This window comes from Balaenoptera musculus, chromosome 13 (genome assembly GCF_009873245.2).
Source record: "Balaenoptera musculus isolate JJ_BM4_2016_0621 chromosome 13, mBalMus1.pri.v3, whole genome shotgun sequence".
Classification (NCBI taxonomy): domain Eukaryota; kingdom Metazoa; phylum Chordata; class Mammalia; order Artiodactyla; family Balaenopteridae; genus Balaenoptera; species Balaenoptera musculus.
The window spans coordinates 41,455,981-41,600,159 of record NC_045797.1 but is presented as its reverse complement, the minus strand read 5'-3'; the positions used below and the strand labels follow the sequence as shown (position 1 = coordinate 41,600,159).

At 36.8% G+C, this 144,179-nt stretch overlaps 1 pseudogene; it reads left to right on the top strand.

The window, feature by feature from the left end:
• Positions 1 to 83,667: 83,667 nt before the first annotated feature.
• On the top strand, positions 83,668 to 118,917 carry LOC118905756 (annotated as a pseudogene).
• The last annotated feature ends 25,262 nt before the right edge of the window (positions 118,918 to 144,179 follow it).

Here is a 144,179-nt window from a genome sequence, read left to right as displayed (position 1 = left end):
TAAATCAACTATACTGTAATTTTTAAAGTCAATATGGCTGGAGGCGAGAGCAACTGGAAGACAAACATAGGAAGAGGAGACTGGAAAGGTAGATTAGGTCAAGATTCTGCAGGACCTTGATCGCTAATAATTTAACCTTTATTTTGCAGGCACGCTTTATCGTATTTATGATCAAATATTAAGTTATGTGCTCAATTATGTTTCCCTTAGTATCTAGCATTGGTTAATTGGATTGTACATGTGGTAGACAAACAGTAAATGATTTTATTAATCTATTAATAAATGTTACTTTATTAATTAAACTTTAATTTATTATTTTACCGGTAGAGGACTTGATCTAATCAAAACCAACAGAAACATGGATTTCTATGAAAATATAACCTATGTCTAGAAAATAATAACCTTCATGTTCTATAAAATCAGACAGTAAAACTGACAGATTTTAAGATTATAACCCATGAAACTTATAACTAGAGCACATCAATTTAAAAAATCCTAATTTTTAAAATGCGTGCACAGTTTAAAAGACATTAAATACCTAATAAATAAGGAAATACTATGACAAATATGGGACTTTACTTTTAAATAATTATGGGTAAAGGTAACTTGATGGAAGGGAGCATAAGGAAAGCTTCAGGCTGCTGAATGATGTGAAAAGGAACAAAATGTACACAGGAAAATTGTTCATTAGCTCATCCAAGACAGAGCACATGGGCAAGTGAGCCAGACAAAGAACTTGCAGCCAGTGGACATCATGGACAGTACTCTTCTCCTCCACGCCTTACATGCTCAGCTGTGTTAGTGTACTTCGAGTCTAAATGTTGTTACTTGCTGGTGCAAAATACGAATTGCACATGAACCCACATAATTTCCATTCTAAGCAGATCTCATTCCCATATTTACAAATTGTGTAAGAGCTAATTAATGTTACAGAAGCACACATATAGCAGGATAGACTAAAACTGGAAGTACTGAATATTCAAATACTAAGCAGAGATTTTTTTTCCCTTTTTTAAATTAAACATACACTGAAGAATAGTTATATAACATGTGAATACATATGAATGAAAAAGAGCTATACAACAGGCAGCCACACGTGGGTCACCACCCAGCTTCAAAATAACATTACTGGTGTTTTTGATGCCACCTCCCTGATCACATCTCCATCAGTGGCCCACACTCAGAGGTAACCACCATCCTGAGTTTAGTCCGTATCGTTCCCTTACCTAATTTGTAGTTTATTCTAATTACTATCTTGTTTGATTTTGCATATTATGTTTTGTTTTGTAAGTGGAATCATATTGGATGTAATTTTTGCCTTCATTTGTCCATTAGATATTATGCTTTTTAGATTTAATTGTGATAATGCACGTAGTTGTAGCATATTCATTTGCATTGCTGTATCATATTGCATTTCATAAAAATATCAAAATTCATTTATCCCTTCCACTATCAATGGACATCTGGGATATTTTCTACTTTCTTGCTATTATATACAAGGTATCTATGCATTATTTTACCTGTCTCCAGGTGCACAGGTACAGCATTTCTTTGGGGTACATACTGCTCCACTGTAGGGAATTTGCATGTTCCACTTCATTACATAATACAGATTGATTTCTAAGGTGGTTTTAACTATTTTCATTCCCAAATACATTGTATGAGAGTTCCCACTGTTCCACATTGCTACCAAAACAAGATATTGTAGATTTTTTTTTAACTGTTACCAATCTGGTAACTGTAAATGCTATCTCATTGCCATTTCAATTTGTATTTTCATGACTGCTAATAAAGTCAAACGTCTGCTGTTTACTTGCAAGTCACGGATCCTTTAATGTGAAGTGCCCATCCAAATCATTTGTCCATCTTTTCTTTGGCATTATTTGGCTTTTAAATACAAATTTGTAGAATACCTTTGTATATTACAGATTCTAATCCCTTGCCACTGCATGTATATCTTGTTAGTACATTCTTCCTGGTTTTGGTCTATTTTCACTTTTGTAACATCTATTGATAAATATTTGTAATTTTTGTGAAATAAAATTTGCCTTTGTAGTTTGCTAATTTTTTTTTCATTAAGAAATCTTTCCTAAGCCAAGGGCATAAATATACTCTCCATTATCTTCCAAAAGATCAGAAATTGCCTTTCACATTTAATATTTTCAATGCACGGACCTGATCTTTGTATATGGTATGAGAGGTAAGGAAAAGATTTCTTCTTTCCCATACTGACAAAGAGTTGGCTCAGCACAATTCACACAACCAGTACTTTCCCCCACTGATCTGCAATGCCAGTGCTGTCTTAAACAAAGTGTGGGTCTGTTTCTGGACTCTCCTGGTTCCCTGGCCTATTTGGCTAAACCCATTAAAACAACAAATATCTTAATTAACCTAACTTTATAATAAGAATTAATGTCTGGTAGGGCATGTCCCTCAACCTCGTCCTTCCTCTGCAGAAATATCTTGGCTTTTCTTGCCCTTGCTTTTCATACACATTTTAAAATCACATTATCCAGTTCCATACACCCACCCCCCAAATTATGATAAAGCTTTCAATATTTCACCATTAAATATGGTGCTCTTTTTTTTTTTTTTTTGTCAGCAACTCTTTAGCTGGTTAAGAAAGTTTCTTTTTCACCTTCTCTGCTAAGAAATTTTATCATTATTTATTATTGAACTGTATCAAGTAAGTTTTTGGAACTATATGATGATCCCATTGTTTTCTGATGCTGTGCCAATGTTACATTCCTATTAAGATAAATTTTGCTTACCATATAATACTGTTACACTGGTTGATTCATTCTGCTAATACTTCAAGTTTTTAAATCTAAGTTCTTGGTGAAATCAGACTGTAATGGTCCTTTTTTTAAAAAAAATACTGTCTTTGTCTCAAAAATGTAAGTTGAGTAGTAGACTCCTTTTTTCTCTCAACTGAATGAATTTTATAAGATTGGAATTTTCCATTCCTTAAAGCTTTAGTAAAATATTTCAATAAAGTGATGGGGTAATGGTGATTTTTGAGGACATTAACTACTGATAACAATTTTTTAATGGATATAGAGCATTTGTATGTTCTATTTTTTTTTTCCTGTTTTGGTAATTTATGCTAGAAATTTGCCATTTTCATGTTTGTCTCAAGTTTGGCAGCAAAGAGGTGTAACTAATGTCCTATTATTATCTTTCTAAAAAAGGACAAATTTTTCATTCTCTAATCATCTGTCTTCCAAATGAGTTTAATCCATTTTGGCTTTTAACTGAAAGGTTTAGTTCATCCGTATTATGATTACATATACATTTCCTTAGTTGGTGCTTCCTTTTTATCCCTTTTTTTCTGTTCTTTTTTTTACCTATTTGACTTCTTTTTTTTTAATAGATCTTTATTGGAGTATATTTACTTCACAATACTGTGTTAGTTTCTGTTGTACAACGAGGTAAATCAGCCATATGCATACATATGTCCCCATATCCCCTCCCTCTTGAGCCTCCCTCCCACCCTCCCTATCCCACCCCTCTAGGTCATTGCAAAGCACTGAGCTGATCTCCCTGCGCTATGCTGCTGCTTCCCACTAGCTAACTATTTTACATTCGGTAGTGTATATATGTCGATACGACTCTCACTTCGCCCCAACTCTCCCCTCCCCGCCCCCGCCCCGTGGTGTCCTCAAGCCCATTCTCTATGTCTACAGCTTTATTCCTACCCTGCCGCTAGGTTCATCAGTACCATTTTTTTTTTTTTTTTTTAGATTCCATATATATGTGTATGCTAATACGGTATTTGTTGTTCTCTTTCTGACTTACTTCACTCTGTATGACAGACTCTGGTCCATGCACCTCACTGCAAATAACTCAATTTTGTTTCTTCTTATGGCTGAGTAATATTTCATTGTATATATGTGCTGCATCTTCTTTATCCATTCGTCTGTCGATGGACATTTAGGTTGGTTCCACGTCCTGGTTATTGTAAATAGTGCTGCAATGAACATTGTGGTACATGTATCTTTTTGAATTATAGTTTTCTCAGGGTATATTCCCAGTAGTGGGATTCCTGGGTCATATGGTAGTTCTATTTTTAGTTTTTTAAGGAACCTCCATACTGTTCTCCATAGTGGCTGTATCAATTTACATTCCCACCAACAGTGCAGGAGGGTTCCTTTTTCACCACACTGTTTCCAGCATTTATTGTTTCTAGATTTTTTGATAATGGCCATTCTGACTAGTGTGAGGTGATACCTCATTGTAGTTTTGATGTGCATTTTTCTAATAATTAGTGATGTTGAGCAGCTTTTCATATGCCTCTTGGCCACCTGTATGTCTTCTTTGGTGAAATGTCTATTTAGGTCTTCTGTCCATTTTTTAATTGAATTGTATTTTTGATATTGAGCTCCATGAGCTGTTTTTATATTTTGGAGATTAATCCTTTGTCCGTTGTTTCATTTGCAAATATTTTCTCCCAAAAGGGTTGTCTTTTCGTCTTGTTTATGGTTTCCTTTGCTGTGCAAAAGCTTTTAAGTTTAATTAGGTCCCACTTGTTTATTTTTGTTTTTATTTCCATTACTCTAGGAGGTGGGTCAAAAAAGATCTTGCCGTGGTTTATGTCAAGGAGTGTTTTTCCTGTGTTATCCCCTAAGAGTTTTATAGTCTTACATTTAGGTCTTTAATCCATTTGGAGTTTATTTTGTGTATGGTGGTAGGTAGTGTTCTAATTTCATTCTTTTACATGTAGCTGCCCAGTTTTCCCAGCACCACTTATTGAAGAGGCTCTCTTTTCTCCATTGTACGTTCTTGCCTCCTTTGTTATAAATTAGGTGACTATATGTGCATGGGTTTATCTCTGGGTTTTCTATCCTGTACCATTGATCTATATTTCTTTTTTTGCGCCAGTACAATTGGTATTGTTATTTCCCACATCGTAATTTTCCATATAATAATTTGATAGCTATACCTTTTATCTTTTTGTGGCTGCCTTATTAACTTTAAGAAGCACACTTAATTTAAAACCTGAAGATAACCAACCTTTTTAAATTCCCCCCAAACTTTATAAGAAACTTGGAACACTTTAACTTCAATCACCTTCTCCAGACAAATACTATTTTGATGATAATATTTTGTTTAATTATTCCTTCAAATTGGACTTGTTTAGATTTTTTCCACATAGAATTTCCCTCTCCCTCCCCTCCTCTCTCTCTCTCTCTTTTTTAATCTTACACTACAAATGGGATTGATCTCCCTCCTAAAGGACCTATTAGAATTCCCTTTGGGAAGGGACTATTGGTGATAAACTCTCTCGGCTCATATTTTTCTGAAACTTTCTTCATGTTGCCGCTTTTTTGGAAAAGTTCTCTAGATGTATAATTCTAGATAGTTATTTTCTGTATGCACTTTAAAGATACAATTCCATACTTTCTTTCACCTTCCATTATTAATTGCAATGTCAACTCAGTCTAATCACCTTTTCTTTGTGTGTGAACTGCTTTCACTTGCTGAGTGGTTTTTTTATACATTTTCTGTGTCAGTATTCTGCAGGTTTGGATTTAAGTTTATTTATCCTTTGAGACTTTCAAATCTGAAAATTAAGTGTTTTCCATCAATTCTGGAAACTCCTGACCATCATTTCTCTAAGCCATACTGCTTTCCATTCAATTTTTCCCTCTGGGAATCCAGTTAGATACATGTGGTGCTTTTTCCCTTATTACACATCATCTTCCGTATTTTTTATCCTTTTGTCTTTCTGTGCTGTATTCTGGGTAATTTCCTCAGATATTTCATTTCCCTAATATGTTTTTTAACCTCTGTATAGTTTGCTATTTAACTCATCTTTTGAAATTTTTTAAAAATTGTGAATATTATATTGTTAATGTCAGATGTTTCAAATCTGATCATTGTGTAGTATTTATTCATATTTTCCTACCCATCTTTTAATTTTAAACATATTTGTATTTTATACTTGTATAATATTTTATTTTTATTTTATATTTGTATAAATTATCTGAAGTCTTTTCAGATTTAATATTGCTATGCCTTGTTTCTGTTGGCTCTCTTTCATGGTGATTTATTTCCTTGTGTGTATGTATGAGTTTTAATTTTTGATTATGCATTTTCTCCCTTGTAACTTTATCTTTGGGAATTCTTTGAGGCTTGATTTGAGACTAATTTCCTTTAAAGTGGATTTCTGTTTACCTCCATGAAGTCCCAGACCATTAAATGAGGTCCTATTTTAAAATAAATTCTTTGCATGAGGTTTTCCTATTTGTTTGTTTTGTTTTTTGTTTTTCCACGGAGGATACATTAATTCAGGTCCAAACAAGGCCAGCTTGTGCTACAAAGTCTCAAAGATGCCCTGCCACCTATCACCAAAGTTTGTATAGAAAATTCCTCCTGTTTATGAAAGTTTATTCCTAATTCACTCTTAAACTGAAAGTGTAGCACTTTAGGTTACCAGAGTCATGTAATAGGCTCCCAAAAGCCCTCCTGCCTTACGTCGGCAGTAGATTTGTTTCAAGTCCCATGCACCTTGCAGAGACATCCAAACCAAAGGTCAAGATCACCAGTGGTGCAAAGGCCTCCTAGGCAAAGATCAGCGTTAGTACTAGTGTGTCTTTCTGGATTCCCACCATCACATTATTTTTGGATTCTGAGGAGATCGAATTGTCTTGCTAGCTTGAAATATAATTTTAAAGTTTTATTTTACCTCTAAATTTAAATCTTTTCACCTGAAGTGTGGTTCAGGGTATCTCGTCAGCATATTAGCAGAAGGGCAGTCAAGATTCTCTTCTGCTTCCATTGGCTCATATAATGAATCCCCCAAATATTTGCTGGATGAATATTGGTTGAATAGGTGAAGGAGTGGATGGCCCAATAATAGCTCCTCTATACCATCCTTCAGTACCAGGGGAGGGTATTTTAGGCTTTACCGTCCATATGGTCTCTATCTCAACTACCAAACTCTGCCTTTGTAGTTCAAAAGCAGCCACAGACAATAAATGAATGAGGATCGCTGTGTTCCAATAAAAAAAAGAAAGAAAGAAAGAAATCGGTGCATTATCTAAGTAAGTAGTGGTGAACTCCCACTGGCACAGGAAAAACTCCATTTATCTAAGCACAGGAGTAATGTCTTGAGAAATGAAAGATGTATTATGAACATTTCTCTGAAGTAGACAGGCATGGTGAATCTCCACCCTACACACCAACTTCCTAGGAAACCAAAGGAACTAAGATGGCACATCCATCTTTCCAGCTGCCCTCTGAGAACTCACATTCCAAAAATCTATCCAGTAATCCCTCATCAGTGGTAAAGTTTGCACTGGGAGCTGTATGTCATCAGCTATATTGTGTAAAATTTTTTCGAAGAAAAGAACAGACACTCTAGTATTATTAGAAAAAGAGTGTGAATTATTTTACTTGGGATTGAATATAATGTACGCCCTTGAACTGGGCAACACTTAAGTGATTCTCAGATAGCAAAATTGAGATTAGAAAGGTTTCTCACTTGAAAATGACCCTTCTGGTGTTTCACAAAAGAGAAACATAAATTTAGCACTAAGTATCTTTGTAAGAGGCCAGGCATCCCGTGGAGTCACGCTTTAACAGTTTGATCATTAACCTGGTCTGGGACTTTCACAAATTTTAGTTATAAATTATAAAACGTAAGAAAAGCTTCAAGGTTTATAAAATAGTGTTTTCCTTTAACATCAATGACCATAAATAACAGCAACAATTCATTTTCATGGACAGCCAAAAAAATCCAAACATGACAAAAATATCCAGGATTATATTACCTTTGCAGCTGATATTCTAGGAGAATAAATGTTCAAAGTAATGGTTAGGAACATCTGTTCTTTTTAGACATGCTGGTCAACTTTTGTCTGGGTTCCATATGATATTTTCTAGTTTAAGGAAAGAAAAATATGAACCACTATTCTAACGCAATACTACTCAAGTAGAGTTTAACATTTTATATCAACTACATACCTGTGTCTGAGTCCCCAGACTGGGCAGAAATGTGGTCAAGCTTATTGGTGAAATCTGGGCTAGCAGGTAAACACTGCCCTAAGTGGTGTTTCCCCACTTCTCCCCAAACAGACTATGGCAGAAGATGAAACACAAAAACCCGAAGCCGTGTGCTTCTCTCTCTAGATCTAGACAACTCACAGTTACCATATGCTTCATTAACGTCACTTCTTCAAGGGTCCTACATTTCATGACATTTAAGACCTTAAATTCTCACCCAGAAAAAAAGAGAAAAATTTTTTTTAAAACCGCAACGATAGACAGATGTAGTGGTAAAGGTGATATATTCTTATGCAATATTGTTAGTATATTATATGATATGATTTATGATAGGCTTTTCAAAAATTTTTCTAGCATTTCCACATTTTCTACATGGAACATGATTTACTGTTATAATCAAGGGAAAACACACACACATACACACACCATGAATGAGGTCAGTGTTTAAGGTCCAAATTTGCCTTCAGTTTACCCCATGCAGCTTTGGGGTGGCTCTCAGCTTTGTGGGTCTCGCCCATCTGTTGGGGAATCCACTCCCCCACCCCAGCCTGGCTCCTGGCATCCTTCTACTCACCCCTTGTCTTTCAACATAAATCCCTGACCTGACTCGCCAGGTTCTCCTCAATGTGTTGCATTACCAACCCCACGACAACAGTTCCAGAAAAGCTCAGTGCTGACTTTATACTCTTTTCCTTCTCAAAAAGGAAACTGACAAAAGGAGTTCTTAGAGAGGCACAGTCCTGTTTCTTGCTAACTCCCACCAGGGGAAGGGGATCAGTAGGAAAAACGAGGAAAAAAGTGCAGAGTTCCATATGATGGATAGTGGCTCAGTATGTTTACTTATGAATGACGGTTATCCATTTCTTAATACTGGATGCTGGGGATTTACAACCACTTAAGCCTCAAGAGGCGGTTATATGCATCTTATGTAAACTGTATCTCAGTAAAGTTGAAAGGAAAAAAGAAAAAGACCTTATTACTAGAGGAGGGGGATGAGAACCAGCGGCACGATATCTGTCCCACCTGTTTCCCCTGGAACCAGCTCCCATAACCCAATCTACTAGTTATCACGATCTTTTAAAGTCCAGACAGTGGGCTTCACTTGATCCTCAGAAAGTGTTTAACCATCTTACTGTGCTGTAATTTAACTATGTCATGGGTTTTACCTATTACTTTATTTATGGAGAACTAGAGGTGTCAATACAAGATTCCTCAAACTTTGCTACTCAAACAGGAGACTTAACCAGCACGCCGATTTCACCTGGGGACTTGATAAAAATGCAGAAACTCAGGTCCCAGACAAAATCTACTGAATCAAAATTTGCACTTTGAAAAGGATCCAGGTGATTAAAATGCACTGTTTCAGTGCTAGAGCACTGATACACTCTTTTAAACGCAAACACACAGGAGATTAATTAATATCAGTAAAATAGAGTTGAGAGAGTTGTGTAGTTTAGAAAAAGCCAATTCAGGCATCCTGGTATGCCTCCTCACCAGCCTATTACTATAACTTTGCATTGTAAGTTCCCTAATAACAGGAGTCACCTTTTGTGATACTGTGATTTGTAATAAATGTATATTTGGTCTTCATCCCTTTTCTGAGCTCCTAAAACTCTTAGTATGTTTTAAGTGAGGAGGGTGATAAAGGTATCTTGTTATGTTAATGGGGTGACTTTTGGAATGTTGACAGATCACCTAAAGATGGGGGCTGATTACCAGAGGAACCAACCATGTGATTAAAAGCTTGGAACTTTCAGTCTCGTCCCCTTGACCTCCCAAGGGAAGAAGGGCTGGAGGTTGAATCCATCACCAAAGGCCAATGATTTAAACAATCATGGCTATATAATGAAGCCTCCAAAAAATCCCAAAAGGTGGGGTTGAAAGAGCTTCTGAGTTGAGATCTGGGGAGAATGGCAAGCCTGGAGAGGGCATGGAAGCTCCGTTCCCTTTCCCCATCCCTTGCCCTATGCTTCCTTTCCATCTAACTGTTCTTGGGTTATATCCTTTTATAAATAAAACAGTGATCTAGTAAGTAAAATGTTTCTCTGAGTTCTGTGAGCCACTCTAGCAAATTAATTGAACCCAAGGAGGAGTTTTGTGGGAACCTCTGATTTATAGCCAGTGGGTAGGAAGTATAGGTAACAACCTGGACTTGTGATTGGCATCCTGATTGGAGAGGATCACTGGAATGTCCAATTTATAGGCAATGGGTCAGAAGCACAGGCAACAACAGCATGGGCTTGCCGCTGGCATCTGAAGTTGGGGAGAGGGGGCGGGGTGCAGGGCAAAGTCTTGTAGGACTGAGCCCTCAACCTCTGGAATCTAACTCTATATCTGGGTAGACGGTCAGAATTAATTTGAATTCTCAGGCACCATACTGGGGTTCGAGAATTGCTAGGTGTTGTGTGGGAACTACCCCCCCCCCACTGCCAACACACACACACACACATTGGAATTGGGTCCAGAAACCCATATAAGACCTTTCAATTCATAGCAGTTATCATATGCCTTCATATAAGACCTTTCAATTCATAGCAGATATCATATGCCTTCATATAAGACCTTTCAATTCATAGCAGTTATCATATGCCTTCATATAAGACCTTTCAATTCATAGCAGTTATCATATGCCTTCATATAAGACCTTTCAATTCATAGCAGTTATCACATGCCTTCATGTAAGACCTCTCAACTCATAGCAGTTATCATATGCCTTCATGTAAGACCTTTCAATTCATAGCAGTTATCATATGCCTTCATACTTATCTAGTAACTGTTGCACAGCTCCCCTTTCTTCCTTCAACTCCTGAGATTTTCTCATCTCATCAATGTAGATCTGATCCTCTGAAATTAAAGCAGTATCTTCTAGATTAATTTGACCTTCTAAATATAAATGTTCAGGAACAAAATTTCCTCCCAAAACAGAAACTCAGAGGAGTTGCTAACAGAGTATATTGATACTTACTCAAACCAGAATAATTTAATCTCTGTATACAAAAACATTAACATTAAAAATAATTATGTCTAACTTCCATAAAATTGTAACACAATTCAGTCCTTCTGATGAGCCCAACTTTTAGTACTAAGAAGGAAGTCACTGTCACTGGAAAGTCACAATCACAATATAATCCTTTCACAGAATTCGTTTTAATTAAAAACCAGGTGGTCCTGAGTTTTTCTCTAAGGGGCTATACTAAAAAGTTCCATTGATCATGCTTTCCATAATGACAAATTCAACTGTAAACCTGGAGGAAAATGGAATAGACGAATCAAAATATTCTCTCATTTTTATTAATATAATCCTGGTATCTGGTAGGAGTGTTCATAATCATGACACTGAAAGTGGAAACCATACGAGAAAAAACTGGCTAATTAAAAAATTTAAAAATTTATCCATATTAAAAATCCTATATAATCCCAAGGTATATTTATCCTAAATACAAATATAACTTTTAAAAATCAATATTGAGAAGATGAATATGTCAATAGAAAATGAGATTAGGAAATTCAAAAAAGAGTGGCCATAAAACACAGAAAAAAAGGTTTATCACTTTAGTAATCAAAAAGTGCAAAGTAAAAGAATAATATTGCCAATCTTTTTAACTGACATAAAATGTTAACTATATTAGCCAGTGCTTGCAGTAATTCAACAATAATTACTTCTGATGCACTGCTGGTGGAAAGGTAAAAGCTGAAGTCTTTCTGAGGAACAGTTTGGCAACACGCAACAGAAGCCTGAAATATTTGCACACAGCAAATCTAATCTTTCAAAATTTGTCCTTAGAAAATAATCTGAGCTGTGCAATAACGCTCAGCATGTCACTGTTGGAAAGCAGTTAACAACCTAAATGCCCAGTAAGAAGGCTTGGTTAAATAAGCCATGGTACAGTCACACACTGTAATATTATGCAAAGTTTTAATATGTTGTAGAAGAAGAATATATAATAACATGGGAAGAAATTTAAAATATATTAAATGGAAAAAACTAAAAGCAATATGTGCACTATGATCCCTTCTAGAAAATAATATAATCACAATATGTCACATTTAAGTATGAGTGAATGGATGGCTAAATGGATAGAGTTATATATAAAGGTAAGTATATGGATGAATAAGTGAATAGATCAGTCAGTGAACAGATGGAGGTATGATAGATCACAAAAATTGCAAAAATATTCACCAAATACTCACCAAAATACCAAAAACGTTGGCTAATTCTAAGTGGTGTGTTTATGGGTATGTATCTTTGATTTCAAATTAAGCTGAACTTTTTTTAATATGCTAAAAAAAAAATCTTCTTTTGTGACTCACCTAAAACCTGTACTTGGTCCATTCTTTTTTAGTATTTTATATATTAACGTCTATGAGTTCTTTGACCATAAGATACAAAATTTTTGAAATAATTGCTGCTGGTAGTTTTTTCAGATTTTTGTTGTTGTCATTCAGAAATTATTAAATTTTTAGGTAGTCAAATCTATGGATTTTCCCTTTGTGATTTTTTTCCATTATTTTATATGCTTAAACTATTCATCATTACTAAATCAGACAGCCAACTCTATTTTTTACAGTGTCCAGAGATCTCATTTTTATTTAACATTTCTTTTCACCTCATCTGGAATTTATATTGGTATACAATGAGGTAAAACTAGATCTGACTTTTTTTCCAAACATGTTAAATAACTGTCCCTGGGCCACATCTTAAATAGTCCATCCTTCCATTGATTTATGATACCAACTCAATAAAGTCTTATGTATTTGAATCTGTTTTGGTTTTCCTTCTTTTCCATTGTTTTTTTGTCAAAATGACACTGTCTTGAGTATTGTAGCTTTATAACTTATAAGACAATTGTTCTTTTTGCCCCTGTTCATTCTGAGAAATGAACACTAGATTTACAGTGGCAAATTTTAAAAAAAGAAAAACTGTAATTTTTGGTTAAATGATATTAATTCTATGAATTAATACAGGAAGAATAAATATCTTTTAATATATTTTCATCTTCGTTTGATAAAATTGTCTCTTAGGTCTCAGCAAACTTTTATCATTTTCATTATATAGTTCCCAAAGGTTTTCTTCTTGCTAATGTAACATCAAGACCTTTTGCATTTTCATTGTATCTTACACGGGACTTTTTCTTATATATTTTTCTAACTTCTTAGAAAGCATGAAAGCAGTTAACTCAAATTATTCTAAAAACTTATTTTAAAATCAATTCTGACACACATAATTTGGAAGCAATAAATAAGCTATAAACTTTTCACAAGGACAATGATGAAGTAATCCAGAGTAGAACATGGCAAATAAATAAGCAAAATATCTGCTTATCTGCATTCAGTAAAAGAAGTAAATTAAGATTCCCTCATCGACTTCCTCTCCTTAAAATAAAAGATAATCTCAAAATAAGTTTCAAAAATCATCAGACAGCACATCTATTAAAATTCCCACAGAAAGACTTATATTTAAAATTGGATGATAACCATAATGTTCTAGTTTACAAGAATCACATTTAAAAAGCACAGTGTATTAAAATAGTTAATCACTTTTCTGGATCACACACTATTAATAATAGCTCTCCAGGCCAGGCAATGGGGTTGGGGTTAGGGAGAAGGCAAGAATGCCCTCCCTCTGTGTAGCATGAATGAGAGCAACAGCCCTAAGGGGAGCGCTTAATTCCCTTGAATTCAACTCTACTATACAACAGATGTGGGGTTCCTGTGATGCAAATTGCCAGGGAGGATTTAGGCTGGACTAAGAAGATATCTACTATAGAAGAGTAAGATACAAGAATTCTTCGGGGATTTGAGAGCACTCAAATACTCAGAATTACCCCTGGTTGCTGAGATTGTGACACCAGAAAAAGCTACAGCGCATGGTCCTTAGAAAACAGTCTTACTTTCTGGAAAACTAAAAATAAATCCAGTGTAAAGATATGCACATTTGGTCATTTGTTAGAAACACTAAGAACAGGTACTAGGAATAATTTCAATCAACCCCAAACCAGAACACAAAGGAGCTAAAGGAATAAGTAAATCTCAGCTTTCAGGAAATGTTTAAGTCAATATTTAAGCCAACTAGTTCCCCCACAAAACCCAGATGTTTGCAGAATATAGATCACTGACTAAGAAACGATCACTGAATTTTCATACTAACACTTAAAAAAAATCTTTGTAAAGTGTGTTCCTTTATCTTCGATCTTAATAATTGTAGAATACCAAGCATAATTCTACTGTTACTACAGTGAACTTTGTAAAAGTAATTTTGAATTGTTTCTGATATTAACTTGTTTTATCATTCAACTTCTTTCTTCTAAATATCAAAAAAGATTCTAGCCTCTGTACTTTAACAGTATTTCTAAGGTAAAATTTAACAGTCTGCATCAATATTATTAACTGAACATAGAAACAGGGGAAAATGAGACTGATTTTCAAAACTGTTGGTAAAAGATAACCAAAAATATACACAATTCTCTAGCTTCATTATTCAATCTATTATCTGCAAATAACCTCAAAGTTTTTATTCACTAAAATAATACCAGATTTAAAATCAAAGGTACCAAATATATGTTTTTATGAGAAGACATGACATGAAAAAATAACTCCAATTCAAAAGAAAATCCTTCAATGAACTAAAAGTGAATTTCCCAAGAAGTTGGATTAATTCATGATTTCAATATCAACTACATTTCACTCTGTAGTATCATATTGTTTATATTTATGATCTAATGAAACTGAGAAGTCTGTATAGAAATCTGATTTGTCTTCAAGCACAGAACTCAACAAAATCATTCATGAGACAACGAATACACATTAACCAAAGTTTAAAGCGCATCTTATAAACATTTTCTGAAATAAGGGTTGACTCATAAGGTATGGTTCTTTGTTAAAAGAGAACTTAAAGCTATGCAACTCATTAGCATTCAGTTTTGATTATATATAACTCTTTGGTGAAAAAATCTTACTTAGCCAAGTAATTATTCTGAAGTAGTAACTGAGCCTTAGTGAGAAAAATCAGCGTCCCAGCATATATTGAAATGAAACACTCTCAGATGGAAAAGAATAGGGCAAAAGAGATGATGATGATTCTCATTTACACTGGATTTTTAAAAAAGGATTTTAACAAAGTGACGACATGTCTTTTTAACAACCAGGGAACAAAGCCAGAGATCTGAGAACAGTTAGTGTTACAAAAAAAAAAAGAAAAGGAAAAAAAAGGTTGAAAAAATCACCAATTCTGACAAATGTAAGTAGGTACTAGGTTAAATAAAAGTGGCTTCTAAAATGGACAATGGTACACTGTTCTCTAAGCTATCTAATGAGGCAAAGAATAAAAACAGAGCCATTTTAGGAAATGACAGGGCTGATTTTTATTGTGATCCTTCAGTTGTTGAAGGTATGTGAAAATTTACTTAATAATCTAGTTGCTAAAAAATCAGGTTGCCGTTATTTTTGAACTATGCAATCCTATTTGTAATTTCTATGATAGTAAATGGATACCAATAAAACTAAGTCAGATGTAACCTTCTTCAAATATTATATTTCTAGTTCTCAGAAAATAAAGGCAAAATCAACTATCAACATGCTCACTCAATTTTGAATTGTTTGGTCAAAATATATGGTCTACATATATGTTCGTATTTGAATTTTAGTTTCCTTACTTTATCAAGCACTAAAAGAAAGCAAGAAATGAAAACATGTTTATTGCATTCAAAAGAACAAGGTTATAAAGATCATAACATGTGAAAACATAAAAGGATAATACAATTCAGTAGATGTAGTAATAAAGTTGGTAAAACAGAAGTGAATTATTGCAATAGAAAAAATGTTGAAAAGAAATATATACTCACTCATTCACCACAACGGCTAAAACTAAAATGGCTAACAACACCAAGTGTTGGTGAGGACGATACATAGCTGGAACTCTCATATATTGCTGGTGGGAATGCAAAATACCAAAGCAACTCTGCAAAATAGTCTAATAGTTTTTTATAAAACTGAACATATGTGTACCATGTGACCATGCAATCCCACTACTAGATATTTATCCAAGAGAAATTAAAACTTAGGTTCACACAAAAAGCCTGTATGCAAATGTTTCCAGCAACTTTATTCATAATCACAAAACTGGAAAGAACAAAAAAAATCATCAAGAGTTAAATGGATTATATTATATTATGGTATATCTACACAGTGGAATACTACTCAGCAGTAACATGGAAAAACCTACTGATTCACACAATAACATGAATGCAACTTAAAAGCACTGTGCTAACTGAAAGAAGATAGAAACAAAAGAGCACACACTGTATGATTTCACTGATACAAAATTCTAAAAAAAAGGCAAAATTCTAGTGAAAGAAAGATCAGTGGTTGCTGGGGGCCAGGACCACAGGATGAATGCAAGAAACTGACTTCAAAAGAGTAGGAGAGACATTTTGGGGGTGATGGATATGTCCAATATCATGACTGTGGTGGTGGTTACACAGCTACATATATTCATCAAAACTCACTGAATTATGTATTCAAAATTGGTAAATTTCACTGTATGTAAATAAAACCTCAATAAAGCTGATTTCACAAAGTATTACAAAAGGAAAATTAAAATTTTATGTATAAAATTTTTAACTGTATTTGCCTTAAAAAGGGGATAATTAATGAAACAGAAAGAAAAGAAAAATCAACAATGTGAGGTCATAATAAATCTCATAACTATTAATAAGTCAAACCAATAAACCTATATGGTATTGTAGATAAATGGCTAAACAACACTGACCTGGCTCTAAATGTAGATATTATTAAGAGTTGCAAAAAATGGGATCATGTTGCTGTGTAACGGAAAAAGCTGTTTCAACTTGGATCCCACTCAGGAAGTTATTCATTATTTCTCTACCACAGGAAGCGAATTATAAACTTCATCATGGTAGGGTGGAAGAGAACACTGACAAAGGCAGAAAAAAATGATACAGGATGGAACACTAAAGTTAGAGAAAGATACAGAGTCAACAAAGAAATATCATTATTTGGTTTAACAGCCTATATTTTGTGGAGCTTATTGACAGAAGCATATTTGAATGGAAATCGATTAAAAAGAAAAGTTATCTGAAATTAATTTTAATTAAATAAAATGAAAAGAGCAAAAATAAAAAATTATGTGAAAATCACAAAAAGATTCTAAAAATAAGAAGCAAACTAGTAAGGAACACAAACTAGTAAGGAACAAGAGTGACATGGAACATGGAGCCAGACTGATTAAACTTTTCCAGAAGTTCTTTACTGCGTAAGATAGATCCATTTTCAACATTTATCCCTCTTCTTTGAATATTCTTCCACAAATATACAATAAAATGCATGTAGTTCTCATTAAAGCATATGTGTCCACTTATGCTCAAGCAATTCTTTTGCCACCAAATGCAGGTTACTGGACTGTATAGACTATATAAAGGTGAAAAGTAGGGAAATTCTATTTAAAAATTCTCTCTAAGCTTAAAAAAGCAGTAATATGAATCAAATGAGTATTACAGAAGTTGAGGAATGAGAAAAAAATCTGAACTGATCAGACAGATTTTATAATAAAAATAATCAAGTATATATACATGCACGGCATGTGCGCCCCTGCACACGTGTGTGTGTGTGTATTGTCCTTGCTCCTTAATTTTTGTGAAGTTTTTAACAACCTTCTGAAAACATTACATCTGAAAACAGTCAAATATCCTGAGCCACTAATTTTATATTGTACTTTCCATGTCGCTCAGTTTTGAATGTCTTATAACTTATAAAATTACTTGTTATAATAGATTAATTATTAGAACATTAGACTGGTAATATGCAAGAACTTAGCTCTCAATGAATGATGTCAATAGGGCCCATATGAAGTTTGAAATAAAATTTGGTAAAATAATAACACTGTAAAATAAAGGATAAGCTAATAGAACGGAAAAGACAATTGGATTCAAAGGAATACAATTAAAGAAGCTAATAATAAAAAGTTGGAGTAGAAAATGCATATATACAATACAACAGAAAATACTTGGCAAATTTCTATTCCTACGAAATTAGGAATGTTGAACTAAAGAAGGGAAATCCTTAAAAACAATTACTTGTAAGAAAACAAAGTCCAAGATCATCTGTTCTATGAAGAAATGGGAAATGTTTTCATTATTCAAAAAGTGTGCAAGACACATCTTACTCTTAATTAAACAGGTAAAGCACACATTTAAATTATTTATTAGACTAAAACTCAGTTCTGTATAAATTAAAGGCAATAACTCGATTTTAATTATATGTATTTAATATATAGCTTTTTCTGTGAACTGAAGGAATTGTAGTTTTTGCCAAAATGAATGAAATACTGAACAAAACACCTCAATCCTGGGTAGATATACAATCCAAATATGGCTGAAAAACAGATGCATAGCTTATAGAATTTGTGTTCTACACAATGAAAAAAAATTGGTGGTACAGATCTAAGTAAATAGGTTAGGTCCCAACAAACAGCCAATATCAAGAAACCATTACTTAATTTTCAAGCGAATGATCATTAGCAGAAGCAACATTCTACTTCCAAAGGAAAAAAACTGATGGCAAGCTCATCAAAGTGGCTTTCTAACCTGCACCAACTCTCAGAGGAGAACCATAGACAATGGTAGAGCATGTCTTACTTCATCAACTCTGCATGCAAGTACATGATGTTACTCCAGGCTGGGAATTACGTGAAAAATTATTTGTTTCTCATCCAGTCCATTTTGGGTTTGACAGCGCATGGCTCCTTCCAAATTTTTCTCCACATTTTTCACTTCCACACCTAGGGTTCTCCCAAACAAGGTGTTACCCAAACCACAATCTACAGCTATAAGATAACCATCTGTTTTCTTTCCTTTCCCATCACCAGCAATACTCATCCCCTTCTCTCACATTGTCAAAGTAGACGCTCTCTATATAAAGCGCCATTCGCCTCTACAGTAGTGTCCAAAGGGTCAATAATGACATCCACCTTTCTCTCTAGTTCTTACAGAAACTGGAGGAAAAAATCATAGTTAGAAATCAGAAAATGCTTTGCTCCTGGAAAGCTGCAAATGTAATTCCTATACCTATGCATCCCCAACTACCTCTGCATCCCCAACTATGCATCCCCTATGCATCTCCAACTACCTCGCATACATTTGTTCTACCTCTACACTCATCAATCTTGCAAATGCAACAGCAGGCATACATGGCCTTCTTCTAAAAGCAACAAGGAGACTGCCCTTTTTCAAAATTATTCTGTACTGTTCTGTGGCCACAGTAGCACTTTTCACAGTTGGGATTATTCTCCACATTGTTGCATCCAGTCAAAGCCACTCAAGAATTCCTATGGTCCCAGCAGCACTAAAAATACATAACAGCCTCTTTACAATAATGGCTGTGAATCACAGCATTCCTCGGCTGACATAAGTAGTTAAAATAGTTGGAAAAAAAAAAAAAGTTAAATAAAACTTTTTAAAAAGTTCAAGTGAAAAAAAAAAATGAAAAGGGGGTTGAAAAGGACTCCCCTACCGTCTAACAATATTAAAGTCTGTCTCAAATTTACAAACGTCCTCAGCAACATCAAATGCCGCAGCTTCAAACACACGCGCCAGCTTCAAGCCCGACAGCTTCAAATGCCGCAGCTTCAAACACGCGCGGCTGCTTCAAACGCGCCAGCTTCAAACAGCCTTGGGGCAGCCATCTTGCACACGCTCCAAGGAGCACAACCTCTGGGCCCTTAGGCGGCCACCCCATCCCAGAGGCCACACAGAGGCTTTGTTGGGGGAAAAATGGGAAGAAGAGGGGGGAAAAAAAAAGAAGAAGAAGACAAAATATAATTTGCAGACGTTAAATTAGCCCGTAGAGGGAGCTCACAGAGCCCCGTAATTTCACAGTAATTGGAATCTCCTGTAATTTAAAATGTAGCCCCATCGTTCGTTAGAGAGAGCCTCCAGAGGTCAAAGAGAGCGTGTCTTACTTCATACCGATCTCTGCAGGCCTATAAAATGCAATTCCATTTAGACCCCCCCTTGACCGTGTGTTTTGTTATCGTTAACAAAAAGATGATGATTCTTGGCTACATGTTCTCCAAAACCAGCCCAGAAATTAAAGTGACTCGTCTGTGTGTGCTGTTAGGGTGAATCCAACTGAATAAAGACCATAATAAGAATAAAGTTCCAACAATTAGAATTGTCATGGCAATAACCTAAATGTCCTCCATTCACGGCGTTCAGTTTAGAAAGCTACGTGCACTCTTTCAACCTTGACTAGAGATACTCTTATGGCTATCCATTTCTCTCTCTGTCTAGTGTCCTTAAACCAGGCATGCTGCAATGTGCCTTCAGACAAAAGGATAAAACCGGAAAACGAAATGATATAATGGCAGCGAGCCTTTTCAATAAAACATGAGAGGAACAAAATTCCAAAATTCTGTGGAAAGAAATACTGAGAAGGTATACTCAAAAATAAAACAGCTAACTGTGTAGTTGAAAGTGGAAATCTATTATCTGCTCCAATGAAACAAATTTTGAAAGGAAACAATGGTCTACATTTATGTAATTCCTAAATATTTAGAAACTTTAAATTTATATAAAACTGAAATGGCTTCTGAAAACATTTAACCTTTGAAGTAAAGTTGTTTCTATCTTAGAGTAAATACAGAGCAAGAATGTGAAGGAAGCTAAAATGTAGGGCTTAATCAAGAATCTAACATATGTGGATTTTATTGTATTTGGGATAATCAATTAGGTGTTAAGGAAAACATATCTACTTCGTTTAAATTATTAACTGGCATGACGTATGTTTTGTTACTGTTTCTCTGTAATATACCTGCTTGTTTGGGAGGTTATCATTACATAACCTGCACTGTTTCCTGCAATCTGTAGTTTAAAAATATATCATAAAATCTGAGGATTTAAGTGATGTTTTAATATCACAGATACTATATCACAACTGTAAAAGGCAAACTATATATACATACACACACACACACACACACACACACACACACACACGTGGAATCATTTACCCGAAGGTGTGGGGCAGAGCTCAATTTCAAACCTATGATAATCACATCTAGCCAAGATTCCACATGAGGAATAAAAAGTATCTGAATTTGCCTCCCTACTCAATAATCTCTTCACTTTTTATGTATTTTATGTATTTCCTGTCTTAGAAATGCCTCACTTTTCTGATATGGCTGACAGCCAGGTCCCTGATTTCCATCTCTCATTTCAGACTCAACCAAAACAAAGTCAAAAACCTTGTAAATGTGATTCATCAATAACAACACCATACAAACTGAGATTTTCCTGGGCATTTAGAGCAAGATAGACTTGGGGATACTCACTAGGTTTGGCAAGCCTTTGGGCTACCAGGAAACTCACACTGAACATGATGGGTAAGGGGAGACTCAAAAGGAGAATGCTTAAGTGTTAAGATCTCAAAACCATGTGTAGTATTACAAACTGTGAAATCATTCACTAGTAATGGCATATACTTGCCATGCAACTATACAGACTTGCCGACTAGGCATCTGTTAAGTTCATGAAAGCTAGGGAATAACTTCATCAAATATAAGCATCCATATTCACATATTTAAGGCTATGCATTATAGAAGGCATTAAGTGATGAATTATCCTAAAGTTACTAATGATAATGAGTAGGAACAAAGAAAGTAATCCTTGTTTGTTGCTACAGGAAATAGATACCTGGGTGGTTTGTTACTTGGCAATGAGAAAGTTAGCAATCAAGGGTCTTCTTCCAATGAAAAAACAAAAGAAAAAGTGAGTGTAGCCTCTTCATTTCTAACTTCTTGATTTAAAAAAAATTTCAAGAGTCCTAATATAATACAATTACTTTACTGTAAGCCTGAATATCACCTGACACATATTCTAAAACTAAAAAATGTCATACAGGAAGCAGAATAAATAAGCATATTAAAAGATGGTAGTCCACCTTCTCATCCACCCTAACACTGATAAAGGATACAATCAAATTGTAGAAATTTAAAAAGGTAACCCATAGGTTTTTCACTTTGAATTCTGACCAAGCTTGGTATCAGATGGTAGAAGATACACATAGTAAAGATGGCTATTGACTTTTACTCCAAAAGAATAAATAAGGCATTATTTCCAATATTTTTATAATAATAATAGAAAATAAAAAGTAAAACTACAATTATTTGGAATGATTTCAGACTTGGATGATTTGTTTACATTTTTAAAAGTTAACTTAAGATTAATCAATAACTCTTTTTGATGGCTTAGTTTCCTTGCTTAAAATATTTTTAAAAATATGACTGTCCCTATTACCTACACAGTTTCTGAACATGTTAACTGAGGCTCTTTTAGCACCCTAAGATCATAAATATGATTGTGATTATACAAAAGTACGCCACATGTAGATGAACAGAAGACTGGGCTGAATGTGTCTGGCTCCACAAAACTTACTTTCTCATGAACCTTTGTGCTTCTTTTTATTTTTTTAATCTCAAGTTCAAAAGCACTCATATTTGAGAGTTCTCGGTTATTCATGTGTATTCAAGACATACACTCTGAGAAAGACTGTAAGAACTTTGTGATATACCTCCTACGTGCCATCTGGTTTGATGTCTAATCAGCTTTCTAATCATCCAATTTCCAGAATAGAGAAACTAAAGGTCAAAATTTTTAATATAAAACAGAAAATGAAGCCCAAAATAGACTTAGTTATCTGCAAATCTGACCTAAGAAGAGCATACCTTTCTCTAAAGTAAGAATTCAATAACTGATGATACATGGAAATTAATACAAAGATCATTGGCTGGTTACTGTAAAACTTCTGACAGCATTCCACAGGAATAACATCCTCAAATACATTTAGTTGGCGTATCAAAAATATTTTCTGTAAGTTGTTTATATTTGTAGACATTTATAGGCAAATAAATGTAAATTTTTGCAGGATAAACCATTAAAATGCATTAACATAAAGGGCTTTCCTTACTCTGCCATAGGAAAATACTGAGACAAGTTGTGTAGGATTCATTGATTAAATTATAAAAGACAGTAATTTTTTTCTATAATTGCCAAGCTAAAATACTCTGAACATACTTCTAACCAAAACAGAAATGATATACTTCAAACCAAAGAGTAGGGGAAAAACGTTTGATAACAAAGGGAATGCTTTTACTTGGTGGGGGGTACAGTACATGAATATGTAATATTAGACCAATTTTTCTTCCTTCCAAATTTTATGAATCTTAGCCTTTTAAATCTAGTGTGGCCATATAATTTATCATCCAAAGCTGTACCTTTTGAGAGCATAAGAGAACACTAGTAGTAACTATCCCTGGCCTGGGCAAACCAGGCTGCATGGTTGCCCCAGTCATACCAGGACAATTTGAAATAGCTGTTATTTAAGAGGAGATAGATATGGCTAACACTGGATATATCTTAGAAAATCAGTTATTTGGGGACTTCTCTGAAAAATAAAACCTGGAGCCAATTTAATAAGCATAAGTTATAACAGATTCTGAAGTTGAGGACTTGAACTTCTTCAGAGCTACAGGAGCTGCTAGGCTTCATATGTATCTAAACATCTTTCATCTTCTGTCAGCTCCACTGTAATAAATTACTAAAGATAAATGAAAAATCAAACATTCAGGCTAAGTATGTGATTTTATAACTTCTCACTCATAAAGCAAGAAAGTACTGCACTGGCCTAAAAAGATGCTTATGTGTATGTGTGTCAGTGTGATGAGACTACATATATATATATACACACACACACACGTGTGTGTGTGTGTATTTTTTTTTTTAAACCAATTGATAGGATGTATTTTGTTACAAGTTACTCATGAGTTGAAACACGCTTTTTTGGTTTAACCATTTCAGAACATCTGTGAAATATAAGTACAAATGGAAATTGCTTAACAAACTATGCAGTAAGATAGCTACAATTTTGTTTTCCCTTTGTGAAGGGAAAATAAAATAAATTTTCCATCAGTCACAATGAGAGCTAGAGGGAATGATTATTCAAAATACAGTAGCACCTACATTTCTCCAAATACTCCCCAAGACACAGCATTTGTGCTGACTCAAGCTGTACACCTGAAAAATATATGTCTCAAGTCTGGTGTTCATAATCTGGAAGACAACCACATGTGTTCACAGCACATATCTTTGAAACAATTATTCTCTTGGGTATGCAAATGTACTAGGCTTGCAACATGTTTATTCAAAAGAGTGGGAAGAATGTTTCTTATGTGAGCATCTGCAGGTTTCCACTGGAAATCTGCATACAACAATACATTTCCCCATGAATTCATTTCTTTTTTAAATGACAGTTATATCTTTTTAAGGTTTTACCTACAGTTAACAAAACTCAATTTAGTAACAATTTTTTTTATCAAGGAAAGCACATGAAAGAAACAAAATTAAAGTATATACGCTAGGACATAGTAGCTGGTTTATTGCTTAGATTTTTGCATGACCTAAAGACACAAAATTCCAAATATCCTGGTGTTCCTAACCTACCATCTTTTTCATTATACCCTAGCCACATGCTATCCCACTGCTGATTCTGTCTTTAGCCTCACAACTATTCATCTGTTTTTTCTTTTCATTATCAACCTGCTCACCTATCCCTGGGCATAGATAAATTCAAAACTATTTTAAAATTTTTTAAGTTTTTTTTAAAAAACACTCAAAAGATTCATCACCACAGTAAAATATGTTAACATACATGTATTGGAAATGTTTACATAAAGTACACTACAAAGAAGAAATATATATACTATTCAAGAGACAATAACATTAAATGCTATAAACATATAAAAACTAAAGTTTATTAATTTAGTGTGATGGATATATAAATAACTAAAATGATATACACAAACAAAAACATTCAATAAATTCCCCAAAGTTCATATAATAAGGGAGTATTTTCTTTTCCCAATACATTAAAAGCAAAAAGATAGGGAACTTCTATTTCCAATAATGATGAATAATTTTATTTAGACCAAATATTCCAAAGATCAAAATTAAAATGCTAGATAAAAATATTTCAAAATCCCTTTAAAGTCATTTAAGGGCTAACATGTAGATCAGAAACTGAAGGCACAAACCTCAGGGAGGGGAAGAAGGAAACACAGAGATATAAATTGTACACATGAGCACCAAACTGCTTTTACCTTGAGGCCATGTGTCAAATTTGCCCACGTATGTTATGGACAGAGCGGGGAAGAAAGTCAAAGCCTAGGACCTGCCCATAGCAGGGAATCTGAGAAGACACTCCCCCACATTGATTTGGGACACAAAGGGTTGAGCACCTAATGTAAAGTGATTCATAAGCTACGCCTTGTAGGTTCTAGAAGAAAAATTATGAGAAAAGGAAGAAAAGGTAAAAAATATTCTATGAATAAATGTTGTCCCTGGCCAGCCTTCCAGTAGACTTGTTCTCTGGAGGTTTCTAAGAACTTCACATTTTATGCTGGGTTAAGAGTGCCTTCCACTGGTCACATCCACATGTAATAGTTAGACACAAATGTAAATCTTCTCGGGTAGAGTGTGCCTTCATCCTGGCCTCAACAAATGTACTTTTTCAAGGACAAATGCAATACACAGGTCAAAGTAATTAACAATGCACACATAGAAATGGGGCACTGTGAGCAAGAACCAACAGGAAGAGCAGACAGTAGAAAAAGGTGCACATCAGATACTGAAATTATCAGACACAGTTTATGAAACAGCTAACTATGTTTAAAGAAATAAAAGACATATTTGAAAATGCCTATAGGGAATAGAAAACTAAAATATGTAAAGCACGAGTTAGAGCTCGTCCACTAATAATGTACGATATTGTTTCAGACCAATCCTCTCACTGAAAACAACTACACAATCTGGACCAATATATTTTTTAAATATTGGTTTGAAGTCATTTGAGAGATACCAAGGTTCTAAGGAAAGCCCATCAAGGTGAGTCCTGTATCTGGGACTGCTTCCATCAAGGTAATGTCAAATTACATGCAGTGTGAGAGATATATTAACAGATGTACAAATCTGAAAAGACAAAATGTAGAGTTCAGGAGGAGCTGCCCTGGTACGAACCTAGGCCTTCAGTATGGATTTCAAAGGTTACATCCTAAAACTAAGTAAAAACTGGAAATAAACCAGTCCTCACAGGTACTGAAGTCCAGATTCAAATCACTTCAATTTACGATTAAAGTTAAGATTCTATATTGCTAATGTCTCTACCCTAACTGCCTGTCAGAAGTAAAGGTAAATGTATCTCGAGGATGAGACTGTCACTTAGAAACTCGAGATATGTTAATACAGTCATATACAGTCTTCACTTAATCAAATAACCAGGCATGGAAAAAAATTAAGAAATAACTGAAAACTTAGTGGAAAAAAAAAGACTGTACAAAGGATCTATAGGAAATCTAGGTAGTGGACCTAACAGACACAGAGTTTAAAATAACTGTAATTAATATTTCCTCTGAATTAAATGATAATATTGAGAATGTGGGCAGAAAACTGGTAACCTATAACTATAAAAAGGAACCAACCAGAAATTCTAGAACTAAAAATACAATAACTTGAAAATAAGAACTCAATAAATAGGCTTAACAAAAGATTAGATAAAGCTGAAAGAGAGGATTGTAAACTGGAAAATAAGTTACAAGAAAATATTAAGATTAAATTCTGAAAACGGAAGGATAAAAAATTCAAAAAGAGCACAAAAGACAAATGGGACATGCTGAAAATGTCAGAGTTTCAGAAGGAGAAAAGAGTGGGTCAGAAGAAATATTTGAAGAGATAATGGGTGAAAATTTTAAAAAACTGATAGATACTACAAGGAACAGAAACAAGTCAAACTATAAATTCCAACACGGATAAATATGAATAAAACAACATCTTAGCACATTAATATAATGCTATATAGTAATATATAATATGAAAGCCAAAACAGAAAGTAAGTCTAAAAGCAGCTGGGAAAAAAGGCATATTATGTTCAAGAGAGAAAGACTGACCATTATCTTTTTTGATAGAAATTATGAAAGCCAGGAAATATTAAAGTAAAATAGTGTCTTGAGAATTCTGACAAAAAAAAAAAAAAACAACTACCAACCTAGGATTCTATATCCAGTGAAAATATAAGCAAAATGATGGTATTTTCAGAAAAATAAAAACAGAGAATTTACTGACAGTAAACTCATACTTAAATTTTGTTTTATTATTTATTTATTTATTTATTTATTTATTGCCTGCATCGCATGGCTTGCAGGATCTTAGTTCCCCGACAACGGATTAAACCCAGGCCTCAACAGTGAAAGTGCCAAGTCCTAACCACTGGACCACCAGGGAACTCCCTAAATTTTGAAACAGGTTCTGGGATCAGAAAAATATATTCATAAAAGATGTCAGATGGGACTCAGAGAAGCAAGAAGGTGTTTACAGCAATCAATAGCGCAAATACTTGGATAAATCTAATTGAGCATTGTCTGGATGAACAACAATAATGCTATTTGAGGAGGTTAAAACTACTTATACAATTAAATACGTTACAATAGTAAATGTCAGAAGAAAAAATGTATGTTGTACTTTAGTGGAATCAATAAAGGACAGGGCTAACAAGTTAATATGGGGAAATTTATTTAAATAATAATAAAAACTTAAATCAAAAAGAAGGCAAAGAGATAGTGAAAAGAAATACAGAAGCAGAAAAATTAAAAAGAAAGTAGAAAACTGGTAAATATAAACTCAAATATATCCAATAGTACATTAAATAAAAAATGATACTGTCATATTAAATATAAAGAGTAAAATCCAAAATATTTTTCGATTAAGAGTAATACTATAAATATAAGGATATAAGATTTGAAAGTAAAAGAATGGGAAAGCTATCCCATGTAAATAAACACTAAAGAAACCTAGTGTAGCTATATTAATAACAGCCAAAACAGACTTTAAGATCAGTGTTTTAGCTAACACTTCCATCACATCTATAATTGTCATTTCTTTTTTGTGGTGAGAACATTTAAAAGCAAGCCTCTTGGGGCTTCCCTGGTGGCGCAGTGGTTGAGAGTCCGCCTGCCGGTGCGGGGGACACGGGTTCGAGCCCTGGTCCCGGAGGATCCCGCATGCCGCGGAGCAGCTGGGCCCGTGAGCCACAGTTGCTGGGCCTGCACGTCTGGAGCCTGTGCTCCAGACAAGAGAGGCCGCGATAGTGAGAGGCCCGCACACTGTGATGAAGGGTGGCCCCCGCTTGCCACAACTGGAGAAAGCCCTCGCACAGAAACGAAGACCCAACACAGCCATAAATAAAAATAAAAATAAATTAAAAAAAAAAAATAAAGCAGGGGTTGGTAACTTTAAAAAAAAAAAAATTAAAAGCAAGCCTCTTAGCAACTTTCAAGTATATAATACAGTGCTGTTATACAGTGTTGTTGATTCAATGCAATCCCTATCAAAATTCCAATGGCATTTTTCACAGAAATAGAGAAAACAATCCTAAAATGTGTATGGAACCACAAAAATCACCCCAAATAGCCAAAGCAATCCTAAGAAATAAGAACAAAACCGGAATCATCACACCTCCTGACTTCAAACTATACTACAAAGCTACAGTAATCAAAACAGTATGGTACTGGCATAAAAATAGACACATAGACAAATGGAACAGAATAGACAGCCTTTGTCAAATATCAGTTGACTACATGTGGGTTTATTTCAGTAACAACAACAAAATCGAATTTAAAAATGGGGAGATAAACTGAATAGACATTTTTCCAAAGAAGACATACAAATGGCCAACAGAAATATGAAAAGGTGCTCAACATCACTAATCATCAGGGAAATACAAATCAAAACCACAATGAGACATCATCTGGGTTACCCATCAGGATGGCTATCATCAAAATGATAAGAGATAAAAAGTACTGCCAAGGATTTAAAGGGAACCCTTGTGCACTGTTGGTGGGAATGAAAACTAGTACAGACACTATGGAAAACACTATGAAGGTTCCTCAAAAAATTAAAAATAGGATTACCATAATATTCAACAATCTTCCTTCTGGGTATATAGCCAAAGAAAATAAAAACAGGATATCAAGAAAATAACTGCACTCTCATGTTTATTGCAGCATTATTCACAATAGCCAAGATATAGAAACATCCTAGTTGTCTGTCAATGGAGGAATGGGTAAATAACTGCATTTTTTAAATTCCAAAAATTGTTTTTCAGTCATTAGGAAGATAAGCCCAGTTAGAAAGCCAGAGATGCAAGTAGGAATGAAAGAAGAAAATGACAAATATAAGAATAAACCTAAATAAACATTATGAACACTGAGTTTTTTTTTTTTTTAAAAAGATAATAATGATTGTGTATGTGTGTATTTTTTAGGTTACAAGACAACAATAATAAATCATTTGGGAAGCAGGCAAATGAAGCTGAGGTATTTTAAAAGCCATGCATTTGGGAGGAGAAAGGTAAAGTATTAACATTTGACTTTGATAAATAAGGAGTACATGCTGTAATGATAGGATAACTACAAAAATAACTGTTTAAAGTTTTATATCTTCTAAACCAATAGAGAGAAAATAGAATGGTAAGAAACCATCTGTCAGTCCAATAAAAATCAAGAGAAAGAAAAAGGATAAATCGGTAAGGGCAAATGAAAATCACATAACTTTAAACAAAAGCATACTTATTTCAATAGATATCAATGTACTGCATAATTCAGTTAAAAGATTAAAAAATCAAAATGGATTTACAACTAAATACATAGACTAGTATTAATTTATTACATTAAATACACATAAAAATACAGAAAAATTATAAAAGGATATGAAAATATAGCATGGGAAAATCTTTTGTAGGTATATTAATAAAAAATATAAACTTTAAGGCGAAAAGTATTTCTACAGATGAAGGTTATATCATAAATAAAAGGTCAGATTCAATCAAAAAATGACAAAAATCTAAATTACTATGCACTTAACATTACTACAAAATATATAAAGAAAAAATTGACAGAAGAAATAGGCAAACAACAATCATAGTGGGGGATTTTTTTAAAACTTCTCTCACTATACAATAGAACAAGCAGAAAAAAAACATTAAGGATATAAGAAGATATAAAGAAACAAAATTAGCAAATTTGATACTTTGGACATATATAGAGGAACTAGAGAATACACCTTCTTTTTGAAGACATAGAGATTTCTAAAAATTGACTATGTACTAAGTACGTACTAGCAACTCACAAAAAATTTCAAATATTTGAAACCACAGAGTATATTTTTTCTAAATAAAATGTGCTGTAAATCAACAACAAGATAACTAGAATATCACACACATTTGTAAATTAAGAAATATAATTCTAAATAATTTATGGATAAAATAATCAAACACAAAGAAGACTATAAAATATTTTAAACTGAATAAAATACTACATAGAAAAATCTGAGAGATGTAGCCAAAGCAATATCTAGAGGAATATTTATAATCTTGAATGCCTGTATTAGTAAAATAAAATTGCTGAAAATTATTAAGGTTACATCCATCCCAAGAAGATAAGGAGAAACAACAAATTCAAAGAAAGCTGAAGGAAGAAAGAAGCAAAGATAAGAGTAAATATTGAGAGAATCTACAAAAGCAAATGTGTTTCTTTAAAAAGAGTAAGAATTGGATAATCCACTGATACAAATGATCAAGAAAGACAAAGTATAATAAAGTGATATCAGGAATGAAAAAAGGAATTTAACAAAAGATCCAAAAGACATTAAAAAAGATAACAAGCGTTGCCATAGGCAATTATGAGTTAAATTAAAAGAAAAAAGACAGTTTTCAGGCACTGGCAGCAAAGAACACATGACTTCAATCATTGAGAGAACAGACGGACCCGATTAAGCCCCACACTTACCCTGTTTTTCTCCCTGGGCATAATTTCTAATCTGCTGTTCATGAAAGTGGAGTGCAACCAGTCTTGCAGGGCAGAGGAATCAGAGCTGCTAAACTGACTGAAATTTGGTAAGCAGGGAACTAGAATGGAGAAAGCAATAGACCTGGAGAAAAAAAATATCTCTGGGCCCTTGGCAGATCTGAGGCTTCACATGCATAGGGCAAGATTCCAAGATTTCTAGCAGAGAACAGTTACGGAGGGGCTGAGATCTGAACAGAGATTTCGGATGTTGCACAAAATGGGGGAGATGCTGGCATTCCACCCCCAGCCAAAGGGAAAAATCCTTGGTGAATATCCAGATTTTTTGGAGATCCCAGAAATGCCATGCCCTAGAAGTAAAGGCCTGTACTGTAGAATGAAGGGTAACACCAAATAGACTTAAAGCTTAAAATCAAACCTCCACATGATCTAGATTACCAGCCAGAAATGAAATTACTTCTCAAAACAAAACTCAATCCCCATCAGTGAAAGATAAAATTATTAAGATTCTATAATATAATTCACAATGTCAAAAATACAATTTAAAAATTGTTAAATGAGCAAGGAAGCATGAGAAAATGGCTGACGATCAAAAAGTAACAATTATTAGAAGCTTATCCAAAGATGATTCACATATTGAAGTTAGTAGACAAGGACTTTAAGATAACTGTGACAAATATGATAAATTGAGGAAAAAATATTTAAAAGTAGATGAAAATATGATGTATTTTAACAGAGAATTACAATCTATAAAAAAAGTGAATGTGCACCCTAGAACTACAAAACACATCAGAGATTAAGAACTCAATGAATTAGTTTAACTGCAGACTATGCACAGCATAAGACAACGTAAGTGAGCTAGAAGGCTGGCCAGAAGAAAACCTCTAAATTGAATATATAAAGAAAAAAAGAAACCAGAACAGGAATGTAAGAGGAATTTGGGACACAATAAACATGCACATGCTTTGTCTATCCCAGATGAACAGGAGAAAACAAGAGGGGTAATATTTGAAGAAATAATGATTAAAAATCAGAATTTCCTGGAGTAGGGGCAAGATGGCGGAAGAGTAAGACGCGGAGATCACCTTCCTTCCCACAGATACAGTAGAAATACATCTACACGTGGAACTGCTCCTACAGAACACCCACTGAACGCTGGCAGAAGACGTCAGACCTCCCAAAAGGCAAGAAAATCCCCACGTACTTGGGTAGGGTAAAAGAAAAAAGAAATAACAGAGACAAAAGAATAGGGACGGGACCTGCGCCAGTGGGAGGGAGCCGTGAAGGAGGAAAGGTTTCCAGGCACTAGGAAGCCCCTTTGCGGGCAGAGACTGCGGGTGGCAGAGGGGGGAAGCTTCGGAGCCGCGGAGGAGAGCGCAGCCACAGGGGTGCGGAGGGCAAAGCGGAGAGACTCCCGCACAGAGGCTCGGCGCCAACCAGCACTCACCAGCCCGAGAGGCTTGTCTGCTCACCCGCCGGGGCGGGCGGGGGCTGGGAGCTGAGGCTCGGGCTTTGGTGCTAGCCGGGAGGGAGTCCGGGAAAAAGTCTGCAGCTGCCGAAGAGGCAAGAGACTTTTTCTTGCCTCTTTGTTTCGCGGCGCGCAAGGAGAGGGGATTCAGAGTGCTGCCTAAACGAAATCCAGAGACGGGTGCGAGCCGCGGCTATCAGCGCGGATCCCACAGCAACAGGGGCGCAGAGGGAAAAACGGAGAGATTCCCGCACAGAGGTTCAGTGCCGAGCAGCGCTCACCAGCCTGAGAGGCTTGTCTGCTCACCCGCCGGGGCGGGCGGGGCTGGGAGCTGAGGCGCGGGCTTCGGTCGATCGCAAGGAGAGGACTGGGGTTGGCGGCGTGAACACAGCCTGAAGGGGTTGGCGTGCCGCAGCAAGCCGGGAGGGAGCCGGAGAAGAGGTCTGCAGCCGCCGAAGAGGCAAGAGACTTTTTCTTGCCTCTTTGTTTCGCGGCGTGCAAGGAGAAGGGATTCAGAGCGCCGCCTAGACGAACTCCAGAGGCGGGCGCGAGCCGCGGCTAACAGCGCAGACCCCAGAGACGGGCGCGAGCCGCGGCCATCAGCGCGGACCCCAGAGACCGGTAGGAAACGCTAAGGCTGCTGCTGCCGCCACCGAGAAGCCTGTGTGCGAGCAAAGGTCACTATCCACACTGCCCCTCCCGGCAGCCCGTGCAGCTCGCCACTGCCAGGCTCCCGTGATCCAGGCAGGGACAACTTCCCCGGGAGAACGCACTGCGCGCCTCAGGCTGGTGCAACATAACGACGCCTCTGCCGCCGGAGGCTCGCCCCGCCTCCTCCGTACTGCTCCCTCCCCCGGCCTGAGTGAGCCAAAGCCCCCGAAGCAGCTGCTCCTTTAACCCCGTTCTATCTGGGCGGGGAACGGATGCCCTCAGGCGATGTACATGCAGAGGCGGGTCCAAATCCAAAGCTGAACGCTGGGAGCTGTACGAAAAAAGAAGAGAAAGGGAAATCTCTCCCAGCAGCCTCAGAAGCAGCGGATTAAAGCCCCACAAACAACTTGATGTGCCTGCATCTGTTGAATACCTGAATAGACAACGAATCATCCCAAATTCAAAAGGTGGACTTTAGGAGCAGGATATATTAATTTCCCCTTTTCCTTTTTTTGTGAGTGTATATGTGTATGCTTCTGGGTGAGATTTTGTCTGTATAGCTTTGCTTTCACCATCAGTCCTAGGGTTAGGTCCGTCCATTTTTTTTTTTTACTTAAAAAAATTTTTTTTCCTAATATATGTTTTCTTAATAATTTTTTCCGTATTTTCTATTTTTAGAAGTTAAAAAATTTTTTAATAAGTTTTTTCATATTTTTTATTTTAAAAAATTAAAAATTTTTTTTCTTAATAAATTTTTTTCTTAAAATTTTTTTTCTTATTTTTTACTATAAAAAATTAATAAATCTATTTTTAAAAATTAAAAAAAAATTTTTTCTGAATACATTTACTCTTAATAATTTTTTTTCTTATTTTTTATTATAATAGCTTTATTTTATTTTATTTTATCCTCTTTTTTTCTTTCTATTTTTTTCTCCCTTATATTCTGAGCTGTGTGGATGAAAGGCTCTTGGTGCTCCAGCCAGGCATCAGGGCTGTGCCTCTGAGGTGGGAGAGCCAACTTCAGGACACTGGTCCACAAGAGACCTACCAGCTCCACGTAATACCAAATGGCAAAAATCTCTCAGAGATCTCCATCTCAAAATCAAGACCCAGCTTCACTCAACGACCAGCAAGCTACAGTGCTGGACACCCTATGCCAAACAACTAGCAAGACAGGAACACAGCCCCATCCATTAGCAGGGAGGCTGCCTAAAATCATAAGGCCACAGACACCCCAAAACACACCACCAGACGTGGACGTGCCCACCAGAAAGACAAGATTCAACCTCATCCACCAGAACACAGGCAATAGTCCCCTCCACCAGGAAGCCTACACAACCCACTGAACCAACCTTACCCACTGGGGACAGATACCAAAACCAACGGGAACTACGAACCTGCAGCCTGTGAAAAGGAGACCCCAAACACAGTAAGATAAGCAAAATGAGACGACAGAAAAACACACAGCAGATGAAGGAGCAGGGTCAAAACACACCAGACCTAACAAATGAAGAGGAAATAGGTAGTCTACCTGAAAAAGAATTCAGAATAATGATAGTAAGGATGATCCAAAATCTTGGAAGTAGAATAGACAAAATGCAAGAAACATTTAACAAGGACGTAGAAGAACTAAAGAGAAACCAAGCAACGATGAAAAACACAATAAATGAAATTAAAAATACTCTAGATGGGATCAATAGCAGAATAACTGAGGCAGAAGAAAGGATAAGTGACCTGGAAGATAAAATGTTGGAAATAACTACTGCAGAGCAGGATAAAGAAAAAAGAATGAAAAGAACTGAGGACAGTCTCAAAGACCTCTGGGACAACATTAAACGCACCAACATTCGAATTATAGGGGTCCCAGAAGAAGAAGAGAAAAAGAAAGGGACTGAGAAAATATTTGAAGAGATTATAGTTGAAAACTTCCCTAATATGGGAAAGGAAATAGTTAATCAAGTCCAGGAAGCACAGAGAGTCCCATACAGGATAAACCCAAGGAGAAACACGCCAAGACACATATTAATCAAACTGTCAAAAATTAAATATAAGGAAAACATATTAAAGGCAGCAAGGGAAAAACAACAAATAACACACAAGGGAATCCCCATAAGGTTAACATCTGATCTTTCAGCAGAAACTCTGCAAGCCAGAAGGGAGTGGCAGGATATATACTTAAAGTGATGAAGGAGAAAAACCTACAACCAAGATTACTCTACCCAGCAAGGATCTCATTCAGATGTGATGGAGAAATTAAAACCTTTACAGACAAGCAAAAGCTGAGAGAGTTCAGCACCACCAAACCAGCTTTACAACAAATGCTAAAGGAACTTCTCTAGGCAAGAAACACAAGAGAAGGAAAACACCTACAATAACAAACCCAAAACATCTAAGAAAATGGGAATAGGAACATACATATCGATAATTACCTTGAATGTAAATGGATTAAATGCTCCCACCAAAAGACACAGACTGGCTGAATGGATACAAAAACAAGACCCATATATATGCTGTCTACAAGAGACCCACTTCAGACCTAGAGACACATACAGACTGAAAGTGAGGGGATGGAAAAAGATATTCCATGCAAATGGAAATCAAAAGAAAGCTGGAGTAGCAATTCTCATATCAGACAAAATAGACTTTAAAATAAAGAATATTATAAGAGACAAAGAAGGACACTATATAATGATCAAGGGATCGATCCAAGAGGAAGGTATAACAATTGTAAATATTTATGCACCCAACATAGGAGCACCTCAATACATAAGGCAAATACTAACAGCCATAAAAGGGGAAATCGACAGCAACACAATCATAGTAGGGGACTTTAACACCCCACTTTCACCAATGGACAGATCATCCAAAATGAAAATAAATAAGGAAACACAAGCTTTAAATGATACATTAAACAAGATGGACTTAATTGATATTTATAGGACATTCCACCCAAAAACAACAGAATACACATTTTTCTCAAGTGCGCATGGAACATTCTCCAGGATAGATCATATCTTGGGTCACAAATCAAGCCTTGGTAAATTTAAGAAAATTGAAATAGTATCAAGTATCTTTTCCGACCACAACGCTATGAGACTAGATATCAATTACAGGAAAAGATGTGTAAAAAATACAAACACATGGAGGCTACACAATACACTGCTTAATAACGAAGTGATCACTGAAGAAATCAAAGGGGAAATCAAAAAATACCTAGAAACAAATGACAATGGAGATACGACGACCCAAAACCTATGGGACGCAGCAAAAGCAGTGCTAAGAGGGAAGTTTATAGCAATACAAGCCTACCTCAAGAAACAGGAAACATCTCGAATAAACAACCTAACCTTGCACCTAAAGCAATTAGAGAAAGAAGAACAAAAAAACCCCAAAGCTAGCAGAAGGAAAGAAATCATAAAGATCAGGTCAGAAATAAATGAAAAAGAAATGAAGGAAACAATAGCAAAAATCAATAAAACTAAAAGCTGGTTCTTTGAGAAGATAAACAAAATTGATAAACCATTAGCCAGACTCATCAAGAGAAAAAGAGAGAAGACTCAAATCAATAGAATTAGAAATGAAAAAGGAGAAGTAACCACTGACACTGCAGAAATACAAAAGATCATGAGAGATTACTACAAGCAACTCTACGCCAATAAAATGGACAACATGGAAGAAATGGACAGATTCTTAGAAATGCACAAACTGCTGAGACTGAACCAGGAAGAAATAGAAAATATGAACAGACCAATCACAAGCACTGAAATTGAAACTGATTAAAAACCTTCCAACAAACAAAAGCCCAGGACCAGATGGCTTCACAGGTGAATTCTATCAAACATTTAGAGAAGAGATAACACCTATCCTTGTCAAACTCTTCCAAAATATTGCAGAGGGAGGAACACTCCCAAACTCATTCTACGAGGCCACCATCACCCTGATACCAAAACCAGACAAAGATGTCACAAAGAAAGAAAACTACAGGCCAATATCACTGATGAACATAGATGCAAAAATCCTCAACAAAATACTAGCAAACAGAATCCAACAGCACATTAAAAGGATCATACACCATGATCAAGTGGGGTTCATCCCAGGAATGCAAGGATTCTTCAATATACGCAAATCAATCAATGTGATACACCATATTAACAAATTGAAGGAGAAAAACCATATGATCATCTCAATAGATGCAGAGAAAGCTTTCGACAAAATTCAACACCCATTTATGATAAAAGCCCTGCAGAAAGTAGGCATAGAGGGAACTTTCCTCAACATAATAAAGGCCATATATGACAAACCCACAGCCAACATTGTCCTCAATGGTGAAAAACTGAAACCATTTCCACTAAGATCAGGAACAAGACAAGGTTGCCCACTCTCACCACTATTATTCAACATAGTTTTGGAAGTGTTAGCCACAGCAATCAGAGAAGAAAAAGAAATAAAAGGAATCCAAATCGGAAAAGAAGAAGTAAAGCTGTCACTGTTTGCAGATGACATGATACTATACATAGAGAATCCTAAAGATGCTACCAGAAAACTACTAGAGCTAATCAATGAATTTGGTAAAGTAGCAGGATACAAAATTAATGCACAGAAATCTCTTGCATTTCTATACACTAATGACGAAAAATCTGAAAGTGAAATTAAGAAAACACTCCCGTTTACCATTGCAACAAAAAGAATAAAATATCTAGGAATAAACCTACCTAAGGAGAGAAAAGACCTGTATGCAGAAAACTATAAGACACTGATGAAAGAAATTAAAGATGATACAAATAGATGGAAAGATATACCATGTTCCTGGATTGGAAGAATCAACATTGTGAAAATGACTCTACTACCCAAAGCAATCTACAGATTCAATGCAATCCCTATCAAACTACCACTGGCATTTTTCACAGAACTAGAACAAAAAATTTCACAATTTGTATGGAAACACAAAAGACCCCGAATAGCCAAAGCAATCTTGAGAACGAAAAATGGAGCTGGGGGAATCAGGCTCCCTGACTTCAGACTATATTACAAAGCTTCAGTCATCAAGACAGTTTGGTACTGGCACAAAAACAGAAATATAGATCAATGGAACAGGATAGAAAGCCCAGAGATAAACCCACACACATATGGTCACCTTATCTTTGATAAAGGAGGCAAGCATATACAGTGGAGAAAAGACAGCCTCTTCAATAAGTGGTGCTGGGAAAATTGGACAGGTACATGTAAAAGTATGAAATTAGAACACTCCCTGACACCATGCACAAAAATAAACTCAAAATGGATTAAAGACCTAAGTGTAAGACCAGACACTATCAAACTCTTAGAGGAAAACATAGGCAGAACACTCTATGACATACATCACAGCAAGATTCTTTTTGACCCAGCTCCCAGAGAAATGGAAATAAGAATACAAATAAACAAATGGGACCTAATGAAACTTAAAAGCTTTTGCACAGCAAAGGGAACCATAAACAAGACCAAAAGACAACCATCAGAATGGGAGAAAATATTTGCAAATGAAGCAACTGACAAAGGATTAATCTCCAAGATTTACAAGCAGCTCATGCAGCTCAATAACAAAAAAACGAACAACCCAATCCAAAAATGGGCAGAAGACCTAAATAGACATTTCTCCAAAGAAGATATACAGATGGCCTACAGACACATGAAAGAATGCTCAACATCATTAATCATTAGAGAAATGCAAATCAAAACTACAATGAGATATCATCTCACACCGGTCAGAATGGCCATCATCAAAAAATCTAGAAACAATAAATGCTGGAGAGGGTGTGGAGGAAAGGGAACTCTCTTGCACTGTTGGTGGGAATGTAAATTGATACAGCCACTATGGAGAACAGTATGGAGGTTCCTTAAAAAACTAAAAATAGAACTACCATACGATCCAGCAATCCCACTACTGGGCATATACCCTGAGAAAACCATAGTTCAAAAAGAGTCATGTACCAAAATGTTCATTGCAGCTCTATTTACAAGAGCCAGGACATGGAAGCAACCTAAATGTCCATCGACAGATGAATGGATAAAGAAGATGTGGCACATATATACAATGGAATATTACTCAGCCATAAAAAGAAACGAAATGGAGGTATTTGTAGTGAGGTGGATGGAGTTAGAGTCTGTCATACAGAGTGAAGTAAGTCAGAAAGAGAAAAACAAATACAGTATACTAACACATATATACGGAATCTAAGGAAAAAAAAGGCCATGAAGAACCTAGTGGCAACACGGGAATAAAGACACAGACCTACTAGAGAATGGACTTGAGGATATGGGGAGGGGTGGGGTGAGATGTGACAGGGTGAGAGAGTGTCATGGACATATATACACTACCAAATGTAAAATAGATAGCTAGTGGGAAGCAGCCGCATAGCACAGGGAGATCAGCTCGGTGCTTTGTGACCACCTAGAGGGGTGGGATGGGGAGGGTGGGAGGGAGGGAGATGCAAGAGGGAAGAGATATGGGAACATATTGTATATGTATAACTGATTAACTTTGTTATAAAGCAGAAGCTAACACACCATTGTAAGGCAATTATACTTCAATAAAGATGTTTAAAAAAAAAAAAAAATCAGAATTTCCTGATATGATGAAAGACATCAACCCACATATTCAAGAAGCTCAGTGAACCACAGTAGGATAAGTAAAAGGAAAATCATACGAGGGCATATTATAGTGAAGCTGCTGAAAGCCAAAAACAAAAAGAATCTCAAAAGCAGTCAGAGTATGAGGTGGAGTCAGGAGTGGGGCGTAGTACTGTTGTTCAGAGGATGACAATAAAAATGGGAGTCTACTTCTCAACACTGGCCATAAAAACCAGAATACAATGTAATGACATTGTACTAGTTTCCAAAAGTAAAATGCCAATCTAAAATTCTATACTCAGCAAAAATTTCTTCCAAAAACAAAAAAGAAATTAAAGACATTCTCAGAAATACGTATTGTCAATGTGCACACACTACAAGCAAAACAAAAGGAATTTCTTAAGACTGAAGGAAAACGATCCCAGATAAAAGAACAGATGCAGAAGATTTGAAAACCATGATTAATGAAACTGTTCTAATATACACATATAGAAAATTATATTTAACACTACAGAAGATGCAATTTTCTCAAGTGCATAGAGAATTTTTAACACATAGAACATATTCTGGACCATAAAGCAAGTCTCAACACACTTCAATGATTGAAGTTATAAATTATATAACCTTTGATGACCTTAGAATTAAGTTAGAATCCAGTATCTAAATGTTTAGAAATTAAGCAACATAATTCTACATAACTCATAACCATAGGTCCTATAAATCCACATCCTACAGACTTATGTCTGTAAAACCTATAAAACCATGTTTACTAAAACTTTACCAAGAGTAAAGAGAAAACTTTAGAAATCGCATGACTCTTAGAGACTTTAAATCCCTAACTGAATACCTATCCACCAAAAAATTCTAAGTCCAGATGTTTTTCCTCAGAGTTTAATTAACCATTATAAAGAATAACACTAAGACAACACAAATTATTTCAAGGAAGGGGAAAAAATGACTATTTCACTCTGGATTTTTTTAAAATTATATGACATTTGTAAGAAACAAACCACAGATTTTTAAAAAATGAAAAAGTTGAAGCTGCAAGATAAGAAGAAATAAAAAGATATGCCTGTGAATACTAATTAAAATAAAACTGGGGGGGGGCTTCCCTGGTGGTGCAGTGGTTAAGAATCCATCTGCCAATGCACGGGACATGGGTTCAAGCCCTAGTCCGGGAAGATGCCACATGCCGCGGAACAACTAAGCCCATGCACCACAACTACTGAGCCTGTACTCTAGAGTCCGCAAGCCACAACTACTGAGCCCACGTGCCACAACTACTGAAGCCCATGCACCTAGAGCCCGTGCTCCGCAACAACAGAAGCCACCACAATGAGAAGTCCGCGCACCGCAACGAAGAGTAGACCCCTCTCACTGCAACTAGAGAAAGGCCGCGCACAGCAACAAAGACCCAACGCAGCCAAAAATAAAATAAAATAAATTTATAAAAGTAAAATAAAACTGGTATAGCTATAATATCAGACAAAGTAGATTTTAAGATTAATGTATTTATAGAGATTAAGGATATTTTTCAATAAAAAGTCAATCCACAAAGAATTTTTTAAATAATTCTAAATGTGTATCTGAAAAACAACACAGCTTCCAAATATAGTATACAAACCAAAACTGACTGGACTCAAATAAGAAATAGAAAAACCTACAGTCATGATAGGAGACTTTACCACACTTCCCACAGTAACTGATAGAACTATCAGGAAAAGAATCAATAGGAATATGGAGTATTTTAACAACATGATGATTACCCTGCCTGACCAAATGGACATTCATAGAAAAATGTACCTAAAATACAAGTACATGAAACATTTATCAAAATTGATGATATGATGACCGATTCAGCTGATTTTAAAAGCTGGTTTATCAAGGATTAAAATTATACTTTGACTTCAGGAAAATTAAGCTAAAATCAATAACAAAAAGATAACTTGAAATATTTCCAAATGTTTGGAAACTAAGAAAACTCTCCTAAATAATGATTAAAACAATCTAACTTTAAATATATTTCACTGAGCCATAAATTAATATGCTACATATTGAACTTTGTGTGATGAAGCTACAGCAATACTACATGGATGTTAAGACCTTCCATGAAGACCATGCACATACTAGAAAATTTTTAAAACTTCAAATCAGTTATCTAATTATCTATCAAAAGAGGTTGGGGGGGGGAAGCAAGTAAAACCAGAAGAATATAAACCTAACAAAACAATAAAAAAATAAGGGCAGAAATTAATAACATGTACAACAACTTGCAATAGAAAAAAAATCATCAAATCTGTGGTGGGCTGAATAATGGGCTCTAAAGATAAAATATCTGGGTCTTAATCCTTGCAACCTTTGGATGTTACCTCATGTGGCAAAAGGGACTGTATATGTGACTAAATTAAGGATGTTGGGAATGGCAGATTATTCCGAATTATCTGGGTAACCCTGTATGTAATCACAAGTGTTTCAAAAGAGGAAGGCAGAGAAGTATTTGACTAAGAGACAGAAGGTAATGTGACAACTGAAAGAAGATGCCATGCTTTGGGCTATGAAGACAATGGAAAGGCCACAAACCAAGGAAGGCAAGAAACACAACTCCAGAAGCTGGAAAAGGCAAGGTAATGGATTATCCTCTACAACCTCCAGAGGGAGTGCAGTCCTGCTGACACCATGACTTTGGCCCAGTGAAACTGATTTTGGACTTCTGGCTTCCAGAACTGTAAGAGAATACTGTTGTGTTGTCTTAACCCACCATGCTTGTAGTAATCTGTTACACAGCAATAGGAAACCAATACAAAAGCCAAAGTTTGGCTTTGAGAGAAAAATAATAAAATTGGTAAACCCTGAACAAGACATTTAAAAAAATATTGAGAGTAAAGAAGAACATTACTATAGATTGTATAGATACTAAAACTATAAGAGCTTATGACCAAAATTTGCCAAAATATTTGAAATGTTAGCTGAAATGGAAAATTGCTTGAAAAGCACAACTTAAAAATGAACACAAGAATAAATAGCATGTTTCTGTATTACTAAATCTATTAAAGAAATTGAATAAGTTTTTAAAACCCTTTCTACAGATAAATCTCCAGCTCAGACAGCTTCACTGCTAAGTCTTTTACACTTTTAAGAAATAGCACCAATCTTACACCAATCCTTCCAGAAAAAAGAAAAGAGAACAGTTTTTGAAAGCAGCTTAATCTTGACACCAAAACCTGATGACTATGCTGTGGTCACATGGGTGTTTCCTTTTGTAAGAATTCATGGAGCCATTAATGATTTGTACACTGTATACATTCTACTTTGAAAACCATTTACCTTAAGCAAAAGAAAAGTAATATTTCTTCAAGATCTCTGATTTGGAAAATGTTAATTCTCATGATGTGCACTATTTTGAATTTAGTAATCCATTTATTCATTCAATACATATTTATACAGCAACTGAAAATCATATTGTTAGAATTTTCCCCTTGTTACTAAATATTCTCTGAAACTTATTTTTAATGACTGCATAATATATCAAAATATGTATGATTTTATAGTATATTTACTCTTTTTTTAAACTACTGAGCATTTGCATGGTTTACAATTTTACGCTATTATAAATAGCACTAAAATGAATATCTTTGTATGTTAATTTCTGACGGTCCACAAAAATATACATTAGCTGGGCCTAAGGGGCATGAGCATTTTTTTCCATATTGTTGTATAGAAAATGTGTACTGCTTTTCAGTCCCACAGACTTTCAGTAGTTTTTCCATAGAGGTTACAAAACAGTGTTCACAGTGTGGAATGCATTTTCTAAATACCTTCATATAGGGATCCTAGAAAAGGGTAGCTATTGTTCTTCATTGTATGAAATTGAAATTAGCCCAGATTTCCAATTCTCACCCTTGGGCTGCAAAAACAGTTTAATTTATATATTTTGCATCAAGGGACAGTCATGGTACAAGTGACCCATTCTGTAGAAAGCACATGGATTGTAAGGAAAGCCAGAGCTATTTTAATCCCAGCCTTGCCGCTTGTAACCCATTTGAGTTGGTAAGTGATTTCAGCTTTCTGTGCCTTAATTTCCACCTCTGTAAAAGAAGATAACCAGAAATACTAGGTAGGATTGCTGTGAACACTAGGTGATATATATACAAAGAGCCTAGCATTGTGTCTGGAACAGTTATTATTCAGTAAGTGGGGTTTTTTTTTCCTCTTCTCAATTATGGTATCCTTTCAATTATCCATAGTAATGGGTCAAATGGCATAGATAATTCTAAAATTTTATATCACACCAGACTTTTTACTACTGATGATAAAATATAAAGGAGCTGATTTATTTCAGCTTCTCCACCTATTCCTGCCCTCCTAGCCAAAGTAAGGAAACTGGATAACACAGATGGCAGAATCAATCTATAAATAATTAAGAGCTGGTCTTGGGTCTTATTTTATGATTAAAAATCTGAATCATTATGAAATTAAAAGCCCCTTTGCAAGTTGTGTTTTCATTTGGCCTTTAATAAGTAACTTTCAAATGTCTTGCTTTTTTAAAAAAGGGCCTTTAAAAATCGTATCAGAGGTTAGAAAAGTGTTCCATTGAGCAACATTTTTTTCCACGTGAGCACTGTCGTTAAGACAATTATCACTGATCACCTTTTAATGATATATCAAAACCACCTGAATATTTTTAAAAGGGTCACACAAAGCTACATAATTTATAAAGCTGAACAGCACAAATAGGACTTTTGCATTTGTTCAGACATGTACCAGGTTTCAGTTCCTACAGGCTCACAGACGGTTTTCTCCTTAGCAGTTTGCCAAATGTATTTTAGAATGTCCAAAATTTAAAATGTTGATGTATGTGAACCAACTACATAATGAAAGAATCCATGCACCATTAAAATGATAATGTGAATCACTCTTCAGTTCCCTCAAATATGCTAAGTGCAAATAACTAGATCACATGGAGGGGATCAGAAAGGTAAATAGGTATTATTTTGAGTGAAAAAGGTAAACTTGCCCAGTCAACACTGACTTGTTTTTGTTGGTTTTTTATTTTAAAGAGGATTCTTCTTTTCCTTTTTGTTCCAAATATCAAATTATGACCATGGAATATGTATAACAAGCTACAATGCAATTCCTGATTATTCTGAGCCTAATCACAGTTTGTGTTTTACCCCAGCCATTTGCTTCTACTTTTCCTGCCTGCTGCCTGCCTTTTGCCATTTCACTGCTTGTTAGTCTTTGGCCAGAGTATCCCAGAAAAAAAAGGCAAATTAAAAAAAAAAAAAAAAAAAAGAGGTGGGGGGAGGCAGTCCAAACCATTTGAACTTCTTCCAGTTTTGTCTAAAGTTCCTGGAGGAAGAGGGAGGGTGCAGGTTCATAAAAGATTCTTAGATTGTCTTCAACTCTCCTTATATTTTCCCAACCCTCCAGACCCACATCGCTACTTCTATTAATACTGTAGAGAGATTCATTTTATGGACTTCCTGCCCTTCAGAAGAGAAGAGAGCTATTTGTTTTAAGAAAAAGAGTCTATCATATTTTGATTTTCTGCATAAAAAGCCAGAATACTTTGTGTTCAGAATTAGTGTTCTGGTCACCAACGTGTGTGTGTGTGTGTGTGTGTGGCATGCTTTTCCCAACACCAGAAGGGTGTCCGAGAATTCAACTCAGTTCTAACACTATCTCCCGTGAGCTTCCATGTCCTCTCCAGGCTTGTCATTTTCCCCAAATCTCCAAGTGTTCACCAACCCAGAATTTCTTCAAACCCTGTCCTTAGGGGTTTCTATGGAGGCTTCATTACATTGGTATGATTAATTAAATCATTGGCCACTGACGACTGATTCAGCCCCTCTCCCCTTCCCAGAGGTCAGGACGTATGAGACTAAAATCACAGAGTTGGTTCCTCTGGTGACCAGCCCCCATCCTTAGGTAATCTAGACACATTTCAAAAGTCACCTCATTAACATAACAAGACACACATTTATCACTCTCATTACTTAAGAAATTCCAAGGGTTTTAGGAGCTCTGTGCCAGAAACTGAAGACCAAATATATGTTGCATATTATAAATCGCAATATCACAGTGCCCTAGAAGCAAATGGTCACTGTTAGTTCTGGCACAGTCACTGAAACACACTGCATATTTCTTTTTTTATTTTTAATTTTTTCATTTATTTGGCTGCATCGGGTCTTAGTTGCGGCATGCAGGATCTTCTCTAGTTGCGACACATGGGCTTCTCTCTAGTTGTGGCACATGGGCTCCAGAGTGCATAGGCTCAGTAGTTGTGGCACACAGGCTCTCTAGTTGTGGTGTGCAGGCTCTGGAGCACGTGGGCTCAGTAGTTGTGGCGCGCGGGCTTAGTTCCCCCACGGCATGTGGGATCTTAGTTCCCTGACCAGGGAACAAACCCGCATCCCTTGCACTGGAAGGCGGATTTTTAACCACTGGACCACCACGGAAGTCCCAACACACACTGCATATTTCTTAGCTACTTCAGGATTCATCTTCCTTATATGGAAAAATAATTATTATTAACTACCCTATCTACCTCCCAAGAGTCATTCACAATGACTGGCTGAGTTAACAGAAGTAAACGTTCTTTGAAAAAGTAACATAAAGACCCCATGTATCTGAGTAAGTGTGAACAAACAAAAACTGTTCTTATGATATGATACAATGAGAACGGCACATGATTTTTGCAGTATCCTTGCCAAAAATGGATAGCTTTAATATAATTATTATAAAACATCAATCACAAATTGAGGAGTATTCTACAAAATAACTGACCAGTACTGTTCAAGAGTGTAAAGGTCACAGTGACAAGGAAAGACTGAGGAACTGTCACATACTGGAGGAGACTAAGACATTACAACTACCTGTGTTGTGGGATCCTGAATTGGATCCTGGAAAAAAACAGAAGGAAAAGAATTTTAATAAAAAACTAATGAAATATGAAGTCTGTAGTTTAGTCAATAGGATTACACCAATGTTAATTTCTTAGTTTTAATCCTTATACTACGGTTATGTGAGACATTAGCATTTAGGAAAGCTGAGTGAAGGGTATAAAGGAATTCTGTACTATTTTTGCAACTTTTCTGTAAGTCTAAAATTATTTCAAACTAAAAACTTTAAAAGTTATTTTGAGTAATCAGGAAGCGCATCATCCCATTAATGGAGAAAAGCTGAACATCATTTTCAACTACTGAACAGTTATTTTGGTATATGACATACACTAGGAAGAAATGACTTTTAAAGGATAACGCTGTCCTGTTCTTGTGCTACCTGACATTAAAGATCTTTGGCAATCTTATTTGGGTATTTCTAGCAAATGCTAAGATTTCACTCCAACAACTACAAATCAGTGTCCTAATGCTGCTTGGCCAAGGGAACAGTATTAATTTATTCTAGTTGTTCTTTTGGATATGAAGGACAGGAATGAATTACAGCTCTGAATTCAAACCCAATATGTTCATTTACCTCGACTTAAAAAGAAGAAAATATCTACTATTCAAGAATAAAAAAAAAGTATTTATCCAAATGGATGGATATTCTCGGCAATAAATTTTTAAAAATAAAAGTCAGTGCTACAACATTCCTGAATATGATAAGACCAGCTGCACTTTTTTTTTTTTTAATCAATACATTCTCACACACAGTCATTGCAGAGCTTATCTCATTGTCAAGATGTGGGGAACAATACAGCTGCTATATTTTGTCGACTCAGCTCTTTCCCATACTTGATCTCTTAAGTATGATTTTTTTAAAGATAACATTTGTGGGTTCTGTAAAATAGAACACTGAAGAAGACATACAAAAGACGTGTGACCTCAACAGCTCCATCTATTATTTGGAAGTGTACATTTTTCACAAAAGTTTTAAGGGTAAGACTTTTTTCCTTGTTTTTTAACCAAGTTTTATACTTGCATCATAAGTGCATTTCCCCCCTTGACTCAAACTCCACATGGAATTTAATTTGATGGTCCCTGTAAAATATACAGCTTTATGACGACTTTACCAATTTCAGTCTTCTCACTAGATAGAAACCAAGGAATAATATCTCTACCATTACCAACTAGAGGCATTTTTGGATGGACATAATTAAAAGTTTAAGATCTCTATCATCTATCCACATATAGATTTCTAAAGAAAAATATATGATTTGTTGAGTTTATCAGGATATCCAAAACAAGCTATGTTCTGAATTTCACAAGCATTTCACAAGTTTTTCCATTTTGAATCAATGGTTGCACATAGACACTTGCAAGTAGACAACCTCACTTCCCTTCTTTCGTTATGGAAATAGAGCCACTGTTCTTTTGCTGGCATGCTCTGAGTTAGACATAAATCAGAATTCGTTAGTAGCAATGAATCTCTGATACTCTAATAACTGATACTGCAGCCATGATCAAATTGCATTCAAATCCCTTATATGAAGAAGTTCATATAAGACAGCACAAGTACAGAGAGTAGGAGTTACAAGAAATGCCTAGAATTTCTCAGCAAGGTATGTTCTGTAGTCAGCACACGAGGTAAAACACCCTTTATCAAATATTTACTATACCATATTAAGCTAAAAGTGCCACATGTAAAGAGCAAAGTTATTAAATGCCAGTAATGAACTATATAAATCAACAAAGAACTTATTTAAATCCACTTATTAGAAAGCTAAAATTTTCTATAGCTTAAATCTGTCCTATGGAATATAACTGTAGCATTCACTGAGTTGAATGACAAAGGTGATCATGAAAATGTAAGATTAAAAAATAATATATCAATGGTAAGAGCCCCATTATGTATTAAGTGAATACTACATATCAGTGGTTACTCTGTCAGGTTCTTTAAGATTCCTGAATCTTCACAATAACTTAGGCAAGTTCAGTATTACCTCCATTTTACAAATGAAGAAAATGAAACTCTGAATTTAAGTGATTTGCCCAAATCCACAAAACTAGTGATTATCTGGCTTCCCAATCATTATGCTTGTACTTTCACAAGATCAGTCTCCCAAAAGCTTCTACTATTCTTGAGAACTCATGGGAAAAACATCCCAAGGCGTGTCTGAACTGATGGCCTGCAATACTTCCAGTTGCAAAACTTTAGTTCAGCATCCACATTCTGAGGAAGTAAAAGATTACTTCAGATGGAAATTTCTATAGGATGCTCCTTTTACTTTTTTCCAACTGTCAAACACCTTTGCTGATCATCTGAATTTCCCTAGGCCTCCCCAGGTTTGGAGTACCAATGATGCCATATTTACAGAAATGCTTAAATCATTAAATCAGTGGCTTATTGCACTTTCCAGCTCCCTTAAAGACAAACCTAAAACATTCTTGGTTTTCTCAGGCTCACAAGTGCTCAAAGGTACATTCATGGCCCATTTCCACCCATGCTGTGCTGTCTGTGTCCTCCATCAGAATGCTGCCCTGCTAGGCATGGTCAGGCTCCACCCTCAGTTAGTAGTCAATCAATGTTGCCATGATGCCAGAAGAACACTTTAGTGTGAAAAAGAATTAGAGGGTTGGGGCTAGGGGAGGATGATTTTTTTCTACTCTGTGATATACTCTGTAATTTCATCTCTAAATTAGCGGGTTTATTCCTAGAATCTCAAAAGTTGCCTTATGAACACTGTACCTTTAGGTTCTGGTTCTTCACTCCTCCTTTTCCAAACCTTATATCTGTGCAGAGGGTTAAGATGGGACATTCTCCCCCATTTCTGTACTCAGCACCTCCTCACAGTGCTGAAGATTCCCCCTACTTTTTGACCTGAACATACACACGCACGTGCACACACACACAATCTTACACATAAGCTCATTCAAATAATTTCCTAGAATGTAAACCAGCACATCGGTTCTATAATTAGACAAATTTTAAACTGAGGTTGGAGATCCTCATTGAATACCCTGCTATCTGTCTCAAACCAGACAGCCCTTACTTCTCTTTCAAAACCACTGTGAACTCTCTCCTGATATCCGCCAAGTATAGCTGATCAGTCCTGTGTCCTCTGACACTGTCTATATATTTTATATCATCTTTTATTTGAATAATTTACTTAAGTATCTGTTTCCTTTTATAGATTCTGAGCTCCTTGAGGTTATAGACCATTTCTTACTCAACTAGCACAGTGTAGCATCCCTACCACAGTCCCTGGCTTAACAAAATGAATAAATGAAATAATTCATTACACAAGCCACTCAAGGAAATTGGTCTTGATACTCCATTTTAAAATCATGGGCTTTGTTCCTACAGCAGTTAAAAGAAAGACTGCAGTTTTGGTGCTGACCCACTCACCAAGACCCAAAAGTGGCCTCTAGTTTAATATAACCCAAATGAGTTCAATTCTATTCAGAAACACTTAATGAGTGACAACATGACAGAGAATATCAGTATAAGATTCAGAAACAAAAACATTAACATAAGGGCTAAGATGACTTATGGTGTAACAAAGATTAAAACATGCTATGGAAATACAGAGAAAGGAGTGACAATTTTTGATTCAAGAAGATTTCTCAGAAAAGGAAGATCTTGAGCTATGTTTCTGAAGTGGGGAAGAAGGACATTCCAAGGGAGATAAAAACTGGAGCAAAAGCCCGAAGATTGATGAGTATGTGGAGTAACCAAGAAACAACAAAGAGACCAAAATAGCTGCTATTTAGGGTATGTGGCTTGGGTGTGGAGAAAGGAGATGGCCTAGAAAGTGATGACAGAAATATGGGAAAAGACAATGGTGGAAAGCATTGATTAAGTCATTTCTATTATTTACATACTGAGGAAGGCAAAAGGTTTCTGAGGAGAATGATCCATTATTTCAGCAAGGTAACACTGCAGTATATAGCTCTCAACCAGGATGTATATTCTGATAATAAATGTAATGTTAGTGACTCTTTCTTTGAGGCATGTTCATCATCTATTCACCACCCCCAAGGCAGCTAATTTCAAAAAGGAGTCTCTGAGTCTCTCCTTCTCCTCAAGATCCATTTGGAAAAGTTGCTTACTTATTCATTACTGGCCCAACTGCTTTATCCAGCTCTGGAAGACAAAGTTTAACAAATCACATAGATAGGTCTTATTTGATTCTAAATCAAATCATTGAGATTTACCTCTTCATCCACTGAAAAGGAGAAATGATCAACAATGTTCTTCAAAAAACGTTATCCTCCCAAGTTTAGTACTTGCTCTCCTTTCCTTATCTCCAAGAGGAGATAGCCATAAAAAGAACTATAAGAAAGATGAATATAGGGATTAGTCTAAGAATCTAGGTCAAAATTAATAAGGTATGGGATAAGTCACTAGGAGAGAAAAGAAAAATACAGTGAAACTTTAGATGTGTAGATTAGAACTAGAGAGACTGGTCAAGATTAATACTGATTAGGAAAGCGAGCTGAATCTAAAATGTCTGGATAAGTGCCAAAAGCAGAGAGAGATAAGTGTGTGAATATATTTCTATACCAGAAGATCCAGAGAGAATGAAGGAACTGCTGGATAATATTATAAAAAGGAGATGTAAGAGAGAAGAAACAAACCAGGTAACTAGCAGAAGTTTTGCAAAGCAGGTAATAAATATCATCACATGTTAGAGAAAGATCCTCCAAGGTAAGCATTAAGAAGGGAAGTACTTGCTTTGCCCAGAACCATGATGCTGTGTGTGACTCATGGTCAGCGGACAGTCAACCCACAACAGCCATCATTGCTTTCTGTGGTCAACCACTACTAATCTACTTTCTAAACTCATCCTTAACAGTCAACTCCAAAATCATAAGCCATGTCCTTACTAGGACATCTCTAGCATCGTGATTATTATCATGTTAAGTGTCCCTGTGAAAATTAAATACCAGTTTCTATTGTGTTATTCTCTTTCTTAAGGACTTCTTCAAAAAAGAATATGGGATAGCTTCAAGATGGTGGAGAAGTTAAGACGCGGAGATCACCTTCCTCCCCACAAATACATCAGAAATACATCTACATGTGGAACAGCTCCTAGAGAACACCCACTGAATGCTGGCAGAAGACCTCAGACTTCCAAAAGGCAAGAAACTCCCCAGGTACCTGTGTAGGGCAAAAGAAAAAAAAAAAAACAGAGACAAAAGAATAGGGACAGGACCTGCACCTCGGGGAGGGAGCTGTGAAGGAGGAAAGGTTTCCACACACTAGGAAGCCCCTTGGCAGGCAGAGACTGCGGGGGGGCGGAGGTGGGGAGCTTCGGAGCCATGGAGGAGAGCACAGCCACAGGGGTGCGGAGGGCAAAGCGGAGAGATCCCCGCACAGAGGAACGGTGCCGACCAGCACTCACCAGCCCGAGAGGCTTGTCTGCTCACCCGCCGGGGAGGGCGGGGGCTGGGAGCTGAGGCTCGGGCTTCCGAGGTCAGATCCCAGGGAGAGGACTGGGGTTGGCGGCGTGAACACAGCCTGAAGGGGTTAGTGCGCCACAGCTAGCCCGGAGGGAGTCCAGAAAAAGGTCTAGAGCTGCCGAAGAGGCAAGAGACTTCTTCTTGCCTCTTTGTTTCCTGGTGCACAAGGAGAGGGGATTCAGAGCGCCGATTAAAGGAGCTCCAGAGACGGGCTCAGGCCGCGGCTATCAGTGCGGACCCCAGACACCGGCATGGGACGCTAAGGCTGCTGCTGCGGCCACCAAGAAGCCTGTGTGCGAGCACAGGTCACTCTCCAAACCGCCCCTCCCAGGAGCCTGTGCAGCCCGCCACTGCCAGGGTCCCGTGATCCAGGGACAACTTCCCTGGGAGAACGCACGGCGCGCCTCAGGCTGGTGCAACATCCCGCCAGCCGCTGCCGCTGCAGGCTCGCCCCGCCTCCTCTGTACCCCTCCCTCCCCCCCGGCCTGAGTGAGCCAGAGCCCCCGAAGCAGCTGCTCCTTTAACCCCGTCCTGTCTGAGCGAAGAACTGACACCCTCAGGCGACCTACATGCAGAGGCGGGGCCAAATCCAAAGTTGAATCCCAGGAGATATGCGAACAAAGAAGAGAAAGGAAATCTCTCCCAGTAGCCTCAGGAGCAGTGGATTAAATCTCCACAATCAACTTGATGTACCTGCATCTGTGGAATACCTGGACAACGAATCATCCCAAAAAGAGGAGGTGGACTGTGGGAGCAAGAATATTTTTTTTTCCCTTTTTCTCTTTTTGTGAGTGTGTATGCCTATGCTTCTGTGTGTGATTTTGCCTGTAGAGCTTTGCTTTTACCATTTGTCCTAGGGTTCTGTCTGTCCGTTCTTTTCTGTTTTTTTGGTTTTTGTTTTTAGTATAGTTTTAGCACTTGCTATCACAAGTGGATTTGTTTTTTGGTTTCGTTGTTCTTTCTTTATTTATTTTTTATTACTTTAAAAAAATTTTTTTAATAATTATTTTTTATTTTAATAACTTTATTTTATTTTATTTTACTTTATTTTATCTTCTTCTTTCTTTCTTTTTCTTCTCCCTTTTATTCTGAGCTGTGTGGATGACAGGCTCTTGGTGCTCCAACCAGGGGTCAGAACTGTGCCTCTGAGTTAGGAGAGCCAAGTTCAGGACACTGGTCCACAACAGACCTCCCAGCTCCACGTAATATCAAACAGCAAAAATCTCCCAGACGTCTCCATCTCAACGCCAAGACCCCAATCCACTCAACGACCAGCAAGCTACAGTTCTGGACACCCTATGCCAAACAACTAGCAAGACAGGAACACAAGCCCACCCATTAGCAGAGAGGCTGCCTAAAATCATAATAAGGTCACAGACACCCCAAAACACACCACCAGATGTGGATCTGCCCACCAGGAAGAAAAGATCCAGCCTCATCCACCAGAACACAGGCACTAGTCCCCTCCATCAGGAAGCCTACACAACCCCCTGAACCAACCTTAGCCACTGCGGGCAGACACCAAAAACAATGGGAACTATGAACCTGCAGCCTGTGAAAAGGAGGACCCAAACACAGTAAGTAAAACAAAATGAGAAGACAAAGAAAAACACAGCAGATGAAGGAGCAAGGTAAAAACCCACCAGACCTAACAAATGAAGAGGAAACAGGCAGTCTACTGAAAAAGAATTCAGAATAATGATAGTAAAGATGATCCAAAATCTTGGAAATAGAATGGAGAAAATACAAGAAACGTTTAACAAGGACCTAGAAGAACCAAAGAGCAAACAAACAATCATGAACAACACAATAAATGAAATTAAAAATTCTCTAGAAGGGATCAATAGCAGAATAACTGAGGCAGAAGGACGGATAAGTGATCTGGAAGATAAAATAGTGGAAATAACTACAGCAGAGCAGAATAAAGAAAAAAGAATGAGAAGAATTGAGGACAGCCTCAGAGACCTCTGGGACAATATTAAACGCACCAACATTCGAATTATAGGGGTCCCAGAAGAAGAAGAGAAAAAGAAAGGGACTGAGAAAATATTTGAAGACATTACAGTTGAAAACTTCCCTAATATGGGAAAGGAAATAGTTAATCAAGCAGAGGAAGCACAGAGAGTCCCACACAGGATAAAACCAAGGAGAAACACGCCAAGACACATATTAATCAACCTATCAAAAATTAAATACAAAGAAAAAATATTAAAAGCAGCAAGGGAAAAACAACAAATAACATACAAGGGAATCCACGTAAGGTTAACAGCTGACCTTTCAACAGAAACTCTGCAAGCCAGAAGGGAGCGGCAGGACATATTCAAAGTGATGAAAGGGAAAAACCTACAACCAAGATTACTCTATCCAGCAAGGATTTCATTTACATTTGATGGAGAAATTAAAACCTTTACAGACAAGTAAAACCTAAGAGAATTCAGCACAACTTAACCAGCTTTACAACAAATGCTAAAGGAACTTCTCTAGGCAGGAAACACAGAAGGAAAAGACCCTACAATAACAAACCCAAAACAATTAAGAAAATGGGAATAGGAACATACATATTGATAATTACCTTAAATGTAAATGGATTAAATGCTCCAACCAAAAGACACAGACTGGCTGAATGTGTACAAAAACAAGACCCGTATATATGCTGTCTACAAGAGACCCACTTCAGACCTAGGGACACATACAGACTGAAAATGAGAGGATGGAACACGATATTCCATGCAAATGGAAATCAAAAGAAAGCTGGTGTAGCAATTCTCATATCACACAAAATAGACTTTAAAACAAAGACTATTACAAGAGACAAAGAAGGACACTACATAATGATCAAGGGATCGATCCAAGAAGAAGTTACAACAATTGTAAATATTTATGCACCCAACATAGGAGCACCTCAATACATAAGGCAAATGCTAACAGCCATAAAAGGGGAAATCGACAGTAACACAATCACAGTAGGGGACTTCAACACCCCACTTTCACCAATGTAGAGATCATCCAAAATGAAAATATATAAGGAAACACAAGCTTTAAATGACACATTAAACAAGATGGACTTAACTGATATTTATAGGACATTCCATCCAAAAAAAACAGAATACACTTTCTTCTCAAGTGCTCATGGAACATTCTCCATGACAGATCATATCTTGGTTCACAAATCAAGCCTTGGTAAATTTAAGAAAATTGAAATCGTTTCAAGTATCTTTTCTGACCACAATGCTATGAGACTAGATATCAATTAAAGGAAAAATCTGTAAATAATACAAACACTTGGAGGCTAAACAATACACTACTGAATAACCAAGAAATCACTGAAGAAATCAAAGAGGAAATCAAAAAATACCTAGAAACAAATGACAATGAAAACACAATGACCCAAAACCTATGGGATGCAGCAAAAGCAGTTCTAAGAGGGAAGTTTATAGCAATACAATCCTACCTTAACAAACAAGAAACATCTCAAATAAACAACCTGACCATACACCTAAAGCAATTAGAGAAAGAAGAACAAAAAAAAACTCAAAGTTAGCATGAGGAAAGAAATCATAAAGATCAGATCAGAAATAAATGAAAAAGAAATGAAGGAAACGATAGCAAGGATCAACAAAACTAAAAGCTGGTTCTTTGAGACAATAAACAAAATTGATAAACCATTAGCCAGACTCATCAAGAAAAAAAGGGAGAGGACTCAAATCAATAGAATTAGAAATGAAAAAGGGGAAGTAACAACTGACACTGCAGAAATACAAAGGATCATGAGAGATTACTACAAGCAACTCTATGCCAATAAAATGGACAACCTGGAAGAAATGGACAAATTCTTAGAAATGCACAACCTTCCGAGACTGAACCATGAAGAAATAGAAAATATGAACAGACCAATCACAAGCACTGAAATTGAGACTCTGATTAAAAATCTTCCAACAAAAAAAGCCCAAGATCAGACGGCTTCACAGGTGAATTCTATCAAACATTTAGAGAAGACCTAACACCTATCCTTCTCAAACTCTTCCAAAATATAACAGAGGGAGGAACACCCCCAAACACATTCTACAAGGCCACCATCACCCTGATACCAAAACCAGACAAAGATGCCACAAAGAAAGAAAACTACAGACCAATATCACTGATGAACATAGGTGCAAAAATCCTCAACAAAATACTAGCAAACAGAATCCAACAGCACATTAAAAGGATCATACACCATGATCAAGTGGGGTTTATCCCAGGAATGCAAGGATTCTTCAATATACACAAACCAATCAATGTGATACACCACATTAACAAATTGAAGGATAAAAACTATATGATCATCTCAATAGATGCAGAAAAAGCTTTTGACAAAATTCAACACCCATTTATGATAAAAACCCTCCAGAAAGTAGGCAGAGAGGGAACTTACCTCAACATAATAAAGGCCATATATGACAAACCCACATCCAACATCGTCCTCATTGGTGAAAAACTGAAACCATTTCCACTAAGATCAGGAACAAGACAAGGTTCCCCATTCTCACCACTATTATTCAACATAGTTTTGGAAGTTTTAGCCACAGCAATCAGAGAAAAAAAAAGAAATAAAAGGAATCCTAATTGGACAAGAAGAAGTAAAGCTGTCACTGTTAGCGATGACATGATACTATACATAGAGAATCCTAAAGATGCTACCAGAAAACTACTAGAGCTAATCAATGAATTTGGTAAAGTAGCAGGATACAAAATTAATGCACAGAAATCTCTTGCATTCCTATACACTAATGATGAAAAACCTGAAAGTGAAATTAAGAAAACACTCCCATTTACCATTGCAACAAAAAGAATAAAATACCTAGGAATAAACCTAGCTAAGGAGAGAAAAGACCTGTATGCAGAAAATTATAAGACACTGATGAAAGAAATTAAAGAAGATACAAATAGATGGAGAGATATACCACGTTCTTAGATTGAAGGAATCAACATTGTGAAAATGACTATACTACCCAAAGCAATCTACAGATTCAATGCAATCCCTATCAAACTACCACTGGCATTTTTCACAGAAGTAGAACAAAAAAATTTCACAATTAGTATGGAAACACAAAAGACCCCGAAGAGCCAAAGCAATCTTGAGAAAGAAAAATGGAGCTGGAGGAATCAGGGTCCTGGACTTCAGACTATACTACAAAGCTACAGTAATCAAGACTGTATGGTACTGGCATAAAAACAGAAATATAGATCAATGGAACAGGATAGAAAGCCCGGAGATAAACCCATGCACATATGGTCACCTTATCTTTGATAAAGGAGGCAAGAATATACAATGCAGAAAAGTCAGCCTCTTCAATAAGTGGTGCTGGGAAAACTGGACAGCTACATGTAAAAGAATGAAAATAGAACACTCCCTAACACCATACACAAAAGTAAACTCAAAATGGATTAAAGACCTAAATGTAAGGCAAGACACTATCAAACTCTTAGAGGAAAACATAGGCAGAACGCTCTATGACATAAATCACAGCAAGATCCTTTTTGACCCGCCTCCTAAAGAAATGGAAATAAAAACACAAATAAACAAATAGGACCTAATGAAACTTCAAAGCTTTTGCACAGCAAGGGAAACCATAAACAAGACGAAAAGACAGCCCTCAGAATGGGAGAAAGTATTTGCAAATGAAGCAACTGACAAAGGATTAATCTCAAAAATATACAAGCAGCTCATGCAGCTCAATATCAAAAAAACAAACAATCCAATCCAAAAATGGGCAGAATACCTAAATAGACATTTCTCCAAAGAAGATATACAGATTGCCAACACACACATGAAAGGATGCTCAACATCACTAATCATTAGAGAAATGCAAATCAAAACTACAATGAGGTATAACCTCACAATGGTCAGAATGGCCATCATCAAAAAATCTACAAAAAAAAAAAATCTACAAGCAATAAATGCTAGAGAGGGTGTGGAGAAAAGGGAACCCTCTTGTACTGTTGGTGGGAATGTAAATTGATACAGCCACTATGGAGAACAGTATGGAGGTTCCTTAAAAAACTAAAAATAGAATTACCATATGATCCAGCAATCCCACTACTGGGCATATACGCAAAGAAAACCATAATTCAAAAAGATACATGTACCACAATGTTCACTGCAGCTCTATTTACAATAGCCAGGACATGGAAGCAATCTAAGTGCCCATCGACAGATGAATGGATAAAAGAAGATGTGTCACATGTATACAATGGAATATTAGTCAGCCATAAAAAGAAACGAAACTGAGTTATTTGTAGTGAGGTGGATGGACCTAGAGACTGTCATACAGAGTGAAGTAAGTCAGAAAGAGAAAAACAAATACCATATACTAACAGATATATATGGATTTTTTTTAAAAAAATGGTTCTGAAGAACCTAGGGGCAGGACAGGAATAAAGACACAGACATAGAGAATGGACTTGAGGACACAGGAAGGGGAAGGGTAAGCTGGGACGAAGTGAGAGAGTGGCATGGACATATATACACTACCAAATGTAAAATAGATAGCTAGTAAGAAGCAGCCACATAGCACAGGGAGATCAGCTCGGTGCTCTGTGTCCACCTAGAGGGCTGGGATTGGGAGGGTGGGAGGGAGATGCAAGAGGGAGGAGATATGGGAATATATGTTTATGTATAGCTGATTCACTTTGTTGTACACCAGGAACTAACACACCATTGTAAAGCAATCATACTCCAATAAAGATGTTTAAAAAAGTAAATAAACATTAAAAAAAAATATGGAGGGGCAAGAAGATACGTCTCTTATAAATGTTCTATCACATATGTGTAAGTATTCTTAATAGTCTTTGGTGGAGAAGAGGGAGATGCCAGAAAAAAAGTATCTATCTGGGCACTATTTTTTCATAAGTGACTCTCTACTCACAAATCACCCATTCCTACCCTTCTTCCCCTTAGTCCCTTGTGGCTCAAGTGTTCCCAGGTATCATTGGAAATCTCAACACAAGTGAAAAGAGAAGTAATTCTTGTATTAGTAGGAGTATAGAGCAAAGTTAGATGCTTGGTGTGACTGTTCAGTTTGGGTTAGCAAGGTCACAGAGAAAGACTAGGTCTTGCTTGGTTGGCATCAGCTGAGCAGGCAAGCAACATAAACTATGGGTGAGAGTAGGTAAGTGTTGTGCTGAGTCCCAGAGGACAGGTGGCCGGATGGCTCTGACATGCCAGATGACCAGCCATGGACATAACTCTAAATAGGGAATTTTGTTTGTCAGCCTTCTCCAGAGATACTGAAATTAATGTTCCATGGACATGCCCACTGATCTGTCAGTAAAGCACATGGAAGCCAGAGTTCCCATACTCTCCAGCCTTCAGTTAAAGTTATTCTTTGGGTCAGTTAGACCTGAAACTCTGAACTATCCACATTTCCTCCCCAAGTCCATCTGATTTCCAGGGGGAAAAAATTCTCAAAAGTAAATTAAATTAGAACCATTTGATGAATTTAAATAGAATTTCTGTGGTCTTCTGCTCCATACATATATGTACCCCTCAGAATCTCCATCTCTTTCAGCACCCCCAATGCTTATTCATTATTTTCCTGGATGTGATTAATTGGTTTAATCTTAATAATTCATTTGTCTAGGATGGAGTAAAGTTGGAATATCCTTTTCTGAATTTCAATGTTAAAGAAGGAACATCTCTCCTTTGACTGGAAGGAACTGTGCCTATACCCCATGTGATGAAACTGATGAGACCCTCATACTCTGAAATATAGACTTTTCTTCCTGTAACCAGATATGATCTTTCAGGACATACCAACTCTGTAGCTAGAGATCATAGGAGACCCACTAATGCTGAGGACTCTACTGTTAAGCTGCATATTTTTAGATTCTTTGTCATCTCTAAGACATTGCTAAGAAATGATCTCATTGTTTGTTTTTGTTAATCTACAGTAATCAATATCAATAAGATATTCTTTAAGATGTTTGTTGAAATTTTCAGTTTCGTAAGTATACATTTTAGACCTTAGGAAAGCAAATAAAGGAATGAGTACCTTTTAGGGGACATAAGTAGATAAATAGCTTCTGATTGAGGAATAACTCCAGAAATTTCAAAAATAGAGCATCATATAGGAATGTTACCATGAAAAAATAATACCTAGAATTTCACACAGAGTTTTTGGATGCTCTGGCTTGACCCAAGGAAATAATTTGGAATTCCTAGAGGAGGGCTGTCAGATGGATTGTTAGACCTCTTAGTAATCAACTCTTCTAGACTGCTCTAAAATCATTTCCAACATCTTTCCTTAATCCTTCCTCACTCATACTTTCAACCCTTTCCCAGTATTCTAAACAGTTCAAACCACTAACATGCTAAAATGATTTAAATATACTTTGATAGAAATAAGATATGATATATTGTGTTGACTCATAAGAAATAGCCAGTTTACAGGTCAAAAAGTTTGAATATTGGGGGCTTCCCTGGTGGCGCAGTGGTTGAGAATCTGCCTGCCAATGCAGGGGACACGGGTTCGAGCCCTGGTCTGGGAAGATCCCACATGCCGCGGAGCAACTAGGCCCGTGAGCCACAACTACTGAGCCTGCGCGTCTGGAGCCTGTGCTCCGCAACAAGAGAGGCTGCGACAGTGAGAGGCCCGCGCACCTCGATGAAGAGTGGCCCCCGCTCGCCACAACTAGAGAAAGCCCTCGCACAGAAACGAAGACCCAACACAGCCAAAAATAAATAAATTAATTAATTAATTTTTAAAAAAAGTTTGAATACTGACAATCTCATGAGTCAACTGAATATATTCATTAATATATATCTATATCTATAAATATGTGGTCAAAACAGTCATTTGGTAGATCCAAGTTGGTAAATATCAAGCAATTTTATGTTTCAATTATATGTACATATCTCCAAACCTAAAAGACTGAAGGTTTATTTAATATTAGTATATTACTTGAAATTCATGCTTAATTATTTATTCTTCAATAAATATAATAGCATGCATTATAGCAAGGTCAATTATTTGGTTGTGATATGGTACTACAGTTATAAAAGATGTTACCATTAGAAAAGACTGGATGAAAGGTGCATGGGACCTCCCTGTACTTTTTTTTTTTTTCAATTACCTGTGAATCTATAATGATTTAAAAAAATTTTAATGTATTATATTTTCTGTATTTCACAGGTATATTTTAAGTAAAATTTAAAGCAACTTTTCTTTTTAAGAATTCTTTTCCTTGCCTTTCCAATGTACAGAAATGCATTTTCACACAGGTATTTTAGATTAAAATACACGTACATTTGTGTGTCTACCCACGTGTAGAAAGAAATCTAGTAACGTTCTCCTTATAGTTGCTATTTATTCGCATGGAAGTCATCAAGTGTTACTTTGAATGACCTATACTTTGAAAGATAAGGAGACATTTGGAGTTCAAATAAATACATGAGTTTATATTCCATAAAATAATAACAAAAACAATCATCATCATCATCGTAGGAAACTAGCTACATCTAGTCAAGGATTAGCCCATTAAAAAAAACCAAAAACTTTAAAGTTCAATTTGGAATTTAAATTCCCCAATTATCAGACAAAATGCCCTCTGCTCTACAGATGCCTAGAATAAAATTTTACATTATATAAAATATTCTTCCTCAGTATTCAGACTATCTCATGAAATATTATATAATAATCAGTCCAAAAGAAATGACTGTAGTGTGTTTCAGGTTAAAAGGAAACTAAATCTTGAAAACTTGGGGAACTCATCTCAACCTCACTGAAATCAGGCCATTTGCAAAGAATCAAAAATTTGGAATCAAAATTATGTTTAATAAAAATTATTAAAACTTAAGACAAAAGAGACCTTAAATTTCAGCCATCATAACTCCCAGTTATACACCTGTCTTTCCTAGTCAGTATTACCAGTGGTTTTCCTTGTGTGATCCAGTAGTTATTTAGATGTCTGAGGAGAGTAATTAAAAATGCTGAAGATTTCTGGGTTTTATTGTCATGTTTCTGATTATTCACAGAGGGTAAAGAATGTTCAGAATAGAAAAGTCATTTGTCATTTATTATATGGCAATAAATAAGCAGTAAAATTTACCAGCATATGACATTCAATTTCTTCAAGGACCACATTGAAAAGTTAGGGGTAGACTGCTATTATCCACTTAGCATAAACACTTTGGCAAATTGGAATAGAATCTGCTTATACTGTTCTAATCTTGTATACTCAGCCTTCACTTGGAGGTCACTGGGAGCTCCAAATAAGGAAGAGGACAGGGAAAATCCCAGAGCAGAGTCCTCTAAGAGTGTGACTATATACATTACTACCCTACAAGGTAAACTCTCAATTTGGTTGCAGTTCTAGTAAAAAAATGTTCCATTGGAAACATTCATGAATTCAAGCTTCTAACAACTTTAATGACAACTACTTAATGAATATGAGGGTCATGGGAATTTCAACTATTAAGATGTATCCCCCCCAAAGTATTAAAATATTAGCCAAATGCCCAAATGGAATTTGGTGCTTTTTTTCTGATAAGACTTTCTCTAAGAAGTTTCTTTCCCAGCAAATTAAAAAATATTTTGAACCTGGAGATGTTTGTATTTTTTCCCACTGATTGTTAACTTTGCTTGTGTTTTGAAATTCACTAAATTAAAGGCAATTTGCTAAAAAATAAAAACCAATATATAAAGCAAATTAGTTTTTATAACAGAGCGGTTACACATTTTTTTTCCCCTATGAGAAAAATGAATCCTAGAGTCATTAGATCATTAACCTCAAGTTAAGCATAACAACAAAAAGTAGAATTTAGGTCTTCCAAATCCTAGTCCAATGCTCTTCCAATGTTCATTAAAAGCATGCCTAAGTGATACCAGCCAAACAAGATATCACATTTTAAAGTCAAATCCAAGTTATGATATATATTTGAAATTTTTAAAAAGCAACTTAAAGATACTGTGTAATTCAGATGTTTCACTCTAAAAAAAACTACTCATATGCTACTGGGTTTCACAAATATAATAAAATAGCAATAAAATAAAAATAGAAAAATCAAGATCAGGGAAAATATAAGTATAAAACCAGGGAAAATAGCAACATGAAATCCAAACTATTGTCTCAAATCTTTTATGGAACAAGGAGGTAAAGCTAAACAAACAAAAAAACAAATAAGCAGAACACAACTGCAATAGATGATGGTCAAATTTGTCTCAGAGCTTACCAGAATTCAAGGTTAAAAGAGAAACATTACCAATTAGCAGAAAGGCAGAGCCTAGCCTCAGGGAAAATGAAGTTTTTCTTAACAGTGTATTCTAAAAGACGTAACAACAACAATAATAATAGATATTTATCCCTTATTGATATAGAGGGCCACTAAGTAGAAAATATCTTCAACAATGTCTTTAATACAAATGCAATAATGTCATGAATTTTATACTGGATATAAAGCTTAGGACTCCTATTAAAAAAAGAAATTAGCAAGTGTGATTCTATAAGAGACTAAGCAAGTTACTATTTATATAGCTCTCTGATGGCCTGGCTTGACCCAAGGAAATAATTTGGAGTTCCTAAAGGAGGAATGGTAATGAGGTTTCATCTCCATGGACAACTCTGACCACTCTGTCATCCTGCAAAAAAAACTGTACTCAATTAGTCATGTCTGCCATAGTTGCAGGAAGGGGGAAAATAACACAAATGTCATATATTTGTCATCTCTAACTAGAGCAATGTATGGTCCACCTATCTGATATGGTGTTCTGAAAATGTTATTTACCTCATTGTGATCTGGGTTGGAGTACCAGTAATCCCATATTTTATTTTCCAGTGAAGACCTACAATGATGTGGTTCTCTACAGCTTGTTGAAGGTGGATCCAAAAGTTTTAGAGATCCAGACAAGGAAGTAGTAAGTTTGAAATCTCAAAGTACAACTTAGGGCATCTAACTTGGAGTCACTTTTACTTGTAACTGTATTCTTTTCTCATTATACAGAAAATATTTTCTTTGTTCAAAATTTAAACAATGCAGGGAAGAAGGAAGGAAGGGAGAGATAGAAGGAGGGAAGAAGGGAAGAAGGGAGGAAGGGAGGGAGGGAGGAAGGAAGGATCCATCGGTAATTTCAATTCTCAAGAGTAACCACTTCTGAAGTTCTGGCGATTTTTCTTTCAGAAATATGCCTTTAGACATAATCACATACATATGCACACACATAATCTTACAAAAATATGATTTATTATACAATTGACCCTTGAACAGCATGAAAGCAAGGGGCTCTGACCCCATCCATATATAACTTTATAGTCAGCCCTCCATATCTGTGGTTCCAAATCTGCAGATCAACCAATGGCAAATCATGTAGTACTGTAGTATGTATTTATTGAAAAACATCAGTGCATAAGTCAACCCAAGCCATTCAAACCCGTGTTATTCAAGGGTTAACTGCATATGCAATTTTAGCACATGTACTGTTATTTCCCTACATTCTTTTTTTTTTTAACTGTTTATCTCCCTCTACTTCCTCAACCATCAAATAAAAAATGTTGAGAGACTGCTGTGCATATTTTTTCACTTGTTTAACATTTTTATTTATTTATTTATTTATTTATTTAGGCTGCATTGGGTCTTGCTGCTGCACGGAGGTGTGAGGGCTTCTCATTGCGGTGGCTTCTCTTGTTGTGGAGCACAGGCTCTTGGCGCACGGGCTTCAGTAGCTGCAGCACACAGGCTCAGTAGTTTCGGCACATGGGCCCTAGAGTGCACAGGCTTCAGTAGTTGCAGCATGCGGGCTCAGCAGTTGTGGCACGTGGGCCCTAGAGCAAGCAAGCTTCAGTGGTTGCAGCACATGGGCTCAGTAGTTGCAGCGTGTGGGCTCTAGGGTGTGCAGGCTTCAGTAGTTGTGGCACACGGGCTCAGTAGTTGCAGCTCATGGGCTCTAGAGCACAGGTTCAGTAGTTGTGGTGCACGGGCTTAGCTGCTCCACGGCATGTGGGATCTTCCCGGATGAGGGATCAAACCCATGTCCCCTGCACTGGCAGGTGGATTCTTAACCACTGCGCCACCAGGGAAGTCCCAACATTTTTATTTTTAATAGACTTTACTTTTTAGAACAATTACAGATTTACAGAAATACTGAGAAGACAGTACAGAGAATTCCCATATACCACACACTCAGCTTCCCCTATTAACATTTTAATTACTATAATATACTGTTATGAGTAATGAACCAATATTGATATGTTATTATTAATTAAAGCCCATAGGTTATTTAAATTTCCTTAGTTTTTACCTAAAGCCCCTTTCCTCTTCCAGGATCCCATTCAGGATACCACATTACACTTAGTTGTCAGGTCTGATCTCTTAGGCTCCTCTTGGCTATAGCAGTTTCTCAGACTTTGTTTTTGATGACCTTAAGAATTCTGAGGAGTACTGGTCATGTATTATTTAGGATGCTGTATTAATCAGGGTGCTTCAGAGAAATAGAACCAATAGGTGTGTACATGTGCAGAAAGAGATTTATTTTAAGAAACTGGCTTTCATCATTATGAAGACTGACAAGTCCAAAATTTGCAGGGTGGGCCGGCAGGCTGGAGACCTGTGGCAGGAGCCAACATTGCAGCTCAAGCTGAAAAGCCAGTGTTGCAAATGAAGTTTGAAGGTGGTCTGCTAGGGAATTTCCTCTTGCTCGGGAGGTGAGCCTTTCATTCAATTCAAGCCTTCAACTGATTGGATGAGGCCCACTACATTATGGAGGGTAATCTGCTTTCCTCAAAGTCTACTGATTTAAATGTAAATCTCACTGAGTCATGACCAACACTGCCATGAAATAAAATAAATTAGGAGAGGCATGAGTTGTTTCTTGAAACTTTTGTTTCATTTATGTAATATAAATACACATATTCATGCACATTGTTTTGTGATATAAACTGTCCTTATTTCTTCCTGTGATCCTACTCAGAAATGAAACTAATTAAACTGTCAAATAAATAAATAAATAAATAAATGTAAATCTCATCCAAAAACACCTTCAGAGAAACATCCAGAATAGGCCCAGTCAGGCTGCCACACATAATTAACAATCAAAGATGCCTAAAAAAGTGAAATGTTTGATGTTTTTCTCCTGATAAGACTGGGAGTTTGAGTTATTGAGAGGAACACCACAGAGGTAAAGTGTCATTTTCACCATACCATATCAAGCATATATACTAGCAACATGATTTATGATTGCTGATGCTGGCCTTGATCACCTGACTGAGGTAGTGTTTGTCAGATTTCTCCACTGTGACATTACTCATTTTTTCCCCCTTTCCATACTATACCCCTGTGTTTCTCTGACTTACCCTCACCAATGTTTTGTTTTCCGTTTTTGTCTTGAGTACTTCCTTACTTTCTGGCACTACAAGATGCTCCAGACTCATCATCTCAGGTATATTTCCTACCTTGGTCCTAGAATCAGACATTTCTCCAAGGAGCCTTAGTTCCTTTTATTGAAAAATGGTATTAGAAACCAAGATCTGGGCAGTAGGCATACTCATGGCTACTGGGGTGGTATTTCTTATAAGCTTTCTCAGCTGACAGAGCAAACAATATAGACATCTATATAAACCTGTACACATACACAAAGCTTTAAGTATTTCAGTATCTAACTATCTACCTCTACATTAAGCTAAACATGAGTTCATACTCATATCTTCAACTCTAATCCATTACCGTGGGTTATTCTAGCCTCCTCCTCTTGCTTATCTGTAAATTCCCACTCCAGCAGTAAGAAACCAGGCTTGCACCATCTGCCATCCATTTACTTAATTGTTCCATTCCAGTATGCATGCAGAGCAATATCAGAATTGTTAACCCATATTCCCATGGGAAACAACTTTATCAACTAGAGTACTTAGGTGCAGTCTCATTTGCCTTTAGACTTAAAGAATCCACTTATTTCCAAAGATATTTTATGGATTTGCCTCACTTTGTTTATCTAGATATCTGATAAAGATACAAAAATAAACTCCATCATTTTTGAAACTTTTATTTGAAAAATAAATGATCATGTAAGACCTGGCAAGTACAGTGTTTGACTCTTTAGGTTCAAGATTTAAAATAGTTTAAATGTTACATATTTTTATAATTTTAAGAATGATTCAAAGTTCCTATGTGTTATAAAACAAAATGGTTGCAAAGCAATTAAATACGATTATTTAAATCGTATTATTATAAATACGATTGTGTACTAAACAACTAGATTTTGTTTTTTAGTTATGGTATATTTTAGAAAAGATGGCTTTGCTGACCCTGAGCTGATTATTATACTCATATAATATGGGTAGAACAATGGACTTTAATTATGGAAAGTGTCAGGAAATATTTTCCCCTTTCTTTGTTACTTTGATGTCTTGGCTTGAGCCTATGATCCCAGTGTCTTTTGAACAAAGAAATAGGGAACCAGGACCACTTTAATAAAGGGTGGTTTTTAATATATTTACAAATATACAAAGAAGGCATCAAGGAAGGCAGTTCAATGGTGGTCAAAGTTCACATAAGAAAAGTGTCTCAGTGGGATGGCAATGTGGTCCCAGTGGGGTCCAAGCTCTCAGGAGGACTCATAAACAGATAGTAGCTTCTTTGAATCAGGAGATTAGCCACATTCATGTAGATTGAGTAATAAGAAAATATTTTGAAGATAATGAGAGCCAGCTTTCTCTATTTTAAAGAAACTTCCCTTTTGTAATTAATAAGTATTTTGTAGATAGGTACTTTGAGACTACGTAAAATCTCATTCCTCCTTACACTTCTCATTGGTTTTAGCATGTATTGTTGTTTCTTGCCTGTACTAATTATAAATTTGATGGTTGCCAAATGGTGACTTTCTAATTCTACATATTCCACATATATTAGTTCACAGTCTAGTCTAAGAAAGACCTTTCTCTTCTCCTTCTTTATTATTCATTTATTAAATTTTATCAGTGTGGCCTCAAAGATTTGTTTCATTCAATTGGTTACAATCTCTTTTTATAATTGTTTATTTTCATACACAAAATATCTCATATTTGGCCAACAGGAACTTTTTCAAGCTTCCTCTTGTATCCTTCTGAAATATCTTCACCATGTTTTGAGAATCTCCATACTTTCTGGTTGAATACGTTATTTCAGGCTCATCTTCTTCATCCCCTGCCTTGACTCTAGAACCAACAATTTCTTTCTCCTACAAGCAGTGGTATTTAGAAAGCAAATTTTGCACACTGCTTGAGGTGTCACAGAGCTAAGAATATACTTATGCTGCATAAAAATACATCCACATATACATATGTACATGCACATTTACATCTTAATTTATATTTCAAATTATCTAACTGAAAACTAAGAATTCACAGCAATACTTCTAAACCCAATTCAATATCAAAGGGTTCTTTCTAGCTTTCCTCCATTCCATATTTGTACCTTGTTTCTCTGACAGTGAGAAACCTGGCCCTCATATCCTCAAAATATTATCTTTTTTTTTTTTTCAATATACATGAATGTAGTCAATATTCTGACTCCACCTTAACTAAATGATCAACGTAAAACTCACCAGTAATGGGTCAAAACGATAACTTGTGCCAGCAGAAACAATGTAAAGAGGAGACCACAGCATCACTTTCATGGGGGTATTCAGGCTCAAAACGTATAAGCTGGGTCTAATCGGTTTGTGCCTACCCAAATTGAAAGTTTACAAAACATCTGACCTGTAATCCTCAAAAATACAGAAAACATGAAAGCTAAGGAAAGAGTGAAGAACTATTCCAAGTTGAAGGAGACTAGGAAAAACATGACAATGGGATGCAACAGATGATCCTACCCTGGATCCTTCTGCTATATAGGAAATTATTGAAACAATGAGCAAAACTTAAATGGGGCCTCTGGGTAAAATACAATATTGGAGTTCTTCATATTATTCTTACAACTTTTCTGTATGTTTTAAGTTGCTTTAAAAATATTTCAGTAATATTTTAATTTGAACACATGGTTTAGTGTGTAATATACAGCATAGTATGGCATATCAAAGCTAATAAACACATGTTGTACATGATACAAAGGTAAAGCTAGTAGCTCAAACAGGAAGAAAATGGATTTAAAACATTTATAGAACAAGAAAATAAAGTTAGAAGTAAACAGAAAAACACTGAATTTAATAAAACTTAAAATGTTTCTACTTTGCCATTAAATTGGGAAATTGTTCTCACTTTATCTTCATGTTAAACAATATAATATCTATACCAGTGTCCATATTTTGATCTCTTACATCAATTTCAACATAACAAAGTTAGACATTAATTCCATGGATGGGTATGAAAACTCAAGATATGCCTGGAAATTTTTATTTCAACATATTAAGGAAGCTATCAAATATGATTGCTATTGGTGTTAAAAAGAACAAACCATCCTAAAGGACTTCCCATTTCCAGTTTTTGATAGACTGAGTATTTGAATAAGATAGAAGTATATTCAACTGGAGAAAGTTGAGTCTATAAAAACCATTAGTCTACAATGTTACATAAAAAGTTATCAAATAGAAAAATGTTTGCTAGCCGTAAGGCAAATATACCCATCTAAAGGAAATGGTATGCTCAATTACCTAAAATATAAATTAGTGACTCATAACTGCAATGTATCATTCCAATCACAAAGGTCAGGTCACAGACAGTGGAAGCAAACTTGTTATCATGGTTTGGGACAATAAGACCAAAACAGAATAGAGAGTCCAGAAGTACAGTCATAGGTATACAGACACTGGTTTCCTACAAAAATATCATTGCAGTGCATTGGGGAAAACAGCTTCATCAATTGAACATCCATGGGAAAAAATGACCTTTGGTCCCTAACTTACAGTGTAAACAAAGAACAATTCCATTGGGAATTGGGAATTCCTAATAGGAAATGTTAATAGAAAATACACTTGTTAACATACTTATTAATACTTTAGCTTAACAGAAAAGTTTAAACAGAAAAGTAAATTTTTTTAAAATTCTATAATAAAATATAGGAGAATATCTTATGACCTTAGCATGGACAATATTTCTTAAGTAAGATACAAAAAGCACTAATCATAAAGGAAAATATCAATTCAGTCAAACATCAGTAAATTAAGAACTTTTTATCAAAAACACCAAATGTCAAAGGCAAAACACAGAACAGGAAAAGATATTTGCAATACACATATTTGACAAAGGATTCCTATCCAGAATCTATAAAGATCTTCTACAAATTAATAAGAAAATTACAGAAAATTACCCCCAAACAGCAGAATACACACTCTTTTCAAGTGCACATGGAATACTGTCCAGGATAATCACATACTAGGCCACAAAACACAGTCTCAATAAGGTTAAAAAGACTGAAATCATATCAAGCATCTTTCCTGACCATAACAGTGTTCAACTAGAATTTAGTTAAAAGAAAAAAGCTGGAAAAGACAAACATGTGGAGTCTGAACAAGATGCTACTAAACAACCAATGGGTCACTGAAGAAATCAAAGAGGAAATAAAAAAATACCTGTAGACAAATGAAATGGAAACACAATGTTCCAAAATGTATGGGATAGAGCAAAAGCAGTTCCAAGAGTGAAGGTTATAGCAATACAGGTCTACCTCAGGAAACAAGAAAATTCTCAAAGAAACAACCTAACCTTACACCTAAAGGAACTAGTAAAAGAACAAAACCAATCCAAAATTAGTAGAAGGAAGGAAATAATAAAGCTCAGAACCAAAATAAATGAAATAAAGACTTAAAAAGTAGAAAAGATCAATGAAATTAAGAGATGTTTTTTGAGAAGATAAACACAATTGATAAACCTTTAGCCAGACTCATCAAGAAAAAAAGAGAGGGCCCAAATTAATAAGTTCAGAAATGAAAGAGAAGTTACAACTGACACCACAGAAATACAAAGGATCATAAGAGATTTCTGCGAATAATTATATGCCAACAAATTGGACCACTGAGAAGAAATGAATATATTCCCAGAAATGTACAATCTTCCAAGACTGAATCAGGAACAAACAGAAAATCTGAACAGACCCATTACCAGTAATGAAACTGAAAACAATAATTTTCAAAATTCAACAAACAAAAGAGTTAACCATCCTTCTCAAACTATTCTAAAAAATTAAAGAGGAAGGAATGCTTCCAAACTCATTCTTTGAGGTCAGCATCACTCTGATTCCTAAACCAGACAAAGACACCACACACACACACACAAAAATTAGAGGCCAGTATCACTGAAGAATAGAGATGTAAAAATCCTCAACAAAATATTAGCAAACTTAATTCAATAATACATTAAAAGGATCATATATCATGATCAAGTGAGATTCATCCCAGGCATACAAGGATAGTTCAGTATCCACAAATCAAGCAATATGATACACCACATTAACAAACTGAAGAATAAAAATTATATGATCATCGCAATAAATGCATAAAAACTTTTGACAAAATTCAACATCAATTTATGATTAAAACTCTCTACAAAGTGGGTATAGAGAGAATACCACACCAAAATAAAGGCCATATCAACATCATACTCAAGAGGGGAAAGCTGAAAACATTTCCTCTAATATCAGGAACAAGACAAAGATGTCCATTCTTACCAATTATATTTAACATTGAATTGGAAGTCCTAGCCACAGCAATCAGACAAGAAAAAGAAATAAAAGGAATCCAAATTGGAAAGGAAGAAGTAAAATTGTCACTTTTTACAGATGAAATGATATTATACTTAGGAAACTCTAAAGACTCCATCAAAAAACTATTAAAATAAATGAATTCGGTAAATTTTCACAATACAAAATTAATATACAGAAATCTGTTGTTTCTATACACTGACAACAAGCTATCAGAAAGAGAAATTAAGAAAACAATCCCCTTTGGTGGACCAGGACTTTCCATTTTTTGTTCATACATTGTTTTCTACCTCAAGCATATGTTTTTGTTTGTTTGTTTGTTCATTTGTTTGTTTTTGCCACACAGCTTATGGGATCTCAGTTCCCCAACCAGGGATTGAACCCAGGCCACAGCAATGAAAGGCCAGAATCCTAACCAGTAGGCCACCAGAGAACTCCCGAGTTATTTTTACAATAAAAGAAAAATGAAGATTGTAAAAAAAAAAAAAAGAAAAGAAAAGAAAACAATCCCCCTTACAATTACATCAATAAGAATAAAATACAGAGGAATAACCTAACCAAGAGGGTAAAAGGCCTATATTCTGAAAACTATAAGACACTGGTGAAAGAAACTGAAAACAACACAAATGGAAAGATATACCATGCTCACAGATTAGAAGAATTAATATTATTAAAATATGCATGGTACTCAAGGTGATTTACAGATTCAGTGCAATCCTTATCAAAATACCAATAGCATCTGTCACAGAACTAGAACAAACAATCCTAAAATTTGTATGGAACCACAAAAGACCCCACATAGCCAAAGAAATCTTGAGAAAGAAGATAAAGCTAGAAGTATTACACTCCCTAATGTCAAACTATAATACAAAGTTACATTCATCAAAATAGTATGGTACTGGCACAAAAACAGACACACAGATCAATGGAACAGAATAGAGAGCCCAGAAATAAACCCATTCTTATATGGTCAATTAATCTATCACAAAGGAGGCAAGAATACACAAGGAAGAAAAGACAGCCTCTTCAATAAATGATGGTGAAAAAACCTGGACAGCTACATGCAAAAGAATGAACCTGGACCACTTTCTTGCATCATATATGAAAATAAACTCAAAATGGATTAAAGACTTTAATATGAGACCTAATACCTTAAAACTCCTAGGAAAAACCATAAGCAGTACACTCTTTGACATTGCTCCTAGCAATATTTTTTTGGATCTGTCTCCGCAGGCAAGGGAAACAAAAGCAAGAATGAACAAATGGGACTACATCAAACTAAAACACCTTTGCACAGTGAAGAAAACCATCAACAAAATGTAGAGTCAGCCTACTGAATAGGACAAGATATTTGCAAACAACATACCTGATAAGGGGTTAATATCCAAACTATATAAAGAACTCATATAACTCAATGTTTAAAAAACAAATCTGATTAAAAAATAGGCATAGGACCTAAACAGACATTTTTCCAAAGAAGATATGCAGGTGGGCAACAGACACATGAAAAGAAGCTCAACATCACTAATCATCAGGGAAATGCAAATCAAAACTACAATGAGATTGCACCTTATACCTGTCAGAATAGCTATCATCAAAAAGACAACAAATAAATGTGGGAAAAGATGTGGCAAAATGGGAACACCAACATTTGTGCACTGTTGGTGAGACTATAAATTGGTGCAACCACTTTGGAAAACAGGATGAAGTTTCCTCAAAAAATTAAAAATATAACTACCATATGATCCAGCAATTTCACTTCTGGTTATTTACCCAAAGAAAACAAAAACACAAATTCAAAAAGATATATGCACCCCTATGTTGACTGAGCATAATTTACAACAGCCAAGCTATGGAAGCAACCTAAGTGTCCATTGATAGATGAATGGATAAAGAAGATGTGGACTATATATGCAATGGAATATTACTCAGCCATAAAAAGAACGAAATCTTGCCATTTGCAACAACATGGGTGGACCTGGAGGGTATTAAGCTAAGTGAAATAAGTCAGACAGAGAAAGACAAATACTGTATGATCTCACTTGCATGTGGAATCTTAAAAAACAAAACAAACGAAAACAGACTCATAAATACAGAGAAAGAAAGGGTGGTTGCCAAAGGGGAGAAGCAGGGGGCATGGGCAAAATAGGTACACGGAATTAAGAGGTACAAACTTCCAGTTATGAAACAGTCACAGGGATGTAATTACAGCACAGATGATATGGTCAATAACACTGTAATAACTGTGTATGGGGACACATGGTTACTAAACTTATCATGGTGATCATTTCGTAATGTATTTAAATGTCAAAATCACTATGTAGTACATCTGAAACTAACAGAATATTGCTTGCCAACTATATTTCAATTTTAAAGAGAAAGGAATTTACAGAAAATAAAGAAATGGGCAAAAGACCTGAAAAGGTACTGCACAGAAGAGTTTGTCCAACTGGCTAAGAAGAAAATGAAAGGGTATTCAAAATGATTAGTTATCAGAGAAACACCAATTAAAGCCACAACGCTATACAATTACACACCTATGAAAATGGCTAAAATCAAAAGGATTAGCAATATCAAGTGTTGACAGGTATGCTAAACAACTGGAACACTCAAGAACGGCAGATGGTTACATGAATATGTTCAATTTATAAAAATCTTTTGAACTGTGTATTTAAGATTTATGTATTTTAACATACATATTTAAGTTATACTTAATTATAAAGGCTTATAACAATTCCTTATCCATTCTAAAGTGATTACGTTTTTTAATATTAATATTTCCCATCCAAAGCATCATATATATTTCCATTTGTTGCAAAGCTGTTTCACAATTATGATTTTTTTCTTTCCCACAAAGGTCCTATATATTACTTACAACATTAATTTAATATAGGACACCTGCCTGAATGGAAGAGTGTCTGTCACTCCACCACAAGATGGGTTGTGGGGATCAGCATGCACCTTTAATTTATCAAATTGGTCTTCTCCTCACTTCTTCTATTTTATGCAAAAAGTAGTATAAATAACATGTAAATTTCTCACTTGAGACAATGAACAAATTTTAAGATGACCTAAAAGCTGATAAAGTCCTGAATTCAGATAACATCAATACAACTCTGATGTAATTAAATGAATTTCAAAATAGATTTAAAGCAATTAGGCTGCTCATAAACTTGATAAACCTCATTATAAATTTCCAGAAATGACTATGGGGTAGCTAATTGATTTTAGACGGTGTAGAAGCCCAAAAGTATAAAGAAAATCACCTGAGTAAACTCCATTATGTTAAAACAGAAACACTTAAATGATAGAGAGTGCTATTCATGTCCAACTCTAATAAACATTGAGAAGGGAAGGAAGAGAAGAGAGTTGAAGCAGCTGAATTTGACCTTGTTGTTCTGAGGGTGGAAATGTGAAGAGAGATAATATATACAGCTTAAAAAAGTGGTGCACACACAAACACCATTTAAACAAGAACTTAAATTTCCAAAAGATATTTCATTAACATAAATATTACTAGAATGCTATAGACAAATACAGAAATCAAACATGCAATAATTTTTTAATTCAAATAATTTTTTAATCAGTGGAAAAAATGCCATGTATTTCAAAGCAGATAGCTTCCCACCAAAATTTAGAAGAGTCTATATATTCTATGAAGCATAATAACTGAGACCAATTCAAGAAACAGGAGATGTCACTGGGAGCTCCTCAAGGGCAAGGACCCAGTGAACACTGTAGCATATGGCACACACTAGCTGAATGAGTAAAAGGTGAGATCATAAGAAAGCAACTAAAAAAGGTATGCTGAAGATGAGAAACTGTCTTCTACTGGGTAAGTTTACTACTTCCATTATTAGGCTGGGGTCCCTCCACTACTTAGGCTACCTCTTTAATCCTGCTTTTAAGAACAGGAAATCAAAACATGAAACATTGGCAAACTGATCATTCACTCAGTTCAGAGTGAATTTTTAAACGTGTAAAAAATTGATTTCTTTCAAATAACAACACAGAGCATAATGTGTCCCTTCCTCACGGACAAATAGGCACCTATTAAAAGATCATGTATAGCTTGACCAGGTTTTGATTTTAAAAATCTACAATATAAGAGTTAGAGGTCTGCTTTAACATTCAGGGCTCCAAGCCCCGTTTCTTTATAGTTTATAAGATGTCCAAGTAAGAACCTTACTGAATAAAGGAACAAAATAGGAGAAAACATCCCGCAGAAGCTAGTTCTCATGAAAATGCCTCAAATACCATTAACGGATTTACTGCACTAATCCCATAAACTGATTTGGGATTAGTTTTTTGGAAGGTGAATAGGGCAGATTCATATCCCGGTTGAAAGCTTCAAGCTAGGAATCCATTTGGACATACTCTGTTCTTTATTCCTTCTGAGTGTCGCAGCCACTTGAACTTGGCTCAGTGAGAATCTAGAAGAGTTGCCTTGAGTCCATGTCTCCTCCACTTGCTCTTATACTCAAATAGAAGCCACCCTCCAGGACCTCTGGTGAGCTCTGGAGATGAAGTTAGGCCACGACAGCGGCCTAAACATTCAAGATGCAATCTGCCAGGATAATTAAAGTATGTGCTTCTTTTAAGGACAACTTTTCTCTTCTTTGATATATACTATTATTCTAGGAACCAGCAAATTTGAAAAATATGAAAGTTTCAAACTTTTCTTAGTACTATAAAGTCGTGAACCCAGGCATCTCATATGTGGAAAAAGCAAAGAGAACCTCTGCAGTATTGTGGTCTGCAGGTTGCATGTTTTTGTACATACATGTTCAAAAACACTAACTTGTACATTTTGCTCTTATATTTTCATCTTCTTGAGTCTGAAAGGTTCCTGATGTTTAAGACTCCTCTATGAAAATGTAAAAAATTCACTTGAATAGCAAATTTAACGCCCTTGTCAGCTAACTTCCAGGTATCATATCAGAACGCCAAAGACACAGAAGCAAGGAGTGTTATGTCAAGAACAAGGGAAACAAGGGGCTGGAATAAACTTGTTTATATAAATTGGAAAATAAGGTCTAATTTTTTTCTCTCCTTTAGTTGAAACTGAAGTCATGTTAACGTTGATGCCAGTGAAAAGTTGGTCGCAAATACACTAATCTAGAGGTAAGGAAATAACTTTCAAAACTGGTCTTTTCCATGTTCCGCCCCCTTTCTGACTGTCTAACCTTAATGACTGCTCCCTAAGAATAATGAGAAATAGCCCTATCTTACTGCTGAATAGTACATATTTGTTTATAAAAGGTTCATTTTTTTTTATGCTGTATGGGGAAGAAGCTCTAGTATAAAAACAAAATTCTCAAGAATTAGCATCACAAATAGTAGAACACTTCTCAATATAAAGTGAAATAAATTCAAGACTGGGGTGGTGTTATATACTCACAGTTCAAAACATAGCTGAATCACTCTATCTTCACAATTAATGAATATCTGAGGATAGAAGAGCCTTTGCAGGGATTTGCAGATAACCGCATTCAAATATGAAAATAATTTCTGCATCTTATTCAAAATAACCATTCCCATCAAACTTAAAGTGTATTTCCAAATGTATATTATCTGATAGGTTGGCAATGTCTTCTCTTACGTATTGCTGCAGTAAGAATATTGGCAGGGGAAAACTATTTTGGAGGTTGTAACAGTCCTACAGGGGAAACTATCAAATCCTATTTCCACACTCTCCTATTATTTTTTGTAATGAATTCAGCCCCTTATTTTACCTATTAGTTCTTCATTCCTCATCTTTCAAGCTCTACTAATAAGAAGGCTGATGCACATTAACCACTTGAAGAACTAGTTTTAACCTATTCTTTGCTCTCTATACTCAATACCTGGATATTCTGAATTAAAGTATGAAAGAAAACCAATCAGTAAATACTTACACTACTGTCTCAATGACCTCAGAAACCAAATAAAACACCAACTCTACACTTTAGCACTCATGGTTTATGCATTTGTGCCATACAAAATAATTTTAACAGAGAATTTTATGGTAAACCAAAGGAGCTACAAATTGAGATAGGGAAGGCGGTCAAGGATAGAAACATGAAAAGGAAACCTATGACTCAGACCTTAGAAACACACAAAAACTAAGCTAGGCAGCCACAGGACGGTTTTGTGTGGGATTATTTTTACAACGGTGATGAATTAGTATACCAAATATTCAAGTATGTCTCTACATCTTCAATTAAAGTAAACTTCATTTTGGAGCCCATTCTCCTATTTCTAAAAGTAATTTTTTGATATTTACAGTGCTTAATATTTACTTGGGTTAAAAATATTTATCCCAAGTTAAATTATTTTCTATAATTATATTTTAATACATGATAACTAATTCTTATATTACTTACTATAAAGTATTTTTAGATTTTGAATAATCAAAAATAAAAATAAATGTTGGCTGACATAAATTTAGGAGTCACAGCTCTGTGACTATTATACATCCATTCATTGTTAGTATGGAAACTGTTTACTTACTAGAGTATTCAATTAGCTCAAACAAGGGTCAGGAAACTATGGCTCACAGGCCAAATGCAGCCTGTGGCATGTTTCTGTATGGCCTGTGAACCAAGAATGGTTTTTACATTCTTAAAGAGGAAGGAGGAAAAGGTAGAGGGGTAGAAAGATGAGCAGGATGAGGAAGAGAAAAAAAAAGGAGGCAGATATTGTATGTGGCCCATAAAACCTAACATATTTACAGAATAATGTCTTTTACAGAAAATGTAAATGTACCAAAAAATGTACCAAACCTAGATTACCACCTTCACGCAATAATCCAGAAGAAAAACAAGCCTCTGTGCTAATAACTATGAACATAACATATCCCTTTAATGTTATGTTTACATAATACATATGTAATCTATGTTCTCAAGGCTTTCCCATACTATTATCTCCACTTGTGCTCTCTCATGTAAATTTGTCAAACTGAATTTGTGAATGATCAGTTCTCAAGCTCCTTACTAAGCCTCCACCATTCACCCAGTTGGGTCAAAACGGTGCTGGAGAATGTGGCAACTCTAAGTCGTGCTTGGACTCAGTCACTCTCTGCCTCTCTGCTCCAGTGTCCTCTATTGGAACATCTGGTTTCAATGACTTAAGCATAAGGCTTAAAGCCTCTTGCTACCGAGAGCATCTGCAATCAACCCTAGCTTTTCCCAACCCTTTGTTTAGTGGTATGTTAAACCTCTGAACCTGTCATTAGAGAACTTCCATTCTCTGTAACCCTATTTAAAACCAGATAACTTCACTTTCAGCTGCAAGTTGGTGAGATAGCAGTGTCATCCAATAGCTTGCCAGGTTACTCCCAGAGATCTCATCTCTACAGATTGGTGAGCCAAGTGTCCCAATGTTTAGTTCTTTTACTGAAAGGTAGCCATTTGAATTCAAGGGAACCTAAGTTATTACCTATACTTCTTAAATTGTCAGCATACTGTCCCTTTTCTTTTGATAAAACATATCTTAAAGTAACTTATCTTTCACTCTGGGGCCCAAGATTCAAATCTAATTCAAGTCACCATATGTATTACCCCTGACAGTCAGTTAACAGTCCAGATTCAAAACATCACAGAGATGTTTGGGACTCAAAGTCCACCCACATTATCAATTTTGATTTGCCTGTAAGCTTGTTGGAGAGGCATGAAACCAAAGTTATCCTAAAGCCTAGGATAATGGGAAAATGGCCACCAAGTAAAAGTTTAAATATACCAATATGGACAAGTTTGTAGTTGTGTAGTTGCTGTTGATTATTGGGACTTGAGGCTCTGCCAGTAATTCACTTGGGGCATCAAAAATACCATGTTTAAAGATATTTAGATATCCATCCCACCTGGTATAACAAAGATGTCTTCTCTAAAACTTTTTTAATTGATCTTTATTCATCCAAGAACTGGGCATAATGTAAAGAGTCATAAGTATGGCTGGTTGGAAATATATCTTTAAGCCTTTTAAACATAATATTTTATGCATATACTATTTTATCAAATTTTCTCACACTGAATTTCTGACAAGTGACATATTCAGTAAGTTGTTATGTATCCTACATGCAAGTCACTCTTGTAGATATACAGAAATTCCAAATATGAGTAAGACATTACACTGTTATTAATAGATTTAAAATGTGGGCCAAATTATATATGAGCACAACTATATACAATAGAAACAATAAAACTAGTAGCTTAAAGATGATGCGAAGTTCTATAATGGTTCTGAAAATAAATCAGATTTTGAACAGGAAAAGAATAGGAAATCCCTCACAGAAATCTGTGTTAAGGCCTGATAGACCAGTAATATTCAATTAAAAAAAATGGATCAGAAAGAATTCTTAAACCAAGAGAATAGCAAAAAAAAAAAGAATTCTTAGACCAAGAGAATAGCAGAGCATACCTGGGAAAGTATACTTGACTACAACACAGGAAACGTTAGATAAGGAAAAGAGGGATCAAATCTAATAGGGAAGCTTGAATGACTCACTAAGCAGCTTAGAAATTACTCAGTGGCCAATATGAGATCACTAAAGTTTTCTCATAATGTAAAGATATTATTTCTTCAAAATATTTGTTGGGTTCTTCCTCTACATCAGGGCAGACACAGCCCGTGAATTTAAGGATCTTGTGGTCTAATGGAAAGACAGGAAAAACAAATACAATGTAAGGTGATATAATTTATTATACACCCATTTATGATAAAATATCTCCAGAAAGTGGGCATAGAGGGAACCTACCTCAACATCATAGAGGCCACATATGAGAAGCCCACAGCAAACATCATTCTCAATGGTGAAAACCTGAAAGCATTTCCTCTAAGATCAGGAACAAGACAAGGATGCCCACTCTTGCCACTATTACTCAACATAGATTTTGGAAGTCCTAGCATGCAATCAGAGAAGAAAAAGAAATAAAAGGAATCCAAATCAGAAAAGAAAAAGCTGTCACTGTTTGCAGATAACATGATACTATACATAGAAAATCCTAAAGATGCCACCAGAAAACTACTAGAGCTAGTCAATGAATTTGGTAAAGTTGAAGGACACAAAATTAATGCACAGAAATCTCTTGCATTCCTATACACTAACAATGAAAGATCAGAAAGAAAATTAAGGAAACAATCCCATTCGGCACGGCAACAAAAAGAATAAAATACCTAGGAAGAAACCTACCTAAGGAGACAAAAGACCTGTATGCAGAAAACTATAAGACACTGATGAAAGAAATTAAAAGTGATACAAACAGATGGAGAGATATACCATGTTCTTGTATTGGAAGAATCAACAGTGTGAAAATGACTATACTACCCAAAGCAATCTACAGATTCAATGCAATCCCTATAAAACTACCAATGGCGTTTTTCACAGAACTAGAACAAAAAATTTCACAATTAGTATGGAAACACAAAAGACCCCAAACAGCCAAAGCAATCAAGGAAAAAAAAAAAACAAAAAACCAGAGCTGGAGGAATCAGACTCCCTGACTTCAGACTATACTACAAAGCTACAGTAATCAAGACATGGTACTGGCACAAAAACAAAAATACAGACCAAAGGAACAGGATAGAAAACCCATAAACCCATGCACCTACAGTCAACTAATCTATGACAAAGGAGGCAAGGATATACAATGGAGAAAAGACAGTCTCTTCAATAAGTGGTGCTGGGAAAACTGGACAGCTACATGTAAAAGAATGAAAGTAGAACACTCCCTAACACCATCCATACACAAAAATACACTCCAAATGGATTAAAGACAAAAATGTAAGACCAGAGACTATAAAACTCTTAGAGGAAAACATAGGAATCTTTTTTGACCCACCTCCTAGAGTAATGAAAATAAAAACAAAAATAAACAAACGGGACCTAATGAAACTTAAAAGCTTTTGCACAGCAAAGGAAACCATAAACAAGACGAAAAGACAACCCTCAGGATGGGAGAAAATATTTGCAAATGAATCAACGGACAAAGGATTCATTTCCAAAATATACAAACAGCTCATGGAGCTCAATATCGAAAAAACAAACAACCCAATCCAAAAATGGGCAGAAGACCTAGATAGACATTTCTCCAAAAAAGACATACAGATGGCCAAGAGGCACTTGAAAAGAGGCTCAACATCACTAATTATTAGAGAAATTCAAATCAAAACTACAATGAGGTATCACCTCACAACGGTCAGAATGGTCATCACCAAAAATTCTACAGACAATAAATGCTAGAGAGGGTGTGAAGGAAAGGGAACCCTCTTGCACTGTTGGTGGGACTGTAAACTGATAGAACCACTACGGAGAACAGTATGGAGGCTCCTTAAAAAACTAAAAATAAAATTACCACATGACCCAGCAATCCCACTACTGGGCATATACCCAGAGAAAACCATAATTCAAAAAGACACATGCACCCCAACGTTCACTGAAGCAGTATTTACAACAGCCAGGACATGGAAGCAAACTAAATGCCCACCAACAGAAGAATGGATAAAGAAGATGTGGTACATATATACAATGGAATATTACTCAGCCATAAAAAGAAATGAAATTGGGTCATCTGTAGAGACGTGGATGGACCTAGAGACTGTCATACAGAGTGAAGTAAGTCAGAAAAATAAAAACGAATATCGTATATTAACGCATATATGTAGAATCTAGAAAAATGGTACAGATGAACCGGTTTGCAAGGCAGAAATAGAGACACAGACGTAGAGAACAAACGTATGGACCCCAAGCGGGGAAAGGAGGGGGTGGGATGAATTGGGAGATTGGGATTGACATATATATATATATACACTAATATGTATAAAATAGTTACCTAATGAGAACCTGTTGCATAGCACAGGTAACTCCACTTCACTTCGCTGTACAGTAGAAACTAACACAACATTGTAAAACAACTATACCCCAAGTAAAAAAAAATTTATTATAGAAGTTGGCAAAAATTGTCTTCAGTAAAATAAATCTGAAAACAACTAATTAATTATGCAGAGACAGATAAAAGGGAGAGAGGCTACAGCAATGAGAGGCAGTGGGGTGCCCTGGAGAAGCATCTAAAGTTTGAAACTCAATAACTCTAGATCTGAATTGCAGCACAACCACTTATTAGCTGTGTAACTTTGAACAACTTGCTTAACCTTTCTTAGGTTGATTTTCCACAACTATAGGATGAGTTAATAGTGCTTACCTCCTAGGGACTTGTGACCATTAAATGAGATAATGCATGAAAAGCACTTGGCATTAAGTAGGCAATCAGTAGTGGTAGTAATTATTACAACATCCCAGGTGAAAGGTAATGAAAGCGGCAGTGGGGTGCTGGCAATGAGAACGTAAAGCAAAGAGTGGAAGGAAAGTGCACTAGAAAAGCACACTCTGTAGCAGTGGATCTCAGACTAGGTTGTGCCTATTTTAAACAGCACATGTTTCCTTGTCTCATCCAAATAGATTCTGATTCAAGGAGGGAAGGTTGAGAAAAACCAAGTGATTCCTGGTTTACAGTCCAGCTTTTGAGAAACACTACGCTACAGGACTTGGTTGCTGGCTGGATGAAGGAGAAAAATAAAAGGATTCAAAGATGCTCAGAGCAGGTGTCATTAATCCAAAGATAGTGATTCCTCAAAATGCTAAGGGATAGAATTCAAAGAGTTTAGGAACCACCCTTGGATATATGTTTGTATAAATGTTTGCTGAGAAGAAAATCCACAGCCTTTATCAGATACTCAAAGGGATTTCTATTCCAAAAAGTTTTGTTTCATGATTTAGAGATTGTGGTTTACCTGGGATAATGTTTAGCAATAGAAATGGAAAAGTCAGAACAACTTGGTCAGTCTGGGATGCATCTTGCTGGCAATTGATTATGTGACCAGGTATTAGGTATAGACTCTGTTCTGGAAGGTAAATTAGGAAGCATCTGTGGAAGAAAGAGGAGGAGGAACACCATAGGAATGGGGGAAATCTTCAGAAGGAAAAATGAGGGGAGAAAATAGAAGGTGTCCAGACCTAAGAATCTGGATAACGGCTACACAGAGTAGATAAAGAATGAGTCGCCAGTGGAGGAGACCAAGAAGTAGAGATCTGAGTTCAATCCGGAAAGCCAAGGGAAGTGAAAGTTTCAAAAAAGAGAAAAAGGTCAACAGTGTTAAACAGCGCAGAAAGCAGATACTGAGAGCCAAGAGGAGACCAAGAAGAAGAGATCTGAGTTCAATCCGGAAAGCCAAGGGAAGTGAAAGTTTCAAAGAAGAGAGAGGGGTCAACAGTGTTAAACAGCGCAGAAAGCAGATACTGAGAGCCAAGAGAAGGGTATTAGAGTTGCTTATTCAGTCATTAGCAACTTCAGAAGCATAATTTCCCAAGAGGCGATTGGGGTTGGGCTGCAAAGGGTTAATGAAGGAATGAGCGAGTATTAATTAAAATACTTGTTCTAAGTTCATAAATTACAACATTTTCTCTGAATAAGACAGGACGTAAAGTCCTCTTTGAATTCTCATCCCACTGAAATTCTGTTTAAATAGCTTACTCTAGCAGCTAAAGACCCACAACCCGGGGCGGGGGAGGGGGAAGAAAGACCACTCGGGCGCAGCCTTAGGCTTAACAACTTGAGTTTTCCATTTCCAAATGACGACTATCCCCAGTAGCCACAGAGAGTGATTCAAAAGCCAATTACTTCTGTGTGCCTCTATCCCCTTCCTGGTCTGATCTGTGGTGGAAGGCTAAGCACAGAGGGAAAACGTCAAATAAAACATTTGCTGTCTCCATAAAATACCCTCACATTACAGGAGGATCATCCTGCTTCTTTGAACTAGCTAAAAACTGACCTTCCCTAGCTCAGAACTGCCTGTAAGAGTCCCAGGACAGGTTGTTCTGACATTCTTTTAACATCATCTCATCATCACAGCCAAAACTAATCACAAGAATATTACCCGTTGACAGGTGCATTTATTCTGTCAATTAAATCAGATGGTTAAATCAAAATGTGCCCCAAATCTCTCTTGTTTGCATTATCCATATTGGCGTTTCTTGGCCATGGTTCATTGCTGGCTGGAAGTCATCCAGCCCCCACAGAGTCACTTTGCAATATTGTGCCAGCAAGTTTCCATGCTCTGCGGCAGCCACTCCGGTGAGGCCAGAACAGCACTACAGGACTGACCTGGAATGTTACATTGCTTCACTAAGATTTATTAAAAAATGGAAGGAGGAAGACTTAGATCAATGTTTTTGGAATGGAAGAGGATATATCACCTCATGGCTAAGCACAGGCAACACGTGGGCAAATGAAGCAAAGATGCTAAAGACAGGCAGTGAAAAAGGCTAAAGGAAGGACAAAACCAGCTGCATGCCTCCAGCTTTCAGCCGCTTTTCTAAAACTCCCCTCCACCAAAGTGACCAAAGAAAAGCCTGAGGACTGACTCTTTCTGTTTTTAAGACCATTTCCCCAAGAAGACATGCAAGTATACCCATGACGAGCAATGGAGCCTAAATTCCGAAACATGTTCCCATATTCCTAGAACAGGGAGTGAGTTTACGCAACATTTTGGCCACAGTCACCAATCACAATGTGGCATATGAAGGACAGGTCTAGGATTTTAGTCCCTGGTGTACAGTTGAAGTGCCAGGATATTTTGGCTCCCATTTCAAAATCCCTTGCTTTTCTCAGCCAGTGTTACCACTGAAGCATAGCTATAAAGACGCTTGCTTTTTTGTAGGATGCATTTGAAAAGCAAATAGTTCTGCTTTGGAGAATATGAAAAGAAAACACAAAACTGAAATGGAGAGGTAACGAGTGAAAACAATCTAGGATGTGAGTAAGAGGTGACCTGTCAGACTATAACAGTAGAGTCACTGGAGAATGTCATGTCTTCTAAAGGCATGTTTGGGCAAAACTGCAAATTTCATTCTGTGCATTATCTACCTGAAAGGCCCTAATGGCCTCTTGGAAACATTTCAAATTGTCAAACAAACATACATGTAGACTACCGTTTTAAAGCTCACAATTGCATTATCTCGCTCAAATGTCAGAAAGTTCTCAAGTTCTGTGAACTGTATTTAGCTTTTATGTCAACGCACATTATCTACCAAAGGAGCTGAGATGATTTTCCACAATGTTTGGGCTAAATACAGTCAGTGGCTTTCGGGAGGTTTGGGGGGTTTTTTGGACAAGCTTTTTAGCTTTAAAGCACGGCATGAGATTTTAGTTACTCAACTCTCATTGATTCTAACGGTTCAGTTCCTATATACCACTTAAAGAGTTTAGATCTATGATTTATTTTTGAGGACAGTTACAGTTAATCAGATAAATATCTATTCTGGCCAATCTGTAAGGCAGGTATTCTACCCACTTGAGAGAAGCTGTTTTGTAGATCTTTATTTGAGCACTTCTTAAAGAAAAACGTTATGTTCTACACCCAAGAGAATTATTTGATCTCCAACTTAGCTAATCAGCATTTAGGACATGGACTGCATATATTAAAAACAGATATTAAGATTGTCAGGGGAAAAAAAGCCACCAAATATGCACACTAACCAGTTTGAAGGATGTATCATCCAGGAGTTCTGTAATATCACTACAAATTCAGCAATACTAAGTTGCTCCCTGCTGAAGAGGAGGAATGGGAGAAGGATTCTAAAGGACCAGGTGCAGAGCAAGGCTGAGTGTACACTTTACATAATTATTTCTCAAGGATGTAGTCAATAATCAAATAGGACCTATTTCCTGAAGTCTAGTATACAATTTTTTAATGTGAAAGTGATGGTTAAAATGTCTCTCAGATGTTCCACTGGCCAGGCTAATATAATAGCCACAACTGAAGAGCCAAGTCTAAAGTCAGATGTGAGTGCTGTATCAAAAGGTACAATTTACCGTAGGCTTTTTGTGTTCCAGGCATTGTATGAAGTGCTCTGCGTATGTTATCTTATTTAATATTTGCAACAAATCTGTGAAGTATGATAACACCCATTTAACAGATGAGGAAACTGGGACTCCAAGAGTTTCAGTAATCTGACCATAACATGTAAGTAAAGAAGCCAGGATTCAAGTTCAAGTTCTTCTGACTCCAAAGCCTAAACACTGAACCTCTATATTCTACTGTTATCCTTGGCCATGCTTGGTGTATCCAGATAGGATGGAGATCAATGATTTTATGACAAATTGCCTAAAATTTTACATCCTACTAAAATGCAGAAAGGTATAGTCCCCTTGCATGAGGAAACTATTCCTGAAAATTCAAGAATTCAAATTCTAACTCAGAAGAATATAGAAGAGGAGGGAGTAGGGGAAAGGGCGAGGGGAAGGGAAAGAAAAAGGAAAGAAATTAATGTTACAGTAAACTGAGACTCTTAAACTTAGCCACAGTTCTGATTTTGATCATTTTGTAGAAGACTGAGATCTACCTAATTCCTTTCTTTTTGCCATTAAACCCTTGGTATTTTCAAGATGTTGTCACACATTCAAGCGGGAAAAAAATGGTTGACATGATTTCAAATCAATTAAAAATTCAGACTCTAATAAATAGTTTACTCTTTCACAAGGTTCTTGGTTACTAATTTGGGGGTATTCTACTAGCACATATGGTTCTACTTTATCCTACCATACTTTAATCTTTCTATATATACATTGTAATATGTCTAATTAACAGTATATAAATATATATCTGTTAGTTGAGATGAAATTAAGAAATCCCAGGTTGTCTCAATCTTTAAAAAGTCAACCAAAGCTACCCACTGAGAGAATCTTCTTGTTCTGGGTTCCCAATCCTGGGTACTCCTTCATGAATATGTCTGCTTAAGTTGGATTCTAGCACTGAAGTGGATCTATCTCTAATACAACTCTCAAGAGCATTTGACTTTTGCCCTTTCCAGTTCTCACTCTTGGTGGAAACATTTTCAATTCCTCAAGGTTGACTGCATTACTTTGTAGCACATCCTTAGTTTTAAAAGAAAAAAAATTCAATTCCTTTCTTCCGCTTCTTTTTTTTTTTTTTTTTTTTTTTGGTCCATCTCCAATGTGGAAGCCACTAACCTATTTTTTTTAAAGGACTCACAAATAAAACTTGCCTTATATTCACTCAAATGGTGATGGTATGATCTCATTACCAGCCAACACCATTAAGTGCTCTCCCAATTCTACACATCTAAATCTTCTCTACAGTTTAGAACTTATTTCAATTCCTACCTCTTCCATCAGTATTCTTTATAGAGACTTTCCATAATGACCTCTTTAGGTAAATGATCTTCCATAACCTCTCCTTTTTCTAACCAGTTACGGCCGTCTCTGTCTTTATCAAATACTCTATTAGGACATTCAACTGGGTACAATTCAAGGTGGAACTGCTCTTTGTTTGCGTGGCTCCCCAAAATACAAATCTCTCCATGACAATCATAAACTGAGAACAGACTTTGTTTTGTATTTCTTTCTTATGCTGAATTCAATATCCTAAGAAAAAAAATGTAAGTCCTTAAAAATTTACCAAATATGTTTCTGGCATGTTGTGAATACAGCAGTGACATAAAAATAGTCGTTGAGTTCAAATACAATCCTATCCCTTTGGGTGACTTCAATTTTCAAGATTCAGCTTCCTGAAGAAATCTCTTCCATCTTCAGATTATTGGCCACCAGGGAAGAAAAATTTGTTGAAAGCAACACCTTCACATTCGAATGACCACTTTATGTAGGTATTCACACTACCAAAACCCTCTAAGAACACTGCATCCCTAGAGGTTAAGCTGTCACTAAAGAAGCTGCAGAAATGTGAGACTGGACCACTTGAAATGTGCTTCTGTGTTCTGGCTCTGGTTTATCCAGTATTCATTTTGAATGTGGTTGACAACAGACATTGGAAGCTGACTTAAATGAGTATTTATAAAACCCTTACTAGTGGTTCTTATGCTTTTGTGAGGGTTATCAGTCCCATTAAGAATCTGATGAAAGCTCATACTGACTGAATAAGTCAGACAGAGAAAGACAAATATCATATGATATTGCTTATATGTGGAATCTAAAAAAAGGTTACAAATGAACTTATCTACAAAACAGAAATAGAGTTACAGATGTAGAAAATAAACTTATGGTTACCAGGGGGTAAGGAACCGGGGGTGGAGGGATAAGTTGGGAGATTGGAATTGACATATACATACTACTATACATAAAATAGATAACTAATAAGGACCTACTGTAAAGCACAGAGAACTCTACTCAATACTCTGTAATGGCCTATATGGGAAAAGAATCTAAAAAAGAGTGGACATATGTATAACAGATTCAATTTGCTGTACACCTGAAACTAACACAACATTGTAAATCAACTATACCACAATAAAAATTAAAAAAAAAAATGCAGCAGCAAACCCTAAAATTCCTAAAACATGGCCCATGCTTTAATCAGTTTACATAAACCTACTCAACTCAGACTTGACTTTTATTCCTAAGGTCAACTAGGCATCACATCAATGTCAACGAACATGAAAAGAGAGAAGAGGCCCCTGGAATACAGCCAGATTTTTCAGATTCCATCCCATTTGAGTCTTTTTCTTTGGGTTGAGCCTCGTTATCATTAATTAGTGACTTCACTTGGGAGTAAATGGGTATCAACCATCTGACTTCCATTTGTCAGAAGATTCCTGATAAGAGCAAAAAAATGAATGCATGGTAAATTCTGGACTACCTGCGCTCCCCCAAGGGCTTGGCATATGACTAAGCAAATATACTAGCCCAAAGAATCCACCTTTCCAAACGAATGGGCCTGGGTCCAGAAAACACAAATCTTATAAGGTTGCCTGGACTGCCAGCTGCCTCAATTTTAGCACAACGATTTAATGTATTTTAAATAAATGTAACATAAGGAAAAAATGCTTTGTACAAATTGGTCATCTGTTGTTTTTCTGGCTGGCACCATGATTTATGTAATATATCAGTAGAATGACATCTCTCTATCTGTGTCTTGGATAACAAAGTACATATGCAAGTTTCTTTATAGTGCTTTAACCCCCTGATGACTAGAAAGGTCCTACTGACAATTTATTTCTTACATAGCATCTAAGTAAGTTAAAGATGCTGTCGAGTATTTGAGTATTTTATTCTTGCCTGTTTCTACTCTCCTTTTCCTGGATACCATCATGTTCCCACACTCCAGGCTGCAGAATTATTTTTCTCCTTGTGTACAGAAGTCAGCACTCAAGACTTGGGTGATATCCATCTCTACTCAAACTAGCATTAACTAAATTTTCATAATATCCCAAATTAGTCTTTATTGATTTAGTGCTAATTATAAGGGCCACATGTGTATATTTACTTCTATTCCTCCTTTTCTCCTCAAGGAAAAAACAGAAATAATATATTCCTCCAGTTTAACAAAGCATAATGCAATTCTTGTGTGTTTGGTAGAGTACCAACACCACGGATGACAACAGCACAAATCACTGGAGCATGAACAATTGTTTTTAACCTATTTTGGATCACACACGCATATTGTGAAAATCTTACAGAAACTTGGAACCCTCTCCCAAGAGCAATGTATATTTGCTCTTACATAAAATTTTGCATAAAATTTCAAGAGGTTCACAAGCCAGAAGAACATAACAATATGATTTTGTATGTCTTTCAATGATAAAGCATTGTTTTAGCTCTCTAATTAATCCCACAGGAATAACATGGTGAATTTGTGTTGTAGCTTGCTTGTAACAATTGTTTCTGGGCTAGTTAGCTTTTTTGGAGCTAATGAGGAAGGGGGTCATAGGTTCAATTCATTTAAGGGTCAGTTGGTTGTCATACAAAGAAAACGTCTTTGCCATATTGGTGGCCCACCATCTTGCAAATTTATGCATTTTTCTCACCAATGAGAGAATGGATGGCTAAGAACAAATCATCATTTCTTCTGGAAGGAAAACTCACAAGTGCTCTTCCTTGCTTTGGGGATATTAATAATTATATAATTATTGGAAGCAGTAAAGTGTTATAGAAAGAAGATGAGGGCCAAGGGACCAGAACCAAAGTCTGCCACGAACTAGCTGACTGTGTGACTTTAAGCAAGTTCTTTGGCTTCCCTGGGTCTGTTTTCTCCTTAATTAAGAGGGCCAGACTAGGTAATTAGAATGATTTTGACTCAAAAATTCTAATATTAAGGATCAACGTATAAGAAAAGGATTGCATATAGTAGCAAAAATGAAAGTACATACAACATGGGGAGCCCGTAACAGTATTCAAATGATTCACCAGTAAAACAAGGTTCCCAGAGTAAAGCACTCTTATCCCTGTCATTGATTATGAAGAAACGTAATTCACAACAATCCTACTTACTGATTTACTTTTATAGTTGACCTACATGAATTTACACTAATAGATACATATATTTCGTGTTGAAATCTATACTCCTTAGTACCTAAGGAAAAAAAAAATACACATCACCAGGAAGTTAACAAAAGAGGAGAACATGATTTTTTATGTATTTAAAACCTTCTTAGTTCAGCAGAAAGGGACAGAAGGAGATTCTGAAAGGAACCAGTCTCTTCCATCAGTCAGAAAAATCAGATGGTGTCTCTGTATAGACTGATTAAGCGAAGTACAGATTAAAGCATATATCACTTTTTATATGCAACATACTACACACACACACACACACACACACACACCTGACAGACACTGTTAAGTCATGTTTCATGGTTTTGGAGGGGGGGAGCTTTGTGATACCAAAAAATGGCTTTATTTTCATTTGTTTCATAGTCTGCTAATTTGGCTACAGAGTTAATGCCCATTTAAGGGAATATGGTGTGGAACAACTGTGCAGCAATATTAAGTGAGGAAGCCATATGTTTCTCAGCCCCACCATACTGTCTGTGACTGCCCCTCACCCCTTGTGGATTAGCTTTTTCATCAGATAGGCCTGCAGTGGGTGGAATGCCTTTTTTACAGGTGTTTGGTGGAGATCACATGCAAAATAAAGATTTCTAAGGGGAGTGGGGCTGTGTAAAAACATCCAGAAATAGCAACTTGTTTTCACTTAAGATGCAATTCACAGAGGTCCGCTTCAGACTCTTAATTTATAGTATTATCTTTATATATCATAAGTGACTGCTTGCCCCTGGATAGCTGACACAGTGCCCAGAATATTCAGAGCTGTCTGGTTTTGATCATGCTATAGTGTGTCTAGAAAAGTATTAGAAGCAAACTTATTACACCACTAGATTGTAACCAAAACTGAAAGTGTATTCCATCAAAGAGACTACTTCACGTTAAATTCCAAGAAAGGGTACACTTTCTGGTGAAAAGATTAAAACATAATGAATTGTTAAATACACCCACAATACAAAACCACTTTTTGCAAGTTGTCACTGTAGTCTCCTGTAATCTGCTATGTTTTGGTACCATCTGAAATACTGCAGCAATAGGCAGAAACATACAATAAAGTCAAGAGGGTCCTCAACTAAGCAGAAGGTTAAACATGGACACGGACAACTCCCGTCATCTGAGATTACATTATCGTGGTTTCCTTGAGCTTGAGAGAATTCTCTTCCACTGACTCATTTGCTTCCCAAATTAAAGTGTAGGGGTGCACAGCCTCAAAGAGAAAATCAAACAAGAGAGAGGGTATAAAAACAATACAAGTGGAGAAGCATGAGGTTTATATTTTTATGCTAATATGCTGATAAGAAAAGGGCTCCATTTAGGGAGCAATAAAGAAGGGGGTGCAGGGGGAGGCTGTGAGCAGATCTCAGTGAAAAACACAGAGGCTTTCTATGCAGATGGGGGATTTAAAAGAAGTAAAATGATAACCACATAGTCAAGAGACTAGAAAAGAGACCTTGATGTTTGATAGTTGTAATAACCTGCAGAGTGCTCTAATGGCTCGGGGATCAGGTGCAGAGCTACAGCAATAACGAGAACTGAATAATTATCTCGGCCGTATCTGTATCACCAAAGTCCCAGCGTATGAGCTATATAAGGAGGCTTCTGCTGCCTCTCCAAGATTTCCTGAAATGTTAAATCACTGATTTGGGAGCACTTCCAGCATTAGTACTGCCCAGTTAGAAAGAAATAAAGCCCAGAATTCTCCTGTGGCAGTTCTAATGTCTTTGTTAATTATGAATTATGGGTAAACATGCAGACTCACAGAGGTCACGGCTGTCAGCAACAATAGTTTTCAAGAAGGATTTTTACGAGGGTCTTTTTCACTCCACCATAATGTCCATTTTATATACATAAACAGAGCCAGGCGTACAAAAAATGGTGTTTGCTTTTTAGGGGAGTTGTATTTTTTTTTTTTTTCTCTTTTTCTCCCTCCCCTCCCCTTGTGTAGAGGCATGTAAACACAGCCAAAGCAAAGCAGTGCCTAACTAGAGTTCTCCTCTGTGACTGACAACAGCTGTACCATTCCAAGAACTAGGCAGCAAGAGTCGCTGGGGCTGGGCTTCCCTGGTGGCGCAGTGGTTGAGAATCTGCCTGCTAATGCAGGGGACACGGGTTCGAGCCCTGGTCTGGGAAGATCCCACATGCCACGGAGCAGCTGGGCCCGTGAGCCACAACTACTGAGCCTGCGCGTCTGGAGCCTGTGCCCCGCAACGGGAGGGGCCGCGATAGTGAAAGGCCCGCGCACCGCGATGAAGAGCGGTCCCCGCACCGCGATGAAGAGTGGCCCCCACTTGCCGTTAACTAGAGAAAGCCCTCGCACGAACCGAAGACCCAACACAGCCAAAAATAAATAAATAAATAAATAAAGTAGCTAAAAAAAAAAAAAAAAAAAAAAAGAGTCGCTGGGGCTGAGGCTGGGTTAATGGTCAGACACTGAAAACCACCTCTTCCTTGTTAACAGAGTAAGCGGCCAGTTGGGTAACCCATCTGCAGTGGTCACCTTTCACATACAATGGAAAAACAAAAGCTGAATACAGTATGCTTGATTAACCTCACTTAAATGGCAATGCTGATCTCAAATCTATCCCAAGAGCGTATATAAACAGGATTAAAATTATATTGCGTGTGGATCCTGCCCAACAAAAGCAACTGGCACAAAATCATTTTAATTAGGTGGCAATGGCTGTAACTCATTCAACTTTGGCATTAATCCTTTCTGTCCCAAAGAACTTCTGGGCCTTTCTATATGACAGTGTCAGTGTGGAATAAAGGAGATGATCAGTGGATAGCAAATCACTCCCGCGCCTCAGCTTCACACAGAGTGTGTCGGCATGTTGACAGTGGGTTTAAACAGTACAACCAGATCAAAATTTGATTAGAATATTCAGAATATCTATGACAATCTTTGTACTTGACTTTTTCCAGGTAGACAATATATCTAGAAAAATGGCTTGGCAAATTTTACCATGCTGACCTTCAAACCATCAAATAATGTTAGCATTAGTACTCACTTAGGAGGCGATTTTCTTTGCACGTGGCAAACTTAGGAAATACATTAACCTCTGGATATAGGAAAACTAGATTTCAGTGCCAGGCCCACTTCATTTCTCTTTCTGCCCTTTCTTCTCCTGGTCCATTTAAATGACATTTTCTCATCATGGGGCCTATGAGTCCTTTCCAGGTTCTAGCTCAGAACAGATGTCACAGTGCAACCCCCCACTAACCTTTCTTGGTAAAGGTCCTTTGTTACTTGAACCGACTTTTAAGATGAAGGCCAACGCAAGGTTAATCACAACTCAGATCACATAGAGAAGGCTCACTGTAAAAAAAAAACTTTTCCTCTTCAGTTTTACAGAGACCACAGAAATGAGATGAAATCAAAGGCTCAGAAAACACACTGGTAACTCCAATATCCAGAAGAGGGTTCCGCCCAGCCCAAGTGCTTACCAACAATACAGTCTCACTGTATACACCTGAGTTACTTGCTAGCCCTTCCATTTTAAGTTAACATCATCCTATTTTCAAATCTGTTTCCTAGTAGAAATAGCATCCAAGAGACCCTTCTCAGTCAATTCAGAAGGGTACGTAAAGAAGAGACCCACAGACATTGCTCCCAATCCCCAGCTCCCCCTCTAAGGCCTAGGTGAGCCCAACATTTCTCTCTGCCCTGCTAAAGAGAAAGGGCAACTAGAGGCACAGCACTTTTTTTTTTTTTTTACGAGAACTCATAAGAAATTTATGAAACCAATGCATATTGAATATCTACCATGGAATAAGCAGTGCCTTCCCAATCACCCCATGAACCTACTACACCACAGGGTTCCTCAACCCTGGGGAGCTTTGAGACAGTACCTCTACTTGGGCCTCACCCTCAAGGATACTGATACAACTGGATATGCAGTCAACACATATCTGTCATTATTATTATTAACATCACTGTGTAGATAACAAAGTGATTAACCAATCAGTAAAAAAAGGGAATCTGTTCCTGGCTTTAACTGGAAATTCCTAAAATATAGAGAGAGATAAATAGGTAGTTCTATTGAACTTAGAGGATAATGACCTATAGAAAATCTGACCATAAATATCTTCAAGTTCTGGGGAAGCTTATTGAATACAAAACAGATTATTCTAAATAATAGGCAAAAATGCAGAAGTGGGAACACAGAGAAAATCAAATTCAATGTGGAGGCCAGGTGAAAGTTAAGGCAAAGTCTCTTTAAGTGACACAGGAGAAATGTGGCTTGGCTTTCTTGAAAAGCCACGTGGACAGTAAAGAAGGTGGTAATGAGAGAAAAAAAATCCAGTGTAGTAGATAAAATGAGCTACTTTGCTAGCTGATTTTGAATAGGGAAAAAGAAATTGTTTAATAGAGTCCATAAACCAATTCTCACTTAATAATTTCTTAATTCTGTTTGGATTAAGAAACCAAACCATGTCTCCTAGGAGCAGAATAAATTTTGCAGTGTGCTAACAATAAATCTTTGCTGTATTTTTTTTTTTTAATTTTAACTTAAAAAAATAGCTTACGCACCAGATTACCAGGACTCAGAGAACCTCAGGGGTTAGGAGGAGAAAGGTGGGGTTGATATCGAGCTTGGCAATGGCTATTGTGCAGGAGGCAGTTTGATCCACTCAAATATCTCCTTGAATCAGCTTCTATTTTCTCTCAACTCTCATTTTCACTTTTGCCTTTTAATGTTGCCTGAATCTCTTCCAAGTGTCCTTTGCCATGGCAACACCTGCAGGTGAAGGCCCTGCTCCTCACTGCCAGCCTCGCCAGTGATGAAGAGGCAACTAATCACTGCATGAGGAGAGGAATGCAATCTCCAAGACACCCATGAACAATTTGCGTACGAGGGTGTCCCTGAAGCACCCTCTTCTCACAGGTGTTTAACCTGTTGAGCCATACACCAGGAAAAGGGAAAGTAAACAAAGACTCTTTCTTTCTCTGTGGTTTGCATTTCATCACTCACCTCCCCAAGACTGATGCACTATCTAAATTCGTATGAACAGCCCGAAGGTATCAAAGTTATTTCGGCAGCGTGTCATAGGGTCCCAACAGTGGAGAGGGAGCTCTCTGCTTGCTCTCCTCTGACAGCTCCAAGCCCACAAGGATCTGAGGCCAGCTCCAGTGCTGTCCCTTAGATGCCAAGTGACCATGGCCAGGGCCAAGATGTATGACATCCCTGCCTTCTGGGGCCTCTGCCAATCATCCCCCATTTCTGAAAAGACTCTTATTCAGAGATGTTCTCAGTCACATCACCTCCGCTTCTTATTCATGCTGTCCATAAAAAATAGAATCCCATGCACTTCTGTTTGACGTTACAGCCTTTCAATTCAGGCTCTTAAAACACTTCATGAACCTTGTCTGGGTGCCAAGTACTGCCTTTCTCCCCCTTCTCCCAATGGACAAACAGGCAGGCATACAAGAGTCAAGAATTTGACCCAATGTATGCTTCAAATGAGTCAACACCAAGGCTAGAAAGAGCCCTGAAGAGCTGATGTTCTAACCACCCACTCACCCAGCCTCTCTTTGTTGGTGATTATTTCTATAAATCTTTATATACCTTGGCAGGTCAAGGAGACCACGTGTGACACAGCAGTACTGTTACCTGTTGAGACTTGTTGCAAAGTGTGCAGGGTGATTTAAAGTCTTTGTAAACTTGTTATTTCTTCTCTTTTACAAAGTTGACATGTTATTCTCTAAAGTTTGCAATAAATGGGCCTGACTCTTACTCTGATTGGGAAAGACAATCAAAGGACAATTTTCAGGCCTTATGTAAGGCCTGAAAATCTAAACTCACAGTATAAAACCTCTATGTCCAATTATTCTGCTTTCAGGAAGTCACTTCCATGAACATAGCTGTCAGTGACATTATATTAATTCCTCCACCAAATGGCAAATCAAAAATTTCAAGAGGAAGTTTTGCTTTGGAAACCCCTGGGGTTGAAGGTCAGGAGTAGTAGCAGGCAATTGGCAATCATCAGTCTCATGAACCATCCTGATGGCCCAGGAAGGTTTCCAATGGCCACCTACCCCTCCCCACTCCATCCCCTGTGCCCAGGAAATCAGTTTAACTATGTTCCCTCAGCTTTCTTAAGCGGTCAATTCCCTTCTTAGTTGTTGGGATGATTTTCTGTTAATGCAGGATTGATACTCCATGGGTTTTCAGATCTTATTTTAAGAATCCACGATTCAGTCCTAACCACTAGTCCTATCAGTTCTCCCTCCTAAATATCTCACAAACCCATCAAGTCATTCCTTGTAATTATACCTGAGCTACACTAGACTTTAATCTCCTCAAGGGCAAAGATTTTTGCCTGTTTTCTTCACTCATATTGTTCAAGCACTGAGAACAGTATCTGGTACATGGTGAGCACACAAAATACAGGTTAAACAGGTGAATGAAGAAACTAATAGAATTTCATAAATGAATGCGTGAACTAACAATTTCCATACTCTTAAAGCTGGACTCCCAGACCCCAGCTTCACAACCCTTCTCTCCAATCTCCACACCAAAGCCAGAATACAACTTCTAAAGTACACATCTGACTATATCATCCCATCCCTTAAAGTCTCTCAGTAGCTCATTATCCACTAGGAGCTAAAATCCACACCAAGAGGCTACTCAGGATCTTGACTCTGTTTCATTTCTTGCCTCCTATATTTCCCCAAACACAACGTGCTGAGACACTTTCAGTTTTTCAAATGCATTCTCTCTCTCGCATTTGTTCCCTGGCTAATGCTGTCCTCTCTGTTCTGATCCCTTCCTTTTGTTCACCTTGTCATTCTCTAACTCCTACTTTCGTAGTCACGTTAATATCACTTTTTCTGACATTTCCTGGCCAGTCCATGCTTTCTCTTCTGAGTTCCAATAGTTACAAGATTACATGGCTATCTTCCCAATAGACTCTGAACCTTCTTTCATTTTGAGAAAATCTACATCTAGCACAATGTCTGGCATACAGTAGGTGCTCAATAAATCATCAATGAATTATTAAATGAGCCCTTGGCACCACCATGGGAAATTCAATAAATTTAGAATTAAAAATTATTTTAGAAATTCTCTAACTCAAACTTCAGACTCCTGGCCTGCCAGTGCTTAGCTCTGCCATCTTGGGCAAGTTACTTAATCTGTCTTTGCTTCAGTTTCCTCATTTGTAAAATGGGGATGATTACAGTACCTCCATCATAAGGTTGTTATAAGTATCTAATGTATTAATACATTGCTTAGAAAAGTTCTTGACACATAGTAATCTTACAATAAATGTTTATTATTTAGGAGAAGGAGGAATTAGGGAAGAAAAGACACAGAATCTCAGATAGTTTAAAGGAAAAATTATTTGCTTAAGGACATGCTAACTATTGGTATAACCAATACTATTTTAATTAAAGTTTCCAGACTTCTCATGAACAGTATGACCACTACCATATGTTAGTTCCCAAGTGAATTATGTAAACATCTACATGTGAGATAAAGATATAAACAGATTCCATATTAAAGACAATATAAATGTTGAATTTAAATTTTTTAGTTTCCCAATTTATGCATTTATGCCATGTATATTAAGAAGAGAAATTTAAAATAATGAGTCTGAAAAATACATACACACAGAAGTTCCAGTATTTTCCCACAACCAATGGATTATCTTTACTCCCCACTTAGGAGATGCCAGGTATTTTCCACATAGAATTGTAGCTTTGTAGTAGAATTTGTACAATTGTAGTAGAATTGTCTACTTTTCCTTCTAGATTTGAACTAGTTGAGGACAACAACAGAGACTTGAGTAAGACTTATAAATCTCTGGATTTCAGTGGAGTTGCCTGATGTCCTCTGAGTACTTAATAAGTACGCAATGGGTATCCCTTGTATTCAGTAAGAATATACCATTAGGGTGGAATGTAAGAAAGGGTAGTAGTGTCAGCTTTTATGGAAATTTGAGTTAATTCCAAAAGCCTCCAGTTGAAATATAACTTCATGCCTCCATATTTCCCAGAGTTCCAACTGTAGTACCTTATACATCAAAGATGCCCAAGTGAAAATGTGTTGATCTCTACATCTTAAGGGAATGTATTCATGGCAATTCTTTTTCTAGAAACTTGATTGATGGGATTTTAGATTAAAAGATGCAGATGACCAAAGTAGAGTTTTGGGAATTATTCAAACGTTGGTCTATACGAGCAGAGCCCACGGTCCAGAGCTATCAACACTTGCATTAAAAATCTTAAGCTAAGAAGACATCAGTCATAGAAAAACCACAGCTAATTTCACAAAACACAGCTACTAACAGTTAATATTTATCCTGTTGGAAAGAATTTAGATCCACCATTGTAGCTACATTAACACTGACAGATTAAAGATACAATACCCCAAAGTATTTTCTTGGTAAACAGACAAGGACTAGAAAGTTTTTAACCCTAACCATAATTCCTTTAAATTTCTACAAGCCAGATTTCCACCCAGCTGTCTAGTACTGAAAGTTGAATGTTCAAAACTGGAGCTTTAGTTCAGTAATTGCTTAATTTTTCATTGCAATGCCTCTTCATGGATGTAAAATGGATGGATTTTGCTTTAATAAATACTTTTTTCTTGTAGTTTTTTAAAGTGTAATTATTTTTGTGTCAGAAATATAATTGTACTCCATATTGAAAGCTAACCCAGTGGGGAAATAATTCTGCACGATTACAGAAAGTTTTAATAAAAGACTGATAAGTAAAGTTTTGAATTTTTAATGCATTCTGCAGGCGGTTGAGTGCCTTTTGCCATCTCTGTCACTTATCATTAAAGCTGTGTGAAAGGGAGGCCTACCTGTTATACTTGACTTGATTGGCAAAAATGTTCCCTGACAAATAAAAGTGAAAGAGACTAAAGTCAAAATGAAAAAAAAAAAAATTAAAAACAGTCACAGTTTCATAGCTAATTTAACATTAATGCCTCCCCTTTACCCACAAAAATTTCTTTGTATTTAATATTCCGTTCTTACCTACTTATTAGCCTACCATTGTGAACGTTAAATTCCTGTATAGCATACAGCAATAACTCATTTCGACAAAAGCACATCCCATTTCCAGGCCATGCTTCCTGGCTTAATTTGAAAAAATTACCCTCGTTTGACAGAGAAAACACTTTTAAACACCCATAACCTACGCATTTATGTGCGAGCGAAATCTGAAGAGTGTAATCTATCTAAGCTTTCTGTGGTGAGGGCTCCGTGAGAGCCATCCTGTGAGCGGCACTGAACGCGCTCCGAGGCTACAGTGTGAAGTCTTCCGACTGGTATATGATTCTAATGTTTGTTTGTTTGCCCTAGATTCTGCCAGACCCTAAACAACCGACCAAAATCATTTTCAGTTTCTTCAAGTTGGTGTCCAGTGAGCACCGCGGGCCTGGGTTCCACTGCACTGTCCGCGGACTCGGGGGTCTGAAGGCTGTGCATCCAGCCCCCACTGCCCTCCTCAAACTGGCACGGACAGTCTCATGGCAAACATCAAACTGTCGCTTGGTTTCATGTGTCTGCTGCCTAATAAGTTTATTTTGGATCAGACTGAGTTGCCAGCATATGCTCGAGATAAAATGTTCAAATGATGCAAAGTGGTATTTTCAAATTATGATCCTGCGTACTTTTTTTTTCCTTACCCACTTACATGTAATCTAAAAATAAATACTCAGGCTCCACCAGGATGTGACAACTTCAGCAAACAAAATTGAAAATAGCTGCCTTACAATAGTCTCTCCCTCCAAATGAAACAGGGGAAAACATACCTTTAGAGAAAAATACAGCGCCTGTTAAGGAACAGACGAGCTACTCACAGCAGGTTTGTGAAGAGAGGCACAAGGACATAAGCAGCTCAGGATGGGTATCAAGCAAGGAAAAAACCAGCCAGCAATCACTGTGCTGAATCCCGGAAGGGGCGCGGGGAAGTGGTCACAGGTGATTGTCATGTGTGATAATTATTATTACTGTACACCTGCTCCTCCGCACTAATTAACTTTGGATATGCAAATCAATCCTATTGCATCATGCCCTGCTCTCCTCCCCTACAGATAAGAAGATGTTCAGCTGCTGGATTTAATTAGGATAATGAACGCCAGGCCCACGGTGGCTTGGCAGGGGAGGTGGGGGGGAAGCTGTGACTGACCTTTTCTCCCAAAACGTTGACATTTTCTAAGGCTTCTGAGCACTCGAAGTCACCTCCATGGCTGGGACATTGATAGGAGCGGATTGATGAGGTGTCATTAGAGGAGAGACGCCGTGGCCCCAGTGTTTGCTGGGAGAATACAGCAGGTGTTCTGACAAGGACACACACCATCACTGTTATTTGCCAAACAATTCTCTTGATTCACTAAAGTCAAGCATGCCAGCATTTCTTTATAAAAAGAAAACAAGGCTGTTTTTCATAGCCACCCAGAGGAGAGGTCATCGCTAAATTGCATCTCTGAATTACTTTTCATTTCCCATCAATATAGTAAAAAGGTTTCTATTATTCCTCTCCCCTCACATCCCCCTTCCCTCTGCACCCCTCCACTCTGCCCCCAACGGCCCTGCCCAGAATCCTCGTGGCATGTAAGCAGAAAACGTTACGTGATGGTAAGTTAAAAAGGGTTAAGTTTGTTCATATTAATCCCTATAATTCCACTCCTATAACATAAGGTAAGACAAGGGCTTCTGTGATTAAATGGAAAGAGAGGGCAGAACAGTATCTTCTTGTTTGGAAATCTGGTCTGCTTGTTTATCAAAAAATTGTTTTCAATTATGTATATATATATAAAAGCCTTATTTGAATTTCAAATTCAAAGACACGCATACAAAATAATATCGAGGAACATAGACTGTAATACAATTCTGTTTTTCTCTCTCTCTCTGATCATTTACTCGGCTTTAACTTTTTAGCCATCTGTGTGTAGAGCCTTTCCTGTATTTTCTGTTCTGACAATAAGAGTTTTATGTAGTAATAAAATAATACCATATTAGATCTCTCTTTTTTTCTACTCTCTTCTTAATGTGTTAAATTGTAACAGAAGAATAACTTTAGGAAACTAGCCAATTTCACAAAGAGGTGAAATAAAAGCCCTTTGGTGTAGCGGAAAAATCAAGCTGATCAGAGCCCAACAGGAAGGCAATGCTAGAGTCCTATTTCTAAAGTAAAGCAGAAAGGTTTCAAAAATTAACCAGGATTTAAAGAAGAACGAAGGATCATTTTGTTTCTCTAACCATGACACGCTACACATTGCATGAGGTTTCTTCTAAGAAGTCAGAATTTTGTGATAGGTTACCATTTTTTTTTTGTATCCAAGAGATGATTTATTACTTTTTTTTCCTCTGAAAAATTTCATTAATAACATAGGGTATTATAAATATTGCAATATATTCAAATAATATCATGCTGGGAGGCTGGAGATATTTAAATTGATCTTTTCCCTGGTGTTTAAAAAAAATCAGGTAGTCAAAACTGGAACTCTAAGGTAAGGTAGGATCTAGTCATCTAATATAAAGGAAAATAACAAATCCAAGGGGAAAAAGTGCTGTCTTTTTTTTTTCTGTGAGGTGTTGCAAAGTGTTGGAATTAAGTAATCAGGTTTTGTCTCTTATAGCATGATAGGTGAAAGCTATAGGTTACAGCTGGTTGCAATATTCCTTTTTTCTGATCGTATTCCTTTCATGATGAGATTTCGGCACATACTAACAGTTAACATTTGGCAGGGTACAGCTTCAGAGATTCCACGCATGGGCTATCAGCATGGAGCTGAGTGTGTCCTATAAAATAGGGGTGCAGATCATGAGTTTGCTTATGTGCATGTGATTTCTTTCTTTTCCAGATCACTCATTTTACCTTTTGCTTATTAATGAGCGTTTTACTTAGACTCTCTCAATTACTTGTTCCGGTTCTTTCTCATCCGTGCTCCTTGCTTTTCTCTCAAGCATTTCTCTTCAGCTCTGCACCTTCAGTCATAAAGCTCCCACAGCTGTATCTAGAACCATTTTAGGTAGCTCTGTCTCCTCGTTTTGTCTCCAATACTCATTTCTCTGTGAAAGCTTGTGCAGCTGATTTCATTAAGTATGAAAAGTAGGTACTTTAAAAGTAAGTACTTTTCATTCACAAGTATGTTGGCATTTATATTACAAACCTTATTTGTTGTCAATCTCAGTTCTAGAGAATAAGAGCCTTTGAACCAAGAACCTAGACTCGGCATCTCTGGGGAAGCAGATCTGACTGTGGAGAGGAGATGAGTTTAAGACTCCTTCCTTCCCCGGCTACAGGCTCCTCTGAGGAGCCCGGGACCTCAGCTGTCCCACCCATCCGTGTGCTGGGTGCAAAAGGGAGAAAAGGCCACCACCACCCCAACCTCACTGCATGAAATTACGGTAGAGGTTCAGGTCTAGAGAAGAGCTCTAATGAAAGTAGAACATGAGGGGTTAGGACTCAAAAGTTTTACCCCAAGTCACAATATTAATTTAGAAGGTTCACTTAAACTCCTCATTCCTGAGGGTTCTCCCTCTGTTGTATCTTGCAGCTGTGTGTCCTTGGGCACATTCTTTTCTTGACCTCTCTCAACCTGAGGTCATCATTTCACTTATAAAATGAGGATAATAACAGCACCCCATAGAGTTTTGGTGACTATTATATGAGATAATAATTTATATGTAGTTCACAATGCTCAGCTTTTAATAAATGCAACATTGCCAGTGTGTCCAATAACATATATATATTGGTAGTATATATTATATATATATATATATATACACATATATACATATAAGGATTAAACTGATCGGGGGCTATTTTTTAGAACTAGAGTAAATATCTCATCAGGGAATTATGAGCATTGTTAAGCTATTGTTTGTAAAATCCTTTTGCACTTCTATTTGGGCACAGCACATTGTATATTTCTGTTGGAATAGGAGAAATAAATACTTATTTATACATAAGCATCATCTCTTTTTCCTACCAAAGAGATCATAATAGCTAGAAAGCTGGATACAAATAGAAAACTGGAATAGTAGGTCTCTGTGATCTTTGCACATGTACTTTGTCTGATTTTTAAGGGCATATATCTTAAATTCTTCCATTTGAGAATTTGAGAACATGTCTACTGAACTTCATGAATAGAAATCTATGGGTATTCTAGACACATGTTATATATAATTTAAGCTCAGTAATACAACCTATTGATTGCTTTGATTTTTATTTTCACTATCTGACCAAATAAAGCAGAAACAGATGGCTTTTCTGACTTATACTATTTTAAGCTACAAACATGTTGCCCACTTTTGAGCCTATGTAGTTAATCTGAAATCTGTCACACGATAAAATTAAACCTTCTATATTTTAAGGTGGGGACAAGTGTGGATTGGATTTAGGGTCTGAAGACCTGGGCTCTTGTCCCAGCTTAACTCTGAACACACTACAGACCTCTTGTGAATCACTTCACCTTGCTGAATCTCAACTCTCTCATCTATGAGGTAAGTTAGACAAGCGTGTATACTAATCACCTAAGGATCTTGATAAAAGGAAGAGTCTGGTCAGCAGGTCTGGGGTGGAGACAGAGATCCTGCATCCCCTCCAAGCTCCTAGGGGAGGTCAGTGCTGCTGGTCTTTGAGGGGCAAAAGACTGGAAAAATTCTTGGACAAATGCTGTATCATCTGGAGTTTCTATAAGACTATTCATGAGAAAGCATGTCATGATGGCTCCAAACAGGGATCAAGCAGAGACAATCACTAACATGGGTACAGTATTTTACAGTCATCAAAGTGTGTCCCATCCAGTTAGTCATCACAGCATTCCTAAGAGGAACCTAAACTCAGAAAAGCTGAATCACTGGCTCAAGATCACAAAGTCAGTATGCGGGAAAGGCCAAGATCTAACACAGTCTCCAACTAGCTATGCTCACACACCACCAACGCCTTCCATGGTCACTTTTGCGTTCAACAGGCCCCAAAATGCATGAAGGCAAAGAAGACCTAACAGCCTAATTTTGTTTCATACACAGCCATATATGTATACATTTATTTAAAGTTACCTAAGTACTGATAAAATCTTGTGTTTACCTGTCAGAGCCCGTTTAAGACTTCTATTTTTTTTTTTCGCACCTTTCCATTATTTTTCTGCTGAATCCTATCCATCAAGCACAGAAAAGCCTCTCAGGCCAGCATGTACATTTCCAGTTTCAACTGCTACAGTACATGAGTTCTAGATCTTAAAGGCCAAAAAGCATCTATTTGACTAAAGAGCTATAAGGCAGCCATAAAAATTATGGATCACAGAAATAAGCAATTAGTGTTATCTTCAATTGCTTTATTGGCAGTATTCACTCGTTAGAATAGAGGCAGCCGTAAAACAGATTGCAACATACTGTATAACAGCATATGGGATTTTACATTATAATGCTATTCTCTGCCAAGAAGTCATATTTTCATTTGAATGCATGGAACAGATTATCACAGGGTTTCCAGCATTAGAAGTAGATGACCCTCACTTTTTTTGTAGTTGTTGTTAAAGGCAATTCCTGAAGTTATGACTAAATCAAAATAAGTGCGATGGTGAATGGGGCTGTGTTACGTGCCTGCATTCTGGGCCACTGGAGACTGGGCATGGCGTGGAGCTACAGCAGATAATAAAGTCAATCTCTAACGTGGTGGATAGAGGGAAAGTTGAGGGTTTGCCAGTCTTCCAAACCAGCTGGCGTCAATTCTGGAGGAAGTGTTCACCCGCCATCTCATCACAGCTGAAGCACCACAAAAGACACCACGAGCACAGGGGATAGAAATAAAACAATAGGAATAACAATATGAGAAGGAACAGAATCATTATTTAACACTGGGAGACGTCTTCCTGACATCTACTCTGCCATTTTTACAGAATATGTATGGGAGCGTGTTTACATATTGCAGACAACGTAATATAGACCTTCAAATACACACACCCTGGAACAAATGTCAACAGGCCAAGCTCTCCGGAATCACCCAGAGGCCTAGAGTCTATGAGTTTCTCCATCCCCTCACACATTTTACAAGTTTCAATACGGCACACCTGGAAATAGGGCTAAATGCCCACTGTCCTGGTTCAACAGTTAAGTTGGAAAAAGAGTAGGGTAAAGTACATCTAACAGATTCTCTTTCCAAGATCAGCCTGTGCTATAGCAAATGAAAGGCTTTGAAAGGCAGGATTGCTGAAAAGGAAGCTTGTGTGGTTTCAAATTAGAAGTCATATTGTTGCACTCACAGTTGATCAAATAAATATTAATCACCAAATGTATTTATGTCACTTCTCACACGATTGCAATATATTTCAAATGTGTTTTTAAATGGTGGATAAAACACACTGGGATGGCAAAAAAAAAATTCTCCTTTTATAGAACCTCCGATACTAGGGAGCTAGAAGCATATGTAGTAATTTACCGGAACAAAGAAATATGTTTGAATTAGTTTCTGTGTGTTTTCTGCTATTTATTCAGATCTAGTAAAATCCAAATAATTTGATAAAGTCTTTAGAGCCTATGTATAATGATATCATGTTAAAAGTAGACTTTAATCTTATGTAATGTTTCAATGAATTAGTGTGTTCACTTAAGTAATTTTTCTAGCCTTAAGTCTGTAAAGTTATAAAATTGTAAAAAAAATTTTTAATTGTAAAGAAAAAATCCTTATAATTTTGGAAAACGATTATACTAAATGATTTAAAGGCTAAGGCGGTAATAATAAAAGCAAACAAAGTATAATAGAGCTGTCCCTTTCTATATCCCTTGGTTACTTGGAGTAACATTTTCAGTTCTCAATTTCCACATTCCTATGTTTAAGGACTTTTCTTTTTATTCATAAAAGGATTTGATAAGAAGAGTAATTTGATGAAAAATGCAAGCATTTTGCAATCTAATCCTGCTATTATGCTATTTACTAGCCCCTGTGGCATGCATATATTGATATACTGTTTAAATTCTGTATCAGCTATCATGGATTTATTTGTAAAGTTGCATAATGACCATAATACCTACAGCCGCCTTCCAAATTGAGCTTGAAAAAGATTTTTTAAGTATTTCTCAAGTGGTCAGAGTAAATTTCTCAAGTGGTAAGAAATTTCTCAAGTAAATTTCTCAAGTGGTCATGAATGACTACCTTGTCTTATTTTTAGACTGAGGAAAGCTGGTAGTTTTCCAGCAGCCAAGCAAGGGGCCCCTTTAAAAACCTGAAATGGAACCAGGAACCAGGAGAGTGGCTAGTTTGTACTTTGAGAAAACGATGCTGACAGATTGAGGGTATTCCACCAACGTACAACATACAGTGAAACATCTGCCTTTTGGTTCAGCAGTATTTTCCTCACTAGCCCACCAATTTCCTTAATTTGGCAACTCTTGTGGCCCTGGCCTTGTGACTGAGGTAACATTATATATAAATGTTGAGAAGCAAGCTGTTCCTTGGATCTGTAAGGTAGCAAACTCAACAGACTACACATTTTTAAAATGTCAGTGAGTATATTAGTGTGTATGATTGTGTGTGTGTTTCACCAAATACAGTTGCAGAGTCAGACAACAGTAACACCAGAGGCTAATGGAGAAAATGTGGTTTTTTACATATTGATCTTGTCATGCAATAATGTTACTTAATTCCGCATTGTTCAGAACAAACCAACAATGAATAGTATCTTGCTATATAATGACTAGTTTTTCCTTTCCTTGCAATAAAGTAAAGCATTTAAGAAAAAAACAAAAAAAAAAAAAACCCACAAGCATCTCAAATAGCCTCTGCTTTCCTGCAAAAATAGACTGTGACGACAGTAACTCTCCCAATCAATTATGCAGCATGGTTTTAAGTGAGGAAAAAAATTCAACATACGAATCACTTCAAAATATATACAGCATATATCTATATGTACAAACTGCATAAATTTTGAAGGGCTACGAAGCATATATTTTGCTACACCAAAGCTCTCTGTTAAATTGATTGCAACAAAACTTTAATTTCTTTTTCTGAAAAACCCAAGGAATATGAATCTTACTGGAATTATTTAAATGCAGTGGTGTGTGTATACATCTATGTGTGTGGGTATAAACAAGATTTCTACAAATTCTCTTCAGTAGGCTCAGAAGCAACGCCTCTTCTCTAACAAAATTATTGCTCTGAAATTATCTCCTTTAAAAGTGACGACTTAAAAGAATATACTTCAAAGTCCACAGTCTACACATCTGCATTCTGAACCCATTCTGCATAGGGGGTCACTTAATAGTGTTCACTCCTGCTGTATACATGCAGGGTTCATTAATGGTCTCCCTTAAAAGCACCTTTTTAAAGAATGATCTGCCACATTAGCCAGAGGAATGTAATGTGTGTGTGTGTATGTACACACACACATATATATAATTCTTTCTAATTTTGGCTGAATTCAGGAATGAGTCTGGGCTAAAAGAATCGATCTGTCACAGAGCAACAGATTGCAGTTAGCGACTGCCAACAAATCACAAGCAACGGTAGGTAATGACTAATTGTAACAGGAATGAGGGAACAGAGGGTGGGGATTATTTCAGAAAAGGTAACTGAAAAAATGATCCTTCCCAAATGAAATCAGTTTTGCTTCGGTGTTTGTTATTGTTAAATCAAATACAAGCACAGCACCTTCCCTCTTCTCAAGAGTTCCTAGTGACGTTGATCCATTTGACAATTCCTAAGAGATCTGTGAATTTTCCATCACAGGTTGCCTTTTCTGTTCCTCCATTTCTATTAATACTATATTCTACGAGTCACTTTTGAGGTTTCTCAATGAATTATTACTTTAGCACACTCGTTGGAGCTCTACAACCTAAGACCTACAGGAAACCTTGACTGTGACTCCCACTTTGTGGTAATGAATATACAACATGATCTTTAAAAAAAAAAAAAAGGAAAAGGATTTATGAAGATTTACAAGGTCCAAGAAACAGAATGGCAAGAGCAATCATATCCATCTCTTTTATTGATTAGAATGTTACGATTTTTAATTATCTATTCAATCATACCTCCTCAGAATTTCATGAAATACTTTTTTCTAATTATCAATGTACACAAACACAAATTTTTTATACCGGAAACTTAACCTTCTGAAACTTTAATCTATGAAATTACTTGGAGCTTGAGGTGCTTAAAGGATTTAAACTCTGCACTAAGGTTCAAATGCTTGGGGAAATTTCTCTAATTTTCACTCCACTGCAATGAAGATCAACAAGATGTTCTGTGTAGTTGAAACACAAGGGTTTTGTGGCTCCCTGTAACTGTAGAGATTACAAAGCATATTGGGTCAAATGTAATTTCATATTTTTAAAGGTCACTTATTGTGTTTAAACTTAACTATTTAACTTTAACCAATATAGTGTGGTGAGATTGCTCATATACTTATTCCAAATGTAAAACTAACAATTTCCTTAAGTTGATGATATAGGCTGTTATCCCAATCTTTAGGTAATACAACCCATTTTGTCTCACTGCTATTTTAATTCCTAAATCCTCTGCTTTCTACAACATGTTGAACATCAGAATCCATGTCTATTTAATACCTGCATCAAATATTCTTTATCTCCTCATAATTCAAAGAAGAAATAAATGAAGGAAGCTAAAGACTGAACTTCTTTCTTAAACGGACATTGATCGATTGATGTCCCTAAACTAGTTTCTCAATAAACCCAACTCTTTCTCTGCTGAAAAAGAAAAGAGCAGTTCCAGAATGGCAAGTTCAAAAATTAGCCAGTAAGGTAAGAACATGTAAAAGACAAAGTATCAATTGCAGAAACAGTATCAGAACCAAATTATCAACAGATGGGAAAAGGATGAAAAATAATGGTGAACTATGAACTACAGATCACTGAAGCAATGTATATGAGGGAAGGGAAGAAGCTAAGGGCAATGAGATGGCACAAGGGCAGCAGGAACCTTCTGAGTTTCCTCTTAGTATGATTTTTTCCAGGAAAAAATCATACTAAGAGGAAAAATTTAAAACCTTGTCAAAGAGAAGTCATGTTATATCAGGCACCCATAAAACACTAACAGAAAATCAGAATTATACTCAGCTAAGCCCAGCCTAAATCCTAGTTGATAGAGGGTCATAGGCTTGGAATTTCCCATCTGTTCCCAAGAAGCTTGTACATATAATTGGTATGCACCTAAACCGTTCTTTTGTTTCCAAGTGTCAGGATATTTTGAACAAGAAAACATACATCAACATCTTGATAACTGAAAGTCTGCTAAAGCTATTTATATTTATCATAAAACTGTTTGAACTTCCCAAGGGGTGAGCTGCAGACAGCTTCACGTTCCAGATTTCAACACAAGTGCATCAATCTCCCATTATGACCTACATCCTTTACATCCAAACACGGGGCAAGGGCCTAGCCACCCAACAGTGGTAATCCTCCAGCCAGCATTCACATCTCAGGTGATGACAGAGATACTGTAATTAGGGCCTGCTAGCACAAAACCCCAAGGCCAGTGTGACAGCCAGTACCCAGTTCACTAGGCATAGCAGAAACACTGCCAATAATTTTCAAAGACTGATCAAACACCACCTGAGGTCAATTCATTCAATCATTTGTTATTTATTCATTCAATAAATATTTATCAAACACCAACCCACCACATTCCAGGTACCAAACAGTCCCATAGCCTTGTGCCTTAACATTGTAATATCACACATATTGATTAAAGTAACCCATTTCCACAGGGAACTCTACTCAATAGTCTGTAATGGCCTATATGGGAAAAGAATCTTTAAAAAAAAAACAGTGGATATATGTATATGCATAACATTCACTTTGCCTGAAACTAACGCAACATTGTAAATCAACTATACTCCAATAAAAATTTTTAAAAAAAGAAAGTAACCCATTTCACAACAATTATAAAACTTGAATTACCACCTCTTTTCCCCATGTTCTATGTTTGACCTTTCATGTGGGTCATATGCATATTTGATACATCTGAGTAATTTCAGGTGGATTCTTCTACTTGTATATAATGACTTCATTAACAGTCAAGTTATAACATGTGAGCTTACATGAAGCATTGTGCTCTTAAAATAAAAATATCACTGGATATATTTCACCTTAATGTGAGTGAAACAACTTTTCAACCCACCACCAAAGGAGAGAAAAGCTAGCGTGAAACCACAGGAATATATTAGGGATGGATAAAAGTAAGGCCCTGAAGAGGGCAGAGGGAGAAACTGGAAACAAGGGATGGCACCCCTACTTCATGATAGTGTCCAGGGCTATCGTCACTTCTGCTCCAGGATGCATAACTTAAAATACTTCAGATGTGAGGGAATCAGTTATTCCTTTTATTTGTCTTGCCTAAGTTGCAAAGTGAGATTTTTTCCATAATTTCATTCTGTAATTTGATGTCTAATCCTTTCAGTTCATGATTTTATGGCTTTCAACCAAAATGAGGACTCTCTTCTTTTGTCTTCTGTCTCCAGACGACTCTAATTGTGTTACCAAGAGCAGGCCCGATTATGTACTGCCCTAGGGCCCTTCCTCCATTTTCTCCAGGCTAGGATAATAATTTATTTTTGTGGAGGTGGAACCAGAACGCATATTCTTTTATAACACACCAGTTCATATACAAAATATATCACATATTTCCAAGTAAATAAATCATACAGTAAAATCATACATACGCCCACAAAAAAATGTTTTCCTCATAAAATTAACTTAAAGCGATTCAAAGAGTTTGGTCCACATCATCATTTCATGTGTTAAGATAAATAGGTAACTAATATCGTTTTTTCTATGATATGTCAACTATGAGCAGTATCTGGCAGATTTTGGCTAATAAACTCCAAAATAACAAATACATACTTAGCAAAAACATGACTATATTAAATATTTAATGTAAATGAAGAATTAGCATGTTGGCCAATTTTTTTTTCTAGAATAAACTTGTTTATAAATGCTAGTAGTTGACTAAATAATTGTTCAAAAAATGACCATTCTTTTGGAAGGCCCATGTAAAAACAAAACAAATAAAACTTCAGATTCAATCACTCTAGGCCAAAATTTGAACTTTCCTTTGAGCTGTATAGATTTAGACAGGATCATGGCAGAAATGAGCATTTCCTGGGAACAATTATCCAAACAAGCCCCACTGGTTTCCCTTCACCATCTCAAAATCACAGCTGGTGATTTCAAACCACAGGGAAAAGTGAGTGATGGCCTCTGGGTTGCTCCTGAGAACTATTTTCAGAGTATTTGTAGGTGCCCCCTCTCTTTTCCAGAGGGCACAGTGGCTCTTGAACCAGATTTTGTGTGTGTGCGGTTCCTTCCCTGTTTGCCCTGCAGCATATCCGACTTCTCCACTCCCAGGAGCTGTCCTTAGCCACTGCGACCTCGGTTCCTGCAGGTGACAGTATGGCTTTCTGCTGATTTATTAAAAATCTCCCATTTTATGGCTCCTGTGTACTCTCTGGAGTCTGATCATGTGACCAGGATAATGACAATCTGTCTCCCTGCTAACATTTCTCTACTTTGGTTATTTGTTTGATAAAGTGAGGAGCTTCCCTTTTGTTGCCCTTCATCAGAGCTTAATGTCTTTACTTTGGGATCAATATACTTTATGAATAATTTTATTTCCTTCTATTTTTATGGTCTTTTCTCCTCATTATCATACTGAGTTTATTAGCTGGTGCTGTCAGTATCTTTACCCTGTCATATGTTCCTGAGGTACAGTAAATATCACTTGTGTTGTAATTAATATGCACACCCTCTGCAGTAATTAAAGTACAGACCCCTTCAACCAGCTGAGCTTCCTACACTAATTCCACCTTATCTTCATAATGAACTTATTGTAATCTGAAACTACTACTGAATATTGTTCAGTAAGGCTAGAAGAATGAAATCTAACGAGATGCAATAATATTTGTGCACATGTTAATATAAAAAATGAATTTAATTAGTCTAAATCTAATTAAATTTCCCATACAATTCAAAGCCTCCCCTTCCTTCCATTTTTTAAAAACTAACAAATGCCGAATTACTGCCCTTCCAGTTATTCCTATAAAGAAGCAGACTGGACAAATGCTTTTTCTCCCCATAAGATACACACAGCAAAATCTAGAAGAGCCAGAAGAAGGATAGTGACATAGTAAGGAAACAGCTAAATCCCTTTAAGGAACTACCATGTGAAATAGACGACTTGTAAGAGCAGACAAATCAAAAATCTGACCTTTCTAAAGAAGAGAAACTCAAGGAAAATAGTTTATCAAACCAATCTGCCAATCAAAAAAATAGGTTTTTAAAATATCTAATACCGGACTTCCCTGGTGGCGCAGTGGTTAGGAATCTACCCACCAACGCAGGGGACACAGGTTCAATCCCTGGTCCGGGAAGGTCCCACATCCACAGAGCAGCTAAGCCCGTGTGCCACAACTACCGAGCCCACGTGCCTACAGCCCATGCTCCTCAACAAGAGAAGCCACAGCAATGAGAAGCCCGCGCACCGCAACGAAAAGTAGCCCCTGCTCACCACAACTAGAGAAAGCCCGCGTGCCGCAACAAAGACCGAACACAGCAAAAAATAAATAAAAAATATCTAAAAAAAAAAAAAATTAAAATATCTAATACCAAATGTACATTGCAAGTGACACTAAGGTACAGTCCCTGTCCCCAAGGAGCTTATATTTTAATGAAAGAAATACATATTTCAATTCAGAAAGAGTTATTGGGCATCTACCGGAAATAGCACAGACAATGAACGTCATAGAATTTCTAAGCAGCATGAAAAAAGGAAAGTCTAGCACTAAGCTTGCACCTTGAGAGACGCGAGAGAGAACATTTGGGGCAGGACACTAACTGATGCTGCACATATTCGATTTTGCTGGAGAAGAAGGTCTGTGTAAGTCAGGAAAAAATAGACACAAAAGACCAAATCAAGATACATAATTGGCACAAAAGAGGAACACGGTAAGGAACTGCATGTGCATTTAATATTACACTTATATCGTCAGGAAATCAGCAAGGAAAGTGAGTACCTAAAGTGCAGACCCACCATAGGCAGGGAGCTGGCAAAGGAGCCTGAAAACTGGGTGAAGGGTCAGGCATGATGACCACAGCAGTGCCAGGCAGCGGAATTATTTCAAGGTGGAAAGAATTTACCAATAGGGTAGAGCCCTGCTTTTTAATTATTCACAGTAATGACCTGGATCTTGGAAAGAAAGGAGTTATTTCCTAGACTGTAGATTGAACTAAATTAGCAGGCAACACAGCATGGAGGACTGATAAAACACACACACACACAAACACACACACACACACACACACACAAATACACCAATTTGAGAATTTAAAAGTGGTTTAGTGGTCAAAACACCTGTGAATTAGGACAACACATTTACTCCCACAGTTGTTTTCTTGTTTTCTTTAAAAACTACCTCTGTTTATGGGAGATTTATAAGACACGTTACCGAATGGATTACTTGGAAGGAAGTAACCAAGTGATGTTATCTTTGCAGTAGTGGAATCCAAACTCCACCGTTACCTGGCACCTGCGCTGGCACTCTCAGAGCAATGATGGATTGGCTCCCCAAGCAAATCAACATCTACTCTCCTACTGGACTTGATGTGAACTTAATTGGGAAAGAACAGAGAAGCGTTCAGAGCAGCACCCATGCAACAGTCTCTGTAAAATTATCAGTGGTCTTGCTTTTAGGCGTGAGGTGTCCTTTGGCAGTATTGCCTGCCTATGCCCCAACTACCACCGCTGACACCACACATTGATTCTGTCACTGCCCTGACCCCTACTGCATCCTGAGCCTCTAGTTTGAAACTGCACTTTTTTTCTTAATGCATTAAGTACATAGAAAGTTAGGAACCTAGAATCATCTCATGCCATTCCTTAATATAATAAAATGAAATTTTAAATTGTATGAAGGTTACACCAGTCAGAAGGCAATGAGTCCTAAGTAGAAACCTGATAGTCTAGGAAGTTATCCTAAAAAGCAAACTTCTGAGATCTCAACGTAGAGCTTCAGAGATGAAAACAAATAATATGTTGAGACGGACTGCTAAAGCTATGCATTACAAATCAAAGGAACTAAAATACAGTTAGGCGTTCTCTAGAAGAGTGCTCACTATATTTTAAGGAAGATTTAAATGTACTTCAAAAGAGAAGCATGGAGAAAATGGAATGATAGTGATATCAAAAATAAATTACAAAGAAAATCTGGGCTGTTCTGCTGCTAAAAAAATACAACTAAAACAGATGTTGACATCTACCTGATAGCAAATATGCTTCTTAATGTTGATTCTGACCAGCAGAAGGGAACCTGCTTGGAAAGAAATCTGATAGAAATGAGTGGAGATCCTAAAAGATAGACTTTTAAAATTCCTGATTGATAACATTTTGCTTAGGCTATGCCTCTGAAAATCATCGAATCCGGAATGTCAGCCCATTTTTAGTGAACACAAGGCATGTGTGTACCAACAGGTATATGTGTGACTGTGTTTGTGTGTGTGTATGCACTTGTCTATATAAGAAAGCAAAAATTCAAGCTCAGAAAATGAAGTAATGTGAAATTTCCTTTGACATACTCTTCCAGTATACTTACTGAAAATACACTTAATTTACATTTGTTCAGCTTTAAGCTTTGTGTTCAGTTCACTGTAGGACCTGAAACCTAATGCTGAAGAATGGTTTCAAAGGTCAGAAAAAGTTCTAAATATTAGCAACAGTGTCGCTCATGAGCATGTCTGCATCAGTTTTAAAAATTGTTCACATGAAGGATGCACTTGGCTTTGGAGAAAATATTTTGTGACTCATGGTTTACTCTGTACATTCAGCATAGTTTGGGAGCAACGCTAATGTTTATGGGTTACTGCACTAACTTAGAAATTATAGTAATATTTGTAATGCAAAGGAACCTTTCTTGGAAAGCAGATGTACTTATATTTGCTCAATGGTGAGATTAGTGACAAGGTCTAGGAACCTAAGTAGAAGATAGATGTCAACTCAAGGCAGTAGTTTTGCAACTGTGGTGAGTGTGTGGTGGAGTGTCAATTTCAAACCTCCATTTGGTGATATATTCTTGATTCAATAACAGCTTTTCAGCAGGCCGTGTTCATAAGGGAAATGTCAGTAAGAAGGGTTTTGTTGTGAGCCTCATGGTGTCTTCTCTAGCCCCTCTGGTCAGCTTGTTTATGTACTGGACCATCGATCTCTTAACATTAGCCAGTTGAAACAAAGAATAAAACATGGCAACTAAATGATGAATGAGGTGGGAAACAGAACATTCTAGGATGCTTTATGTAAAAGACATCCTTGAAGGAAACCATTGATGAGGAAGAGAAAGTTGAAAAACTGGGAAAACTAAGCTATAAGCTATTCTCATTCTGTGTGTGTGTGTGTGTGTGTGTGTATACACACACACTGTATATATATTTGCATGTAAAATATATATTATATATTTTTAATAATTTAATACTACTGACTTCTGTAGAAAACACAAATAGCAGCATTTACACCTCTCTTATTTCCAGAATTACTGAGGGGAGTTCGATAATGTATATAAAACCTTTAATCTACTAAATGTTAGAACTGTCATAATTTTTTTCACAGTTATCACTTTCCTTTGGTAATAAAAGCCCTAACTGTATCACCAGATGTAAAAGCAAAACCAAAACTCCAGTTTGCCATCGTTAGTTTTCCAACTTACTGAATGAGATTCCAAAATTAAATTTCAATGGTTTGCAAAACTCTTCTCTCAAATTAAGGCAGAAGTGACTGAAGACACTTTTAGCTACACCTGCTCAACTGCTAATTTAATGAGAAAATGACTTAGAAATTGCAAGTGGTAGATATAACAATATTGTTGGTATGAACTAAGAGACGTTGCAGTACAGACAGCTCGAGTAGAATCCATCTTTAATACTCTGATTCCTCCATCTTTCTTCATACCTAGCCTGTTTCAAATAAAGAATACGCCCAACTCCTCATTGAGTGGCCCAGCATGTTTGGATGTGAAATGGGATGGTTAAGGACTAGAAAAATTATTCTCCTGTAAGTGTTCAATATTAAGACAGTTTCTGTCCACTCTTACCTGTTCAGCCCATGTCGCCAATGTCCCAGACAAGCTGTGGGCCCGCATCGTGAGCGCTAGCGAGCAGCAGAGCTCCCAGCCAGCCTCCTGCACCACGAGCTGGCCCATCACTGGAGTCGGAAGCCAGTCCGGAGCCATCGCAGCAAGGGCTGCTGCTGACTGGCCATGAGGACAGCATCATGCGGTTCTGGGACGCCTCCGCTGTGGCGCCCCAGCCATCCTGCAAGCTGAGCACTGCTGGCCTCTTCCAGACGGACAGCACGCACGCCAACAACCTGGCCTAAGCCACAGTAGACGACTGGCCGCCCTTCCGCAAGATTGGCCGCTTCTAACCCTGCAGCGACGAGCCTCTGCTCAGCGTGCAGAAGTTGGCGTTCTGCAAGTACGCAGCCCAGCTGGTGATGGCCGGCACTGCAGGCCAGGTGCTGGTGCTGGAGCTAAGCGACGTGCCTTAGAAGCAGGCAATCAGCTTGGCCAGCGTAGACCCCCTCCAGGACCACGAGGGCTTCACGTGGAAGGACCGTGGGCGGCTGATCCTGCGCCTGGGCCGCTGCCCTGACCTCCGGCTTCCAGCCCATGTGCTGGTTCAGTGCTGTCACCCGGTGCCATCCCTGCCGTCTCACAGCACACCAAGTGCAGCCTGTGGCTTTTGGCACAAGTCGTGGCTTTGGCCTCTTTGACTACCCGTGCAAGAGCCCTGGTCTGGCCACGTGCACCCTTCACCCCAACGGCTCCCCGGCCATGGAGAGGCCGCTATCCCAGGTGAAGCTGCTTACAAAGTTGCTGTGCTGGTCTTTCAGGCGCATGCGGAAGAGCTGAGTCTCAGGCAAGAAGTAGGATGCTAATGCCAACAGCAAGTTTCAGGAAGCCAACACGCTGCTGGCGGAGCAGGCCTGCCCCCAAGACCTGGGGATGATGCCACTGCAGCTCTGCGTCAGCCCCGGTCGGCCGAGGACTCCCTCCCGGGCGCTGTGCACTTCTTCTATTATACTTTGCTGACACGTTCCTGGAGATGCAGCCACACACCAACTCGGGCTCCATGTATGCTACGCTCTAGCCATGCAGGCGTCAGGAAGCTGCAGGAGCCGTCAGAAGGGCACAGAGGAGCGGCTGACGCCCCGCGAGCTCGTGTCGCCCCTCCCAGCGTTGGACGCACGCAAACGCCCTTAGCCTGACCTATGACGAGGCCGCGTGGGTTCTGGCGCAGGCGCAGGACTTGCAGGGCGGACGCCGTGCTCACCGGGTGGGCGGGGCCGTTCAAAGTGTTCACGTTGCCGAAGGAAAGCGCCAAGACGAAGTTCAGGCCGATGGCCCACGAGGGCTGTCGCGTGCACAAGGTGGCACTGGCTACACTTGCCAGCGTGGCCTGAGAGGACTATGCCAAGACGTGCCTGGTCTGCCTCCCCAGCCTGGGCAATGCCCACGTCTTCTCGGTGCCTGGCCTGCGACCCCAGGTGTACTACTCCTGTAGCCGGAAGGGGGACACAGCCGCATCACCTCCTGTGTCTTCAAGTGCCACAGCCTGTTTTTACCTGATTTCCCCATGGGAGCTTGAACGCTTCTCTGTAAGTGTCCAGAACGTCACAGAGCCCCTCGGCTTTCTGGACATTAGCTGGCCCCCGCAATGCCACCCATGCCAGCTGCAGGCTCCCAGAGTTGCCAAAGCTGAGACAGGCTAACGGGACCCTAGGCATCGTCTTGGCTCCACGGAGCCGCGATGGAAGCGTGTTCTCACCCATGTCCACCAACTCAGTCACCAGTGACGACACTACGCTGGACACGACAGGGGACGTCACAGTGGAGGACGTGAAGGATTTCCTGGGCCCTGCAGAGGAATCTGAGAAGAATCGGAGGACGCTGGCAGAAGACAGGGCTTGAGCCTGCGCCATCCTGATCAACTGAGGAAGGCTAGAACTACCCGACCACCTCCTACCTGCCCTGCTGGCAGCTGAAACCCAGGACCCCAACCCCTTCTTGGTCTGTTACATGGACCCACACCTGCTAACCTGCTGGCTCCAGTGGGACCTGCCAACCCTGACCCCAGGTTGTGGGCCTGGACTTGGCCCAGAGCCTCTGGGGCAGTTTCAGACTGACCCTTCCTACAGGTAGTTGGCTACCCTGGAGTCCAGGTGCCAAGGCGAGAGGATAGATAGGGCTGGCAACCCAAGCTACCTCCCACTCCACACACCGTCCTTTCCCACTCCCTCTGCAGAAAGAATTTTTCTAATGTCCGTGCTGGGCTGGACAGTCATTTTAAAACTATTTTGGTACTGGGCTGGGGGTGGGCAGGTGGGCAGGATGGGTTTCCCTATAGATTGTACCTTGGGGTTTTTTCTCTTTTTTTAAATTAGCAATTTTAATATTAAAATTACTGATTTTTAATTTTGAAAAAGAAAGCATTTAATATCTCTTAAAAGGGGAAAAATAGAGAGTATCAATAGAATGAGCCAGAGCAAACATTTTAATTATAATTCTATTTTACATGATTCTCTATACCCAGCATTGTTACCCAGAATGTTGTTGAGCAATGGGAAAGGAATCAGATACTTATTTTTAGGCAAAACATTAAGGAGTTTATGCCTGAATTTCATAAGTGATAAGGTTACCCATGTGCCTTTGAGAAAATGCTGAGAAACTTTTCTGAGCCTCAGACAGAAAATACAAGTTGTGAACTTCTTTAATGGCTATACCTTCCAAAGTAGAACAAAGGGAAAGAGTTATTGAAGTAACTAAAACAAAGCAAGAAATACTGCAGAAAAAGAGAAAAATATTTTTCCCCAGGTCTGAATCTAGCAGCTCAGAACACATGAAGGAGATGAATGAACTGAAAAGGTATTTGCAGCCAAAGAGATAGATGCTGAGCTATTATTTCTTGTGATGCTATGAGATATTTATAACAACAAAAAAAACCTCTTGAAAATAAAATCAGCACCCAGTTTCTCAGCAGCAAACAACCTTCAGACTCTACTAGCAACATTATACCTTAAACACCAATGCATGTTTAAATATTTTAATAATGGCTTAAATAAAGTTTTGTTTTATTTATCAGCTGTGCCTATATTCACATGCTATTTTCAGAATATTTCCTTTAATAAGCTTCTTTCCCCATAAGTACAATAATAAAGGTAAACTTAGAGCAAAATATTTTCAGACTGCATCCTTATTCTAAAATGCTAATCAAATCATAACATATAAAAAACTTTAAGTGTGGTACTTAATTCTTAAAAAGAAAATATTAAAAGTAGGTTTTTTAGTAGTCAAAGTTTTTATAATCCAAAAAGTATCATGAAGTCAACTTTGAAAGTGTGCTCTCTTACCTTTCTCGTTTAAAAAAATAATAATATACATATATAAAGGGCTTGATATTTCCCTTAGTGAGCTGTAAGTTCCAGAAATCAGAGGACATTACTGGAACATCTGTTATTTCACTTTTTCCACTGAATGGCTTACACGGTCACATGGTCAGAAGACAATTACCACCATACTCTCGGTCATTAGGGGCTTTGCAGTTTATACTACAGGCTTTCAATGTTTCTACTCTCTCTTGGTATTGGTTCATACAAGTGAAAGAGGTGGATTAAACTGTTCTGGTGCACCAAGTGGTATCATATGGGCCTGAAATAATTCACATATCTCACAAAGCCCTTGGAAAGAGATTTTTTGCATGTGAAATAAAACAAAACCCATTTAGTTGTAACCCTCATGCAACATTTTGGTAAAATCAAATCCAAGATGTATACTTTGTCATAAGTCTCTGTCTTCTATACCCTATCAAAGCAACTTGTTGACAAAAGTAAATTATTGATGTGGTAAGTTTTTGTCTTGGTTCACTTTGGGGGATTGCTTATGTGTATGTTTGTTTGTTTTTCTTTGTTTCACTTTGTTGTTTGTTGTTATATGATACCAAAGAGTTGATTTGATAGATTAGATTTTGGTCATGGTAGTGACATAATTAGATATGTTATTTTATTTGCAGATGTTTAACACACAATCTCATAGACAAAGCCTAAATGGAGACTCAACACATTAAAAGATACGAATTTATGAGAAACACCATACAAAACTGAGTAGAAATTGAGGAGTTCATAAATAATCTATACTGACTTCTGATTCCAAATCCATTTCTGAATTTTTTTTTCAGATTTCATGATATATTCCTTAAAAAAAGGCAAAAGGGAATGTTATGTAAGAACTTTACATATGTCTTAAAAACTAACATCATATTCACTGCGGTGACTTAATTTTCCACAGAGAGTTACGATATTACCTCCCTCCCCTGTGTTCTTCTTAAATGTGACTTTGACACTACTCCCAGCAAAAGATGAGGTCTATGTGCCCTTCCTTCAAAATGAGCTGATTTGGTGACTCTTTTGACTAACAGAGTATGGCATTTACAAAGCTATTGACCTTTGTGGCTAGGTCATTAAAGACCGTGAAGCTTCTGCTTTGTTAACTTTGAAATTGTATACAAAGCCCAACTGCACAGAGGCCACCATGCCATGAGGAAGACTAAACCCACCCAAGAGGAGAAACCACATGGCAGCCATGAGAACACAGGAAGAGAGAGAGGTGTCTAAGCGGCCCCCAGCTGCTTGGCCTCCCATTTTTCTAACTCTAGTACTGCCTCTAGCCCCCATCTAGCTTCAGCCCCAAGAGAGACCCTGAGCCTCGACCACCCAGCTGCACCCCTTCTAAATTCCAACCCACTGAAACCGTGAGAGATGATAAAACAATAGTTGTTTTAAATCACAATTTTGGGTGAATTAATTGATTTATCAATCATTCGTTTAGTAAATAAATATTTTTGAATGTCCGCTCTGTTCTGGGCAATATCTTGAGTACAGAATCCTGCAAAGATTTCTCCTCCTAGAAAGGAGTTTAATTAACCCCTTCATCCTCTGTGCTTCCATGGCTTTTTAGACTGGTGAAAGAGCACTTATTTCTTTTGTCCATATTGTATAAGTTGTATACATGTTTGGTTATACATTTATAAATTCAGGATCTGGATCACGTTCGTTTTGTTTCCCTCAGCAGTGTCCGTAGTGCGTACACATGTTCGCTGACTGATTTATAGCACCTATCTGGATAAGGACATTCAACACAAGGAAATGACACCATTATCCCCCAGGGTAAAAATTAAAAACTGATAAAGGTTTTCAAGCATAGATTGTTTAAAATAGCCGAAGTTTTCAATTCGAGGAAATTAATTACTTTTTAAAATATTTGAATATGTAATCATTGCTATTAAGCTACTTATTGTAGCAGTCAAAAAAGGAAGCATTTTTCAAATATCCTAGTCATTAATAAACAAGCCTTAAGCTATTAAAATAACTACCTCTTAAACTATTTTTTTATTTGTCAAATAGTCTGTTTCCATTTTGTTCTCATTATAGCCTAAAACAGAAAAGGGCCTTGGATATGATAAAAAGTAATGTCCAGGCCTCCTAGTTACAATCTTCCTTCCTACCACTAGTCTATGCTGTTGCACTAAGTACCAAATGCTCATTCAGTGTCCATAGGCATGTTGAAAGGATAACTTTTAAGATTTTCAGCTCAGATGGAAAAAAGTCAAATGCCTGATTGTTTTCTCAAATTTGAAGCAAACAATTTAAAAACAATTCTGTTCACAAAATATATATTTTAATTCATAAATTTAAGTTTTAAAAACTTTGTCAATTCAGAAAAGAAAATTCAGAGAAATCTTTTTTTAAATCTCTCTAATTTTGAATAGAAGCAATCCAATCATCATAGTTACGCATTCTTAAAATGTTCAGTTTTTGTTCACTTCTCCTGGTCCTTTGCCCTGGTTTGACCTACATTTAATGATCAAATGAATTTCCAAATCCCATGAATTCTACCTCAGCACTCCTTTCTCTGCCTAACCCATCTCCTCCCCTTTCTATTAGTATAGTTCAGAACCTTAATGTCTAAAAATTAAATAACAGTACAGGCAAACATTTATTGAGGTTTTATCTGTTTGAAGCCCTGTGCTAAGGGCTTCATATATGCTACCCTGTTTAAACCTTACATTAACATGGTGAAATAAATTCTAAAAGTATTCCTATTTTACAGATGAGTAAATCTTGGAGGATTTGCAGAACTAAGTAATTTGCCTAAGGTCATAGTCAGAAGTGCTGGAACCAGTATGCAAATTAGAGAGTGAGACCCAGAGCCTAGTTTTCTATCCTACTTCTCTAACTCATGGCTGGAAAGTACTTTAAAATCTAGTCCACTCCCCATCTTTTTCTTCATTCTCCTTTAACGTTCCTGCAAGTTGTCACAAGCCTGTGTTGAAGCATCTCCGATGACTGTGATAATAGTCTCCTATCTCTCAACTCCAACTCACACTAATGGTACCAGACTCATTGTTATCAAAAGCTTTTCATGAAAATACCCCTCTGCTCAAATAACTCACATTTCTAAATGAAGCAAAGGTGACCACTTCAGATATCCTAAGCTCCCTCCAAACCTAGCTACTTACACTCTTCAATTCACAACCTGCATCCAGAATCCTACTTCTAGGGTTGTCCTCATGGGGATAATATCCTATGTCCTCCATCTTAGAATATGGTCCCCACTGCCTCTATCTCTACATATCCCTATTCTTCTCATCCTTCAAGAGCCTCTTAAAATTGACACAACTTTTGCCACGTATTATTTTCTATGGTGTATTATAATTACATGAAGGACAAAATTCAGAGATCAGCAGCTGTGACTTTGCCTATCCTCCACTAATCTGTTTTGAGAATAGTCACAATTTTGTCTTAATTTCTCTCTAAGAAACTTGCAGTGTTTTAATATAAAATATCAAGAAATATTTGATGGATGCGTATATGCATGCATGCATATGTGGATAGATGGATGAAAGCATTAAAAACAAATGAGCTCCATTGTTTCTGCGTATATAAGTAATGCTTCAAAAATGTCCGAATTCAAATTACTGGCTCTTAATAAACCCTTTAGCTACCTTAACACTACCACAGTGTTACTAATTCAACCAACTGCTGTCAGACTGCACTTAACAGGTTTTTAATTAATTGACCAAATATTTGACTGGATTTAAAGCATAGTCTTTCAAAGTAGTTTTTGATAAAACCAAACTTTATGGAGTTTGTTGCTTAAACTCATTTGATATGGTATAAAGCAAACATCTCATGAACCTTAAGACTGTAATCTGTTCAACATTTTAGGAAACATTTTATTACTTACAAATGCAGAATGCACACCTAGTATTGTAAACCAAAATACGAAGATTTGTAAACTGAAGGTCATCAGGGGTCATACATGGTGGTCAAGAGGAAGACAAGCATGCACTCTTTTACTATAGTTTGTGGTGATTTGCATTTGTAAAGAAAGAGAGTCAATAGAAATAATCAATGTGAGTGTATGTGTGTTTTTCCTTCTTAAGAAGAGAAACACATGACCCAAAATAGTACTGGTTTTAAAAACACAGACTACTAGTTAATTCATGATGAAAAAAAAAAAAAAATTAAGATTCCAAACTGAAATATTTTAGAAATAATTAGCCTTGGGTAAAACTGTCAAGTGGAAATTCATTTTTATTCACAAAATATGTTTTTTTTCTGTGCTACTTTAGCTTTGTTTTAATTTGTTATTTAGCACTGCCCTGAAATATTAATAATTTGTTTAATAAATTCCTTCCAACTCTTAATAGATTTTTAATGAAGAAATCTATCTTAGAGATCTGTGTGAGAATTGATATTACATACTTTCTCAAAGTGTTAAATTATTGACCCCCTGAACCGTTTCATTGAACTTCTATCCTTTGTTTGCCATCATCTATGTTCAGATCTTCTTAGAAATTTTGTGAAATGTAAAAATCATTGATTCTGTAAACCATAATAACAGTTATTCTAGAAATGGGAAGGAAAATATTTCATCCACAGAGTCAGTTTACAAAAAATAAAAAGTTTTATTCCAGATTATAGTGTTAAATCATTTATAATTAGCCTGATGAGTAAAATAAGCCCATAGTACTTAAGACTTTGGGTGAGGGTAGAAGAAAACAGTCCCACAGGGGTTCCATCATTGGTCTGTTTTCTATGAAACACGCACCTAGATATCCCTCCAGGGTTGCCTAAGTGTCAGGGCTGTAACAGCTCCAGATAAATCCCTTTCTCCACGCTGATTTTCAGCACACAGGAAGGTCAGCTTTGGAGTCTGACGGAGTCAAGGTGCATTTTATCAGAATTTCTGTGAGGCTGACTCCCGTTTTCGTCTCTTCTGGATCACGACAATAAAACACAATGCTCAGCTTCAGAAATAGGTAAATTTGGAGATAAAGGAAAGTTATGGCACTTTCATACCCCAATCCATTTACGCCTCCGGGAGAAATTTATACAGGGATTATCTCTGTAGATTTTGGAGACAAAGTGGTTAGTGAAAAGCCTGTGGGCTTTGCAGTCAATCAGATCTGGATTTGATCCCTGGCTCCTCAATTTACTAATTATTTGATTTTTGATAATTTAACTTCTCTGAATCTGTTTCTTTATAATGTTACCAAACTTGTAGGATTGGGAAGAAAGATTAAATGAGATAAAGCTTATATGATTTTAAGTGTTTGTTACCAAACTCAACACATAGCAATGCCAGTGACTGTGGTGGTTAAATTCTCTGTAGGTTTCCAAAGCCAATCTTCCTCTATGGACAGGGTGGAGGGCTATGAATTAAACTCATTGTGAAGTTCCCCAGGGGATGTCATCCTCTTACACCTCAAGGGCTAATTCAGTGTTGAAATTAAAACTCAGATTTGGTTTTAAGTCTACCTGCCATGGCCCAGGAACAAGGAGGGTGCGACTAGCACTATTTCTCTGCCCTGAATGCCCAGTGAGAGCCAGTGCAAAATGGACAGTTTGGGGAATGACTGTCGATTGCGTCAGACAGACCTGGGAGTGTTTTGTACTTATTTCGTTTGTTTGTTTTGTACTTGTTTTGTAACATTTCCCAACAGAGAAACCTTGGGAAATCTGCTTGAATTTTCTACATCTCCATTTCCTTATCAGCAAAATATGAAAATAATGACATGTCTTTAATTCACAACAGCTACTTTATGCTAATATTATGTCGTGGTAATATTAGCAACATAGCTAATATTAAGGATTAAAATCCTTAGAGAGACTCTTGATCCTATACAATATACTTTGTATGGCCCTGTGTTTCAGAGTTCCCCAAGCAGAGTTCCCAAGTTTCCCTGAACACTTGTCCTTAGAGATGTCCTGAGAAAAAGAATAATCAGAGTTCCATGGTCAAATATAGATGGGAGGCACTAAACTTTTTACCCTTTCTTGGAGAGTCACAATTAATACTGGCATATTAAAAGCCTTGAGAAATTCTTCAGTAAAGGAAATCTATACAACTCAATGGTCCCCTGAGAGTGTTTCCCAAAATATTAAATATACAGCCCCCTTCCTTTTCTTTTTCATAATGTCTCTTGGCATGGGTGTTTAGCGGAACACACTTTGGGAAACATCAATTACCCTGGCCTCCTCAGATTAGCTAAAATTTTGTACTAGCTGCAAAGGATGGGAATTGTTGGGTGATATCAACATCACAGATGGTGCTGATGCCTTCTGATGGTCACAGAAACCAGCTCTGACCAACCCACATCACTTATCAGGGGTTCTTTGGCCCCACAAAGTGAATCTCCTTTTTAACTACTAAGTGGACTTCCATTTGTTCTTGTCTTTTAAAAGTTGCCCTGTCACATTGAAAGAGGTAAATACTGGGAAGAGGGAAAGTGACACATACAAGACTCAGAAATCTTGATGGAGGTATTAGCATAACTCATACGCATCCTTAAGCATGGATATTTTGCACTGATAATCACATACATTTATGGATATGATTTGGATTCTATGAATGATTAATTCCAGGCAAACTGACCAAAATTTGAAAACCAAATCAGACCAAAATCTGATTACTGAGGGGAGGGTCCGGGGTGTTACTATTGTACTTCCTAGGACCTAGCCAAGCAACAAGACTTGTCATTGACGTATTACATATAAGACATAGTACTACTCACTGGATGTACAGTGATTTATAAGACATATACATGTTCTCCAAAAGAACGTCTGGCACATAATAGGCCCTAGGTAAATATTTGCTAGATATATGAGCAAACTAAAGCAAAGAGTTTTACTAGGCCCTACAAAGAGGCCTGGATTTACATTACAAAATGAAGAGGAAACTATGCAGTTTTTATTAATGTTTAGTATTGACTTAAGTACACATTAAATAGTTTCAATCAAACTTTCAGTCAGGTTCTAATTTGCCAGTTGTGTGAAAAAGAATTAAGGTTGAGGCTAGCAAAAGAGCTAGTCAAAGTTTTGCATTAAAAAAAAAAACACTGCAATATTGGTGCAGGTCTATAGGAGAACAAAATATGTAACTTACCTAAAGAAGTCAGATCTCTGGAATCATATTTGAATGAAAGGACATGGCCAACATGGAGCCCGAAGTGTCTCAGGGAAACATATCTGCATAAAAAGTCTCAGTTACTGCCTGGAGTTTGGGTTAGAGTCTATCAGAGGGATGGCAACGACAGTTTCCACAAGGAAGAATTTTTTTCAATAGGAAAGACTAAAGTTTGAGGATAGAATGAAGTAACAAACCAGAATGGAAGAAGCGCAGATATGGGAGAGAAGAGCAGCCCACAAGTTCAGGGGCAAAGCCCCATCTAGAACCACAGAAGAACTCAGAGAGGAGCTGAGAAGGTCATATATGTTGTACATCAAGACTTTATATATAAAGGATTCCTTATGGCTCCATTGGATATTAGTAATTTGACTAAAGAGTAGTGGCTTTTGTTACAGTAATATTTTATGGCAGCCAAGTAGCTTCTGGAATACTGGAAAATTCATGGGAAATAATTCAGTCACACAAATTGCTTAGAAGGGGGCTGAGGGAGAATGCATTTACCCTTGGGGACATCCTAAGATCATCATAAAGTGGCCAGAACATACTGGATTTGCGTAAGGAAACCTGAGTTTCAATTTTGGCCCTACCACTTATTTCCAGTTATGTGATTTTAGGTAAATCATTGAGCCTAGTGAGTTTTAACATTCAACTGGTTAAAAATAGATATTTTGTAGAGACTCTGTGAAGCTTAAATGATGTATCTATAAAAGTGATTAACTCATTGCCTACCACATAATACACACTAAAAAGTAGTGTTCGAAATATTGCATTGGCCAAAGATTATATCAGCAAATGATTTTATTTGATAGAACTAGGCCAACATATCCATACCTCTTTTTTCCATTTTCAGTGAAAATTTATCTGCCCACTAAATTACAAGGAAATAAAGTTGAACAAGGAGAGCAATTTGGTGGGCTAACTAGAGATCTCCCTGACTTTTTTTACTGTCCTCTCTGATCAATTATACTGCACACAAATATTTCTAAAACTTTAAATGCACTGAAAGTTTACTATGCCATCCAGTGTTTTTGTCTGTTTGGTATATGTTTATTCTACATCAGAATATTAGGATAAGCTATTTTCACAAATTGTACCTACTTTATTTTATTTTATTGAAGTATAGCTGATTTACAATGTTGTGTTAATTTCTGCTGTACAGCAAAATGATTCAATTTTATATATATACATATATATGTATTCTGTATCATATTCTTTTCCATTATGGTTTATCACAGGATATTTAATATAGTTCCCTGTGCTATACAGTAGGACCTTGTTGTTTATCCATCCTATATATAAGAGTTTGCATCTACTAATCCCAAACTTCCAATGCATTCCTCCCCCCACCCACTTGGCAACCACAAATCTGTTCTCTAAGTCTATGAGTCTGTTTCTGTTTTGTAGATAAGTTCATTTGTGTCATATTTTAGATTCCACATATGAGTGATTTCATATGGTATTTGCCTTTCTCTTTTTTAAATTTCATGATACTTCAGAGAGACATATAGAATGTTAGGATACCAAAGTGAATTTTTTTTCATGCCAAACCATAAAATATAAAGTACATTTGCATGTGATCCTGCCTTTTATAAGACCCAGGTAGGCAAATCCTCATAATTTTCCCTTCTTATGCATTTTTCTTAAAATATTGTCTCTACATCACATTTCAATTTAGAGATGAAAGTACCTTTTAATAGTGCCCAATAATATTTCTATGTGAGCATGTAATAAAGCATTAGTTGAATGAGTCATGTTAAAATGTAACCACAAAAAGCAATTATTAGCTTACTTCTATAAGTGCCAACAAAAATAGATGTCAATTTATTTTTCTCATTCTTAAGTCAAACACAAAATTGTTTAATTAAATATGTTATGTCAATTTAATACATTAAAGAGAAAAAATTCCAACTTAAAAAAATATCCATTTTATTGAATACTAGTGTTTTAACAGTTAGGGAATATTTGCTTCTGAAAATGAGCATCATCTGTCCATTAGTTATGTCAAATACATGTGCACAATTAAATATATGTGTACTAGTTAAATACATATGTGCTAAACACAAAGCTCTGAGGTCAGACAGCCCAGATCCCAACAGTTACTATCTGGGTTACTTAACCTCTATTTGGCTTAGATTCCTCACCTGAAAAAAACACGAGTAATTTCATAAAATTGCAACATAAATTGTATAAAGTTCTTTAGCTCAGGACATAGCATATAGTAAGACTTCAGTTAACATTAGCTCTATAAATGGTAGTAATAATTGAACTCTATCCCAATTCTTTTTTCTAACCCATACAATTTTTAAATAATTTGAACTACCTTAAGACCTAGACCTGGCCTAAAATAAACATCACATTATACTTAATTATAGGTGACCTCTGCTTTGAGTCTTTTATAAATGTATTTTTCACACTTGGTTTCAAGCTGGTACCTATCTCCTTAGGTAAAACTGCTTCTTCATCCAAATATCTGAAAAGATGCTAAGGTCATTTTAATTAAAGCAGCAACAACAGATGTATATATGTTCATTAATAAAAGTGTAATTTGTAGCTGTGTCCCTCTGAAAGTTAAGCCAAAAAATTATAGATTATATTGAGACACAAAAAGGAACACTGTTCTCTAAGTCAGATGCTCTATTATTAAAAAATGTCATCCCTTATGAATATCATAAATAGCAAACCCAGGAACAGAGTAACCATTTTAAAAAGTCTGGAGGGGATTCCATAACAACATTTAAATGCATTACTACTCAAACAATTTGATTGGATTATAAAATATTTAAAACTGCAGCTGTAGTTGTGGTGTTTACTGTTGATTATTTTGATTTCAAGATCTTCACACAGAAAAGGTACAAGCTTACAGATATATTTATGTTTCACTGACAAGTAACTGCACTATAGAATGAACTGTGCATAATACATATTCAGATTAAAAGGGTAAAGTTAGAAATAGAAAAGTAAAATCATAATTCTTTAAAAGTTCTGTCTCCAAACAGGAGCAATCAGTTCAAAATCAAAAATGCCAAATACATGTTCCAGTTGAAAATGATATTAGAAACTAAGTAAAAATACATTAACATGAATTCTGTTTATCATCAAGCTTTACAGTAACTCACCACACATGATTCTACATAAATCTAAAAACACTTTGTAGATATGAAAGCATTTATAACCTAAGAACTCTAAAGTAATAATTTTATTATTTTGTTTCTGAAGATGAGGCCCAGTATCACTTAAAGAGTTACTGCTTTATGGTGACAAGTTTCATTAACATGTACTATCATTATATATTTAAAGAAACCCAGTCAATGGACTAAAAAATAAAAGAAACATGAAATATATACATATATGCTTAGTAGGATGATTAAAAAAATATGAAAATGAAAGAATACAGCTGAAAAGATTTTCACTGTACCCAACTTGACTTCCTTTCCAAGATAGAAAATGGGACAATGATGCAAACCTTCTGATGAACTAAAGTAAATGCCAGTTTCTGAAGCTTCACTGTACAGTTATCTGTGATAAGCTCTATTAACCGCTGGAAGTTAAAGCTGCATTGATGACTCAAACCACCAATAAGGCCCCCCATTAGATGGGGAAATACCTCTACTGCAAGGTTTCGATCTTAAGACCACCCCTCAAAGAGACATAGTCCTGTTAAGCACCTGATTTTAACTCCATGCTGCCTATAAATTCTGAATATTCACTGTATCAACCCACCCCCCTCAGTCCAATGCTGATAATAATAAGAAAGCACTGTACCTAAAACTTTTGCATTTATGATATTGTTTAATGGACAAAAAGTTTAAAAACTCTTTTGCTCACTCCTCTTATTCGACAAATAAAAAGAAACTGACCCTCAGCTAATTAAGTCTCTTGCTCAAGGTGGCACAGCACATATCTGAGAAAGCTTAGACCTGGGTAGGATAGAACCTTTTGCTAAAGTGGGTAGCGATTCTCTGGCTTTGAAGCTGAACGCATGCAAGTTCAAATCCTCGCTCCATCACCGGGAGAAGTCACTTGAGTTCTCTGAGCCGCTGTTTCCTCATTGTAAAATAAGGATCCTAGTAGTACCTGCTTCATAATGCTATTGTAAAGCTCAAATGAACTAATGTATGTAAAGTATTGTTTTAGGAGGCTGAATAAATGAGGAGAAGGTGAAGCAAGCATAGGCAATGATGGTTTTTCAATGTACAATCTCCAAAGCGCATTCAACTAGTTGGCGAAGTTTTAGTTCCCAATTAGGGATAGAAGCATATTCACTAAAATTAAGTTGGGGGCCATTTATGTCCTAATGTTGATTGATAATCCAGCCACCTAGATTCGAGAAAGAAAATACCAATGATGTGGGAAAGGACTGGTTGAAATACGAGAAACGATGTGTAGAGAAAAGAGTAAGGCAAAGAGATGTTAATACAGGTCCCACTCCCTCATTTATTTGATCGACTTCCACTCTCTTGCCTCCAAGTCTTCCTTTTCTGCTTTTATAATGAATACTTGTTGTATAAATGGAAGTAGCTCAGACTATGAATTCAGATAATCCAAACTGAAGACCAGTTATTCATAGGATGATCTCAAATATCGCTGAGGCTTAATATATTCACCTGCAAAACGAAGATAATAACACCTGTCTGTATGCCTCACCATGCACGTGGGAACAATGGATTACATATATGTATATATGTGTGCATTTTATTACTTAAAACTGGGCATTCTAGATGCATACTGTGAACTTTTTGCTGGTGTCCTGCCTTGGACCAATTCATTACTGAAATTTTTGGAATCCTTGAACATTTAATTTTAGATAATGATATCTAGATTTTTCAAAACTATTTCAGATTGACATACTGAATTTCTTATTTTCACACTATTTTTACATTGCCCTTTTAACAAATAGAATTTTGATATAGCTTTACTTTAATGGCTAGGAAAAGGGTTGGTTTTGAATGTTTTGGAGGTACAAGCACAGCCTTTATATTTTACATGCAATCCTATAATATAGAGATCTTACGTATGATGAAGTTTTCCTATAAGTAGTGAGATGGACTCATGAGTCACATATGAAAAGTAATCTTGTTATTTTATAATCACACCAGGCAACTGCTCTATATATTCACGATCTAGAAGATATAAGTAAACAAATATAATTTGGTAAGTTTGGTAATTTCAGAAGTGAATGTAGACTTTGAGTTCTATTAACTGAAATTGAAAATTAGACCACCAGATTTTAACTACCCAGCAGTAATTAATTCCAGCATGTGAAGCTTAATTAAGGAAAAACAAAATATATCACAAATTGTCGAAAAGGAAAGCCACCAACTGATGACACAGGACTATTTAAATATATTAAAGAAATGGTGCAGTATGTTAAGCATGTAATTCCGCCAAAATTCTCCCAGCTTTATTTTGTCTTCCTTTCCATATCCTTGGCTCTCAAAAATTCATTCTCAGTTCTTTGGCAAAAGAGACTGGAAGAGACCAGAAGGAGGAGAGGGGGAGTGGACAGCTCATGCTAATGCCACTCTTGATTTCATATTTTTGTTAAAAAATCCTACTTTGTGAATATAAAATATAGTTCATTTCTTATCCTGAGAGTTACCCTGGCATATGGCTCAATTGGAAACATCAAGGTTTTAGTTCTTTTTTAAATGGCTTGCCTCTTTTCCAGACTTTTCTTCAGATGTATTGTCAATGCCACTTTTAGAGTCTATCACCCGTGAATTGGTAAAATCCTCTTCACTTCCTGGCCAAGAAGGTCCTGACCATGAAAGGAGGCGAACAGAGAATGGAGAAAGTCTGGGAGTCCAAGCATCCATCTGAGTAGTTTCTTTTTCAGGTATGACTGATCTCATGTTCTTGGACTTTTTTGTAACGTAAAAGATGTGTTCTCTAGACCCAGAGAGAAAACTCTTTCCTACTTTCTCCTCTTCTGTTGAGTTAAATAATCCAAAGACATCTCTTGAACTCTATAATCATGCTCCAAGGCCTATGTACCCAAATGAAGTTCCATGAGTCCAATTCAATCTGAATCTTCTTGTTAAAATACAATGCCAAGTAACTTACCTGCAAGAACATTCCTACATATCTGAGGCCTTTCAAAAGCAATGTTGGGCTGATGTGGTAATGACATGAGTAGAGTTGCCAATTCCTTAAAGTTGAATGTGGACTGTAGAGAAATAATAATACCTTGTAATACTACCCATCTTGGATGAAATTTTTGGTTTCAAAAGTACAGAAATACTTATCTAATTTCATTCATCATGACTGCTCTGTTTTAGTCTGCAGTAAGTACAGGCTAGAGTCATTGGAATGCACCGAATTATTGGATAATATCAGATCCTGCCCAAAGAGGGAAAGTGAGATAGCCTAAAAGTATGTATCAAATAAGGAAGTTTTGAGTAGGAAGTAAAAGGTAAAGGTAAAAGGAAACAGAAGGAGGTAGTTTGTTCTTTAAATTATTTTTCCTTAAACAGGTATAAAAACATAAGAAATATTTCTTTTTTTGTAATGCTAAACAAGGTTTCAAGGGTACTTTATAAAAGTGACTTTCAACTTCTAGCTGGCTGTAATTTCTGAGGCCTGAGGCAATTGTCAGTCACTTTTTCAAATTGGAGAATACGGTAATAGTTTAAAGAGGTAGCCCTACTTCAGCTCAGTATGTATATTCAAAATCTAAATATCATTTGTAAACAATATACATAGAACTTCATGTGGCAAAAAAATTACAAGTTATAAAAATTCATTTACAATTGGAAACATATAAATTTCTGCATCCAGACTTTTTGAAGGACTGTGCAAGGTTATACTTTTCCTTAGCAAACCCTTCATCTATTTTCCATTTTTCTTACCTGGCAGGCAGCTAGAGGCTACAGAGTCAAATAATGAAGTTGTCTTTCATTTAGATATAGTTTATTAATGGCAAAACACTAATCCATTAATCAACTTAAAACAAGTCAGCAAATTAAAAAAAAATCGGTATCTCCTTTAGTAACAGAGATCACATGCCTCTTAAAAAGGATCCATTATCTCCATGGGTTTCTCAGCTGAAGTTAAAAATCTAAAAATGATTTTCATTCATTTTTCATTAATATGCAAAATTATTCAAATTAGATAGTAATTAACCATCTACTCAGTAGAAAACCATTTCATGTTAATTTATGATAAACTCAGTTGCCGCTTTGATTGAGATTGATTTTTGGTGTTGAGAATCTATCATGAATACAAAAAAGCACCTGAAAAAATATTTTTAAACACCTAACTTATTGCTCAGCTAATTACATGGTAGCTGTGTTCACACACTGTTCCAAAGAGAGGCTATGGAACCAAGACCAGCGCCGAGGAAGCCGTGCACACACTCTTTCGTGTGCTTCTGGTAAATTTCATCCTAAAACACTCTGTCTTTGGTTGCCTCAGTTTAGCTGATTCGTATCGTTTGGGGCTTTATCATTGTTTAATGCAGCCAACTGACATAGTCTAGATCAGACTGCCTGGATAAAACAAAATTTCAGTAAGTAAAGAACTATGGAAATTTTTATGTGTTCTCGAGATCAGTTGATGTCACTGGATACTTAGCTCAATGCAGTCAGTATGATTTGTAAACAGACTTCAGTGTTACTTTCTGTAGATGAGAAACAGACCTCAGTCGTAGAGGATGAAAGGGTGATTATCATGGGCTTGTCAGGCCAGTGGAAGTCATTTTCATTCTCAACAACAAAAGCTGGAGTTGAGTATCAGTGACCATAGGATATGCAACTGAATCTAACACTGAAGACTGCTATTCAAAACGTTGACCCCTGGGAGTAACAAAACCACGGGGACACAGTTAGTGACCTTCTGTTAGCACTTTTAAAGTACACAAAGGAAAACACCTACTACTTTCAGTACCTATTTGGTTGCAGAGATCAACTATGGGTGAGAATTCCTGTGGCAATAGATAAAAAGGAAAATCTAGCTCCAGCTGAGTATAGATGGCTCCCTCAATCATCCATTTAAAAGCATGTTATTGTGGGATCACAATAGTACACACTACATTTGGCAAGCATTTTACCTTAGGTTTTTATTTGTATGCAATAAGATTTCAAACATTATATCATTTGCTCCTCTGCCAGGTATGCTGGACACATATTACACTCATCTTCCAGATAAAGGACTTGAGGTCTGAGCAGTGTAACTGTCAACAAGTTAATCGTTCAGTTAGATAAGGAGGGACTGGGTTTGGTGTTTCTTTTACTTTTTATTTCAGCTATCCACTGTTTTTCAAAAAGCCTCCCAAAGATGACCTACATCAGCATCACCAAGGGTGCTTCTTAAAGATGCCAGTTGCCAGACCCTTTCTCAGGTGGGCTGTGTCAGGCTCTGGAGAAGCGATCTAAGTTATTTCCATTTCTAAGCTAGCTGCCCAGGTAATCCTCACACACACACACACACACACACACACACACACACACACACAATTTTAAATGCACTGCCTATAACTCTGCTTCACTAAACAGTTGATCTCCCACCCCTGCCAAGTGTACATTGTACCTTCAGGGAATGGAACAAATGGAGAGTGTGATACCCTTCCATGGATCCTCCTGGGGATTTTCTGATATGGTGAAATATAGGGTAATTAGTAAAATATCCTGAAAACATTGTCCTGAATCTTTGCAGCAATGTCTGAGAAGGGTAATTATAGAATAATGAGCAGAAGCCTAAACAAAAAGGAGAAAAATCTGCATGCAAAAAGCAACACCTTGAGAGTTTTTGAAAGGTATCTCTACAGAACTGAGTGGTGAAATGACTGAAATTTGAAGCATACTGCTAGTTCCCATAGGGTACAGTAAGTTCCCACTCTAGATAATATGCATGCACATTCGTTCTGATAGAATTCTAAAACAACAGAATTAGCCATAAGCTAAGAGTTGCCATGATTTATGTTTTATAATAGCCCCTCCTTTCCATTTCCTGGTCAGCGTTCTGGATGATTGTTCCATTTAGCACATATTCTCTAGTTTGTTTCTCTCGCTTCAAGTCTATTTTACATTTTCCTGTACTGAACTGCGTTTGCCATCTGCTGGTCCAATTACTTATACAATCCAAATCCTTTTGAGTCTGATTGTTTTGTTCCTCATTATTTGCTCAGCCTCCAGTTTTAGTATCCTCTGTAAACTCTAAAATCTTGTTTTCAATACCTCATCTGAATTACTTATATACAATACAAGCCAATTAGCTCAAACTTTAGGTTTTCCTAAGGCTACTTGGGTCTGAAGGGATTTAGATTAGTTGAGTGGATTTGGATCCTAAGAAAGGCCTGACAATTCACTCATCTAAGGACAGCTGATCCATCAGAAATTGAGCCATCCTCTTTAAATGGGGAGGAATCAAAAAGCAGGAAAGATACAGATTCTAAAATGATACTGTATGTAATAACAATATTATCATCATTGTCATCATAATCTTTATTATTGTTACCAATTACTATTATCTCATCAACCGTTTATTAAGTTCCCACTGTAAGACCATCTCTGTGTAAAACAATAAATCTACCCAAAGACTAGAATTGAAGCTACAAGGCCAACATATAAGCTTTAACTGCCCAGTTTATTCCTCATTTACATCTGTTTCGGTAAATTATATTTTTTCAACCAGATCTGTCCTTTATTTGGTATCTCAACATAGTTTCTCTTGAACCCTATAGACTGATTTTTTTCTAGCATGTTACCTAGCAAATAATGGTAAGTTTAGGAACATTAAAGGGCTCAAAACATATTCACATGTTTAATTTTGCCTGCAAAAACCCTTACTAAACCACACAATTAGTAAGCAGTAGAGAGAAGTTCATGTTTCAATGCAAAATGAAATAATTCAACTTGTATTCATTACTCTCTGAAATGTCGTTTTTCCTTCAGTGAACACCCATCATTTTTAACATCTAGTTCAAAGGTTACTTCCTTTGTGGACCCTTCCCTGACCCCCTCCCTGAGGTGAAAGTATGCACTCCTTTATTTCTATACCCATTGTACTTATTAATTTCTATTACAGCACATGATATATTTTATATTGTTCCTTTCTTAGCTCCCTAGAGGGGTCATTAAATATAGACTGGATGGATGAATGATTGAATGAATGACTATTAGTCACTCAATTAAAAGTTTATAAAAGTTGTTAGTTATCCAGCTCTGCCTTCCACTCTGAGGAGTTAGGTCTTGCTGAAACTCTCTGGTACTAACTGGGTTATTGCTGCCTGCTACTCTATTCTTTAGATTCCACACCCTGCTTTGCTCAGCTCCCTCCCCTCACCTGATGACAGTTCTAGCAGAAGTATCCGCCCTACCCGAGTAGGGGTGGGGAACTACAGAAGTGATAGAATTGAAAACACTCTACTGAATCTTTTAATTAGAAAAACAGAAAGTCTCGAATACTACATTGCTTTCTAAAGTAATACTACATTACTACATTTTTTTTTTTAATGCTATTGGTATTTAGAAAGCCAGGAGGTAAACAGACCCAAAGGGATTTGAAACCCATTCAAAGGTCTGCACAGCAGATGTGGGGATCGAGGTTTCCTCTTCAGGAGTAACAGCAGACAAGTATAAGGGATCCATACTTCTTTTACTCTTCCCAACCCTGAAGGGCGACTAACTCCTGGTAGCTTCTGTACCTCCTAACAATCCCATGTGACACTTAGCGGGGGTGAGGCTATCTCCTATTATTGTTTCTTTCTTTAATGTACACTTGCCAACACCAACTCAACCAGATTTTAAACCCTTGAATGTTACTCTTGCCCTCTTCCCAGGGCCTAGCAAACACTGATTTCTCCATAATAGATGTCCAACAAATGGTTATTGATAAAGTATATTTATTTTATTTCAACAAGTATTTACTGAGATGCTAAACTGAATACTTTGAGGAGAAGCCTAAGCAAGGCAGTTTTCAAACTCTTTAAGGAACTTTAACTCAGTTGAAACAATTAAGTACATGGGAGCAATTGTACAAGGTGATAGGAGACTTAAAAGGAGGGAATCCAGGGTAGTTTTTGTAGTTGAAACTGCTCTTTCCAGGCCACAAGCTACCACGTAATGCATCAACAGGTTGATGCTGACTACAGTAACAGCTCATTTTATTTTCTCTGAATATTACATTTATTATAAACTTCTGTGGATTGCACTTCCTTTAGATTACCTGCATCTAGTAGCTGGAAAAGAACCTCTGTGATAGTCTTTAGCTCTAATTAAAAAGAAATTATTACATGCCCAGGAAAATATATCCAGTCAATGGAGGCAAGATGAGAGATGCATGCATATAAACCTCAAGCTCATGGATCTCTGAGCTCTTTTTTGGAATGGTCTTTCTTCTTCTTCCTTTCAAATTTCCTTATGACTTTGCAAAAAGAACTAGCTCTCTCTCCTTTTGGAGACTGCTCCCTGGTTAAGCTAACTTTCCTCACTAATAACAATTCCTTATTCAGAGATGCAATAAGTGGGACATGATATTTCAGAACCTTTAGACCATGAGCAACACAGGCAGTTCAGTCAGAGAACAGGCAAGAGGGATGCCTTACACTGCACTTGCAGCGGGATCTGGAAGAGAAGTCAAGAGTGGAGAAAGGAAGAACAGAGGGGGAAGCAACCTACGTTGTAACAGAGAGTGTATATGTTTGGAGCCAGTTCTCTTAGTTTTATTGGCTCATAATATTTTCAAAAACAACTTCGTACCACTTTCCCTAAGTCTCTATTTTGTGCCTTTTATTCCTGAGGGTTCATTTGCCATGAATGATTTCCAGATTTCAGTACTTTCATTGTATTTTCCAGAGTAAGGTATAATTTTTATATGTAAACATGTATTGATCCCCCTCAGAATCAATTCTTGTTTTGTAAAGGGCCTCACTTCCATTTTTCCTTCAGTGCTATTATTATTCCTCTATCATCTCCCGTTGCCCTTTTTATATAATGAAACAGATTCATTATTTTCTATACCAGATATATATTTTGTATAAAAGGTATATATAGGATGTTCACATGTTCCAAATAAAAAATTAGGGCACATGGCTCCACAGAAAAACATTTTATTTGGTTTGCAAATTTTTTTCTGTGAAGTATCACATAGTGCTGTAAAAATTAAATACTTATTTGTACATATAAAAAGTTGCCGTCATTGAAAAAGAATAAAATTATGTGAAAGTAAATACATAGTTCAGCAAAAATATAAGCATATCAGTTACAATAATACTGCATTTTATTTTGTACTTCTTCAACTATCGAAGTTGATGGCATATTTTTCTGTTCACACTTGCTTGAAATTGGGTGACACGATAATATTTAATTCTTCTTAAATGTCCATGAACATCTCTGGGAAATGGTCAGAATAATTAATTTGGAATATCAAGAAATAACTTACTCTTTTACTGGCTATGGGCCATTGATAACTTTTTTTAACAGGTACAGTGGTTAATCAGTAAAAATGCTCACTGCTTCCTTTGTACTTGATAGTGACATGTTGAGATGTACCTTTTCTTTATATTTGAAGAAATCGTACAGTAAATAGAAATTGTACAGTACATTTGGTTATCTTATACTTTCAGAAACACATCCCGTTTAGATCATTGTTCACACTGAAAAATATTCTTGTACAAACTGGAAAAAATATTGCCCAAAACTTTCCACTGAGTCCTTCTTCTTTCTTCCCTTCTTTCCTATATTATTTTATTCATGTGTTAGTTCCTTTGAAAGAACATTAATAAGTATCTCTATTAGTTACTAGGACTAAAGAAACAAGATCAAACTTCTGCCCTCACAAGGTCTCACAGGAGACAACAAAACAGAATAAAGCTAAGTAAACTACTTCACATAGAAATTAAATTTATATCCTAGACCTCATCTGTAACCTGCTCTTAGCAAAAACAAAAACAAAAACAAAACCCAAAAACACAACAAAAAAAAACCAAACTCACTAAAAATTACCAGCAAGAAAGTCATTGATAACATTTTATACAATTTATTGTACAGATCTTAGAAACACAACCACACCATCTCACTTAAACGTCTCCTGAGACAAAGTACTGATTCCAATTCCCTACAATAATGACTCTTAGAAGTGGACACTGAGGTGTAATATAAAATTGCTTCCTCTAGTTAACTAGAGAAACTTCAAACTCACTCCATTGTAAAAATCTGGTTACTGAAATGTCACAAAGCTATGGATAAGCTGTCAGCCACAAGAAATGTTTCCTCTAAACTAAGAAATCAGGTAGTTATATTAAACAGAGTTGTCAATGGCCTCAAATAGGGTCTGTTCCCAAATTTTAATGTTGAAAAACAAATTAAGAGTGACATACAAGGTTTGTACTGATTTTGACAATATGTTTCTTATATATCATATGATATTGGAAGCAGGATGGCTGAACTGCACAAACGTTGTGTTTTAGTTTGACCTACCATGAGCGCTGAATAGAAATAATAAAAAACACTCTTGCTTTAGAAATATATGTGTAACATATTAAGAAAAGAAAGAGAATACTGAAGCTGGTCTTTCTAATACATTATAAAGGTATTTCTCAAACCACCTTTCTGACACATTTGTCTATATTGATTAGATGCTGTTAGACTGACATTGCCTGACCTGTCTAAATCCATCAATTGCTAAGCTGTTGATGCCTGATTCCCAGGATATTTTAGCACCTAGCCTAAATATGAATATTTTCATAAGCTTTTTACTAAAGAGATCAATAATTATGTGCATATTAAATTTGTATTATTGCTGTTGTTAATGGTGCCCTTTAGCTGGCCATACATTACACTCCTCTGCTTAGGTGGCCATACATGATAAACATTTCATTAGCAACACTTAGAATGTACACACGGGATACCATATCCCCAAGAGTGTATATGTGAATTTTAAGGAACCTGTTCAGTGTTAGGGTAAGTACATATTCCCTGTAGCCTTCACTGTATTTCCATTCTGGATGCCACAAACCCTACCATTAAATACGTTTTGCCCACTTAAAAACTGCTTTGTGGGTATGGCATGTCTTAATTGTTCCCAAGACAATGCATAATGCACTGCTGTGATGGGCCTTCAGTTAAACTAATAGGCAGGCCAGTTGCTGCCTGGTTTCAGCAGATTTTAAAGCACTAATGAAACTGTACTTAAAAAAAAAAAAAAAAACCTCAAAAACTTGTTATCATGGGAAGAAAAATAAGATTCCCAAAGAGCTTTTCTGTATTTTATTTTTTACAAATAAAAATAGGCAAGAAATACATTTTACTGAGTGAGTGTCAAGCTTCTATTGTCTTCTATACCTAATATATTTTAGGCCCGAGAACAGAGAAATATTGGTGCCAAATTTTCCAAAGTAACTAATTTGTGCGTAAAAATTATGCAGAGGAAGACAAAATCAGCTAGTTGCCCTTACAAATCAGGCAGTTGTGCATGTAAAACAGGTAATGGTATATTTTGCACCAGCAATTGGCTTTCTTACACCTGTGAGTGCCTGTTTTGCATATGTTAAGTAGGTCCCTGTGTATTGCATTTAAAGCTGCCACCTCAGCTTCTTTAGGTAACTTTAGGTTTTTACTAAATGTCACTCTGCAACAAAAAGAGGGGAGCATTTCTATGGTGGGTTTACATGTATGTGTGCACGTGTGTGCCTGTGTGTCTGCTTTTTAAATAACTGTAAAATTGATGTTAACTTCATTTGATTTTAACTGCTGTACCTTGCAAGGCCGTGTTCAGTGACATAAAATATTTCATTTTGGTTTTACGACATAAATGTCTAAATGTCCTGCTGCTGAGATGTATCAATCAAATCAAAGGCGCAAATTTAATATTATCCAGGTGCCAGGATGAGGGGGAAAATGATACTTCAGTTCACAGTCAACTGATACAGAACATCTTCACAGTCAGTAACAGGCTCCTGCATGGACTTCTCCTGGAGCGATTACTTCAAGGGTCATAAAGTGGGATGTGGTACTTCTGACAATTCTGTAGTTTCCCCCCTTATCTATGTGCATATACGTATAAGTAAAATTGTTACTTGCATGGAAAAGGGAAAATATCAAATCACTTTTCATAAGATCATTTTAGATAGCCATTATAAGCAATTAAACTCCCATGTTTCAAAGACAGTTTACAGCTTTTGATAAACTAAAGCAAACCCTGAATCCATTTTTATAATCCCACTGCATATAGTAGCCAGTCATTCTGCAGCTATCAAACTGAATGCTTGAACACTTCTTACTGGCCTATTATTTATCATTAAATGTCCAAGAGGGTATGCAAGAGATGATCAATCCAGCAGACCACACCAGGAGGCACAAATCTAGGAAGCAAAATTTCAAGGAAGAATATCCAATAAGGTTTCATTAATTGCTAACTTTATGGCAAACAGCACACTATATTTGTCAATTTTTCCTACCTCGTGAGGAAACTTCATGATCGTGAGTGAAGATTTTAGATCTAAGAGTGAGGAGATCTGTTTCAAAATCAGGAAGGGAAAGCCTTGCTTCTCTCCTGAGACTCTAGAAAGGGTCCCAGAAGTTGTAATATGATTACCTAATGATCACAGAATGTCTGGCCTTTTCATAAGGACACACTTTGCCATAGATACATTGTCATTTGTTAAGCATGGGGAGGGACAAGCATATCATACTGTGATTTAGAAGCTGCCTACTTAAAGGCCAAGGGCATGATAAGCTTGAGACCACCAGACAACAAAGGGGAAGGAAGAAAAGGTATGAGCTCTTTTCTCTTTCCAGACTGTCTTTTGGCCAAGAGGAAAGTGTTAGGCATAGTTTGCTGTAGAGGTTAAAGAAAAAGTAATTTTCTACATGAACAGGGTCATTCCTCCAAACTAGGGGTTGGCAGACTCTTTCTGTGAACGGCCAGATAGTAAACATTTGTGGGTTTGGTAGGCCATATGGTGGTGTTACAACAGCTCTACTCTGCCCTTGTAGCAAAAAGCAGCCCTGGACGATACAGAAATGAAATGGCATGGCTGTGTTCAATCAAATTTTATGTACAAAAACAGGCAGCGGGCCAGGTTTGACTTGTGGGCTGTATTTGGCTGACACCTGCTCTAAATGAAAAAACAAAATTAAAAAAGCTGTTATGGGTTTGAACAAAACAAGTGTCTGTAAAATAATAGGTGATATTTGCCAGTGTCAACATGCATGTCTTCCTACTCAATGGCATCCATCTCGTGGAGATGGTTACAGCCACAGTCATGTGTGGGGTCCTTAACTCCAGGTTTCTTTTCCTTTCCTACTCAACATTATATCCCTTATCCTGGTAGTTAACACTAGAGAAACAATGGTATTGTGTGTGAGTGTGTGTATGTGTGTGTGTGTGTGTGTGTAGGGTGGTGGGTAGCATATAATAGGCACAGCACTTTAGCTATAGGTAGGCAAAGAATATAAAGCAAAGAAGCCCATGAAAGTTCTTAGGAGTACTTGTATTAAAAGATATTTGAAAAGGATAAACATTAATTCATTAAGTCATGCATTAGATAAGCAAAACAGCAAAAAAGTCAACTCTTCCCTGTTCCTTTTTTCAAAGATGAGAAGGATGAGGAATAAGAGGAAGAGAGGCGGAAGGTAACAATGCCTACCATGCACCAGGCACTGTGCTAAGTGTTTTTCATGCACTTATTCTAGCAAATTAATTTCCAGCCAAACTTCTGTGAATTAGGCTCTGTTGCTAAAGCCAGTTTACACATGAGGAAACTGAGCTCAGCAAGAGTTCAATAACAA